The 110,327-nt window shown below is 38.1% G+C and overlaps 8 protein-coding genes, 1 long non-coding RNA gene and 1 pseudogene across 16 annotated transcripts; 5 read left to right on the forward strand and 5 right to left on the reverse strand.

The window, feature by feature from the left end:
- Positions 1-7,074: 7,074 nt before the first annotated feature.
- On the reverse strand, positions 7,075-10,774 carry LOC136258036 (EEF1A lysine methyltransferase 1-like; annotated as a pseudogene).
- Positions 10,775-14,613: 3,839 nt separating this feature from the next.
- On the reverse strand, positions 14,614-18,467 carry LOC136258978 (EEF1A lysine methyltransferase 1-like). The gene is made up of 3 exons (XM_066052372.1): positions 18,269-18,467; positions 18,043-18,125; positions 14,614-15,248 (listed from the first exon to the last, which is right to left on the reverse strand). The coding sequence occupies exons 1-3, from the start codon at positions 18,404-18,406 to the stop codon at positions 14,843-14,845; spliced, it is 627 nt and encodes a 208-aa protein (XP_065908444.1). The 5' UTR covers positions 18,407-18,467; the 3' UTR covers positions 14,614-14,842.
- Positions 18,468-18,492: 25 nt separating this feature from the next.
- Positions 18,493-21,523, forward strand: LOC136258976 (serine/threonine-protein kinase tricornered-like). Its single transcript, XM_066052370.1, has 2 exons — positions 18,493-19,020; positions 19,085-21,523. Exons 1-2 carry the CDS (start codon positions 18,646-18,648, stop codon positions 21,362-21,364), a joined length of 2,655 nt encoding a protein of 884 aa, XP_065908442.1. The 5' UTR covers positions 18,493-18,645; the 3' UTR covers positions 21,365-21,523.
- LOC136258980 (NADH dehydrogenase [ubiquinone] 1 alpha subcomplex assembly factor 4-like) lies at positions 21,389-22,892 on the reverse strand. The gene is made up of 3 exons (XM_066052375.1): positions 22,699-22,892; positions 22,514-22,626; positions 21,389-21,767 (listed from the first exon to the last, which is right to left on the reverse strand). Exons 1-3 carry the CDS (start codon positions 22,772-22,774, stop codon positions 21,528-21,530), a joined length of 429 nt encoding a protein of 142 aa, XP_065908447.1. The 5' UTR covers positions 22,775-22,892; the 3' UTR covers positions 21,389-21,527.
- Positions 22,732-30,639, forward strand: LOC136258979 (chromatin modification-related protein MEAF6-like). The gene is made up of 5 exons (XM_066052374.1): positions 22,732-22,891; positions 22,994-23,109; positions 23,173-23,266; positions 30,220-30,430; positions 30,480-30,639. Exons 1-5 carry the CDS (start codon positions 22,826-22,828, stop codon positions 30,509-30,511), a joined length of 519 nt encoding a protein of 172 aa, XP_065908446.1. The 5' UTR covers positions 22,732-22,825; the 3' UTR covers positions 30,512-30,639.
- On the reverse strand, positions 30,493-49,027 carry LOC136258977 (cleavage stimulation factor subunit 2-like). The gene is made up of 9 exons (XM_066052371.1): positions 48,813-49,027; positions 48,631-48,709; positions 48,420-48,586; positions 45,414-45,451; positions 44,298-44,408; positions 43,662-44,162; positions 41,926-42,147; positions 37,988-38,149; positions 30,493-30,772 (listed from the first exon to the last, which is right to left on the reverse strand). The coding sequence occupies exons 1-9, from the start codon at positions 48,934-48,936 to the stop codon at positions 30,650-30,652; spliced, it is 1,527 nt and encodes a 508-aa protein (XP_065908443.1). The 5' UTR covers positions 48,937-49,027; the 3' UTR covers positions 30,493-30,649.
- Positions 49,028-49,066: 39 nt separating this feature from the next.
- On the forward strand, positions 49,067-65,630 carry LOC136258716 (tripartite motif-containing protein 2-like). The gene is made up of 2 exons (XM_066052057.1): positions 49,067-49,142; positions 63,267-65,630. The coding sequence occupies exon 2, from the start codon at positions 63,288-63,290 to the stop codon at positions 65,481-65,483; it is 2,196 nt and encodes a 731-aa protein (XP_065908129.1). The 5' UTR covers positions 49,067-49,142; positions 63,267-63,287; the 3' UTR covers positions 65,484-65,630.
- A 1,318-nt stretch (positions 65,631-66,948) lies between these two features.
- LOC136257243 (uncharacterized) lies at positions 66,949-68,918 on the reverse strand. 7 transcript variants are annotated; one of them, XR_010701861.1, is made up of 9 exons: positions 68,873-68,918; positions 68,633-68,764; positions 68,493-68,579; positions 68,234-68,418; positions 68,086-68,187; positions 67,836-68,035; positions 67,661-67,783; positions 67,531-67,604; positions 66,949-67,153 (listed from the first exon to the last, which is right to left on the reverse strand). It is a non-coding gene; the product is annotated as an uncharacterized lncRNA (long non-coding RNA). The 7 variants fall into 7 exon arrangements; XR_010701862.1 differs by having other exon boundaries at positions 68,633-68,745; positions 68,873-68,906; XR_010701864.1 differs by having other exon boundaries at positions 68,086-68,144; positions 68,633-68,903.
- On the forward strand, positions 68,685-76,837 carry LOC136257242 (uncharacterized). Of its 2 annotated transcripts, none has more exons than XM_066050321.1 (7): positions 68,685-68,799; positions 68,855-69,258; positions 70,139-70,251; positions 70,298-70,353; positions 70,962-71,006; positions 71,317-72,451; positions 72,741-76,837. In XM_066050321.1, exon 7 carries the CDS (start codon positions 74,639-74,641, stop codon positions 76,649-76,651), a length of 2,013 nt encoding a protein of 670 aa, XP_065906393.1. In that variant the 5' UTR covers positions 68,685-68,799; positions 68,855-69,258; positions 70,139-70,251; positions 70,298-70,353; positions 70,962-71,006; positions 71,317-72,451; positions 72,741-74,638; the 3' UTR covers positions 76,652-76,837. The 2 variants fall into 2 exon arrangements, with proteins under 2 accessions (XP_065906393.1, XP_065906394.1); XM_066050322.1 differs by lacking the exon at positions 70,298-70,353 and having other exon boundaries at positions 72,741-73,427; positions 74,636-76,837.
- Positions 76,838-100,431: 23,594 nt separating this feature from the next.
- Positions 100,432-108,030, forward strand: LOC136257244 (tripartite motif-containing protein 2-like). The gene is made up of 2 exons (XM_066050323.1): positions 100,432-100,530; positions 105,692-108,030. The coding sequence occupies exon 2, from the start codon at positions 105,713-105,715 to the stop codon at positions 107,888-107,890; it is 2,178 nt and encodes a 725-aa protein (XP_065906395.1). The 5' UTR covers positions 100,432-100,530; positions 105,692-105,712; the 3' UTR covers positions 107,891-108,030.
- The last annotated feature ends 2,297 nt before the right edge of the window (positions 108,031-110,327 follow it).

Below are 110,327 nucleotides of genomic sequence, written 5' to 3' on the forward strand. Positions count from 1 at the left end.
CATACCAGCTGAATATCTCAGTATGATTATATTATTAGAGCATGTATGGCTTATAGTACTCTGAAACATGCTAGCCTATCCTCACATGTCATATACATGTCATTGGTATCTGAAACTTGTATTTAAAATATTCAAGAGGAGCCAAATGCTTCCCCTCCCTCTCTTAAATGAAACTGTTTACGTGCCAGTATGGGTGTGCAGTGAGACAGTACATTACAAAGGTATTCAGTATACTGTACTCCACCATTAACCCCCTAGTGTAGTATTAGTGTGTGACAGCTTATATGGTAGTGAGCATCAGAGGGAGATGTCATTGACTGCATACTTCACAAGATGTCATATTTGAAATTGTCAATTCCATCACTTAAATACGGTCATCATTTACTGTACTATGACATGTAGTGTAGTGATTCCATCTTGTAGGCAGTAACATTACATGTTTGACCCCTACTATAACAAGTGTCTTAACATGTAAACTGCTTTTGAATTCCTATATTGGCATAACTACATGTAGTCATCATCCTATGGAACGTTATGTAAAGGTAAGAAGACAGCTATAGATCCTGTATTCAGTAGTTAGCCAAGTGTGATCTCGATGTCTAGTTGCTTGTGTAATTCTTTGAAACAACTCAATTTTGCTGGCTCAAATTTATATGACTTCATTATGTACATAACACACACACACATACTCACATTTAAATGACAATGTTATTTAAAAAACTGATGGGTTAATGAGTGTTGAATGTCATGCTAGTTTTACTACAGCTTTGATATTGTAGGTGTTGTATGTGTAATATCCCTGTGTTGTGTATTCCACCTTCTTATAGTATTGCTTGTATATCCTGCCCCACACTTTATGTGAAGTTGAAGGAGATGATAAGACCGCCTGGTTGTGTTTTAACATTGCTGGAGTACAATCGGCGCTTCGAGTGTCACAGTGACTTTGTGTTTTATGATTACAAAGAACCTTTGAAATTACCTGATAGTTTACAAGCTAATTTCTTTGATGTGGTTGTTGTAGACCCACCATTCTTGTCAGAGGACCGTGACAATGAAACATCTTGCTAAAGATAAAATAATTTTATGTACAGGAGCTGTCATGGAAGATGTAGCAAGGCAAGTTTTAGATGTCACACCATGTAACTTTGTGCCAAAGCATGCAAATAATTTAGCAAATGAATTTCTCTGTTATCTCAACTACAAGAGTGGCCATTTGTAGATTTGATATTTAATAATTATTCAATGTTAGGAGAATTCCTTTGTGACTTGGTATAACCTGATTTGGAGAACAGTCCTGTTATAAAGAATTTCACAGCATACTGTTAGTTGAATGCACAAAGTGTTATCATGTATTGAGTGCATTTAATGTTCTTGTAAGATAAGTGAATTGTGAATACCAGTAATATGTGCGACATGGTAACCTAACACTGTGGAGTAGTTTGTGGTGTGATTATGCTCTGTAGCATGCTATCCTATCTTTGCACATGCACTTACAAGTGGTATGCAAAGATGTTGTCTGGATCTGGAAGCGAAGACTGCCGCACAAAATGTGAGGTATGATAATTAGCTGTTGCATAAGTGTTTTGACAATCTCCATGTCGTCCAATTATGCCCTCATTTTCAAACTACCAGTAAGCTCACAGATTTTCACACCCCAACCCGCCATACGCACAACACTCTCATAAAGCTTTTTTGTCCCCCCTCCCCAACCTTGAGAAAAATGCTTGAACCAGTGCCTGCTTGGGATCATCCTGAAGTAACAAGTACTTAATCATATGAGTATAAATAGTGTCATGATTTCTAAATGTACCCACATTAATAAATGGGACTATGAACAAGTGTCCTGATTATCAAGATGTCCTTTATAATAATGTTCTATTGCATCGATATCGGTAATCTATTGGAGCCAGACAAAGCCGGCTACAAAATAGCTGAATGTGCTTCCTCCATAAGCCATAAAGATATGAAGGAACAGAAAACAATGGAGAGAAGAGAAGGTTGTCTTTGTCAGAACATTATCATCAGACACATGACACTTGAACACACTTCTCATCACAACAAGAAGTTACAATAAACAACACATTACTACTATACTAGTTCACCACACAATAGTCACCACACATCAAGGAGTGGACCAGTGGTACTGCCTTCTTGGTAGCCCACCATGTCATGAATGTTATCAATCAGTAAAGGTTACTATTAAAATAAGCTAAAACATAGAAATAGTCCCATTTGTTAACTCTTGGAAACAGTTAATTTTTGAGATTAAGATGTCATGTAATGGAAACGCTAAATAAATAATAGAATAACACTGTGACAAGGTTTACTGTTTGGGAACACATAAGCATGAGCTGTAGGTGCAATGTAGACCGTGTGCACGCGTGTATACACAGAATTAAGGTATGTGTGTAGTATACGGTGTGTGTGTGTGTCATATGGCATGTCTAGTATGTGTGTGTACAATGTATCCACTACAGTGTATTATACACATCACCATATAATATGACAACATGTAGTGGGGTAATGATATACCTTCCATTTACTCTCAGTACTTCATTTGCTAGTGTTACAGTAATAGTTTCATCATACCAAAACTAACTCAACTGCTGTATAACATGTAGAGGCCCAGGAGCATGGCCAAGATTTTCAAAGGTGTTTTCCAATAGTACGTACACATAGTACTGAGTTACCAATGCAAATGCAGTTCCCAGCTGATGATAAACCATGAACCTTTTTAGACAGTTCAATGGATTGCCATGGTTAATATAAAATCAGTATGTAATAGCCTTGTTGAGCTATGAACGCTCTATTAGACACGTACTACATACTTGACTACTCTATTAGAATATCCCAATTTTTCTCAAATAAAATTTTCTTCCTATAACTAGCTCTTGTTGCAAAGTTTTATGTTATTGTTGGACTGCTGTTTCTCATGTATAATATTAATGTTGCGTTTCGTTCTGGAATCCTGCTGTTAAGTTGAGATTAAAATCTAAATTTCAAAGGAGTTTCCTACACAAAAGTTAGACACTTGCCAACTTCTACAATAATAATAGTTCTGGGTGTCTAAACTACTCATCTGCTTAAAGTCATATACCATTATGAAGGACTGCAAGGGTATCTAATGTGAATAAGAAGTAAATTAATATTTGTCATTGTGTCAGTGGCAACAAGAGACTGATCAATTTCCATGATCATTCTGGAGTATTTGGTAGACCAGAAGGAGCAAATGTTGTGAAGTGAGTTGTTGTTTTTTGAGGTCAAAAGATAATGTCAATAACTAGGAGATGGAGGGAGGGAGGGAGGAGGGGAAATTCACCTGTGTGCTTTTAAAATGTTAACCTGGTAGTAAATCCATATAAAGACATAATTCATAATAATTCAGCACTTGTATTTAGTTATTAGCTAGAAAAGGTGGAAGCTGAGTCATGATCACAGCTGAAGTCTGACAAGAGCTGCTATAATTTGTATTAATACAGGTAACTATGACGATGCCAGTACACTAAGAAAAATCAAAAAAAATTATATACAATATTATAACATCGAGTATATGTTCAGTGTAAGCCGGCAAAAAGAATATTCTCTGCATGTATGTTTGTGAAAATGCAGAAAATTATGGATGATCCCTAAAATGAAATGTTTCTTTTCCCTGACCAGAGAGTCATGATGCTGTGTATCTTGGCTCAGTAATGGCTAACGGTGCAGAAATTTTAAATTATTACGATTCTGAACATATTTGTAGCCATTCTATTTTATTTAAAGTCCTGTATAGAAATCACTTCTGAATATTTTTGACAGGAGGACTTGGTACATCCTTTGATAAAATTATTTTACTATCAGGGAATTTCCAAATTACATGTGTGTCCATCATTGTAGTTTTGTGGTATGGTTGAATTGTTTTGGAACAAGTCTTGTCTATAGTCTGGGATAACTTCGATTGATGCAAAGGATTGCATTGCACTTGCTGGTGGGTCTCCAATTGCTTCATACCACTTCTTGTTGGAACTGTTGTCTCGCAATGCATTGGACATAGGCTGGGTAGTATGACATCCCACTAAGGGTTGCCGCATCACCAACTCTGCATTATCCATTAACTTTGACAAGTTCCTGTCAATCACTTTGATGTTTCTAATGGTGGACTTTGATAACAGCTTTGGTCAGTGACACATCTTTGATGTGATTTAACTTGTCTATAGCCTTCACTGAGACACAAACCTTCAAAATACTGAACAAAGTCATCGTAAACAATTTTTAATGAATGGACATTGCAAAGCTTATATAGCAAAGCTAGATCACCTATATACATGCCAAACTATATACTTTCAGATGATAAACAGTGGCTGAAAATCAAGACAATGAAAACATCCCCCATCACTTTTAATCTACATCCAGAAGATAATGTAACCAATGGAATATGTTATTGACACACCAATAGCAAGAGTTAATAATAGTGGAGGCCACTATTATTAACTCTTGCCAATAGGATATATCATGGCAGTAATGAATTTCTTACAGCCTTGATTCACACCAAGCCACTTGCTACATTTACAGATCCAACTACGTATGTACAGAAAATAGTTCTGAATTTATGTTTCTCGTAATTATTGGTCTTTAATTTACAGAAAGTGTCTAGTGCACCTACTACCAGCAGTGAACTATTCCCAACCTCATAAAGCTTAAACCTGTTTTCATAGAATTCTCAATTAATGTAGAGCAACTGGTAGGATCCCCTATACTCATCACCACATGTAGATGATGGTTTAAAATAGTACAGAATGTTTGTAATAATTTTGGTTTATTGGAAAACTTCCCCAATCATTGATACTAACATGATCACTGTCTCTGGATCTTCAATAACTATTGTCTAGTAGCATGTTAGTATGATTTCATGGAACAACTTATTTCTGCTATACTATATGAATATCTTATTCTGTGAATTATTGCAGTTTCCTTTGAAATAATTGACTGTAATTGTGTTATGCCCCTCTCAGTTGCACAGGTTTAAAAATAATTTGATCAATCAAATGCTGTCTAGTGTCTACTGCCCAAAAACTTTTTTGGGATATTTGACTATCTAAAATTTCTTAAATTTTCAATAAGTATTTCATTTATTGTCAAATTACTCAATCATCAGAAGGCTTGCAACTGTATGGCTGTGTGACTCCATGTGTTTCTGGAACCTGTGTTATCATCAACCATCATGCACTCTCTGTAATAGGCTAACATTGGTACGTACGTGCAAGTGTCCGTGTGTGAGAGAGGCAGCATAACCAAGTGACTAGAGTATTGGCTGGTAATTGAAATGTGATGCCAATTTAGTGTTGTTATTGTTTCATTGAGCAAGAAACTTTACTCACATCTGCTATATATTGGGGGCCTGGTGTCATCTGGGGAAACAGCTCATGGCCATCCAGCTTTAACATCAATGGGTACCTGGTGTTTACTGGGACAAACTCGTTTAGCAGTGTTTGCATGGTCATTGTGGAATTTTGTGTTCCACGACCTCTCACCATGAGGCCTGGGTAGTCCTCCTGCAGGCTACTGACCCTGTCCCAGGAGGATTTACCTCAAGTGTCTGAGTGTTGCACAGGAATCTCAGTGTTGATGGAAATAGCTGTGTTTCGCATGTCTGCCATTGGCTTTGCTTTGTGTATTTGTTGTTTTAAAATGCTGTCATCTCGGCAGTAGAAATGTTGGGACCTACTTGACATGTGCATAGTATTACAGTATGAAAACTGTGTCTAATAATTTGTTAGCTGGGTCAGATAATGAAGCCATACATGATATTATCATGATCAATTGAATTGTAAACAATATCAACAAACAATGCACACCAGTTTCATCATCAGTTGATGGAATGTACAAACGAGATGTTCATTACTATATTCAGTGATTACATCGTATAGACTAGGTACACAACTCATTGTTTGGATTACTAATAAAATGATAATGTTTATCAACAACATTGTACACATTCCATACACAAGTGACTAAATGACTTAGGACAGGTGTGTTGATATTTTGAAAGTGTCTTAATTTGATAACTGTACGAGCTCTTGTATGGCTGCCACACTGGTGGGATGTTAATTCCTACTACACTGATAGGATAAGTGTATGTACTTTCTATCTGATACATTATCTTTGTGTTCTAGTGAGATACATCAATAAATGAATTTTATACTACATGACATTTGTAGGTATGCATAGTAACCAGTTCTTTGTGATGTGTATAGAATGTATTGTAGTAATAATGTTTTGTCTTACTGGTACTAAGGCTAAACTAAAACCTGTATTAAAACAACATTACAAAGATCTTTACGGTGCAGTCCCACCGATTCTGGGACCAACCTGAAGTGTTAGAAAAAAAGTTGACAATCAGTATGAACATGTCTCAAACTATTTAGTAAGAGTATCAAGGTGTCCTGATTTCAGGGGGTCTAAATGTGCGTACAAATGAGACTATGTATTATCAAAGTTCCCATTTGATGAAGACGCATCAGCTTTATATTGAAATGTTTGAGACTAATTGTTCTCTTATTAGTTGTGTTATAATATCCTTTAGAGGGGCTATTTGTGGCAATTGACAATTATATTCATATAACTACAAAGGAGATTTGGTAGACTTGCGAACATTTGCCAAAGGCTCTCAAAATTTACTATTCTGCAAAAGAGATTAATGGCATTCGTTGTGGACACCTTGGGACCAAGATTTACAAATGAGAAAATTCTTTTGACCCTACTTCTAAATGTCCTTTAGTAGATCATCATGCAGATCATCTGTAACTAATCTGGAACTTATGTAGGTACCCTCAGGTGTCCACATTTAACGAAAGTGTAATATGGATACCTTGGGGCCAACTACCGATAGTATCCTGGTTATCAAGATTTCCCAGGTCAGTTTATCCACTAAGGAATACAGAATAATAAGTGTCTAGAATACACTCATTTAATAGTCTCAGGTTCCAGTGTACACACCATAGATATCGTTCTCTATTGAGAGGTGATAAGAAGTGGTTTCACTGACTAAAACAGACCACCTGTTAACAACCCACCAAAAACCACTCCATAGTGTAAAGTTACCATATCACATGTACACATATTACTGGTATTCACATTATCTTACAAGAACATCAAATGCAGTCAGTACATGATAACACTTTGCGCATTCAACTAACAGTGTCTTGTGAAATTCATCACTTCTTTATAACAAGGCTCTTCTCCAAATCAGGTTACACCAAGTCACAAAGGAATTCAACTGAATTCATTTCTTCTGACATTGAATAATTATCAAATATCAAAATCTACAAATGATCACTCTTGTAGTTGAGATAACAGCAAAATTCATTTGCTAAAATATTTACATGCTTTGGCACAAAGTTACACGGTTTGACATCTAAAACTTGCTTTGCTACATTTTCCATGACAGCTCCTGTACATAAAATTATTTTATCTTTAATAAGATGTTTCGTTGTCATTGCTGCTTTTGGTAAACACTCCTCTGACAAGAGTGGTGGGTCTACAACAACCACATCAAACAAATTAGCTTGTAAACTTTCAGGTAATTTCAAAGGTTCTTTGTAATCATAAAACACAAAGTCACTATGACACTCGAAGCGTTGATCGTACTCCAGCAGCGTTAAACACAACCAGGAGGTTTTATCTCCTTCAACTTCACATAAAGTGTGGGGCAGGATATACAAGCAATACTATAAGAAGGTGGAATACACAACACAGGGATATTACACATACAACACCTACAATATCAAAGCTGTAGTAAAACTAGCATGACATCTGACACTCATTAACTCATCAGTTTTTTAATAACATTGTCATTTAAATGTGACTGTGTGTGTGTGTGTGATGTGTATATGAATTCGTATAAATTGGAGCCAGCAAAATTGACTGGCTTCAAAGAAATTACACAAGCAACTAGACATTGAGATTACACCTGGATAATTTCTGACAGGATCTATAACTGTCTTCTTACCTTTACATAACGTTCCATAGGATGATGACTACATGTTTGATGTTATGCCAATATAGGAATTCAAAAGCCGTTTACATGTTAAGGCACTTGTTATAGTAGGGGTCAAACATGTAATGTTACTGCCTACAAAATGGAATCACTACACCACATGTCATAGTACAGTAAATGTGACCGGATTTGCAAAAAGGTACCTTTTCCACACATTTGACATAGCAGCAAACAAAACGATATAACATGTGACTCCTTATGCTGATTAACTTGCTCTTAGCATCACAATGTAGCCAGATACTGTAGCTAGATTCATTGAAAAGTTTAAGCAATTATATGCCATGATCAAAAAGTTATGAAGCTTTAAAGTTAAAAAAATGGGTCACATTTTGTGTGTGAAAAAGGTACCTTTTCGCAAATCCGGTCACAAATGATGATCTTATTTAAGTCATGGAATTGACAATTCCAAATATGACATCTTGTGAAGTATGCAGTCAATGACATCTCCCTCTGATGCCCACAGCTCTCACACACTAATACCACACTAGGGGGTTAATGGTGGAGTACAGTATACTAAATACCTTTGTAATGGACTGTCTCACTGCACATCCATACTGGCACATAAACAGTGTTCAGGATTTCATTTAAGAGAGGGAGGGGAAAGAATTTGGCCCCTCTTGAATATTTTAACTACAAGTTTCAGATATACCAATAACATATATATACATGACATGTGAGGATAAGCTAGCATGTTACAGACAACAGCAATCATAGATAAGCCATACATGCTCTAATGCAGAATAATATAATCATAGATATTCAGTTGGTATGTTAGTCTAGCAGGCCACATTTAGCAGATCATGACTTCCCAGGCACTTACGAGACTCTATTTAGGATCTGTCATGTGATATTAAGTCGGGGCATTCCAGCTGAATGTAAATTAGCATGTGTAAAACAGTATACACTCTGTAGTACCATGTAGCATGATAACCTAACTTTGTACATGCACTTACCAGTGGTATGACAAAATGATAGGTATGAAAATTAACTGTAGTATAAGTGTTTTGACAATGTCCCTGTCCAATTACACCCGCCTTTTCAAACTACCAGTATATGCTCACAGATTTTTATACCCCAACCCACCATATGCACAACACTCTTATAAAGCCTTATTTTGTCCCCCTCCCCAACCTTGAGATGAAGCAAGAGGAAATGCTTGAACTGGCGCCTACTTGGGATCATCCTGAAGTAACAAGTACTTAATCATATGAGTATAAATGGTGTCATGATTTCTAAATGTACCCACGTTAATAAATGGGACTGTGGACAAGTATCCTGATTATCAAAATGTCCCTGTAATAATGTTCTATTGTATTGGTAATCTATTGAGGCCAGACAAAGCTACAAAATAGCTAAGTGTGCCTCCTTCCTAAGCCATAATGGTATGAAGGAGCAGAAAACAATGGAAAGAACAGAACTTATCATCAGACACATGACACTTCTCATCACAAGAAGTTACACATTACTACTATACTACTATACTAGTACACCACACAATAGTCACCACACATCAAGGAGTGGACCAGTGGTACTGCCTTCTTGGTAGCCCACTATGTCATGAATGTTATATTATTGGTAAAGGTTACTGCTAAAACATAGTGAAAAATAAATTAGAAATAGTCCCATTTGTTAACTCTTGGAAACAATTAACTTTGAGAAATAAAATTTAAGATGTTATGTAATGGTAATACTAAATAATAGAATAACAATGTTTTTGGGAACACATAAGCATGAGCTGTAGGTGCAATGTAGTCCGTGGTGTGTGTGTGTGTGTGTGTGTGTGTGTGTGTGTGTGTGTGTGTGTGTGTGTGTGTGTGTGTGTGTGTGTGTGTGTGTGTGTGTGTGTGTGTGTGTGTGTGTGTGTGTGTGTGTATTATACAGTACGTGTGTCATAATTATGGCATGTCTAGTATGTGTGTGTACAATGTATCCACTACAGTGTATTATACACATCACCATATAATATGACAACATGTAGTGGGGTAATGATATACCTTCCATTATCACCAGCTACTCTCAGTGCTTCATTTGCTAGTGTTACAGTAGTGGTTTCATCATACCAAAACTGACTCAACTGCTGTATAACATGTAGAGGCCCAGGGGCATGGCCAAGATTTTCAAAGGTGTTTTCCAATAGTACGTATGCGTAGTACTGAGTTACCAATGCAAGTGCAGTTCCCAGCTGATGATAGACCATGAACCTTTTAAAACAGTTCAATGGATTGCCATGGCTAATATAAAATCAGTATGTAATAGCCTTTTTGAACTATGAACGCTCTATTAGACACGAACTACTTGACTGCTCTATTAGAATATCCCAATCTCTCTAAAAAACTTTCTTTTTATAACTAGGTGCACGTGGCTCTTGTTGCAAAGTCTTATATTATTGTTGGACTGCTGTTTCTCATGTGTGTAATATTAACGTTGTGTTTCGTTCTGGAATCCTGTTGAGATTAAAATCTAAATTTCAAAGGAGTTTCCTACACAAAAGTTAGACACCTGCCAACTTCTATGATAACACTTACTCTGGGTGTCTAAACTACTCATCTGCTTAAAGTCATATACCATAATGAAGGACTGCAAGGGCATCTAATGTGAATAAGAAGTATCAGTGTAAGAGTATTTGTCATTGTGTCAGTGGCAACAAGAGACTGATAAATTTCCATGATCATTCTGGAGTATTTGGTAGACTGGAAGGAGGAAATTTGTGAAGTGAGTTGTTGTTTTTTTATGGTCATAAGATAATGTCAATAACTAGGAGATGGAGAGAGGGAGGAGGGGAAATTCACCTGTGTGCTTTTAAAATGTTAACCTGGTAGTAAAATCCATATAAAGAAATAGTTCATAATAATTCAGCACTTGTATTTAGTTATTAGCTAGAAAAAGTGGAAGCTGAGTCATGATCACAGCTGAAGTCTGACAGGAGCTGCTGATAAATCAACATTATTAATTTTTGTGTTAATGCAGGGCAACTACATACAGATTCCAGTGTGCAAACAATATTTATAGCATCAACACTTTAATAGCATACGTTCTTGGGTAAATAAGCAAAAAAGAATGCTCTCTAGCTACATTGTATGTTTGTGAAAATGCAAGAAAATTATGGATGATCCCTAAAATGGAATGTTTTTTTTTTCCTGACCAGATTCACGATGCTGTGTATCATTGCGGAGTAATGGTCAACAGTGCAGAAATTCTAGATTATTACAATTCTAAACCATTATTTGTAGTCAATCTATTTTAAAAGTCCTGTATAGAAATCACTTTTGAATATTTTTAACAGGAGAACTTGGTACATCCTTTGATAAAATTATTTTGCTATCAAGGAATTTCCAAATTACATGTGTCATTATCTAATAGCTTTGACAAGTTCCTGTCAATCACTTTGATGTTTCTAAATGGTGGGTTTGATAACAATTTTGGTTAGTGACACATCTTTGATGTGGTTTATCTTGTCTATAGCCTTCACTGAGACACAAACCTTCAAAACACTGAACAAAGTCATTGTAAAATACTTTTTAATGAAACTTGCTCATGGACACTGTAAAGCAATATTGCTTATAGCCAAGCTACCGATACATACCAAACTACATAATGCTAACTTTCAGATGATAAATATCATGCAAGACAATGGAAACATCCTCCATCACTAGTTATGATCTACATCCAGAAGATAATATAACCGACAGACACCAACAGGACATATTGCAGCAGTGCATGCATTTCAAACAGCTGTAATAATATTCGTGATTCACACCAAGCCACTTTATAGGACTATATGTACAGAAATTCTGAATTTGTTTTACATATTGGTCTTTAATTAATTTACAGAAAGTTGTTTACTATAAGTAGCAAAATGAGAATAGTATAGTATATCAACAGTGAACTATTTCAACCTCCTAAAGTGCTTAAACCTATTTATAGAACTCTCAATTAATGTAGTGCAACTGGTGAAATCCCCTATACTCATCACTACATATATAGACGATAGTTTAAATAGTACAGAATGTTTGTAATAATTTTGGTTTATTGAAAAACTTCCCCAATCATTGATACTAAAATGATCACTGTCTCTGGATCTTCAATAACTTGTAGACTATTGTCTGATAACATGTTAATATGATTTCATGGAACAACTTATTTCTGCTATATAATATTATATACCTATTATATGAATATCTCATTCTGTGAATTATTGCAGTTTCCTTTGAAATAATTGACTGTAAATTGTGCTATGCCCCTCTCAGTTGCATATGTTTAAAAAATAATCAATCGAATACTGTCTACTGTCCAATTTATTTTATTTCTTTTGGGATTTTTGACTATCAAAAATTTCTATCTAAAATTTTCATAATTATGTCAAATTACTCAATCATTGGAAGGCTTGCAACTGTATGGCTGTGCGACTCCATGTGTTTCTGGGACCTGTATCATCATCAACCATCTCTCTCTGTAATAGGCTAATAATTATTGGTATTGCGTGTGTGTGAGAGAGAGAGAGAGAGAGAGAGAGAGAGAGAGAGAGAGAGAGAGAGAGAGAGAGAGAGAGAGAGAGAGAGAGAGAGAGAGAGAGAGAGAGAGAGAGAGAGAGAGAGAGAGAGAGAGCGAGAGAGAGAGAGAGAGAGAGAGAGAGAGAGAGAGAGAGAGAGAGAGAGAGAGAGAGAGAGAGAGAGAGAGAGGAGAGAGAGAGAGAGAGAGAGAGAGAGAGAAGGAGAGAGAGAGAGAGAGAGAGAGAAGGAGAGGAGAGAGAGAGAGAGAGGAGAGAGAGAGAGAGAGAGAGAGAGAGAGAGAGAGATGAGAGAGAGAGAGAGAGAGGAGAGAGAGAGAGAGAGAGAGAGAGAGAGACGAGAGAGAGAGAGAGAGAGAGGAGAGAGAGAGAGAGAGATAGAGAGAGAGAGAGAGAGAGAGAGAGAGAGAGAGAGAGCTATATATTGGGGCCTGGTGTCATCTGGGGAAGCAGCTCATGGCCATCCAGCTTTAACATCAATGGGTACCTGGTGTTTACCGGGACAAACTCGTTTAGCCGTGTTCGGTCATTGTGGAATTCTGGGTTCCACAACCTCTCTCTGTGAGACCTCCTGCAGGTTACTAACCCTGTCCCAAGAGGATTTACCTCAAGTGTTTGAGAGTTGCACAGGAATCTCAGTGTTGGCAGCAATAGCTGTATTTCGTATGTCTGCCATTGTCTTTGCTTTGCGTATTTGTTGTTTTAAAATAATGTTATTTCAGCAGTAGAAATGGTGAGAACTACTTTCACATGTGTAGTGTGCCGTACACGATACTATCATGATCAGTTGAAGTGTAAACAATATCAAAACAATTAACAAAACAAACACATAACAGTTTCACCATCAGTTAATGGAAGTACAAAACGAGATGTTCATTTCAATGATTACATCATAATGAGGTCACAGACTAGGTACACAAACTCATTGTTTGGATTACTAATAAAATGATAATGTTTATCAACAACATTGTACACATTCCATACACAAGTGACTAAATGACTTAGGACAGGTGTGTTGATATTTTGAAAGTGTCTTAATTTGATAACTGTAAGAGCTCTTGTATGGCTGCCACACCAATGAGATGTTAATCACTACTACACTGATAGGATAAGTGCATGTACTTTCTATCTGATACATTATCTTTGTGTTCTAGTGAGATACATCAATAAATGAATTCTATACTACATGACATTTGTAGGTATGCATAGTAACCAGCTCTTTGTGATGTGTGTAGAATGTACTATAGTAATTGCTGAATCATTGTTTTTTTCCCTACTGGTACTAAAACTAAACTAAAATAAAAACCTGTATTAAAACAACACTACAAAGATCTATATGGTGCAGTCCCACCTATTCTGGGACCAACCTGAAGTGTGACAATCAGTATGGACATGAATTAATATCTCAAACTATTTAGTATGGGCATCAAGGTGTCCTGATATCAGGGGGTCTAATATGTGTGTACAGATGAGACCATGAAGTTACCATTTGATGAAGATGCTTCAGCTTTATATTGAACTGTTTGAGACTAATTGTTCTCTAATTAGTAGTGTTATATACCCTTTAGTGGGGCTGTTTGTGGCAATTGACAATTATATTCATATAACTACAAAGGAAAATTGGTAGACTTGCGAATATTTGCCAAAGGCTCTAAAATTTACTATTCTGCAAAAGAGGTTAATGGCATTCGTTGTGGACACCTTGGGAGGGACCAAGATTTACAAGCGAGAAAACTCTTTTTATCCTACTTCTAAATGTGCTTTAGGAGATCATCATGCAGATCATCTGGAACACAATAGGTAGGTGCCCTCAGGTGTCCACATTTAACAAAGTGTAATATGGATACCTTGGGACCAACTACAGATAGTATCCAGCTGGTTACCAAGGTGTCCTGATTTCTCAGGTCAGTTTATCTACTAAGGAACGCTAAGTGTCTAGAATATAATCATTTAGTAGTGTTAGGTTCCAGTGTACACACTGTAGATACTGTCCTTATTGAGAGGTGATAAGAAGTGGTTTCACTGACTACAACAGACCACCTGTTAGCCCACCACAAACCACTCCATAGTGTAAAGTTACAATGTCACACATATTACTGGTATTCACAATTCACTTATCTTACAAGAACATCAAATGTAGTCAATACAAGATAACATTTGTGCATTCAACTAACAGTGTCTTGTGAAATTCATCACTTCTTTATAACAAGACTCTTCTCCAAATCAGGTTAATTGTACCGAGTCACAAAAGATTTCAAATTCATTTCTCCTAACAGTGAATAATTATTAAATATCAAAGTCTACAAAAGGTCACTCTTGTAGTTGAGATAACAGCGAAATTCATTTGCTAAATTATTCGCATGCTTTGGCACAAAGTTACACGGTGTGACATCTAAAACTTGCTTTGCTACATCTTCCATGACAGCTCCTGTACATAAAATTATTTTATCTTTAGCAAGATGTTTCGTTGTCATTGCTGCCTTTGTTAAACACTCCTCTGACAAGAATGGTGGGTCTACAACAACCACATCAAACAAATTAGCTTGTAAACTATCAGGTAATTTCAAAGGTTCATTATAATCATAAAACACAAAGTCACTGTGACACTCGAAACGTTGATCGTACTCCAGCAATGTTAAAACACAACCAGGCGGTTTTATCTCCTTCAACTTCACATAAAGTGTGGGGCAGGATATACAAGCAATACTATAAGAAGGTGGAATACACAACACAGGGATATTACACATACAACACATACAATATCAAAGCTGTAGTAAAACTAGCATGACATCTGACACTCATTAACTCATCAGTTTTTAAATAACATTGTCTTTAAGAGTGTGAGTGTGTGTGTAATGTGCATAATGAATTTGTATAAATTGGAGCCAGCTAAATTGACTGGTTTCAAAGAATTACACAAGCAACTAGACATTGAGATCACACCTGGCTAACTACTGAATACAGATCTATAGCTGTCTTCTTACCTTTACAGAATGTTTTATCATAGATACATGACTCTTACTAGGGATTGGAAATGGCATCACACACCCAGTACACTACTTGTACATTTGACGTCACTGGTTAGATACAAGGTGTGTTTTGCTTGCTACTACTTTGAAGATCACAAAAACACTAACATTTCTTCTTACTGTAGACTTATTACTGTAGGTTTTGTATAATATGAAAGTTCTGTAAGGTTAAGTGATACAAGTTGCTTTGGTGGAAGCCACTAAGTAGCCTTTCCCACAGAAGAAACTTGTTATATCTTGTCGTTTCAGTATAGCTTCTACACCAAAGTACGTTTCTGTTTCTTGTAGCCTCTGCACACACTTCCTGGTATCAACGATACATGGCTTTTTAGAACACCTATGGTCATTAGAATTGAACAGAACAGTTTGTAAGTCACACACCTGGTTTACACACTGCATATTTCATTAGTTACAACTTTGCTCAGTGCTGAATACCCTCGTGTTTCTGTTCTTGTAACTCTGTATGGTTGTTGTCTAACAAAACTATTTGTCTTTTAAGCATTAATCTAATGTCCAAGTAGTTGAACAAAACTAGTAGTATAATGGCACACTCCACTAACGGGTTCTAACTCCACTCATAAAACCTGCAAAACTCCACCAATGACCAATAAATTTAGTATGCGGTGTAAATTACGGGAACCACATGCCCATTCGAAACAAGGCTATTTTAGGTACATGAAGCTGTTTCCAATTCCTATTAAGAGCCGTATATCTATAGTTCCATTAGGACGATGACTGGCTGTTTGATGTTATGCCAACATAGGAATTCAAAAGCAGTTTACGTATTAAGACACTTGTTATAGTAGGGGTCAAACATGTAATGTTACTGCCTACAAGATGGAATCACTACACTACATGTCATAGTACAGTAAATGATGACCTTATTTAAGTCATGGAATTAACAATTTCAAATATGACATCTTGTGAAGTCAGTATGCAGTCAATGACATCTCCCTCTGATGCTCACTACCATATAAGCTGTCACACACTAATACTACACTAGGGGTTAATGGTGGAGTACACTATACTGAATACCTTTGTAATGGACTGTCTCACTGCACACCCATACTGGCACATAAACAGTTTTCAGGATTTCATTGAAGGAAGGGAGGGGGAAGGCACTTGGCCCCCCTTGAATAATAAGCAAAGTTTAAATATATGCCAACGACAACTGCAATACATGACATGTGTAATTTGGCAAGTGCAGCAGCTGAGAATAAGTGCAGCAGTCTTCACTTCCAGTTACTACCTTCTCAAGTGCATGGAAGAGACATGCTATACAGAGTACTATAAACCATGCATGCTCTAATGTGATATAATCATAGATATTCAGCTGGTATGTTAGTCATGTAGGCCACATTTATCAGATCATGGCTTCCAGTATAAGGCTCAGGCACCAATGAGTCTGGCCTGTGAGATTAAGTGAATCTGCATTAGATTTCAACTGCATGTGTAAAACAACATATGCTCTGTAGCATGATAAACTATCCTTTGCAGATGCGCTTACAAATGGATAAGCAGTATGTAAATATGATGTCTAGATCTGGAAGTGAAGACTTCTGCACAGAACATTAGGTATGAAATTAACTCTTGTATGTATTTTGACATTGTTCCTGTCTGACTACATCCCCCCCACACACAGCACTCTTATACATCCTTATTCTGTCCCCTTTCCCAAGCTTGAGATGAAGCAAGAGAAAACGCTGGAACCAGCACCTGCTTGGGAAGTTAACATATATATATATATATTAATTCCAGTAAATGGTGTCCTGATATCTAAACGTATACCCACACTAATAAATGGAACTGTGGAAAAGTGTCCTGATTATCAAGATGTCCATTATAATAATCGATAATTTAATGGGGTCGAGAGAACTACGGAAATTGCTGAGTGTGCCTCCTCCATGCATACTTTAAGCCATAATGATATGAAGAAACAGAAAACAAGGGAGAGAACAGAGAAGGTTGTCTTTGTCAGAACATTATCATCAGACACATGACACTTTTCATCACAACAAGAAGTTACAATAAACAACACATTACTACTATACTAGTTCACCACACAATAGTCACCACACATCAAGGAGTGGACCAGTGGTACTGCCTTCTTGGTAGCCCACTATGTCATGAATGTTATATTATTGGTAAAGGTTACTGCTAAAACATAGTTGAAAAATAAATTAAAAATAGTCCCATTTGTTAACTCTTGGAAACAATTAACTTTGAGAAATAAAATTTAAGATGTTATGTAATGGTAACGCTAAATAAATAATAGAATAACAAAATTTAATGTTTTGGGAACACATAGCATGGCTGTAGTCCGTGAGTGTGTGTGTGTGCATAAACGGAATGTGTAGTATACAGTGTGTGTCATATGGCATGTCTAGTATGTGTGTGTACAATGTATCCACTACAGTGTATTATACACATCACCATATAATATGACAACATGTAGTGGGGTAATGATATACCTTCCATTATCACCAGCTACTCTCAGTGCTTCATTTGCTAGTGTTACAGTAGTGGTTTCATCATACCAAAACTGACTCAACTGCTGTATAACATGTAGAGGAAGAACACATTCATTACAATTGCCAATTTGGCGGGCACCAAATTCCATGCATACCATAAAATTCAGATCACGTTATGATCTAATTGTAAATTTGTAGGTTTATTTCAAATATTTAAAATTCTTACCCAATTCTCCTTAACCACGGAAGTATGTTCAAACGTGTCTGCCGATTGTTGTTCAGCATAAAACTCCATTAAGGCGGCCATGGCGTGTTCAGATAACTGCGGGACATCGTCTTCATCGCTCTCCCGCTCACCCTCCATATCACGTCACAACATTTAAACAATTGTGGTCTTTAATTGTCACGTGTTGACTGCGTCATTGACCGCGATATGGGAATATTGTTGTTACGAAACCACTCAAGATCGGGTGAGGAATTTATGGAATCTTATCTAGTTAGGTAGTAAAAAGAAAACAAGGTCTTCAGTTTACCGCGTGACATTGTGCGATTGCTATCATCGCTATTTAAGTGTGGTCATAGTTTATCTGACGGCTCTGTTTAATGGATGTAGTTGATAGTAAGAAAGAGTTAAAACACCGAGTAAGCGGCCAAGACAACACGCCAATGTTAGTGGACACCAAAACGTCGTTGGACCAGCATAAAGCTGCGTCGGTAGAGGAGCATTCTAAGCAAAAGAGTTCTTCGCCATCTTCTGGGAATGTTTCACCAAGTGGTAGCGCCTCTCCTAGACCTGGAATGGGCTTACCAAGAAGCGGCAGTGCTTGTTCTGATCTACAGAGCAGGAGACGAAAACTGGCAATGATTAGGAAGAGCCTGAAACCATTTGCTCACTCAGATCCAGGATTTAATCATAGCATCGTTGAAAAAGCTAATAAAAGATTTCTAGAAGACTTGTGCCTTCTTGGCTATGACGAGGTAAGATTAGTGTGTATACATTTACAAAGAAAAGCGAAATTAACAACTTGTTTTCGTTATTTAGGCATCTGCAGCAATGGCCTTAGTCGCTTGTAAGAACACCAGCGTTGAAGCTGCTCTGGATGTTTTGCTAAGTTGGAGCGATACTCCAGAAAAGAAATTAAGTGCTATACATGAGTATCCTTCGCTCACGGCATCAACTCAATTGCCGCCTCTGGCATCAGCAAAGACTGCTGAAGTTTCAACGAGCACTTTGAACGTTGCAGTAGGCACAGAGGCTTCTCCAGAAAAGACCGCCCCTGGAAATACCTTACCGCCACAGCAGCAAAAACCTGGATTAGTGTCTATTGCTTGTCAAACAGACCCTGACCCACAGGACGCCCTTACAACAGTTCAAACAACGCCTACTGCTTCGCTGCCAGGCCACGGCTCTGGATCCGCTCGTAGTGTCGCTGTTGGACGTTCATCGTCTTTTAAAAACTGTCCTTTACCAGCTTATAATGATGTAGTACCTGCAGCCTCTGGAGCAACCAGTACTAGTGGAAAACAAGCACAAACTCAAGTAGCGTCAACCTCTACAACAATGGTCTCATCTTCACAGCAAACCACTTACCAACCTGAGAAACGTATGTCGCCTCTTATAACTGAATTTCAAGACACACACATTTCACCACCACCTGTGATGCGTAACAAGTCTCCATTTGTACATGTGTCTCCGACTCCAGAAGTCCGTCCTCAATCCTATTCCCCATTCTCTGTTCCATATTCTCACCGAGGCTATACCAGCTCAATGTACGACAAGCAATACCTACACAGACTGGGTTATCCTACTATTGAAGAAGAGGAAGATCTAACTATGAGAGACAGTGCCACTGAGACTGAAGATAGTGGAATTGACGAAGAATACATTACACGACGACCTGCTTGTTCCACTGAAGCATTTAAATTTTTTATGGAGCAGCATATTGAGAACGTGATAAGATCTGTGAAACAGAGAGAACAGCGACGTATGAAACTAGAGATGGAGATGGTTAAGAGAGGCTTAGATGAAGAGACCTCTGAGCAAATGAGACTCATTCTGGCACAAAAGGAGACGAACCACCTTCGATTAAAGAGAGCCAAAATGAACAAAACAATGTTTGAATCAATTACCAATCTTGGAGTTGGTGCTTTTGGTCGTGTGGACCTTGTCAGAAAGACTGACACAAAGCAATTGTATGCAATGAAGACCTTGCACAAAGCTGATGTCTTACAGAGACAACAGGTGGCCCATGTCAAAGCTGAGAGAGATATTTTAGCTGAGGCAGACAGTGAGTGGGTGGTGAAGCTGTACTACTCCTTCCAAGATCAGCAAAATCTTTACTTTGTGATGGACTACATTCCAGGAGGTGACATGATGAGTCTTCTGATTAAGCTTGGCACATTTCCTGAGCACCTTGCACTCTTCTACACAGCTGAACTGGTAATGGCCATTGAGTCAGTACACAAAATGAGATTTATCCATCGTGATATCAAGCCTGATAACATCCTCATTGACATTGATGGACACATCAAATTAACTGATTTTGGTTTGTGTACAGGGTTCCGTTGGACACATGAGTCAACACGCTATCACAACGCGTCTGGATCACACAAACGTCAGAGTAGCATTGTACCAGATGTGAGTGCTGCTGATCGTATGATGGAGAACTGTACATGTCATGAAGCCACTAAGACATTGGAAAGAAGAAGAGCTAAACAGCACCACAGATGTATGGCGCATTCCCTTGTTGGTACTCCTAACTACATTGCTCCTGAAGTACTGAGACAGCAGGGCTACACGCAGACGTGTGATTGGTGGTCTGTGGGTGTTATCCTTTTTGAGATGTTAGTGGGACAACCACCATTTTATGCCACCACTGCTTCAGAAACGCAGACAATGATTATTAACTGGCCAAAGTACCTCAAGGTGCCATCTCATGCCAGAATGACCCCTGAAGCTCGTGATTTAATCCAGAAATTGATGAGTGATCCTGACAGAAGAATTGGGACCAACGGTGCCCAGGAAATCAAAGCACATCCTTTCTTCAAAGTCCTTGACTGGGATGTGGGTATAAGAAACTATGAAGCACCATACATTCCTAAAGTGCTCTATGAGACAGACACTTCTAACTTTGACCCTCCTCAGGCACAAATGCTCCATAATTTCTCAACCAGAAGTCGAGACCAATCATTACCTGAAGGCCCAAACCATCCATTCTACGATTGGACATTTAGAAGATTTCAACATGACTCGCACCATCCACAAAGACACACCAAGAAACAAGCAAAGGAAAGCAAAAAATCACAACCTGTTTATGTATAGAATTATTTGACCATTTTAAATGCACTTTTGTAACATTTTTTCTCTGTTAGTACTTGCAATTTTTTTTTTTGTTATAACATTTCTGTGTATATAAGTGTATATTGTCCATGTATGAATGACCTACTCAAATATACAATAAAATTAATACCAAAACTGAAATATGTCATTTATCAGGATTTTCAGCTATTGCTTGTAGTTCAGATATTTTACCGCTAACTACAAAATTATTAAAGTAACGTAATAAATTTTCTGCGTCAGTCTGTGAGATTTGATAATCAGTGGCAATCTTTTCTGGCGTCCATTTTAATATATCGCCACCAGATCGGCGGTGATAGAAAATCTGTAACAAATCATCTGACGAAATGCCTCCCTCTTTAACATCACTTCCATATAACTGCTCTGTCTAAATAAATAAAAACAAATGCTAATGATGGCACAATTTAGATGCAAACAAAAAAGGCTTTACTTCCCTAGTTTATTGGCAAATAGAATCTGTCTGCTTCCAGCCAGCTTCACATCCATATTGAAATTTATGCATCAGCACATAACTTAATAATGAGATGTGGTTCATGATTGAGTTGATTAAATCAACTATTGAAAAAGATCATACCCCACTTAATTTATTCATGGGCACAAACCCTCAGGGCTCACAAAATTCATAGTACAATAATGTGAAACGAGATTCTGTCAGGTTGCTTAGAATTTTGTGGGAGACAGTGTGAGGCATTTTGGCATGAGCCACAATGTCCTGGACAAAGATTAATCCATCAGATATGCACATAAGATCTTGTAATATCAAAACCTCGAAACTAAATTCATAGCTGGTTAAATCCTTAGAGTTAATGCCACCTTGTATCTCAGGAATGCCTAACGTCAAAAGAAACTTGAGATTCACCAACCAAAATATGGTAAAGGGAAGCTGGTCATGTAGCAACATATCCATTGATGTCAGGGAGGTCTGAGCAGTGCAGGCCAATTACATGGATGGCCAGCATAGCTTAAACATGTGCATGGCGGGATTTCTATGGGCTGTAAGTGCTTGTCACTTTTATGAGGATTTCCATTGAGTGAACAATCCCAAATGGTCACAGCATGCCATACTAGTGACATTTTCAAAAGAATGTAAATATGTGCCAAAAATGTTCATACCTTTTTGATGGTTGATTGTGACTGGACATATACAGATTGTAGGTTGTCATGTAGAACTTTGTGTTGTGAGAATAGTTCATTATCTGGAATTTCTTGTACTAGTCTCTTCTGTGCTACATTAAAATGACACCATAGAAATTATAATTTCATTATAGTCTAAGCACTCTTGTTTAATGCATACACACCTCTTGCTGCATTTACAGCAGCTGGTTGAGTAGGCGCCCTGGAGGACCGGAACAGCCTTGATGCCGTCTTACCCATACTATATACCACAATCGATCGGAAATAAGTTGTATTTGTGATTTGGTTCTGATGGCGACACAACCAGATCCAAGGGCGGAGTTGGCAGACCTTCTGAAAAAGAAAAACGAATTATCGGTCAGTTATAGCGCAGTAAACCAGTGTAAAAATAGTTTGTAGTGAAAACAGTGGTGTAATCTGGTGTGCACTATTAAGAATATTTTGTGTTTACTATTGTAGGAAAGCCTAGCTAACTTAGAGCGGCAGATATACGCCTTTGAGGGTAGTTATCTAGAAGACACACTAGCCTACGGGAATGTTATACGCGGCTGGGAAGGTTATTTGACTGCCGCCAAGTAAGCGAATATAATAGAAACGATAGTAAAGCTTTTACAAACCAATCTATTGGTTTCATGTAGGCCCACTAATTCAGGCACCAGAGTGGACCGTAAGAGAAAGAAATTCAGTGACTCTGAGAGATTGTTTTCCCGTTCATCAGTAACATCGCATGCGGTGAGTCACCATAGAAACCCTGTGTATCAGTGAATGTACTGACGGAACTGCTTGTGGTATTAAACTGTACGTACCTACATATTTCCAGTTGCCACACCAAATCCTACAAATGCTGGGCTCACTTTAATAGCTTGTATCTTGATATGAATATTATATTGTGTAAATTTCTCTTCCTCCTGTATGTGTATCTATTGAGATGGCACATTGTGTGGTCAATAAAAGGGGTAATGAATTTTTAATCAAAAATTGTTGGCATACCCTGATGATACAGCATCAACTGTTGCTGAAATTGCCTTAGGCAGCTTTCTTGTTAGACCTTGATAATGGGGGATGCTAGCTTGCAGAAGAACATAAGTAGTGGCTACTGCACTGTACAGACTCACTCCTTATTACACCACTCAGCTGAATTAGTATAATTTGTGTTAATCATCTAACTATTAACATATGCAATATGGAGAGACCATCAGAGGTGTTGCCAATTAGCAGGTGTTGCCACCAGTCATAGTGTCTCTGAAGGTGTTGATAGTAGAAATGTGTTAATAGAGCTTCTCACTTCTGCTGGCTATTGAACACCTTGGTGTGTTGATTGATAACAATTTGTTATTTTTATTTTTGCACATTAGCAAATGACACAGGAATATGTGACAGGCTTTAACAGTTTGGAAAATATTTTAAGCACTTCTGAAAGTAAAATTGAAAGCGTTAATTTGTTAATTGCATAGTTTAAATGGCATTTCATTACAGTTCATCTGTATGTTTGGGACCTAGATCACTATGATGTGATGGAAGGGTGATTTCTGGGATTTACTGTGCAATATTGCAATACTGAATGATAAATTTTGGGACTTGTTTTTAACATGTTATGTTTTTTTTTGTGAAACTGATAGATCGCAGACATATTCTTATATGAAAATGGTAGCATTGTATTATACAATGCACTCATTTTGCTTCTTCTCATAAATATGTTTTATTGTATAGTTCATCTTTAACAGTGATATCCATCCTCCTCCAGTTAGCCCATAGACACTATGGAAGCATTTAAAGTTTTAATATAGCTTCCAACTTTTGTAGTAGTAGTAGTGGTGGTTAAGGGGTCTTAGTGCAAGTATGTACGCGTTGAGCTGGATCCTCTAAAACATTTAATAACTCAGGGATGCTATTACACACAATCTTGAAATTTGGCTCATTTGTAGTATCGTTTGACCCACTAAAAATATTTCAAAATGTTTTTGTTCAAATGTCCGACATAATATTTACAGCCAATCAAAATTTTCACCGTAAATTTCCTATGGGAAAGTCATAAAAGTACAGTGTCCATTACAGCCCTTTCCCAAGTTTGTAATGGAGCCAAATCGTACGTATCCGTTGACACCTTTGCTGTCACCACTATTCTGGTTGGCTGAAATGTTAACTAACTTAAGAAAAAAAATCCACTTTTAATATTTAGCTGTTTTTCAGGATCCAGCTCAACTTTTACATACTATAGATATGCATATTAATATTGTACAGTAGGCTCCTTGTATGTAAATGTTTGGTACACAGTGATATGGGCTCTTGGCTGCATGCTTATGCTTTGCCTATCGTGCTTCCTTACACAAATTCCTTATGCCATGGCTATGCTTCAGTATGGAACATTTTTCACAGGTGGTATATCATTTAAAGTAAATGTAGTGAATGTTCATATTTGGGGGTGTCTGTTTGGAGAAGCTCACCACTACCCCCAGAGTTTATGCTGGCAAAGAAAATTTGCATTTTTTGTGTGGTCCGAAGGTATCCATGTTGTGTGGCTTCGCAGTGTAAAATGTGGTGGGTAGCGATTGTGAGTTGTCAGCTTTGAATTGTCACCGTGGCGATAAGGGAAGCCATTGTTATCAAACAAATTAGGTTTGACAGAAACTGATCCACATCTTGTAAAACATGCGAGCTATGAAGTAGCACAGTGACATTAGCATTTATACAGCAGCAACAGCAGCTGCTTTGCAGTCTATCTTATTCCAGTACTTATCAGGGCTCCTCTATGATGTGTATAAGATTGCCGTCAAAGTGCAAGTAATGCAAATAAATTTGTGAACCAAAAACACAGTCGTAATGTTATTATTATTACTCCTATAGTTAATAAGACTCTGAATGCCTTTCTAGTACTGTGTAATGTTATCCCTTGAAGTATTAAAAACACAAATAAATTAGTGATGTAAACTCATTTTCACCATTTCTGGCAGGATGTATTCCCACACTAATGGTGCTTGCCTTTCTTCCTGCATTAGCATTATATTATAAACTGTGAGGGTCTTTGAGGCTTCGTGTGGGACTGATTTACAAAACAAACTTACCACATAACTGCTTGTTTCCTGTGTTTATAAATATGGTATGACTGGTTATTTTTCAGGAGCTCAGTTGTGTACTTATTTTCTATCCCAGCAAATGTATACCATTTCAAAGGTTTTGAGTTGCAACGAGACACAGTAAATTGTGACCCACATAATTCCATTGTGATAATCAGATTCAAAATGTGTTGTATCTATTTCATTGAATGTATGTGGAATATGGAACATCTATGTAGGAGACTCGGAGATTTAGTTGAAGAGGTTTTCATGCCTTCAGATGTACAAATGCACAGCTAGATCTAATGTGACCAAATTTTGTACATTGTTTATTGTGCCCTAATTTGTAGATCCTTTTAGGAGAGCTTCCACTGTGCTACTTATTCAAAGGCAAAAAGCATGCACTTTCTTCAAAAGGCAAAGCTTTCGTAAATAAACTCTTTTCAATAGAACATCCAAGGAACCTTATATCCACAGTTCAAATGGTATGTTTGTGTGTACCACTGTGTGTCGTGTGTATGCATTTCTATTTGGCTACCCACTACTTTCCACAATGGGCTGTGTACGGCTTCTAAAAATCTTACCATTGAATCAGCTTCTTTAGTTGATAGCAGTCAGCTGTCTTCTCAATACTACAGTTGTAACATACCATCATTGTGCTATGTTAAGAATGGGAGAATTAACTACTAACCTCCCACAACGGATTCAATTATAAGTTAAATGGTTTCTCTTGTTAACGGGTAAATAAGCAAACGTTATGAAGTCACTTGTTGTAAATATTTCTTGCTAAGATGGATATCAAAAGGTTCGGATTAAGTTACAATGCACCCTACATTCAGGCCGTCATGTGTATTCTAGTAATCGACAAGAATTTCTGCCCATGTTGGTTTTCAGATAAACCTTCCATTACAGTTCTGATTAATCTCTCCATTAATGGTAACATTTCTTGAATACTATGTAGATTGTGTCTTTGTCTGTTTTCCTGACACAACAAGTAACTTCTTGTGTTGTACCAGTTGGCAATTTTGTTTCTTCTTTCATTATTGACAGGTATAATTGTTAATTGTTCTTTGATATAAATGTGGTTAATTACATAAATTTAAATGAGAGGTATGCATGTCAAAGGAGGTTGACATGCTTTAAGCACCACTAAAATAAATTATACGAAAGTGTGTTTTTATGGAGTGGAGTGAACAGTAGTGTTGATATAAAGTAGTGAGACATTGTCATTTCTGTTTATGATTATGTACACGATCAGTCTGATAAAGTATAAGTGGCTTGGTATTTTCACCCAAAACTAAAGCTGTTTTGTAAAACAGTATATCTCCTATAAAGCTTACATGAAGAGTGATATGAATAGTAAGTCTACCCCACCATTTGCTTATTTTGTATTACGACTATTTGAGGGTCACGTGAAATACTAAATGAAACTAGGCAATAATTTTAGGTGGTGCTTAAAACACGTCCAACCTCCTCTGGCCAAGTACCAACCATGTGGCAAATACATACGTTCAGCATGAACTAGTTTATGCAAATAGACACAGGCAGAAACTTTGTGGACACGTTGGGGCCAACAGTGAAGTCTGTGTATGTGCTAAGGGATAACTTTGCCCTTGCCCTTGTCCTTTGGGACCTTAAAAGGTGTCTGGATTATGTAGGTATCCTCAATGGTGAATTGTCTACATTAACAGGTTCCAGTGTACATTGCAAACATACGTGTTGCTACTAAACACTGTGCACAGCAAAGCCCCGGCAGCTGTATGAGAAGATAGGGCTGTTAGCGGCCATTAATTAGCCTGCACTCTACACGTGCAATATGCACACTACACACACACACACACACACACACACGCACACGCACACACTCTCACTGCAAGTGATACACTTTTTATGAGAAACAATTACTTTACTACATTGCACCACTTTTGAATGCATTACAAACTGATTGTATTGTAAAGTGTTCTGTTACAATACCCCCACTAAATTACTACTACTACCAATAGCTGACACACACAAGTGTGGCATTCTTAACTGATCATGCATAACATTTAGGAGGTTACATAATAAAGTCAGTGTAGTGCAAAGTGAAGCATTTAATTTTCCATTTAGTTTAATTGCTTGTGAATGGCTTCATCCTTTCTTTACTTGGTACATTTAACTGACCACACACACACCACATCAATTAGTGGCTATACCACAATGGAATTTGCTTCAAGTAATGTCAAACAGATAAGGAATGTACCATTGACTTTATTGTCATTCAGCTAGCATAGAATTGAGGGTGACAATTGCATATAAGGTGTACATGTTTCTCATAACCATTGGCTATGTTGCTATGGTATTGTCACATTTTATGGGTCCTGTGATCCTAGAGTGAAACCTTACTTGGTGACCACCTTTGTAGTAATGCCACCTCGTTATAGTGACCAGGTCTCAAACAAAGCTAAGGTGTACATCAGGACCTCATTAATAAGACCACCTCATTATAGTGACCATGTCAAGTAGGTCCCAAACATTGCTAATGTGTACTTAACGACCTCGTTAATAAGACCACCTCATTATAGTGGCCATGTCGAGTAATTCCCAAACATTGCTGACCTCATTAATAAGACCACCTCATTATAGTAACCATGTCAAGTAGGTCCCAAACATAGCTAACGTGTACTTCACAACCTCATTAATAAGACCACCTCATTTAACTTTCATACACAGGAAGTCAGTACATCTATAAGAATGTAATCCCATCACATATCACCCTCAAGAATGTTTTGTTTGGATAGTTAATGATGTCATTTTATTATATAATCATGGGATTTGTGAATATGTGACGTTATGCAAGACTCCCAACCAAACTATGCTGACAATGCAGTGAGTACTTCCCCATACGACCACAGAGTGGGTTGTGGGATGATAATAATGCCTTGTGGTTAATTAGCACTTGTTAGCTAACTTGTATTGTTTAAACCATCATCTAAACCTGACACCTCCTTTTGGGTTGAACAACTAACACTAAACAATAAAGTGGTAGAGTAGCTATTGTCAATTGAATATAGCATGCTTTTTGTGAGTGGAATAATATGATATGGTCACCTTTAGGATATACAGTTTCTACACCAAGGTTATATTTGGTTCATGACTTATACGTTATAACTATGTTTGCGACCGACTTGACATGGTCACTGGTGGTCTTTGTAAATGGATGGCTACTATGTGAGATTTCGGTAATAGATCTATAATTGTAAGACAAGAGTTCATAAATGAACTCTTGATAACAGTGACCAATTTGCAAGCAAAAAAAAAGAAGAGTACTCCAGCATTTAGAGAGTTAGTTATTTCGTCTTTAAAGGTCACAAAAATTGTTGACTGATGCAATTCATACCTGTTTACGACCCATCCAGTGGTCTGGACAAGCTCCACACAATATCACTTGATTCCCCAGTGTATATTACAAGTAGTTGACGAATTCTTCCACAACCATGACCTGTTTATCTTTCATCTGAAGTGTCTATTCCATCAGTACAGGTAGTATTAGGTTTCTAGGGGCAGTATTGTTGTTGCTATGTGTTAGCATATATCTCTGTGACATTAGTCTTATAAGGAAGTGACTATTTTTGGTTCAGGTAGTTTGTTGGTATGGAACTCTTGATAAGTTGCAACTAGTACTTTTTCTAAAGATGGTGTTCTGACCTTAGCTCGTTTTATGAGTTTTCTTTGGGACGCTAACAAAGTGTCTTTACACAAATGACACAATGCCAGAGCCGATTTTTATGTATTGGTGGGACAAGATATCCTAGCCCAAAAGTGTGTAATATAAATGAGACCATGGACAAGATTTTTGAGGTGTCCACATTTCAAAGCATTGTTTTGTTTTTTAAGGTTTCACTATATCACTTTAGTTAAGAGTTGAAAATTGTTACTTAGTGACCTAGACTTAAGTGTGAAGTTATGATGTGTGCCCTGGAGTCATTACTTATCAGTTGATTATCATCTTATCATTAGACATTAACATAATTCATGAGATGACAGAATGCTAATCCAACTACACTGTGATATGTGAAGCCTCTAGTATTTCATTCATTGTCGCCATTGGTTAGTCGGACATTGTGAAGGTTGGCTTTGGTATGCAGACGTGACGAAGATCAAAGCTAAAGTTGAAACATATAGTATTACAGTAGCTATGTGGGGGCCAACCTACGCCATTATCATGACCAACATGTACATTCCTTACATTGTTGTAATTCCTACATATTTGGGGGAGTGGCTGAGTGTATGTGTGCAGCCCATTATGCTAGTGTTGCCTTATTTGGTGAAGAAATTTTCATCTTGGTTCTGAATGAATGTGTGGTTTTAGATTTTGGCTATATATGGTCATAGTTTGTGTATGGTTTGTACAGTGTAATTGTTAACATCTAGTTCTAATGTAATACTAGCAAAGTCCCCAAAGTTATCCCTTTAATATGTAATATACTTGTATTGGGTATTATCTTTGGGACTATTTCTATTTTAAGAACAATTGAAATTATTTTTTGCATGTACTGTTTAATTTGTTTCTGCAACATGTACATCATTTTCAATGAATAGCTATTGGGCCTTTTATAGGATACAGTGTAATTGTGGTTCTCCCTCCTGTAGGCACTCCATTCCTCTAACGGACAAAGTGATGCAGGTTCAGACAGACAGGACGCACCATCGGACATACTCTCATTCAGTCAGGATGGTGGCAAGGACGAATCCGTTGGTGACGATGCCAGTGACACAATGTCACAAAGCTCTACACATACACAGGAGGAGAAGGTTTCCTCGACGACCAAAGATACTCCGACAAAAGAAACAGGACACAGAGGTACGCTTGTTTTAGAGCTACACAGAAAATCTTTTATTAAACGTTTTAGGGCACAAGAAAAAGAAATTCAAACATCGCTGATCCTCTCATTGTAACTAACAGTAGTATACATACATCACATGATCATAATTTTTTTCTGTCATTAAACATAATCATATTTGTACCATTCTACAGTGATTATTAAGTGAGCTAAAAGTTCTAAGTAGTGATTTAGTTGTGTTATTTTGATGTGGCTCCTCGTGTGATTTGCTCCTTCAGTTGAAGAATACTCTTTTTCTGCTCCGTAGGCAACATAGAGATCTGTTCATCAGTAAGACTTAGTACTTGCATGATCAGCGCTGCCTATAGTAATGAGAGAGAAAGTGATTTATTGTACATGTACAGTGAAATGTTGGGCCAGCTAAGGGAGCAAGTTTGGGACCTACTTGACATGGTCACTAAGTTGAGAAACTTCAGCTACCAAGGGACCAAAAAAATCATGGCCTTAATAATGATCACTTAGCAACATTGGGCCCTCTAGCAAATAATGGTTGCTAAGTGAAGTCACACAGTATTTGAGTACTGTGTACACACACCACCCATAAATAGTGACACAGGCTGCTGAATTTTCCAAAATGTACTCCTTGATAATTCCGTAACCATGAACAGTATCGAAATCATCACAAGGTTGCAGCAGGAAACAGAAAGAGGCTCCATCTCATGGTAATTAAGAGGCTATACAATTGGTAACCAGGAAAGACACACACATGAAATTTACATAAATTTTTTTGCTAAAACTTTCAGTTTGGGATTCAAGAGAAATATGTAATGGGATAACTTCTGTATAAGGTAATTTCTTCAACAGAAAAAAAGTGATTTCCTTTTACAGACTAGCCAGTCATGTCTTCCTGGAACCTGTTTATGATCCTATTTGAACTACCTACCTACCTACCTGCTAAATAAGCTGAATAGTCAATGTTATGGAAACAGTATTTGTGGTGTATGACATGTTATGAGGTTGTAGTTTGTGATTCCCTTTACCAACACGATTAAGCATTAAGCCTGCATAAATGCAGCACACCTTGGACCGATCTAGGTCAGTTTATGTACTAAGGGATACTTAAATTAGGACTTTAACTAAGTGTCTGGATTATGTAGGTGTCCTCAAGTGTCCACACGTAACTCATGTGGTATTTTCACCACATATAATATATCACCTGTGTAGTAAGGCGTGTACTAGTAACTAAGGTTTCGTATTTCCGTCAAACCTCACTGAGTGATTTAACTGGCTGCTGCTGCTGTCAAACACAACAACATGTACACAAAGATGACAAAAATTCTAAAGCAGCATAGTCCCATTTCAAGGCTTCAAATTCTTGGTTGCCGTGCAGCAGTTTTGTTTCAGCAGCAATGACAGCACTGCATTAAAATTATTGTGTGAATCTGACACGACTTATAGAATGCACCCAACTCTGACAAAAACAAGAAGATGTGATGGACAAAGCCTCATGAAAATGCTCGTGTGGGCTCAGACAGTGTACGTACATACGGCTCCTATGCAGTAGGTGCAGTATACCATTGTTACTTTGCTAACTTATGAAATTATCAACCAACTATTAATTATACAAAGAATACGAAGAATTTCAAAATCATCTGGCCAAAGTTAGACAGCCTATCCAACAAAATATTCAGCTGACTTTAATAAAATTACAACAGGGAACAGCACATGTGTTGTTTTCATTCCAGGAACTATTACTACACTAAACTGAGTGTTGCTCCCATGTGCTGAGTGGACAGCTACTCACTGTGACATTTGGAACTTGGAAAATGTCACTGCCAAAACACAAACATCTGTTTATTACCATCTGCTAGTAAACTTATCCATGGTGGCTATATAACTTCAAACCAGATGTTTTGTGTACATTAGCAGCCTCTCATTTCAAAGGCTTGTTCTCTTTCGTCAAAGGCTTTTGTGGAATGGATGAATAGATGGCTACCATGGTAACACACAGAGAAGGGAAATAGAGCATGTTCTAAGACTCTATATATATCATGAGGATTAATCTCATGTAGTACACACATGTTATATATGGCTTACAATGGTGTGTGTATATCAGTGAGAATAGACAACCTGGCTCGTATGACAATCAGAAATTGTAACAAAAAGGATAGGACGTGTTTAGATAATGAGAAACCAGCCAATTCCATCAGGCACTACTACATCCACTGGAACCTGGACACCTAGGGTAATCCAGACACTTAGTTAAGGTCCTAAAGTATCCCTTCGTACATAAACTGACCTGTAAAATCAGGACACCTTGATAATCAGGACACCTTGATAATCAGGACACTATTGGTTGGACCCAAGATGTCCAAGGATCACTGCACTTTAATTCCCTGCAAATTGGTTGACCCAGGCACATCACTCAACTCGTCAACTTAAAGTTTTCAAAGGGTTAGGGTACAGGTGGATTACATCAGGAGGCAGGTCAGTGAGGCTAATGTCATTCATCACATCTTACATCACTGAAGAATTGGTGTACTTAAAATGTAAATAAAACAAGTCAAATGCAGGTAGTCAAATCCACAGAAGGAAGGGCCACCACTACAAAAGGACATTGATCAAATATGGGCAACAGTATTTGTATATTAATCGCCAAATAAAGAATTCACTATGTGAGAAGGTTAAATTACCATCATAACATAAACAAAGATTGTTGTAATTGTTTTAGGCTGTCCCAAAAGGTGTGGCTCTGAAATATAAAAACTTCTTATATTGTGTCTAAAACCTTTAGTGTTCAAGTGTGTACACTTGAAAACAGGAAATAACAGCGGCTACACTGTAACCTGTATAATATGGACCAACCAATAGCATCCTGATTATCAAGTTGTCCTGGTTTTCCAGGTTTTGGAACCTTAACCAAGCTCTGGTGTCCTCAAGTGTCTACATTAACAGTTTCCAGGCTAGTATTATTCATTAGTCATGCTATGAGAACTAGACAAAGCCCAATATAACAGGATACAATGTATACCAGACATATAATAATATTTCAGGTTGTTAGTGACAATAAGAGACCTTGCAAATTTGGCTAGACATCAGCTATGACCAGACAAGGTACAGGTACACTACATGAAGAAGTTGTACAGTTATGTATGGGGTACTTTGGACCGAATCTTTGAAGTACATTTCAAAGTCGACTGCTAAAGTTAAGATGACAACCCTTCTTAACGACACCCAGAAATCCGAACACTTTGATAATCACATAATAAGGACACCTTGATAATCAAGACACCTTGACAACCAGGACACCTTGACAACCAGGACACTTGTCCATGGTCCCATTTGTATTTGTAAGTACACATTCAAACCCCTGAAATCACACGCCTCACTAATAAGGACACCCTTCTAATAGGGACACCCCCTGAAATAGAATGGATTCCACTGTAAACAGTATTACAGTATGGACACAGGAAAAAAAAGAAATAATAAAACTAAACTAGTGAACCTTAAAATGGCTATCATTTAACTGGTGATGACAGTGCAACAGTTCAAAAGGTTTACTGTCCTTTCAAATATTACTGAAGTAGCAGAGACTGGTAACACCAATTACAAGCTGCCTCACTGGATTAAACTTCTCACCACTTAATTAAACAATTTTTATGGCTTTTAAGCAACAGTAACAGCAGCTGCGGTACATTTTCTAAACTTCTATGCCATATTTTTGTCCCATAATACAGTCAGTTCAGCTTTATTTCATCTTAATGGCATAAACACTAAAACATGTACACTTTGGGACCAATCATTGGCAACCTATTGTGTCCTGATTATCAAGGTGTCCTTACCTGTATTCACTAAGGAATACTTAGGCCAAATGTCTGGATTATGTAGGTGTCATCAAGTGTCCACATTAACAGGTTTCAATGTTCACAAGTACTCATATTTAGTTAACTATAAATGTTGGGAGACTGATAGCTGCTTAGTCTTTGATCTCATAATGGAGTTAGGAAGAGAACAATTAGAGTAGTGAGCAAACAATGGCCACTCTGGCATAGAATAACATCAGCACACGCTGAGAATATGTTTATAATACACAAGCCAAGCCCTGAATTATCATACATAACAAACGACCCTGGTTGCTTAGTAACAAATTTTGACATGTTAAGTGATTAATGTCCAATTGAATTTCAGCTGCTATTGGCTGGTGGAAGAACACACATTACAAGAAAAGTCGTGAAACACAGTCACACCCACCTAGCAAAACACTGGGCCACCTGTGCATTACTAACAAAGACTGACTCTTGGAGTAGGGCCGGTAACTCAGGGGAGTTACATCATGTCTCACCGGTGAAGGTGTGGATACCCAAAGGTCCCTTGATCTGTTAAGTGTGAGTTTGCATTTGCTTCTGATAACATCAGGTACACAGCTGAGTATGCTGGAGAAATGTGAGCAAAGAGTTTTGCTCAAGAAAACAACAACAGCAGCTGGGCATCGAACTTGGAACCTTGCAATCACCAGCCTGACGTTCAAACACATTGCACAAATCTTTCATCTCCCACAACTCAAAGCTCCTAGGTGGTAATCACCATGACACATAATCACATCATGACACATCACTGCTGCACAAATGGGCCATACAAATGACAACCTTGTCACACTCTCAAGGGAGAAATGTCACAATTCAATAATGGCGGACGACAATTTGGCTAAGATTGTTGGCAAACTGCAAATAAATTGTTTTTTAATTGCTATCCTACAGAGAAGGCCGTGAAATGCAGCCCAGCAGTTACAATTATTCACTAACCACACTGTCAGGGATTCATCAGAGGAATCAAATTACAAGAGGAATTAAGGTGTGTGACGATCAGTTATGTGCTATTTAGGCTAATCTGATTGCATTAAGAATTCTTTCACTGTACAGATTGAGTTAACACACACTGCATGACAGCAGCTAAGGAATTTAGGTGATCACAAAGGAAACAGTGAGACCTGATGAATGTAAACAAGCTATGGCATAAATGAATCTTCTCAAACCGTTCTTTAAATGCTATATGTGAAACTTTGCTTCTATCATCGTTGAATTATTTCACGAGTATAAAGTGCTTTTTGGTCTGGAATAAAAGTCCGGGTGCTTATTTACTTAAAGGTTTTAGTAGCACAAAGTATTTGCTCGAGTATTGTGAACTGAATAAGAGCACGTGGTCTATTTAAGACATGGAAACAACAGTAGAGACAGTCTGGGGTGACAAATTGGTTGGCCATTCATCATTCATTAAACCAGAAACATTTTAAGGACGGTAAAATGGCTTCCTTAAATGAATATCTAACAAATTGTTCAACCACAGCAGCTTTTCCTCAACCAAATACTGAAATTGAAAAAGAACATTGAGCCTTTAATAACTATGTAAGTATATAAGTTACATATTTCTAGCCCCGGTCATGAGGCTTCCATTCTGACGACACTAAGTGACTCACACACTTGAGACACAACAATAGTGATACTAGCAGATCAGTTTTGCGTGTGTGTGTGTGTGTGTGTGTGTGTGTGTGTGTGTGTGTGTGCGCGCGCGCGCGCGTGCATTGATCTTTTGTTTATGTGCCAGAGGAGATTGCCCATGTCACCCTAGTAAAGTATTGGCATGTAACACGTAATCTAACATTGTGCCTGGTGCTCACAAGCATATTGTAAAATTCTTTTGTCCATTCAAACATGTAAATTTAGGCTAATGTTAAACACTTGCTACAGAAGGAAAGCCGCACACTGTGTTGAGGGAAGGTATCCAAGGGCTCTTGGAGATGAGATGTATGGATCTACCAATCTATGCATTAGAATTGTTGATATAGCATTGGAGTTGAACTTTCTGTAAGATCACAAGATCATCCATCTTACCCGGTAAACATAACTACTGTCAATTGACAAATGCTTTGATTGTTAAGCTGCAGAAATGCTGGAGAATAGCCTTGCAAGTGAAACAAAGCACGCAGCAGCACAGCGTATTAGTGATTTCAGAGTTACTGATAAAATGATTCCATTCCAAAAATACTTGCATTAGGCTACACAGCAACACAAAAAACATCAACACCACATCTTTTAGTAAACAACAGACTCAACCACTGAGTTGGAATGTGACATCTGGACACCAGAGTTGTTTTTACCGCCTCTCCTTTCTACAGATTTGTCCTAATTAAATTCTATACAGTTTATAAGCCACTACTGTATGCACACTGCATTTGATACAGTAAAACCTTTTGACAAAATATCTCGTAAGATAAGAACTTGACAGCAGCTTCTGGAAAATCCAACCAAAGTAAGTCCTGAACTATTAAAGCTTTTTGATGGTCCTTTAACCAAAAACATCTCCAAATTTTAATTTGTTAAAGAGAATCTTTTTAGTATCAAATGTCAAGTTTGTCCCTTGTGTCTAGACAGAGCTGGGATAGGAGATAGGGGGTGTTTTAAATTTTGGCAAACTCCATTTACATTATGGACCAAATTTTAGTCAAGCGATCTCCCGCGAACATTCTGACACTACATCACAAAGACGTTTTGTACTGGCAAATTACATACACTTAAAATAAGGCAGCTAGTTGTATAAGTCTGACTAGACATTACATGCCACTTGAAACATGAATGGCTTTAATCAAACAATACTTCTGTCTGCTATAATTCTTTAACACTTGCAATGCCAACAAAAACACACATGTAAATCACTGCCTGAGGGCATCCTGACACTTCTACAGATTCAGTGTTGACATACACCCAATGGCAATGTCTTTTACACCCAAAAACTGGCACACCATTTTTGTCAATACATTTTAGTCAATACATCAAACATGGTTATATACACAATGGCCCAGTACATTCCAAGCCACCAGGTCATAAAATATGCAGGGCCTAAATTTTAGTAAAAACAAAATTTCAGTCAAAAAGTTTGGCTTTATGCAAATTGTTAAAAACAGTTATACGACAAAACAAACTTGCAGGGCTTGTGTTTTGAATAGCAGAACAATGTTGACACCAGAGCAGCGTGTACACACACTACACTATACTGGGTGCTACAGAAAACAAGTTCTGTATTATCTGTGCTTCTAGTGAACGCAACAAAGTGTTTCCAATATCAACATCAACACCAGACACCATGTTTGGTGCCACAACCACACGCCATACGCCACAGGGCAATGACGCATAACTAATTTCCTGATGCATGGACACATTATAACTACTAAAACAAACAAGGCTGGATTGTTAACAGATCTACACAGTTTTTCTGACTTTCATTGTCGCCTGTACCACACTGGATTGATTATTGAGATTATTTCTTTATTATGAAGCAAAATAACTTCTGTATGTTACATACTGAAGGTCTCCTGTGAAGCTTTACATACTAAATGTTAGAAGGAACAGTTGTAGTGGTTGCTGCTTACTAATTTCTAGCTTTCTCTGATGATCAAAATACTCTAATAGAGCAGTCTCACTTTGCAGTAGTTGTGCACAGAATAACTACCTTAAGGATATACCACATAATTTATATCTATTAGAATATAAAACATATTTATTCATATAAGGCATACAACTGACCTTCTCCTGATCCCTAGGGTCCACCTTGCCTCCTCCCCCACTACCAGATGATGATGATTGCTGACCACCTGAAGACGAGCTCCTCTGGGGAGGTGGGGCTGAAGAGGGCGGGGCTTGTCTTGGAGGACTGTTAGCAGATGACATTGGTGGACCACCTCCCATCTGTTGAGAAGTAGAAAATAACAGTACAATACAATGTAGTTACTTATAGGTTTGGTAACAGTGATTTGTGAAATTTAAACCCTCAAATTTTAGATTCACAAAAAAATCCCCCTCGCCATATGGCATCAGCACACATCTAGTTAAAAAAAAAAAATTGTGTTAATAAGGTAGCAGTGCTTGGAATGCCATTTAAGAAGAAAAATAGAATTTCTATGACCCAATAATATAGGAATCTCATGTCAGACAAATATTATGACAACAGTCCAAATACAGTAATATTATTTCATTGTCAACCTCACTGAAATACTTTAACGACATACAAATTCGGTCAAGACTATGACAGATTTTGGATTATCATCATATCAAGTTTCACGCAATTTCATAATTTCAGTTCAAAAGTAGATTAGATGTTCAGCTATATTGAAGGTATCATATATTTCCTATTTGTTACTACAGCAAAACATACTAAAACTGCTCTAACAAACTGGACAAAGATTTTTGGTTCCACACATAAAATTTTTATCCTTCAACTTTAGCAAAAATGGAATGATTATTCTTGTGTCCAGTACAGGAAGGTTTTTAAATTCTTCTGAAGCAAGCAATGTTTTGTTGTTTCATTGAAAGTCATAATTATGTAATTTTTTGTAAGCGTCGTCTAACCAGTGGAAACAAAAGGCATCTGGAAAACTCAATTTTTAAAATGAAGTCTTGGTAACTTGCCACACCAACCATAAACGCACACACATTCACACACCATCAAGAAGATGGCTTCTCTCTCTACTGTTTGTGTGTGATGTGTAGATTGTGTGTTTGCCAAGTACTCAACACAAACACATTCCTATGGGGAGACTGTTAGTCTCTCATGCTGTAAAGTTGATACTGGCTAATTCCTCAAGTGTTGATTCAAGTATTAAACAGATTACATCATTGCTATTATTAGTAACAAAGTGTAACAACAATTAAATATTTACTGTAGCCATGACAACAAAATGTTTTACATCAGTAGGGATTTTTAAGGCAGCAACAAGTCACTACTGTATGAGTTTGAGTTGCACCTTTTTCTTATGTGTCCATATATTACACGGGATTAATGTACACAAGTACACTGGATATCATGTGTTTTTTCTTATGTGTCCATATATTACACGGGATTAATGTACACAAGTACACCGGATATCATGTGTTAGTACATGAGGTCTCCATATTTGCATCTCAATAATCACATCAAAATGAAATGCTATCACTTAGCACTATATTATCACAAATCTCCATCCTTTTCCCTTACTGTGACGTTGTTGTTACTGTGAATACAGTTACTAACATGAAGGAATCCTATATGGTTACTGTGATGTTAATGAGACACCATGTAGTTGCGATTAGTTCACGTCATGAATACTGGGATCATGAAGCTGTACAAATAGTGTGGCTTGCTTGTAACATGGGCTAGAGAAACCTCGTTGAATATAGTGCCATTTATATAAGGGAACAAATACTATGACATCAGTAATTGATCAAGTAGTTTTATTAATGAGGGAACCTACTTGACGAGGTGGTCTTATTAATGAGGTCATGAAGTACACCATAGTTATATTTGGGACCTACTTGACATGGTCACTATAATGAGGTGGTCTTGTATACCTTAGCATCTACTTGACACGGTCACTATAATGAGGTGGTCCTACCACAGCATTAGCTACTAAGCAACTCTGATCATGGCTGTCATTACACACAGCATTTTCCAAGCATGAATACAGTGGAACCTCTCTTAACAAACCTCCCGAATTAAGGACACAATAGAAAAAAACCGCCGTAATAAGGACAAAATTTTTGGTCCCAACAGGTCTGGTTAATACGTTTTTACCTCTGAAAGAGGAAAACCTCTACATTATAGCAAAAAGTGACTAAAATTCTGGGTCCCAACATGTCCACAATAGAGAGGTTCCACTGTAACTGGTCTTGAAGTTGCCAGTGTTTCACAAACAACATCTCAAATACCAGGATGTCTGCCTAGAATACAGAAATCAAGTTGAAAAGGTGTACCTTGTGCCATGAAGCACAATTATAAGCAGTTTATATGCATACTTGTGACTAAAACGAGTCAAGCACTTTTTTGAAACTCCTGTTAGTACAGTGGAACCTGTCTTAGCTGCCACCAGCATAGAAAGGCCACCTCTTTAAAAAGACCCAACTTTAAAACCCTAAAGTGAGAAGCACAATACACTTTCCTAAAGCGGCCACCACGTCAAGAAGTCTTGAAGCAATGGTTAACGGTTCTAGTGTATTAGAAACTGAGTAACTATAAGCAGATCAGGTACACGGGTATTTGTGCTGAGGTAGACATGAGTAGAAGTACGTCATCGTGAACTAGTTGATAATTAATACTTTTAGTCTCATGTCTGAATCCCTACCAAATTAAAAAAAAATAGACCATAGTCAAATCCTTTCACTTCAGGCATCTTGCAAAGCTCCATTATGGGACCATGGACAAGTGTCCTAATTATCAAGGTGTCCACATGTTAGCTTATCTTATTTGATGAGACTACAAATTCACTTCTACAAATTCAGCAGTCTGAGAAAATCAGACACACACCATTACCCAACTATGATGCAACCAAGCAGGTAGGTACCTGATAGTGGTAGTGAAATCTTTATGTCACATGCACGAGGTACTGATTTAGCAGAGCTAGTAAAACTATGCAAGGATAAAAGAATGTTTTCAAGTGCTCTGAGAGGAAATAGAGCTATATGATGCAGGGATTATGATTTGTTCATTATAATAATTGATAATGATAATGGGAGATATAGTTGGGTTGAGATGATAAGATGTTTGTGATGACTAATGACCAATCTCCCCACATCCTGCTGTGTATCATGTTCCACTCCACTACACATCAACACTATAACATTTACAGTAGTCTATGGCTTTACCACTCAGTAAGGAGGAAACACATACTGCAATACATAAAAACAATACTCAGAGAAGCCTCTAGTATATACAGCACTTGTCTCTCACTATATAGTCAAGTGTCTCATAAACAATACACCAGATGGACATGAATGTAGTCAAAAAGGTGTTGTAATGTACACTAACTTGATCTCTGATGTGTATTGTACACGCACACGTACACACATTACACACAACACACACGCACGCACAAGCACACTCACACACACGCGCATGTACACACATACGCACATACACTAGAGGATGCAACAATATAATTGTCTGTACATGTATCGCGTATCGTTCTACAACAATTACACACATGCACGCACAAGCACACTCACAAACACGCGCATGTACACACATACGCACATACACTAGAGGATGCAACAATATATCTGTACATGTATCTTGTATCGTTCTACGACAATTTCGCTGTATTGATACAAATATCAATATATCGCGTATCGTGATATATCAACATAATTATCGTGGTTTATCTACATGGCTGACAATCAAATTATTGTACATTGTGGTTAAGCTGAGTAATATTTAATGTTCCTCAAAGAAAATTAGCTCACTTATTTCTCTTAAAAAAGAAAAAAAAAACATTAAAAAATGACATAGACCATTGCTTAGACTCCACTTTGTATCGCGCAATATATCGCTGTATCGTGATACACCAGAGGTAATATATTGAAATGTCTACACACTGTATCAATGCAACTCTAACATACACACACACGCACATACACACAGGCACATACGCACACACACACATAATAAACTATTATTACATAATGCACCCACAAACATTGGACTGTTCACTTACACTCCGTGGTCCCGGATGGTTGAAGGCGTGGTCTCTCCCACCTGGTGGTCCATGTCGTGACGACTCCATAAAGTGTGGGGGTGGTGGTCCTCTGTTTTGTCCTGGAGGGCCATGAGGGGGTGGTAGATCTCGTCGTGGGGGTGGCATGTCACGTCCTGGAGGCATAAAATGGTCACCACGTCCAGGGCTGTCTCTAGGGCCATCTCGTGGATCAAACGGCGGCTACAGTACAAAGAAACAAATATATGGCAAAACCACAAACACAAGATTGTGTCCTGGAAAAATTTGACGAACAAAGTTTGAGTTGGTTGAAACTCTTCATGAAATTACTTGAGGATCGTAGAGGCACAAACACACATGCATACTGTATAGTGGCTTTTTCCTAAGGGTGAAATTTTTGTGGATTGGCTGCTTTCTGTGAAAAATTTCTTGCCTTACACTTGTAGCTCGATCAAAATAGTATTGTCTAAATAATTGCATAAAACATCATGAAGAGGTAAAATTCCTTCCTCAAAGTTTTGGACGGTAGTGATCCGCAAAAAAAAAAAAATTACTATAGGGAACTTAGAAACAGTCCTTTATAGAGAGGTATTTTGTCCATTATTTGGAGGGTTCTTTTGTTCTTTGTTACATCAGGCTATTGACAAGGCAAAAAGGAAGCACTAGAAATGTCAACATCCCAAGCTGTGTTGAAAAAATGTAAATATTTTGATTGACCTAATCAAGCACATAATATGATTTTCTCAGAAAAAATAATTGTCAATGAAATATTATCTCATGAATAACGAAGAGTTGTCATGCTAAACAAAAATGCGAACATTTCAGTTTTTGCTTTTACAAAAACAGGTAGCTGACTTAAGACAGGTGAATTTAAGTTGGTTGATTTAGAAAGGCAGATTTTCTACCAATGGCAGGTGGTATATAATACAACATGTCAAGTACATAATATAATAGCATGCGGCAAACTATAAATACCACATCATTGTTGCAGAAAACACTCACAGACTTCCAAACCTTGACCACTTTTTACATAATTTCCACATCATAGAACTAACTACAAGTATTCTAGTTACACTGTTTCAGTATATTAACACTTATAGTGGCACAAAGCCAAGTATTAAACTTTGCACAGTAAGATTCTAATACCCACTCAAGAGTGTACAATAAAACAATGGCTACCATGCAGACCATGGACACCAACAGTAAAGTAAGTGGCTCTTACACTTACATCATACAGTATTTAAATTATCATCACCAGTATTGCTCAGTGTTATTGATAGCAAGTACAAAGACAAATGTAAAAAGGTTGATATCCACACTAAATAGCAGGGAAACAACGTTCCATGAAAATGCACACACAAACAACAGAAAACTGTTGAAGCACCAGTAGCTGGACTCAAGCCCTGGACCTCAAAAACTTGTTAGGCACTTACTCTAACCACTAAGTTGATCACACATGAATGGCATATAGAAGGTGTTCACTTGCGGTTTACAGAAACAATTCCAGCAAGACTTGCCTCTATGTATTCCCTGTAAATGCACTTTAAACTATGAAAGATGGCAGTTGGGAGCTTCATTGAAAAACTATGATGATTGTTTTATTGCAAAAATGCTCTGATACATGCAGCATCTTGCAAGAAGAATGTGTGGACTCAAATGGAATACAGATGGACAGAGATACACAGATGGATTATATAGATATACCAACAACTGAAATCCATATATTGTTCACTCACCCCTCTATTACGCGGGGGTTCATCCCTGCCAAATGGTGGCGGTCCTCTGTGCATGTCATGATGAGGGGGGCCAGAAAATGGAGGTGGACCCCTCATAGGGGGATGTGGCTCGTGGTGGGGTCCACGATGAGAATCAGGAGGCCCCCGTAATGGTGGCTCTTGAAAGGGGGGCCCTCTATGAGGTGGGTGTGACTCTTGGGGAGGTCCCCTCTGTGATGGATGAGGCTCCTGAGGAGGTCCCCTTTGTGATAAGTGTGGCTCTTGGGGAGGTCCTCTAAGTGGTAAATGGGGATCTTGGGGAGGTCCCCTCTGAGGTGGCTGCTGCTCCTGTGGTGGTGCCGTTGGCAAGGGGGTTCCTCTAGGGGCTTGGTGTAGTATCTTCATGGCTGCTTCAGGATCAACAACTCTCATGATGACGAGAGCTTGTAAGATGGCGTAGGCCAATTGTGGGTTGTGTAGCAGTAACTGACGAGACTCACTGGGATTGGTCTTCACTGAGTGCTACAGTGAGCAACAAAAAGAAAAAATGAGTCATAACTACAAGTGTAAATGCAAAGCATAGCAGTAGACCCTTAATGCTTGTTTATCTAACTGTTTATACTATTAGAGTAATTTGAATACATGTTCTGGTATCACCTTCATTTGTCTCATTAGTTCAAACATCTGTTCTGGTGGTAAACTAGCAACTGCCTTAGTGATGGCCTCAGGAGCAGCTTGTGGTGGGACTGGTGCACCATAAGGAGAAGGCTAAAAGAATAAATATCAACATATGTAAATATTTCAGTGTGTGTACACACCATAGTAGCAGTTAGTACACTCACTCACTCACTCACTCACTCACTCACTCACTCACTCACTCACTCACTCACTCACTCACTCACTCACTCACTCACTCACTCACTCACTCACTCACTCACTCACTCACTCACTCACTCACTCACTCACTCACTCACTCACTCACTCACTCACTCACTCACTCACTCACTCACTCACTCACTCACTCACTCACTCACTCACTCACTCACTCACTCACTCACTCACTCACTCACTCACTCACTCACTCACTCACTCACTCACTCACTCACTCACTCACTCACTCACTCACTCACTCACTCACTCACTCACTCCCTCCCTCCCTCGCTTGCTCACTCACTCACTCACACAAAGCCTTCAGCTGCTGTGCTAGTAGTATGGTCACGCCTACTCAGTGAGCCAGCACTGGGACACCTGTGTGCTACTCAGGTGCTAGAAGTCAGCCAGGGATGTGCCCACAATGGTCGGCAGTGGTCGGGACCAACCACCACTCAGATAAAATAGCCACCACTCAGATAAAATAGCCACCACTCAACCAAAAATAACCACCACTATTACTCACCATTCAGTACAAATGCACCACTAACTTTTGTAATTATAGCCATCCTAAACCTCAAGTCTGTTTTATAGCCACCACTATTCTAAACCTGGGCACATCCCTGGTCAGCGTAGGCAAATTCTCCTGGGGCAGGACTGGTAACCGGCAGGAGGCTGTACTATATCTCACAGATGAAGATGTGGGCACCCAAAGTCCCACCTGGACCTTCACCCACTGTGTGAGACATGGACAGTTGGCATTGGCCTCCCCAGTTAATACCAGGTACCCATTGATGTACAACTGGGCACACATACATGAATGAATGAACGAATACACAACTGCACACAAGCACCCACACAGACCCACATACACTACACACGTATACTACAACACACACACACCTCACGAGCTGGTATTGGAGGTCCAACTGGAGGTCTCGCTGTGCAGGAAAAACAGTCAACAATATCAACACATTGTCATTTGTAGTGTGTGGTAGCATACTATCAATAATAACAACAACTGGTTGCTTATAGTGACGTCGTTGAGTTGGAGGACTAAACACCTTTTGACAAGGTTATTTGCAGAATATATAATACTAATACTAGTATATGTACAGTTGGACCATGCAGTTCCATTATCTGAACACTTGTGTACCTGTTCAATCACAAATGCATTCAGATAAGTATTCAGGTAAGTTAATTTGTTGGCATAACAAAGTCCATAGATTTATATACAGTGCTGCTCCACTCAACTACTCTAATAAAACATACATAAACAACTCACATAGAATGTACATAACCTGTAGACTTACCAAACCACGTACAACTGGTCCTCCCAAACCAGCTACTGTGTCTGAACTTGTTCCCACATACTACTTGCAGTTTATCCCCAGAGTTACCTACACTTTGTAATACACTAGCTTGTACTGCTCTTATCAACATCATAGATATAACAGGAGGCATCAGACAACAACTAACAAGTAGTTCACCAATAAAATGTCGATATAAGTATATAAATGTAGAACCTTTCACTTTTTCAGCTTAGGAATTTTGTACAGGATCAAGATACTCTAATAGAACAGTCATTTACTGATTTTGAACAACAAAAACAGCATTTTTCCTATACAGCAACACATCCTCATGTACATTGTTGTTTATGTATATAATATTATATATACCTCTACACTCCCACACACATATAATAACATAGTCAGAGCCACTCATTCATTGCATCTTAGTTAAGACACTAACTGATGAACTCTCACGTACAGCTCAAATAAGAAAATCACACAGCATTAAACTGAGAGATCTGTAAATTTAGCCATATTATTTTTTCGTAACCACAAGTTTTATAATTAAAAAAGCTCAACAATACTATTGAGGTAATGGCTGAACCTGCCAATTATAGTACTATTAAAGAGGTGAACATGTGTTCAATCCCAATGGTTTTGTACGGGAACAAGTATGTTTTCATGTTGTAAACATGCTTGCGCACCTGAATAGTCCATACTAAATGTATAGGATATTTTTAAAGCCTAGTAACTTGCTTGTTCTTGTCTGTTTGAGCAGCTGGCCCTTGTAACAAGAATTGTTAACAAGAAAGAGGGCCCATGTGAACGCGAACAGACTATAGTTATATAATACTTTAGATACCAAGATCAAGGGAACAAAATGATTTAGTAACCCCGTACACCTGAGGTTGTAGCGTCCTGAGAGCAGCGCCCTCGTTACTAAGGGCCTGAGGGGTTACTAAATTGCTTAGTTCATGTTGGTCACGGTACAAACTTATTTAAACTATGCATTACAATTGTTTAAAGTACATAACTTAACAGCCATAGCATGAGTGTGGGGTGAAAGAGCAACAAACAAAAAAAAAAAAAACAGCCGAACAGTGAACACTCGTCCTTAAGTTCCTATGGCACCCACAAAAAATAATCATTCGAGGGGTGGGTACCTGTAACCAGAGTAACCGCTACAGCTAGATGCGCTTAGTCTACTATTTGTCCAGAATTATTTGTCAAAACACAGAGAAGAAGAGTACTACAGTGTATAAGATGAAAGCAAAGTTCAACTCTGCTCCCAAGATGCTACTCAATGATTGATGACAGCCAAAATGCTGGCCAGCTCCACTAATTTAAGACGAAGTTGTTTAACAGTCAGTGATATATACAATACTGGAATAAGATATAGAAAGACACTAAGTACTGCAGTGTATCTTTTGTTGTGTTATTATGTACAAAACGGCACACAAGTGACTAAGTGAACATGTAAGTGATTTACTGTAGTAAACCTCTAAATGAGCTGTACTTTAGTCTAAAGAAAAGGTACAAGTGTATATATCAACTAGTGTGTGTAGTGTGTTTATGTGCGTGCATGCATAGAGTGACACAAAGTTTTCGCAGAACAATCATGTGTATACCAATTGCTGGCCTGTGGGTACATACCTGATCTACACATTTTTTCACAAGTTTTCTCATGCAATAACATGAAAAGGCCAGATATTAAAATGAGCAGCATGTCCAGTGGCTGTGCATCTGGTTTCCTAAAACAGTCACCATAAAAGCACACATGTGCATGCGAGCGTACATCTATCTTCATTTGTACGCACTGACGTATGTGAATGAAATCAGTTAATGGTAAAATTAAAGCAGCTAGTGTAAAAACTGAACAAGCCTTTATTAAATTTCCACACATGCAGGGAAGCTTTGCTCAGAGGTGCTTCTTTTCGCCAAGTAAAAATAAGGGTGTAGTGATATCTCCGGACTTTGGTGAATGGCCTTCCAACTGGACTATAAGAGAGCTATGTATGTATGTAGCAGGCACCAGAAATAGTGCATCATTTCAAGTATCCCCTATGTTGTATAAAGAACAGACTTGAGGCTTTCTCTAAGGAATTATCATACAAAACATGATTCATGGCCACCATTTCTATAAGAATATGGGAGCCCCAGTTGGAGAGATGGTGAATTACAAGAGGGAATCTAGAAAAGTGATGTGTTAGTGCTGTGAAAGGACCTCGGAAAGGATAGAACTCATTGGATCCAGAATGTGAGTGGCACTAGTTCAGCCATCTGTCAATAGTTATAACTATGACACGTTGCTTGGCAAAGCACTGGTAAGTTATATTTTGTGAAAATAAAATCATGTTTTAACATGGCACTGTGAAAAGAAATTGGGAAAATCCTATTTTAGTTTCCAACAGTGAAAACTTCATACTGCAAAAAAAATCCCTGCACGTACAGTGCATTGAGTACTTGATTGTACATATTATTACGAAGTTGGCTAACATACACAGTATAGCTAATTTTATAAAAGGTTGATTCCTTGTGTGTTGGGGATAGTATTAACTGAGAGTCTGGGGATTTTTAGAAGTGACACATCACACAGATTCAAATCTAATTAGCTTACGTCGAAACTTTTCATCAGGTGAATTAATGGCAGAGTCCAACTTCAAGCTGCGGCCATTCACAACACGACCCTGTAAATTCCGTATTGCACTCATGGCGGTTTCAACATCTTCATATTCTCCAAACCCAAAACCACGAGGTCTGCCAGTAGCTGGGTCATTCACAATCCTACACAGAAATTAATATTACCTATCAAATGAGTTCAGCCTTACTTGATACTGGACACTGGTCCTATCTCTGACAATACAGCAGACAGCTGCTCTTCGGTTGTATCAAAAGAAATGTTAGCAACTACAATATTGGTGCGCATTAATAAGAACATCCTACACATGGCGCCAGTATAAACATTCACTAACTTATACAAATGCACGGTTTACTAGTATCAGTTTCTTACTAAACACGGAGCGGAGAGCTCGTTGTCGTTTGGGATCCATAGTATCTGAGTGATCAGAGTGATCACGTAACATGTCATCTCTAAATGGACCATGGGGAGGTGGGAAATCACCACGATGCATCATCGATTGTACAATTACGACAAGTTGGGCAAACAGTTGAGCACTTTGTCAGTATACCATATTTATAAACTCAATTAGATTTGAAATATTGCAAAAATAATTGCGATATAATTATCTAACGCATGCGCAGTATTATCACGAAAAAAACGTAGGAGAGCCAACTTTTCATCACTCTTCAACAATCCTGTATTTGTGTATGTGTAAAAAAGGTATGTACTAACAAAGTTCGTACGTGCATAGTATTATAATATGCTATTATCTGTGTCCTGGCATTCCTCCGTTGTTTTGCGAATAATTAACTATTTGTTGAGTACAAGTCATTTCGAAAGTCTTAACGATAAGTCTTTCGTCGTGACGATGTTCACAAGTCGGGATGATGTTCACAAGCGATATTTATTATCGATCATTCTGGCAGCCTGCCTCTTCGCGAAAAGTAAGGGTTAGCTACCGGTGAACCATAAATTCTAGCTATATTCCCTACCCAGGATTGGAAACTAAGGCAATTAACACCAATCAACAGTTTCACTTATGCACTTGTCAATTTCATGCCCCCCACCCCCGGGGAAGGTGGGGGAATACAGGGGATTTGACAAATCGTGGCGTCAAATTCCCCACTACTGGAGCAAAATCGGCTGTCAAATCCCCACTATGTCCCCACCCCCTAGTAGGGGATTTGACAACACCTCAAGGTTGATAAGCGCATATTTCATGCATGCAACTAGTAATTAACCTGGTATACACCTGTAGCTAGTAATATTATAGTGAGTATGATTTTATTGCCGAAATGCAACTACCGAAAATCAGTCAGTGAATTGGACAACTGTCAATTGCCCCAGGGGTGGGGACAAGAAGCAATGTCAAATCCCCACCTGGGGTGTGGGGACGCCCGGGGGTGGGGGGGTTGGGCATGAAATTGACAAGTGCATTAGCGTTGTACGTGTAATGGCATAGTTAGGGTCCGCAATCCGAAAAATCAACTTCTACAAATCAACCCCCCTACCATTGTGGGATATTCATTGTAGTACCCCATTGCTTGATCCACCATGAAACCGGAGACACGATTGTTATCTTCACAGAAATATTGTTTTCAGTATCTCGCAAGATGCAAAATTTATTTTTAAAATTTCTTGCTCCACACAAAGGACTGGATGAAACTTGCTATTTAGCCAAATCGTATCCAGAGTTGCTGTAGTTTAAAAGTACACACAGAAATAAGTAAAAGATTTGCTGGGTGCCCTGCACAGGGTTGCTTTCTTTGAAAAAACTGACAAAGAGATACGAAGTTTCGAATTCAAACTGCCCTACCACCCAGGGCAAGAGAAGCCAACTCTTCCTCATAGTGTTTCGATACAGTTGGGTGCATAGTCTGTTTATGCTGTTAGTTTGGAAAAGATTTGAGACTTCTCACCATCTGGGTGATGAGCGTCAAAATTTCCTGCAGCATCAAAGAATTGTGTCGCACTTTCTAGCCATTTCCAGAGCTTCTGCAGCCACAACAACCATCAATTATAAACTAAAACAATGGCAAAAGATGTCCCTGAACGTTTGGTAGCAGCGGTTGTCAATTATTATTTCATCCACGGCTTCCACGCCTCGCTCTAAGCTATGCATCAAGAGAGGCAGCAAAATCATCCAAATTTGACTTCACCTCTCACGCTTCACAGCAGCTTCAAATCTCCACTAGATCACCCTACATCACCATTATGCTGCAAACCATCCAAAACCAAACCGAAAAAGTACAAAATCTTTCATTTTTGATTCGAGCTGGGTGGAGCTCCTGGTGAGCTGCTGGTATACTGCATCAGATGAAATCACAGAAACACCAACTACTACTACTACCAAACATTTTGATCCATCATTTATTATCATTCTAAAGAAAATTAAGTGACCAGTGTGGCATCAGAAGTACTGGAAAGCACTGTGGTACCATTGAGAGAATCCCTTGAAATGACGCACGAAAATTTTGACGTTTTTCACCCAGATGGTGAGAAGTCTCAGATCCTTTCCAGACTAACAGCATAGACAGACTATGCATCCAACCTTATCACATCACTATGAGGAAAAGTTGGCTTTTCTTGTCTTGGCTGGTAGGGCAGTTTGAATTCGAAAATTTGTGTTTCGTTTTCTGCTTTTTGAGAGAAAGCAACCCTGTGCCAGAAACCCAGTGAACCATTTGCTTATTACTGGGCGTACTTTTTAACTACATTAACTCTAGATAATATCTAGCTAAGCAGCAAGTTCTATCCTGTTCTTCGTGTGGAGCACAAAATTTAAAAAATAATTTTTGCATCTCATGAAATACTAAAATCGATATTTCTGTGAAGACAACAATCGTGCCTCCGGTTTTATGGTGGATCTAGCAATGGGATACCACAATGAACATCCTACAATGGTAGGGGGATTGATTTGTTAAAGTTGATTTTTTGGATTGCGGACCCTAGCATAGTGTAACGAAAATCAGGTTCGTTAGTAACTACCCATTAGAATTGCCCCTTTATCATCCGCCTACTCCAAATAAATTCTCTGTTTCCCATCCACCGCCTGCATGCGGTTACCGTCAGCTCTGAATATTCCATTATTCCGTATTCTTCCATTATTTTCCTGTTATTCTTGCATATTATCAAACTCACTAAAAGACAGTGTCAGCTCACGTGTCAGCAGCGGCACAAACTTCACGTTTGTGTTACTTTTGCAACTAAAAGGAAGGGAAAACCTTAAGCATGCCAGCTTTGCATGGTTGTGGCAGGCAAATAATGGCTTGAAAAGCTGCCAATCTTATAATGAAATAATGGAAATGGACCGCCCGCCTGCATGCAAATATGCCTGAGTCCAGGACTGGAAACAGAGAATTTATTTGGAGTGGCCTTAGTAATAGACCTTTAGCACTTTCTAGACCAGATCTATCTGTTTACAAACTGACTTCTGACTTTAATGCTACACACTATTCCAATGATTACCATCCATTCATCTCTTCATTCAATTCACTAGTACCTACCAGTTCCCACTTTTCCCCCTTTACCTTGTATTCATTCTTCCCCGCTATGCCCAGCATCTCCCTTCCAACTTGACTGTATATTTAGTATAATTATTTTAGCTCACATGTGTAGTTCATTAGTAAATCAGGAAGAGATTGTGCAGAGGAGCATCGAAGACTCTCAGTGATGGATGATGAATGCTCGCTACGTCTATAGCACCTAGCTGAGGCCTGTAACGAAATTTTTGGTCCGGGGCAAAAATTGGTCCAGCTGGACCATTTTCAGTTGACCAAATTTAGTCCATCCGGACCAGTTTCAGCATCCAAAATTGCAAACTTAGTTGGCCACATGCACCCCTGACCACTCGGACCAACATTGGTCGACCAAAATTGGTCCGGGTGGACCACTAATGCATGCCGCCAATGATGCATAGCTATAAGTTGTTTGTGACAGATCACTGCAGCTGACTTAGGTATCAGGGGTGGATCCAGGACCTGGAAAGGGGAGGGGCACAAACAGGCCAAGTTGTAGGTGGTTGGGGAGACCCAGATTCTCTTGTTAGTAGCTCCATTTTTGAAGCACCAAATAATACACCTCTTAGTAGTATCTCACTGTTGATTTTTACTATTTTGGCCTTTGCAGATGGTTGTGAAGTCTTAAAGCTGTTTAAAAGGCTCTGAATGTCTTAAACAGCAGCGACACTGTAATTATTTTTAGAGGCGCTTAGTACACACGAAGGTGCTGGGTGACAATTTCATAGTTAGTTTGACTCTGGTTCACTTTGGTTTCAGGTAAATTCATATAAAATGGTGCATATTTTCGTAAATTTTATAAATTGATCTTGGCCTGACAAAGTTTAGTATTTTAATCAGATGTATGGCTCCTCCATCTTGTCCTCCACAGGGTGAGGTGGGGGGGGCATTTGCCCCAAATGCCCCATCCTGGATCCGCCATTGGGTATAGCTATTCTCATTTATCAATCTCGAATAATGAGCATTGCAGGCATTATCACTGCATGGATTTGTGCTAAAGGTTATCCAACAAAGACACGGATCACTGCATGGTATCAGCTAGCTGCATTGGAGGTGCTGAACATTGAGATACTCTAATAGAGCAGTCACCTTTAACATTCATCAGCAGGCACTGATCCAGAAATAAATGAAGGTACCCATGGCTAGCCCAGATTTTAAGTTAAGAGTCCTGAATGTCTTAATATTTACATCAGGGAAGAGCTGACCAGACATGGGGCCAAGTACATGAGTACTTATACTTAAGTACACTTAAGTACAGATTTGAAGGTACTTGTACTTTACTTAAATACTTTCTTAATTTCTCCAATGTACTTGTACTTATACTCAAGTACTTTGCTAAGTACTTGTATGTACTTGAGTACTTAAAGTACTTGTAAGTACTGCAAACATTGTACGTAGTTTGTACACAGTGGGTAAAGGTGCAGTTTACAACTTTTTGCGATTCTTCTACTGCCTTCCCCAACCTTACTATGTACATGTTGCCACGATTAATGATGTCATAGCATTCTGGCAAACAAAAACAATGCTGCTATTCAAGTCAGTGAATTTTAAGAGTTTAAGAGAGAGAATGGTTGACAAAAACCAACCCCCTAGCGCACTTACATACTACAATACACTGAATACAGCATATATTTTACTACAGCAAAATGTACTTGTACTTTACTTAAGTACTTCCAGCATGTACTTGTACTTTACTTAAGTACTCTCTTGATTGCTGCTGGAGTACTTGTACTTGTACTTGGAAAATTCAAAAGTACTTGTACTTTACTTAAGTACTTTTAAATGTACTTGGCCCCATGTCTGAAGCTGACACTGTTTTTGTTTGGCTTGTACAGTGAAGTGCATAGTAGCATGTGCACTATGCTCTTGTGCACATTATAATGTCTGATCATGCACCAATGGTTAGAACAATACACCTGTAACACCTGCATGTGCATATACTGCACATTCCTCTCTTTTGTATGTAATATATGTAGGAGATGATAGCTTAGGTTTTTTATTTATCAATTTATTAAGACTTTACAGCACAAGTGCTGAAAGTCTGTAGGACACCTGGTCCTACAGCCTGTTTAAAGTTGTTACATAAAGTGTGTTTGAAAAGGTGGAGAAAGGACCATGGGCAGCCTCGAACCTGCAGTCATCCGATTAATGCTCGAACGCTTACAGGAGTCTGCCGGGCAGTCAGGATGTTTTCTCCTTGTCAATTTCAAGTATATATACTGTATATCCATAGGAATTCTAGAGAGTTTTGCTCCATTAAATAACTAAATGTGAACTATCATCTCCTACTGATCACATGTCCCCACAGGAATAAATATTGTCTTAAAAGTTATAGCTATAATATTCCCTGTATGCTTTTCACTACTTAACCAACTTACTAATTTTCACCTGTTCACATACTACATACACATTCCTCTCTGTTCTGGATATGATATATGTAACTGTTTATGACAATGGGTAGCTATTACCAGATTAATAAAAACTGACCAATGGTCAGAATTTAACAACAAATTAAATTCTGAGCTATATAGCTATATGTGGAAGTTGAAGATAAGACATATTTTAATGATAGCATTTGTATAGCTTTTATGTATATCTACCGACCTCAAGTATCAGTGATCCAGCATATAGGCTGGTGATTTCCATCATGTTGCTGTTGTTGTTCGTCAACACTGATAGGCTGGATGAAAGATTCAACAAAACACTGCAGAGCATGCTTGTGAAGTTTATTGAGTATATGAAAAGATACTTTGGAAGAGTATCTTGATACCTCTGTTTTTGCATACAACTTAACACTGCATACCGGCATGAGTCAACTCAGTATTCACCTTATGAGTTTATGTTTGGAGGAAAACCTCTACTTCCCACTCGCCGGGATATTGACATGGAGAAAAAGAATGCAGGGACTTTCATAATCCCACACTGCTTTAAATTAAAGCAGTATTAATTTTGTGGCTGTGTTCATCGCTGCATACATGAAATTTAGTTTCTAACTACTGATAGCTATACATTTTCTGTAAATCAGCTTGGGAAATGAAACTATACTACTCGTAATAATAGTTTCCAGGCTAAGTTGGCTGCAGTGATCCGTCACAAACAACTTAGCTATGCATCATTGGCTGCATGCGTTGATGGTCCACCCACGGACCAACCAAAATTAATCCGAGTGGTCAGGGGTGCATGTGGCCAACCAAGTTTGGGCTGGACCAATTTTGGATGCCAAAAATGGTCTGGCTGGACTAAACTTGGTCAACCAAAATCGGTCTGGCTGGACCAGTTTTGGTATCCAAAATCGGTCCAACCAGACCGATTTTTCTGTGACAGGCCCACAGGTCATGCAACAGTGGATTGTAGCCCTTACCCACCTGGTGTTTAACTTGCATTACTCACCAGGCCTTCCACTGAACAACTAGTTATTCAGTGATCCCAATGAGTGCACTCATTAGCTACATAATATGTATTCTGCATACTGGATCTATGGATAGGTACACTTCCAGTACTTTTGTTATTGCTGATCTGTAAGTACTCTTACCTTAATTGTACATCAGTATTGTTTTCATTACTTCCCTTCCTTGTAGCAATTTGCAATGGATCACACCATTTATAGCATGACACATCACTGCAAGCTTTGCATCTTTTATTTGTAATTGCTAACGACATTTTATTGAGTTACTGACATCTTTTTGCAGCTTGGAATAATTCCAGAGATAATATGAAGGAACTTCAGTATGCTGTTAATATGTGTATAAAATACTACACAGAGAATTTAACACAATAAACATGAATGATGTAGACTAGATGACTTGACCCTTAGTATTTGTTGGCATTTTCTAAAATGCAGTCATAACTCACGATGATTTGGTCCAGTTTTGAAACATCAATTGATCGACGTGAGTTATATCTGCACATGACAGTTAGAGCCTGCATGGCTATATCAGATGAATGTTAGAGGGCTGCCAAGTGTCTATAGAAAAGCAGTGCCACTAAAGCTATACCTGTATGTACAAACGGGAGGAAAAAGGTATAGTTTGGGACAGATACACTAGACAATGGACACCAGACCCATTTTAAAGACACAGTATGCAGTATGTCTCTGTGGCAGATGGAACAGTTGAAAATTATTTTGGTTTGCAAGTGTTCGGATAGCCATAACAAAGAATACACAATGGCTGAAGAGATCATGTGGCAAAGGATTTATAGCTATGCATATGACAAGAAGTAACTAGCATCAATTCATTACTAGAATTGTCACACAAAAATTCACATCTCAGTTTTACATCAAACAATAGTATGATCTTTAATTTATTCCTTATACATGTGTAGTAATCTGCTATCTACACAATATAGTCACTTCGGTAGAAATCAATAGTTACAAGCTGCCAGCAGCAAACCCATACCACAATTCAGTAACCTTATATTATTTACACAAAAAGCTGCATTCATAGTCTCTATAGGCCAGTGATTCCAGCAACACTCATCGCTTTTCTCTAATATGCTTACAAAGAAAGTGTATATAACTTTACATAAAGTTATAAGATATAAGACTGCTATGGTCCTATGATTGTTATGAAGATTATTTTAATTGGTGAATTCAAGAGACAATGCATGGACACTAGATGGTGACCATTGAGATTTCTAGCATGGACATACAGTGTCATTCTCTTTGGTTTGGACTTAAAAATTCAGCTTGATGACTCTTATACTCTTTTCTGCCTTTAAATAAAGGATATATAACAGTAAAATGTGTAGACAATTAAACTGAATATAAAAATTTTACATAAAATTTATAAACACAAATATTTTGCAGTATTGCTTATGGGTACCAGACAGAAAACTCCATGTGAACCATTTCTATAGGACTGAATTCCTAGAAATACATGACAAATCCAGCAATAACTACTCAGACAACACTTTAAAACCTCCAAAGTTTGGCATTGCAAATCGCAGATTAAAAGAATCTTTTGCTGTAATTTAGCCTAAAAACCAACTTTGTAGGGACTTAACCTAGTCAAAATGATGCAAAATTGATTTAGCTGTTACTTGGGATAATTTACAGCAGATTTGGACGTTTCCTCAGAGCTCAAAAACCTCCAAACTTTCAGGGCACGATAAATGGCAATTCAGTAAACAAAACGGATAGTGGCATAGATTTTCGACGATCATTTGTTAGTTACACAACTGTATTCAACTTACCATGATTGGAAATCTTTCAAATACAATGGCCAAGACACCAATCTGCTTTTCCTCTCATCTTCTTCATCGGTAAGACAAAACCATATTAATCAAAGGAAAAATGTTGATTATTTCAACACTGATGGTTTGTGGTTTTTGGACATGAATGCCTACAATCCCGGGTAGGGAATATATAGTCTATGGGTGAACACAGTTACCGTATCATTTCAAAAGGAATTCAATTAGACTGCGTACATAACTGCTGGTTACATCAGATGATTGCCCTTCAATGGCAATGGACTTTAACCCCCCTACACACTACTGTATAATATCTTATAGGAGGAGTTAGTTATCATGCAAAAGGGTGTCACTCCAATAGCCACTGTACTATGATCTGTGACCATGGTCAAAGTGATAGGTCATAGAACAAGACTGATTTTACATGAAGGACAACGGTCAAGCTGTTTTCTCAGCACGGTCAAAGCTTCGCGAGTAGTAGTGTATGGAAATATAGCAAAAATAAATGGAATGAGGTCAATGGTCAAGAAAAAGTTTCAGCAAAGTCAACGGTCAAAGTTGAAAATTGATCTTGACCATCTCTGACCATGGTTGCAGATCATAGTGCAGCGGCTATTGGAGTGACACCCCCTTGTCATGGTTCTTCGCTAATAATATACCTTTGGGGATGCCATAGATTGCTATGCCTGCATATGCATATGGCATGCTTGGCCAGAGCTGGGGCACCTTATACCATGTAGTTGTTATGTTGATATGTTATTGTTAGGTGGAACCCACCAGTACATGCATCATGTGATTGCTACCCCGAATATTTAGAGTGATAGCCATAGCATATCTGATATTAGTGAAGTGGATTAGCTATAAAATTGTGTGTTTTAGTGATAAAAGAACCAAATTTGGTGCAGAGGTAGAGGATCACCTTACAAACAAATCTGGATATTGGGCCAATGCAGACCATGCCCCCTTTGATAGGTTACGCCACTCAACCACACTAACAAAATATTAATACACAATAAAGAAAGAAAATGAACATGAACTCTCTACCATATCATAATAGAATTACACTAATTCAACTATTTTGGTATAGCAGACATGGCCAAAGTGCACTCTCTGTGTAGTATTTCTACTGAACACTGTTGTGACATAACTATGAGCAACTGCATTATTAGACTCTCATCATTTGTGAACTCATTTGGTGTTTTATGCAATCATGTAGATGCTCTCATATATTTTAATTCATTGAAGTGCTAAAGATAGGAAAACATACTGTATAGGAAATACTGTATCTATTCAACCATATTATTGCTATCCCCTATATAACATCCTGCATGTACTGTACATATGGCCAAGGTAAAATCCGCAGTAGTGCATTGACTATAAGAAAACCATTGTATGTATATGCATAGCTATACATGTAGTGGTAAACATAGCTATCTGGTCAATAAGGCCATTGGAAGCCCCACCCATTTTTAGATATATCACTAAAGCCCTTTAAGAGGCAATACACAAATATGATGAACTTTGTCTATTACGTACATGAATTCTACAGTTTACAATTACTTACATAGATTCTGTAGTTTGTATATACTATTACCATACCTGTTTCACTGCCATACAAGTCCCTCTAATAGTGACTGCCCCATACATGGCTCCCTGACAAGTAGCTCTCTCTATCGTTCTACTGGCCAAATGCTTGGGAAAGATAAACCTTTTTTGGGGTTTCCAGTGGGTTGATCTTCTTACCCCTTACTGCTACAGGCCAATATTTAGAGGGAATATGGTTATAGTCACCCTCTGTTAAAATTTACTAGTACATTACACTTAATATCAAGGTACAAATATTCAATATAACAGTCAGTTATTTTTAATTAAAACAGTTCAGCAAAAATTGCTGAAATATCACCATATTAAAGTATTAGCCATTCAAGTATACAAAAATTATTTTAGATAATTCATTGCACATACCAAATAATTCATTGTACATATCAAATAATCATTTTGAAACAAATGGCCTACCATAAAGAATGTCCCTAGCTATTACATGCTTTCCATGCAAAATGTGTTTCAGAAGCATACCCCATACACCAAACAGAAAAGGATCCTGCTAAGAATCCTGGTTATGGGCCAGCCCCGTGCTAGCCTTAGTAAACATGATACTTCTTAAAGACTAATGTGAAGACACAAACACTGTAGCATTATCCATTGCTCAGCTATACATATTAAAATTCAGGCTGTTATGTTTCCAGCTTTGTTAGACATAGTAAGAAGAAAGCATGGAATACTGCCAGAGCTCACAACTGCACTGTTACTATTGTATCACATACCAAATGATCCAATGGAACATGGTACACACATTATTCAGAGGTTTGCCATCCTGCTGTATGACAGGACCAGTAAATGTGCAGACTATACCAGCTTCTCTCCATATCCATGATTCAGGAACTGCTAGCAGTAGCCGCCTCCATACTTGGTCTCCCTGACTCTCTTTGTTGTTCTAGAGTGGCCTTGAGATATGCAAGTCCCTTTGAGAAAAATTTTCATCTTTGTGAAAAATTTTCATCAGATTTTGTTAATATTGTCTACCTGAGGATAATGTAATAGCTAAATATTACCTAGTTAAATTTTTGTAAACTAGTTATTGAGTACATGTATTAACCACAGGGTCTATGTAGGTAATTACAAACTATAAAATAATTTGAATTCATATACAGTATGTAACTAGACAAGGTTCATAATAATTATATATCTTTAATGATTGTTTTTCATGGTATATCTAAAAGTGGGTGGGGCTTCCAATGGCCTTATAAACCAGAAAACTACATATGTTTATCACTAAACATTGATACATATGCATGCAATGTTTCCACTACTGCAATATTTACTTTGACCATATGTCAGTACAAGTAAATAATACAGGACGTTATATAGGAGATGGTTGAATAGATATGGGACCGGATTTGCAAAAAGGCACACTTTACATGCCTGCAGACCTGCGGTTCGAATCCTGGAGTAGGAGGGATTTTTTTCCTTTCTTTGGCCCTTTTCTGTTACACCTTATTGTTAGCTAGGTCAAGTACTGTTCTTAGGTTTCCAGTTCCAGTTTGCTAGGTTAGATAATCCTAAGGCTGCAGCACATGTTGCTGTCAGACCTTCAGTGCTGGTCACTGTAAAGCTTTAATAACAATAACGAAAACACTTGACTCCTTAAACTGATTAGCTTTCAGTTTCAAACTGCAGCCATATACTTAAACTGCACTCATGGAAAATTTCAGGCAATTATATGCAATAATAAAAAAGTTATGAAGCTTCAAAGTTAAAAAAAATGTGTCAAATTTTGTGTGCCTTTTTGCAAATCTGGTCACAGGATGTGCAGTATGCGTTCTTACCTTTAACACTTCTTAAATAAATTAAAGTATATGGGAGCATCTATACATGATTGCATAAAACACCAAATGAGTTCACAAATGATGAGAGTCTAATAATGCAGTTGCTCATAGTTATACTGTCACAACAGTGTTCAGTAGAAATACTACACACAGAGTGCACTTTAGCCATGTCTGCTATACCAAAATAGGTAAATTAACGTAATTCTATTATGATATGGTAGAGAGTTCATGTTCAGTTTGTCATTTTCTTTGTTCATAGTGTAATTAAACATTAACATTTTGTTGGTGTGGTTGAGTGGGCGTAACCTATCAAAGGGGGCGTAGTCTAGCTGCATTGGCCCAATATCCAGATTTGTTTGTAAGGTGATCCTCTACCTCTGTGCCAAATTTGGTGCTTTTATCACTAAATTTACAATTGTTCCACCTCACTATATAGCAACTTGCCTATATGAGCCACCTTGTATCAAGGGGCCTGTATGCTTGTATTCTTGGTTCCACCTGTTATAGTAAAGTGGGCATAGCTCAGTTTCATTGTGATGGGTGGCATCTCCCCCTGGTCATCACCTCAGATCTCAATAATTTCTGGTGGTCAGGGGGATGTTGGCTCTTTGATTGAGCTGATGCTGACTGGGTCTCCAACTGTTAACCTTGGGTGGGAATGTGCTAATATATATGGGAGGGGGTAGCTGAAACACAATCACTTTAACGTTTGTAAGTGTTGCTATGTGATTCGGTTACCGTGGAGATTATTAGTAAATCCCCCCAATTATGTGCTCACGTGAAGTGATAGTAAGTGCCTCTTGTGTTTAATTATAAGCGCTGTTTGGGTGGTAACCACGTGTAAACCACAAAAGGTTTGAGCTATGATGATTAATGGTTTTTGCAAAGTTTGTAAAAAAATTATCTAACCCCCCTCCCAAAATGTAGAAGAAAAATTTTTAAAAATTAGGCTGAATTTTGAAGGCATATATTTCATGATTGCGTTAGGCAATCTTGCTCAAATTTGGTATGTGGAGTACTGAAGGTGGAAGACGTTTGCACTTTAGGTATGATTTAGTGCTGAGTGATAGTAGAAAATTCACTATCACGATATATATTGAAGTACTATTCACGATATGATAATATCACGATAATTACATTCAGTCAAGTTCCAAGTATTCAATGCAATTAACACCATCATAGATTACTATTTGCTTGGTTTTCTTGTAAATGCATCAACTAGATAATTAACTGTGTGGGCGGCTGATATTTCTACATTTTTTGTTGCAGCCTTGCAGCCAAACTTTTCCATGATAAAGCAAGCCAAGTATTTATAAAACAGCTAAGCCAGCTTCTCAAGCAGCATTTTTAGTGGAATTCTAGACCCTTCACAAAGCGATCTACTAATTGCGTGGGTGGCCAATAATATGCACAGCTTGTTATGGCATTGCAACTGAACATTTCGAGAATAAGCAAGCCTAAAGAGTTACAAAACAGTTAAATAAACTTGGTAACAATGTTTCTAGTAATGTTACAACGATATCACGATAGTAAGCTGTAATTATCATATCGCAATAATGCCGGATTATTTGATCGTGAGTATCGAACTATTAATATTATCGCTCAGCACTATTATGATTCCAATTCGAGAAGGAAGCATAGAGCTACGTATGTGTGAAATCATGTTTTGTTTCTTCCTGTAAAGATACTCACGGTGTGGCGCGCTGGCTTTCTTGGCTGCACAACACACTACCGTGTGTCTTGATAAATACCTCAGTTTTAAGGTAAGGCGGGGCAATTTTGTAGATAATTTGCTTTCGTGTTGATAACTTGTGATCAACACTATCAATTGCTACCAAACTTGGTTACAAATACCATGTGTTTACGTACTCTATGCATACCAAATTGTAAGTGATTCGGTATATCTGATAGGGAGATATGGTACAAAATACCTGGAGGCGTCAAAAAACGAGTGTGGGGTGACTGTATACGTAAAAAGTTTCGAGGTGGAAAAGTTTCGTCAATTTCGTAGATCACCTTTCACCTACAAAATTTTTCCTCCAAATCCAGATTATATGCATATAATTAGCTATTGTAACTGCCTATCTATGAAAATTTTCCTCAAAATCTTGCCATGGTCGCTCATCTACGAACGTTTTCCACCTCGAAACTTTTTACATATGCAGAATTTCATAGAATTCTGCTGCAAGCTACGAAGATCACCAATCCCAAGAAAACTATTTTACTTTGGTACGAAACACACTACAGAGCAAGGTTAGTCCTTAACACAGCCACAGATACTTTGCAGCACTGCATTTCTTGCTCAATGCACAATCATTCAGTTGCGTTGGTTGAGCCGCAAATTAAGCTTGGTTTCAGAAATTGGTAGCTGCTAATTATTAAAACTAAGCAGGTAAAATTATTACAATGGCACTAATGATTAAAACAAGCAAACAACTTGGAGTGAGCTTTGGTATGCAATCAAATTTTTGCAGCAAAATCATGCTACACTGCTTCAATCAAACTGTGTGTTTTGAAAAAACCAGCAAAGCCAGAATCAGCCGCTTTAGTGCAAATTAATCCCCATAGCCTAATGTATCTTCACCGTAAATGTTGACTGATTTGATACAATTGTTGGAAAGTTAAAGTCCAGCAAAGTTGAACATGAAATTGCTCCACCCTACCTTACAATATTAAATGAAGAATCGTTTTAGATGCATGTCACTAAGCAACTGTAAAGTTTAATTAGCTATGTGTCTTATAATTAATAGGTTAACTCAATTCATATTATCATGGCTGCTAAGGAAGTAAAGAAACCTACTACAAACTTGACATGCCCAGTCTGTTACCAGTTGTTCAAAAACCCCAAGTATCTGCCATGTTATCATTCCTATTGTGAAGAGTGTCTGGAGAAGATGGTGGTACAGTCCAAGATCACATGTCCCGAGTGTAGACAGGAAGCAGTTGTTCCTGCAGGAGGAGTGAAGGAATTGGCTAGCAATTTCTTCATCAATTGTATGGTGGATGAGTTGGTACTACAACGTAAAGTGGAGGGTGAAGAAGAAGTGAAGTGTGATGAGTGTGATGAAGATGAGCCAGTGGTGTCTTACTGTCCAGAGTGTAATGTATTTTTATGTAATTTTTGTAATGATAACCACAAACGCAACAAAAGATTTCGTGGCCATGGTATAGTGACTTTTACAGAATTGAGATCCAATAAAGATGTTCACCTTCAAGCTAAGGCTGTAGTTCTGATGTGCAAGAAACATGACACAGAGTTGTTCTTCTACTGTGAGACATGTGAGCAATTGGTGTGTTTGTACTGTACTGTGAAGGATCACAATGGACACAATTATGACACTGTTAAGAAGATGGCTGGCAAGCACAGACAGGAAATAGAGGAGATCAGTGCTCCAGTAGAAAAAATGATTACAAGTCTCTCTAAGGCTCGTGATAACATTGACAAGATGAGGGTGAAGATAAGACAACAAGGTGAAGAAGTGAATAAGAAGATTGATCAGCATTATAGTGAACTGGTCCAAAAGTTAATGGAACAGAAAGTACAGTTAAAACAAGAAGTAGATGACACAGTGTCACAGAAGGAGAAAGTAATGACAACACAACTAGAAGAAGTGGAGTATGTCCAAGCAGAAATGTTGAGTATGAAGGAACTGAAAGATGCTGTGGAGAAGAGCTCTGACCAAGAGGCATTGTCTGCAAAGAAACAAGTGATTGATCGCATGCAACAACTAACTGACAAATACCAGAAACTCAGCACTCTACCTGTACAATCCACTGTATTGCAGTATGTACCTGGCAAAGATTTATTACCACATGTTGGTCAGTTATTCACACATGTTGATCCAGCAGCCTCTGAGGTGGTAAATATTCCTAATGAGGTGATAGTAGGTTCACCATTATCAGTAGGTTCACCAAAGGTAGAGTTCACCATCATCACGAAGTATTCTATTGGTCATCCCTGCTCCACAGGAGATAGTCAAGTATCAGTACAGGTACAATCCAGTACTGGAGAAGTGACAGCTACACAAGTTAGGGATAACAATGATGGTAGCTACACTGCTTCTTTTGTAGCTCAGCAAACCGGAGAGATGAAGGTGTCAATATTTGTCAATGGGCAACACATTAAAGAAAGTCCTTACAACATTGTTGTGGTTTACAAATATGCTGCCATGAACAAACCTAGCAAAATTGTAAACTACAGTGGTAGTATGGGTGAACCCTGGGGAATTGCATTTGGCCAGAATGGTACATGGGCAGTTGCTGACCACTCCAACAATTGTGTATATATTTATGATGACCACAATCGGTTGATCAAGCAATCGGGTTTTCTTGATTATCCTACGGGTATTGCCTTTGACAATGACAATAGCCTGTTTGTATCTGAATGGCTTGGACATAGAGTAAAGAAGCTTGACATCAATGGAAACTGCTTGCTCCAGTTTGGCAGCCAAGGAAGTGCTGAAGGCCAATTACACTTTCCTTGTGGTATCACAGTACACAACAATAGAGTATATGTTGCAGAGGATAGTAATCAATGTATATCAGTGTTCCAAACTAATGGTCAGTTTTGTCAGAGAATTGGTGAAGGAAATTTAAGTGTGCCTCGTGATGTAATTGTTCATGACAACCAACTGTTCATTGCTGACAAAGGTCACTGTTGTGTATACATATTTACAATTGATGGTACTTACATAAGCAAATTTGATGCACAGGCAAATGGACAGGATCTACTGAGTGAGCCATGGAGTATTGATGCTGATCCAGCATGTTTCCTATTAGTTGCTGAGTATGCAAATCATTGTATATCAGTCTTTGATAAAGCTGGAAAATTCTTGTGTTGTTTTGGATCCGAAGGATCAGCTGATGGCCAGTTTAAGCAACCGAATTATGTTGCAGTCAGTCCTGATGGTAAAGTATATGTTAGTGATGGTGGCAACAAAAGAATTCAAATATTTTCTGTTGTATAAATAATTGTACACAAAGACATTGCTGGTTGCTTTTGTAACTTACGCTATTTGATTAGAAGTAGAAATTGTACATTAAGATTAGTATAGCTGTGTATAATATTATTGTATTGATTTTTTTTAGTGATGAAATATTGTTAATGTTTAACTATGAGAAATTTAAAAAAATCATGAGTGGGGATGATAGAATAAAAATCAGTGATGCAAGGGAGGTCATCTATGCCTCTAGCTGTACTAGTTTGATCATTAAAATATAAGCATTAGCCATGTCTTGGCCTTTGATTCCACATAATTATTTTCAACCTGGCCTTTTGGGGGACTGCACTCTTCACAGCTTGGCTGTTTTGTTTTAGTTATCACTTCTTTTTGTAATTGCATTCACCAAATGCTGGCCTTTGAAGCTTCCTTTTTACTTGTCTTTTTTTTTACCTACAGCAAGAAATATTTATATAGCTATGTGCTTTCTTGACCCACTTTCATGTTATTAGCCTATTAAGTATATAGTGTCAAGTGTTTAAAGTCTTGTGTATCAGGTTAGGTTAGGTAACTTAAAGGCTGCAGCACAAGCTAAGATAGTGTAGACCTTCAGTGCTGGACACAGTATTAAAAGCAGTAATAACAATAAACTTAAAGGAAAAAAATCCATCCCTCCTGGAGGAGACTGAGTGTGGCCCCTGTAGCTCTGATGTGCAAGAAACATGACACAGAGTTGTTCTTCTACTGTGAATAATTCACAGTAGAAGAACAGAGTTGACACAGACACAGAGTTGTTCTTCTAATTCAATGCATGAATAATAATGTATTAAGTGCATAATCTCATAGAAACCCTGCATTATTATGTTTTGTCACAAAGTGATTCCCTGTCAGTTGTCAGTCGCTCCAGCAGCATCGTCCTTATGTGCAACAATTACTTATTGTGTTCCACAATACTCCCACTACAATGATCAATGTGTACTGTATAGCTAACCTATGACAGGTACAAAGAAAGCATAGCTTATTTGGTAACATCATTGTTAACAAAGTTATAGCTAATGAATGTGTAAAAGGTAGAGCAGGACTTATCATACAGTACGATAGTAACTGTATAGTAGGGACCACAAAGGAGTAGGCGTGGCCCACAAAATAATATCACCCAAAAACCAGCCTCAATTTTCCCTTACAACGATGAGGCAGTATTGGTGAGGTAAAACTAAACCCAAACAAGCTTTCAGATGAACCCGAAACGCTTTCAACAAGCACAGCATTTCAGCTAGCCTGATACGCGACGCGTATATACGTATCAAGCCTCGTCTTTTTTAACGAGACGAGATAGATACGCGAACGTCTATATCCTTCGTCTAACGGCGTATCTGTCGTAATGGTACCACTCCTTTAGACGAAGGCTCGTAACGTGCTCCGTATCACGCGACGTCTGTAGTCGTGTAGTGTTAATAGATTATTCATCGATCCCCAAATAAGGTTACAACGATTATTGCTAATTTTAGCATAGAGGTCAACTGATGGTACAATGCAATGCACTATTAAAACATTCTTTAAATGTTAAATAAGTTCAATCTTTCCTTCATCGCGGACTCGCGAAGGTGGCTGCATGCTGTTGTCCGCAGCAAAAGTAGCTATACGTGCATCAAAATAATTATTATGGCTTGTTCAGCTAGGCATCCCTTACTCATTGCCTGCAATGGTTGAGGAGCAGTTAAATACAGCAGCAACTTAAGGCCCCTATTCAGTGATTATTAGTTTCTCATCCAGCCTTTCTAATTATTATGATGCGGGCGGGAGGGTATTACCATTATGCCATTATTTTATAATATTAACACACTGATGTACAGACCTTGTCCAATTGTCTTTCTTTCTTACTACAAACATTTCCTTCACCAGCTGATTCTACTTTTCGTGATCGCCAACTGTTTTTCTAACAGTTTGGTATCACGTGTTCTTCTGAGCATGCGCAGAGTAAATAATGGCTTACCATGCGGTAGCTTAAGAAGGATGCGGGCGGTGGATGAGAAACTAATAATCACCAAATAGGGGCCTAATGATCTTTTATTACCTAACCTTAGAGTTGAGCTCAATCCTTAGTTGCTAATTTTCACTGTTGCAGATAGCATAGTGTAATAGTTTCACCTGCAAAATTATGTATGTCAAATCATACAAAATGTGTGCATTATCTTCATGCATACCGTCTTGTCCATTATTCATGTATTGTACTATACGTATATTAGGCAATGGACTAGTGTGCAGTTGCTGACAGAGAGGATAGAAGAAATGGAGCACAATACGTAACATGTTATAGAAGGATGACCCTGTGAAAATGAACTTCATCACAACTGAGACATGATCTGGATCAAACTTTACCTGATGGATTTCTTTAGATGGACTGCATGCCCTTACCACCACCCCAGTACTGGCTAGAATTACCAGTTACTGAACTAAATCACTTGAGGGTGCCACATTTAAAGCGACTCTTGGAGTAGGCCAGTTCAACATTAGATATTATCAGATGACAAATTGATGACTGATAACACCATAAGCTCATCACAGGTAGTTATTTATGCCTGCTTTATCATATGAAAAACAACATATAACACTCCAAATTTGTGCATACCTAATCAAGATTTTCAGCAAATACAAATTTCCTTGAAGATGATCATAGTTCTATCAATGCTGCATAGGCACCATTTTAAGTGTAGTAGTATACAGTGGTCCACTGGTGAAACCAACATAGAACATACAGTGTAACATTTCAGATTTACCTGTAGGAAGCCATTCAAGATTGCGGTCAACTGTTTACTTCTTCCGCTTTGTCATTACTGGATGCCATTGTAAAGCCTCCTTCACTGGGAAAGAAATATTTCAACTTATAAATGTACGTATGTCTATATATTTAATATATGATAATTGATCCACGCTGTCACATGCCAATACACGGCAGTTGTAACTTGTATTGTATTGTATTGTATTAATGCTTTACAGTGACCAGCACTGAAGGTCTGCAGCAACATGTGCTGCAGCCTTGTTCTCTCATCCGGCATCACATTCACCAGCGACTGCCTTGTAGTATCTTGTACATGTATATCGTTCCCCGAAGCTACACAACCACTGTTGCGATATCTTATGACACATACCGTTTGTACTGGATACCTAGAACTCACGTTCATTGCTAGACTTTCAAAATCTACCGCTGTTATCTAGTGATCACGTGCGTTTAATATAAAATCCGGGCGTATCCGCTGGTGGCCAAATCTTCAACAGCCGGGAGAACAGGCTACGTGGTGGGAATGAATCTGTAAATGGAGGAAGGTACTCGCGAAACTAGAAGGTAACTTGACTTTGCTGTTATGTTGTTGATTACTGTACTACACATACTAACGCAGGTTTGTTGGCATCTTTACCGGAGTGTCGTGTGAGGAGATATTCCAGCTCCACACAAAAACAAGTACAGTAGTGGTCTGGCTATGCGAGACTAGCCGTGATAGGGGTGCAGTCCTCTAGTTTCAGTAGGAGAGAAGCATCACTATTAAATGAAAACAGAAGAACAATTGCTAGACTCACCTTCCTATTCAAGATTGTCAGGGACTTACTAGCAATACCTGATCATTGCTTACCGTCACCAACTCCAGTGTCCTCCACCCGTGCTCAACATCCTCTCAAGCTAACTCAATTGCAAACAAGAGTTGATGTGTACAAATACTCCTTCCTCCCTCGAACAATTATTCAATGGAACTCTCTTCAAATTCCTAACATCAACACAATAGATTTTGAAACATTAAAGAATGCTGTAAGTAATATAATATGTGATTGCAATGCTCATTAGCGTGTTGCCCCTAGTGGGCTTTGCTAATTAACAATAATAATAATAATAAAAGATAAGTACATAGCTACAGATACAACATAAGGCCATACCTATTTGATCTTACGTTGCGTGGGAAAAATTACTTTAAATTTGGGTAGGTAGGTCGGTTTGAAATGATAAAAATTTTGAATACAAGCATACAAGATGCAAATAATGAATGTAGCTATAATAGTACATACACAGTTAAAAATCTAGGTTTCATGTTCTTCTAGTAGCATCAGTTTTAAACATAAATCTCCAAAAGAGCTTTCCCATCGTCTTCTACAATTTTAGAGCATTGGACGATCTCCAATGGTCCCTTTTGGACTATATATGAGGGCATTGTCTTTAATTAAGAACACATGATTCGCATACGTGATTTTCAAAAGTATTTCAGTTGAAGAAAAATGCAGTCGGTCGGGCCCGCGCAACATAAGGTATGGCCTAACAAAATTGTATTATGCATGAGTCTCATGTGACCACAGTCAGATCATATACAAAGATAATCTATGTGGGCACAGAAAGATGTATGTATATGTATACAAGTATAAACGAGCCAAAATTACAAAAAAGAGCACAGTTTGTTAGGCTTTCTGTTGACCATTTACTACAATTCTGAGCCATGAAAATCTTTTGCCATCATACATGTACAAGCTGCATTGTTGAGGGTCTGCCTGATTGGATGATATGTGCTGGATTGTACAAAGTCAAAACATTTGATATTCAGTAGGAAGGTATAGTAATTTCAATTTCATAATTGTTGAAAATCCACAGACGGTCAATTCTGCAAATAATCGAAGATATTCAGTCTTGTCTTGTTTTCTAGATCTAGCAGATGATGGATAGTGGCCTGAAGTACCTCACTATAGCTCATAAACTATATGGAGGTCAGCATACCAAGGATAGATCAAACAATTTTGAAATCAGAAATTAATTATGGTAAGTATATCTCTGTTACCACATTTATTTTCACATGTGCTCTAAGGACAGAATGAGACCCTTTAATGCTAGTATAATCAAATTGAATTCCATCATTGCAAGGTACATTATATAACTTCAGGCTAGTGTTGTTTCAATTATCTATAAGGACCTTGTTACTGTAGTGCTCTGTGATATACCAGGGTGGTGCTATCCATAACCACAGCTGAATCACTAGCAAACATATCATGTACATAGGAATGTCAACCATAGTTAAAGAGTACTTTTATTGAGATTTTCTAGTACGAACAAGATTCATGCACAGGTCTGCAACTTCTATGATATTGAAAGTGTTTCCTTTGTCATAGCACTCTGGCCTGTTTATTAACCTAAACTATATTCACCTCTCATCTGTTGATAAAATGATAATCTTTTATTGCCATATATAGAACTGCCATAGCATATGAAAACCTTCATGTATTTTGTTTATTGATCTTGTTTATTAGCAAGTAGCAATATAATAATTATGCTGACTCATATTCTTTTAATCACCATAACCACTTTTTGCTTATCATTTTCATAAGTAATTGCTGTACAGTTTAAACAAGTGACTCGACCTCTGGCATCAATCTTATGCTCAGCGTGATCTTCTGTAAATTATAAAGATTAATTATAAACATATTAATGTTTGTGAAACTATGTGTGTCTTATATACATTTTTGTCCCCACAGATCATAGTTTATTGAAGAATTAGGCAGTGATCGATGTACTTTGAGGTATGTACATTCTACACTGTGTTTTTATTGATTTAAAGTTTGTATACCTTCTTCAATTGATATATGACATACTCTGAAATTGCTTACTAAGGGTAGTTGCTAGAACGGGTTTGGACCATTGCTGTCTTTGAACCTATGAATGGCTATATGCTTAGTAAGAAATACAGATACCATAATGATGGTAACTTATCACCACATTTGTAGTAAAATACAGGTGGTATACAAAGACTTTAGATAAAATTATGCAAGTAGTATCAATCTGGTATATAACTACATACACAGTATTACTACACTCTCTCTTTCTCCACAGATCATGTTTGTATGGGTGCACTTTTAATAAGGTATGTTCTATCATGTTTTATCAGTCTAAAGTTTTTGTATAGCTTATACTTTCTTATACCGTAGCTACTTCCAAATTGCTTACTAAGCGTAGTTGCTAGAACGGGTTTGGACCATTTGTCTTTGAACCTGTGAATGGCTATATGCTTAGTAAGTAATATTCTCAACTACAGCTACCACAATGATGGTAACTTATCACCACATTTTGTAGTAAAATACAGGTGGTATACAAAGACTTTAGATAAAATTATGCAAGTAGTATCAATCTGGTATATAACTACTTACACAGTATTACTACACTCTCTCTTTCTCCACAGATCATCCTTAGTAGGTTTTAGATGTTTGTATGGGTGCACTTTTAATAAGGTATGTTCTATCATGTTTTATCAGTCTAAAGTTTTTGTATAGCTTATACTTTCTTATACCGTAGCTACTTCCAAATTGCTTACTAAGCGTAGTTGCTAGAACGGGTTTGGACCATTTGTCTTTGAACCTGTGAATGGCTATATGCTTAGTAAGTAATGTTCTCAACTACAGCTACCACAATGATGGTAACTTATCACCACATTTGTAGTAAAATATAGGTGGTATACAAAGACTTTAGATAAAATTATGCAAGTAGTATCAATCTGGTATATAACTACTTACACAGTATTACTAGTTTACTACACTCTCTCTTTCTCCACAGATCATCCTTAGTAGGTTTTAGATGTTTCTATGGGGTGCACTTTTAGTAAGGTATGTTCTACCATGTTTTATCAGTCTAAAGTTTTTGTATAGCTTATACTTTCTTATACCATAGCTACTTCCAAATTGCTTACTAAACGTAGTTGCTAGAACGGGTTTGGACCATTGCTGTCTTTGAACCTGTGAATGGCTATATGCTTAGTAAGTAATATTCTAAAACTACAGCTATCACAATGATGGTAATTTATCACCACATTTTGTAGTAAAATACAGGTGGTATACAAAGACTTTAGATATAATTATGCAAGTAGTATCAATCTGGTATATAACTACATACACAGTATTACTACACTCTCTCTTTCTCCACAGATCATCCTTAGTAGGTTTTAGATGTTTCTATGGGGTGCACTTTTAATAAGGTGTGTTCTAATATTTTATACCACTTACATTATTTTTAATGCCATGCACACGTGTACAAAGAGCATAGTTGTTAGAACAGATTTTCTTTCACCTGTCAGTACACTTGGTAACACGACAAGATTTCAACTGCATATCCCTTTATATAAGGCCATGAATGGCTGATAAAAATCTTTGCTGCTCTCGATGTTATTATGCACATGGCATTTGTACATAAAAAATATATAGCATGCACTGATTTGTTATTGCTAAACACGTGCATTATGTTACTACATTTTTCTTCCTTTGCAGATCAAGTTGTTTGGAGATGTTTGGACGGATAAACCATATCTGTGATGTTTCTTCTTGTGTTAGCTATTTCGCCTTTTTTGCAGATTTTAGGCTTTCTTAAGTACAGTGCTTGATTGTCCATTTAAAATCCTCAGTAACCTATTCGGTGGGGCTGAACGAGGCTTATTGTGTCAATGCCATATACTTGTCATATTTCATCGATCGGGAAATATTTCAGCACTCAAGGACGCTGTTTTTACCATTGGGCTCACGTGCACGTTACCAACCTCCTCTGTCGTGTTGCAGGGATGTCAGTGGAGTTTTTGAGATACGATGAAGCTTACCATCAACATCATAATTAACAATTATTGTCCTTCACAGTGTATGGTATGGTATGTAGAAGCTTAGGCTTGGCGTCAAGCATAATACTGAGGTAGAGTGTTATGCCAGCATAAGGTATGTGTTCCTATTATGAGTCGGGAGGTATTATGGGTCACCTTTCATAACCTAATAAAATGCTTGCGTCGGAGGATAAATTCTATAAACTATCTACCTACGCATCAAGGCAAGTAAGCAAAGCCCTATTATGCCCCTCATCACTATTACGCATGCGCAAAATTGTTTGATGGTGCGCTTTAATTTTCTTTGATAAACACGAGGATAAACAAATCAAGTGAACACGTGGAGAAGACTGTTAAGGGAAAAGGCGTGAGTCGTAACTTATAAATAAATGTACGCATAAGCGACTTATGATAATTATTACCCACGGTTCTCAGCTCTGCTTTCATTCATGTGACTGTAGACTGATCCTCAACTGGTCCAGTGGACTCCGTCGCAAAAGGCTTATATATAAGTCGCACTGAAGAAGCCATTTACGTTTTAAATAGATTCATTAGGGGTGTAACTAATCACTGGACTGGACTACTGGACTGGAACACTGGACTGGACTACTGGACTGACATATTTTTGGTTTTTACACATCCTGAGGTTGGTTTTATTGAGTCTTGCTAGCTAAGGACCTTCAGAAAACTTGCAGTCTGCTACTAAAATGATCAGTGTGAGGAGTGGAGTAAGCTAAAACTGACTTCTCACTACTTGTTATGCTTTACAACATTTATACACTTCGTTTTGGAGATTGTAATATATATAGCAATAGCTACCAAAAATCATTTTACTATATTTGTGCTACCTATGAACCCTTGAACTAAATAGCTCAGACCCCTGGACACAACCTATCCCTTCTAGACAATCTGTTGTAGTTAAATTCATTCCTACATGCAATATACAAACTCATTGCACAACTGTAGGGTTTTTCTGCTATCATGATTAGTTCTTACATGTGCTGGTTGGTGTACTATAATATATGACCAAATTTATTAGCATTATAAAAACTTGCTACTATCTCTAAGACTTTATTGTTGGTTAACCATATCTAGCACATTCCCCGCAGCATACTGATAAAGAGTACAGTATATGTACTGTAGAAGAACATAATAGAGGTAGAAGTAAATTTTTGCTTATTCCACTCCTCACACTGATCATTTTAGTAGCAGACTTCAAGTTTTCTGAAGGCCCTTGGCTAGCAAGACTCAATAAAACCAACCTCAGAATGTGTAAAAACCAAAAATATGTCAGTCCAGTAGTCCAGTCCAGTGTTCCAGTCCAGTAGTCCAGTCCAGTGATTAGTTACACCCATTCATTAGTCACTTCCTCAATTATAGCGCAGGCGGGTGACCGTCTTTGAAAGTTTTCATTCAGGCTAAGGGTTAAGTCTTAAACTGATTAAATAATTGTCTTTGTTTTATTTGAAGAGCATGGTTAAGCAGAACCATGCATGAGTTGAGTATGCTTATGTGTATAAACATGCAAACTTTTATGGTACAGGTATACTGAATGTGTTTAATATTTTTATATAGGATATGGCACTCTCTAAGCCTCCACAGCGTAAACTTTGGAGCAACGAAAGTATGATTGCTGCTTTAACTGATATAGAGAGAGGGGAGCTGACAATTAGGCAAGCGTCTAAGAAGTACAACATACCATTTGAGACTCTCAGAAGGAGAGTTACGAATGAATTTGAGATGGATTGTCGAATTGGTCCACCAACTGTGTTAACCAAGGATGAAGAGGAACAGTTGGCTGTCTATTGTGTAAGTATGGCAGACATGGGGTTTGGACTTACAAGATGTGATGTTATGGAGAAGGCTTTTCAAATTGTGGAGAAGTCTGGGAGGTATCATCCTTTTAATGAAGGCACAGCAGGGCGGTCTTGGTTTGATGGATTTAGATCCCGCCATCCAAATCTTACCTTAAGATCAGCTCAATCCCTTTCACATTCCAGAGCATCTAATGCAAACAAGGAGACTATAACAGACTTCTTTGAAAAGTTGGGAGGCCTTTGTGCAAGGTTGAATTTGCTGGCAAAACCAATGCAAATATATAATATGGATGAAACTGGTATTTCAGTTGTTCATAAGCCTGGGCGGGTCCTAACCCAAGTGGGCAGACGTAATGTATGGAGTATAACGTCAGCAGAAAAGGGTAAAACCCATACTATTTTAACATGCGTTTCAGCCTCCGGTTACGCTCTTCCACCTTTCATGATATATCCACGAAAGAGGATAGCAGAGAATCTGAAGGTCAGTGCTGTACCAGGAACTGCTTTCCATTGCAGTGATAGTGGCTGGGTAAATAGTGGATTATTTTGCAAGTGGCTTGATTTCTTTGTCAAGCTAATCCCACCGTCTCGACCTGTTCTCCTTCTACTTGATGGTCATGTTTCCCACATGTCCATTGAGGCAATTGAAGTGGCTAGGAGTAATGAAGTTCACATGCTGTGTATACCGGCTCACACTACCCACATACTACAACCTTTAGATGTAGGGGTCTTCAAGTCCTTTAAGAGCAACTATTATAAAGCATGCAGGAAATATATTTTGGATCATCCAGGAAGAATAATCACTACAGATGTGATTGCTTCACTTGTTGCAGTTGCTTGGCCAAACTCAGTGACCCCTATAAATATAATGTCTGGATTCAAGAAGTGTGGAGTATATCCACTGAATCCTGGGGAAATCACTGATAGACAAATTACTCCATCGAACACTACATTTTGTTCAAAGAAAGACAGAGTTTCACAGATGGTCAATGAATTTGAGCTTGATGTATCAACACAGCAACAGTCCAATGATGAAAAGGAATCTCTTTACAGAAAAAGATATGATGAAGGCTATGATGTACTAGATGATGAATATGTTGAATGGCTTAGACACAACCATCCAGAGTCTGTTCCGACATCCTTAGTCACTGGTAGTACCACTGTATCTTCTCTGTCTAGTGATAACCAGTCACCAGAGTGCAGTGCCAGCAACACAAGTATAGTCTCTACTCACTGTGGTAGTAGCAGCAGTAGCACAACCATCAGTACAACTTTAAGTGACATCCTTTCACTTCCAAGACCAAAAACACCAAGAACTAAGAGGAAAAAAGGTCTCAATACAAAAGCACTATGTATAACAGATACTCAAGTTTTGGAGGAATTACAAGAAAAACAAAAAGAAAAAGAACGAAAGGAAGAAAAAAAGAAAGCACGTCAGCTTGAGAGAGAACATAGGAAACTAGAAAAACTTCGAAAAGACGAAGAAAAGAAAATACACAAAAAGACTGTACCAAGGAAAAAACTAGTTAAACCACCCACCAAAGATAAAACAGACAACCTTAATGACCAACTACAATTTCTTTCTATTGATGATACTGGAAGTGAGGAGAGTGAAGCTGAGTGTCCTGCATGTGGTCTTGTGTATGGATGTCCTGATGATAATGAAGTATGGATTTGTTGTGATTGCTGTGGACAGTGGTGGGACATAAGATGTACAGAAATTAGTGATGAAGAAAATATTCCAGATACATTTGTATGTTCTGGGTGTGACTAATGCAGTAGTGAGTGTAATTGTTTGTAGTGACCATTAACAGTCTAACTTTATTAGTCATCCAGTTAATTAAATTGGTTATGTGGTTTGTAGCTGTTATTTTGTATGTTTGTATGATTTTGTCTGTTATGCATTCTGGTGTTGATAACAGTTAAAACCAGTTACCTTATATGAATTAAATTACAGAGTTTTGTGCATGAATTGCTTGAAAATTGTGTACCACAGATTTCTTGTGAGCTATCCTATGGTTTAAGAAAGTTTTTTGAAGCGACCCATAATACCATCACTGACTCATAATACGTGCAATGTACCAAGTTAAGGTTTTGATAGGGTGTGCCTTCTAAAGAATTCAAATCCCAAATATAAAACTATGTCTGTAATCTCCATTGACATAGTAACCTTTAACTGAGTTTTTATATTTTATTGTTAAATGGTTGTGAAGATATGGAAGTGAAAGCTTAAGTGACTCATAATACCCACATATACCTTATAATCGGTGGATAGCTACGTCAAACTATGGAGTCTTGAAAATAAGTCGACAGTGCTTAATAGAGCGTAGGGTACGTATCAGCGTTGAAACCGGGCCACATTTTGTCCGGGTCTGACCCCCTTTACAAATTATCCGGGTTAGATCTCACGTGCGAAGAAAATTAGTTGGGACGATTCGGAAGTGTATAAATTCGTCATAGTCAAGCCCAGCTTCTTTCGTGAGCCACGCCCACTTATTGGATGACTGCAGCCATACATACGTTAAGCCACACCTATTTATCGGTGGTATTGAGTCTGTAGGTGTGCACAAATCTGTATGCTAAATGTGACTTCAGCATACCTAACAGACCATGATTACAACGCATTCCCAATGTCAGTGTCATGAAAAGGTGGCCTGATGCAAGGCCAGACCATGTCTTTTATGACGATTAGTCGGCGTGGCTCAGCATTATTATTATATTATATTTATTACTGTGCAGCAATCAAAAGATTATAACGCACAGGTGTGATCATAAAAGTTACTTAAGTTATTACAAAACTCATTAGGGGTAGAGGAATTAATTACATCAGCAGGGAGTTGGTTCCATAATTTGTAATTGTTTTAAATGTAATTGTTTCAAGATTATGGTTCGTCCAATCATTGAATATGCTGCGTCTGCTTGGGATCCCCACACCTTGTTGAATATAAACAAGCTAGAATCAATCCAGAGAACTGCTGCTAGATTTTGCTTTAATGACTTCAAGATATTCAAGTGTTACTAACATGTTGTCTTCTCTTAATCTACCATTGTCACAGGCAAGAAGAACCCAAGCTAAATTAAGTACTTTTTACAAAATAATTAACGGATATTTGATTGTGCCTACAGATGATCTTACCCCTAAACTTTCAAGTTTAAGGAGTGGCTACTATTACCAACCAATGACTCTAATTGATGCACACAAATTTTCCTTTTTCCCATCAACCATCAAATTATGGAACCAACTCTGCTGATGTAATTAATTCCTCTACCCCTAATGAGTTTTGTAATAACTTGAGTAACTTTTATGATCACACCTGTGCGTTATAATCTTTTGATTGCTGCACAGTAATAAATATAATAATAATGCTGAGCCACGCCGTCTAATCGTCATAAAAGATGGTCTGGCCTTGCATCAGGCCAGCTTTTCATGACACTGACATTGGGAATGCGTTGTAATCATGGTCTGTTAGGTATGCTGAAGTCACACCCACTTGCAGGAAACGTGTCTTGAGGACACGGGTGTAGCTTATTTTCTGTAAACTTACATATTATTATTATTATTATTATTAATGGACAAAAATTGCTTGGCAGTACAAGACTGTCAAGCTAGGCCGCAGGCCTTTGAGAGTGTCCATATCTTGCTGTTCTCCATAAATCATCAAGATTCTTCTTAAACAATGCCACGGTTGGTGCAGAAATAACATCTGCTGGAAGAGAATTCCACAAATTAACTACTCTGTTGGTGAAAATAGAACCACGCCAGATAATACCTACTTAGTAGTATAATTATAGCTACTCTCGTACATATGTAACGGACTAGTCGAGTACTCGAAGTGTAGCCCTCAATCCAGGTCTGCGGATCAGCAGTAGTAACCCGGTTTAAACGCTGGTAAACTGTTGTTCAGTCTCGAATTAGCTATTGCTGAAAACGTGCAGTTTGTGCTAGCTATGAACGTGAAAAGTGATGTTGCCGCAGGCCTGTTTATGCATTGTAGACTGGCATGATCAGCTTTGCCAAAAGGTATCCGTACATATAACGGATTGTTATACATTAATTAGCTATAGTTTGTATAGAAGCCTTATTCGAGTAGCATGTGGTCATAGCAGACAATTTATGGGCAAGAGTGGACAGCCTCGCAGGGTTTCATTGCTCTAGACGCTTCAGTCTTCAGGGAATATAATGCGCTTGCAAGGATTGTCACTTAATACGTGATCGTCTCGAGCAATTATCTCGTCTAGCTTGTCTTCAAGCCGTCTATAGCCATTAGAGATGCGCCTCGTCTCTTTAGTCTCAAGGCACCTAAAATGCTGTGAAGTTCTTGATTCGAAATGCTATATGGGTTGAACATAGCTGACAAGGAAGCGTAATGGTAACTTCACTTTTCACATGATAATTGATATAGCTGGGGCGCGCGGTGCGGTATGCGTGGGTTCACCAGCCATAATAAAATTATTTACAAAAAAAGTTAACGAACAAGTACACGAAAAAAATTTGGAATTTTCAACTAGAGTAGGGACCATAGCACATTGATAAAAAAGTACTGAAACAAGCTGGAGTAGTCCATGATATTAAATCACTGTAACACAATAAGAAGTGTTATATCCCTATTGTGCATTTCCGTTATGGTATCTTGAGCACAGTAGGGATATAACACTTCTTGTTGTATTACAGTGATTTAATATCATGGACTACTCCAACTTGTTTCAGTACTTTTTATCAATGTGCTATGGTCCCTACTCTAGTTGAAAATTCCAAATTTTTTTGTGTACTTATATAATACCCCTTTATAAATGTGCCAAATTTCAGCCTAATAATTATTATTGGAGTACACGCTGGTGTTTTATGGCAGTGTGTGAAAAAGTAGTAGGGAAAAATGAAACTTGGCTGCTTGCATCTTGAAAATGGCTGGGGTGATTTCCTTCAAATGTGCTATGTGTACCCCCCACTCTGCCGGACATTTCTACAGCAAAATTGGTTCTAATTAGTTAAGGGATAATGGAGCTACATACACTGTAACTGATGAACGGAATGGTACTAATAAAAATTCACACTGTACTGCAATGTCGTTTGTTAATGATTACAAGTCAGCATTGAAACCTGGGTCGTGTGTCACATTAAAATGAAGTCCAGTATTGAGTCAGGCATGCATTTTTTAAGTTGCAATTTCCATACTGACTGGATTGCAGAGGCACTTATCACACTTTTCGCTAGTTAATGACCATGTCACTTTTCCAGTAATTGATAGTTAGGGCACACATTAAGTTGCTCAATTGCACAATTTTATTCATATACCTGGACAACTCCATTTTTTTTCTTTGATGTGGTATATGTTGGCTTACCAGTCACATATTGGTGAAAATGTATGTTTTCCTGTCAATATACTGTGTACCCATGGTGTGGATACTGTGTACCCATGGTGTGGCATTCTTGGGCTGCACAACACACTACTGTGTCTTGATATTATAGCCATGACTGAAGTAGGGATAAAAAAAAATTAATTTCCACTAGTATGGGTATAACGGGTATAGATCGCCTCCTTGTTCCATGTTTCATAGGTTTTTGGCTATTCTATCATCCATACTCAAATGTAAAAATTTCCTTACACTTACTTGTTTGTTTACCTTTTTGTAACCATTGCTGGACACCATCATGTTCGAGCGGTGGCTCTTAGTTCGTTCCTTTAATGTTAATGGGACACCATGGCGAACAGGAAATAGATTCACCAGCAGTGCTACTCCATGGCGAAGTACAAGCCACTGCTGGACGAAGAATTTCCGATTGAATGTGGTCTGATTTAAACTCCATATATTGTATTTAAACATTTTATTGTATTTCATTATTTTTTGAAATTTTAACAAACAAAATAAGTTGGAATAAGTGATCAAGTCAGTAAGACCCTTTTGATGTAAAGCATCTTCTGCTCAACTCCCATAAATACGTACCTGTAGTAAATAGTATACACAAGTTGTAAAGTTACAAGTACAAGGAATGACCTGTTTGATGGTAGGGGTGAGCTGTGTGATACAGTGGCATGAGTGGCTGCCGGATTCCAGTCAGATAAACAAAGGTCAATATAACAACCTGTACAACACCTGAATGACTTACCAGATAGCTAACACACACAGCAATAGTTGACATAACACATGGTGATAATAGACATACATGAGACAGTCGATCTACATAACACAATCACATAATTGTCATAACAGTGATAGTCGCACAGTGACAATCAACATAACACACATGGTCATAGTAGACATAACACAGTTACAGACAGTGATAGTCAACACAGTAACAGTTAACACAGCATGTGCTGATGTTATTCTATGCCAGAGTGGCCACTGTTTTTTCACTGCTCTAATTGTTCTCTTCCTAACTCCATTATGAAATCATAAGCAAGAATATTTTTATAATACACAAGCCAATTAAGCCCTGAATTATCATGCATAACAACTGACCCTAGTTGCTTAGTAACAACTTTGCAATTTAATAATGGTGGACGACAATTTGGCTAAGATTGTTGGCAAAATGCAAACAAATTGATTTTTTAATTGCTGTCCTACAGAGAAGGCTGTGAAATGCAGCCCAGCAGTTACAATTATTCACTAACCACACTGCATGATAGGGATTCATCAGAGGAATCAAATCACAAGAGGAATTAAGGTGTGTGACGATCAGGTTATGTGCTATTCAGGCTAATTTGATTGCATTAAGAATTATTTCACTGCACAAATTGAGTTATCACACACTGTATGACAGCAGCTAAGGAATTTAGGTGATGAATGTAAACACGCTATGGCATAATTGAATCTTCTCTCAAACTTTTCTTTAAATGCTATATGTGAAAACTTTGATCGTTGAATTATTCCACAAGTACAGAGTGCTTTTTGGTCTGGAATAAAAGTCCGGGTGCTTATTTACTTGAAACTTTTAGTAGCACAAAGTATTTGCTCGAGTATTATGACCTGAATAAGAGCACGTGGGTCTATTTAAGACATGGAAACAACAGTAGAGACAGTCTGGGGTGACAAATTGGTTGGCTATTCATCATTCATTAAACCAGAAACATTTTAAGGATGGTAAAATGGCTTCCTTAAATGAATATCTAACAAATTGTTCAACCACAGCAGCTTTTCCTCAACCAAATACTGAAATTGAAAAAGAACATTGAGCCATTAATAATATGTAGGTATATGTTACATATTTCTAGCCCAGGTCATGAGGCTTCCATTCTGATGACACTAAGTGACTCACACACTTGAGACACAACAATAGTGATACTAGTAGATAAGTTGTGTGTGCGTGTGCGTGAATTGAACTTTTGCTTGACAGAAGACATGTGCCAGAGGAAATTTCCCATGTCTCCCTTGTGAAGTATTGGCATGTAACATGTAACCAAACATTGCGCCTGGTGCTCACACGTATAATTGTTATAAAAATCCTTCTGTCCATTCAAACATGTAAATTTAGGGTGAAACACTTGCTACAGAAGGAAAGCCACACAGTATGTTGGGGGTGGTTGAAAGAAGGTATCCAAGGACTCTTGGAGATGACAGATTGTATTAGAATTGTTGATATAGTATTGGAGTTGGAACTTTCTGTAAGATCACCCATTGTACCTGGTAAACATAACTACTGCTGTCAATTGACAAATACTTTGATTGTTAAGCTGCAGAAATGCCGGAGACAAAGTATGCAGCACAGCGCATTAGTGATTTCAGAGCTACTGATAAAATAATTCCGTTTCAAAAATACTTGCATTAGGCTACACAGCTACGTAAAAAAAACAACAAAAAAACATCAACACCACATCTTCTAGTAAACAACAGACTCAACCACTGAGTTGGAATGTGACATCTGGACACCAGAGTTGTTTTTACCACCTCTCCTTTCTACAGATTAGTCTCAATACTGTACAAATGTATTGTAAAACTTCTTGACAAAAGAACCCCAAGTTAAGAACTTAATTGGCAGAGAGTATCATCCAAAAATTAGTTGAACTTGTGTCACTGACGGCTTCTGAAAAATCCAGCCAAAGAAAGTCCTGAACTATCAATATCAAAGCTTTTCAATGGTCCTTTAACCAAAAACATCTCGAAATTTTAATTTGTTTACTGAAAGAAAGAGAATCCCTTTAGTAATATGAAACACATTAAGTTTGTCACTTGTGTCTAGACAGAGCTGGGATAGGGGGTATTTTAAATTCTGGCAAACTGCACTTACGTAGTGGGCCAAATTTTAGTCAAGCAATCTCCCACGAACATTCCGTCACAAAGACATTTTGTACTGGCAAATTACACACACTGAAAATAAGGCAGCTAGTTGTATAAGTCTGACTAGACATTACATACCACTTGAAACATGAATGGTGTTAATCAAACAATACTTCTGTCTGCTATAATTCCTTATCACTTGTGATGCCAACAAAAACACACATGTAAATCACTAGCTGAGGGCATCCTGATTCCTGACATTTCTATAGATTCACTGTTGACATACACCCAATGGCAATGTCTTTTACATCCAAAAACCAACACACCATTTTTGTCAATACATCAAACATGGGCACTATACACTATGGCCCAGTACATTCCAAGCCACTAGGGCATAAAATATGCCTGACCAAAATTATAAAATTGTCAGTCAAAAAGCTTGGCTTTATGCAAATTGTTAAAAACAATTATACAACTAAACAAACTTGCAGGGCTTGTGTTTTGAATAGCAGAACAATGTTGACACCAGAGCAGCGTGTACACACACTACACTATACTGGGTGCTACAGAAAACAAGTTCTGTATTATCCATATTTCTAGTGAACGCAACAAAAAGTGTTTCCAATATTAACATCAACACCAGACACCATATTTGGTGCCACATGCCATACACCACAGGGCAATGATGCATAACTAATTTCCTGATGCATGGACACATTACAACTACTAAAACAAACAAGGCTGGATTGTTAACAAATCTACACAGTTTTTCTGACTTTTATCTGCATCACTGTTGCCTGCATACTTCTGAGCAACCACATCGGATTGATTACTGAGATTAAGCAAAAGAACTTCTGTATGTTACCATATTGAAGGCCTTCTGTGAAACTTTACATACTTAATAGTTATACCACAGCTGCGAGGGGTTTGCCGATATATACACCCGAGGGCTGCGGGTGTATAATATCGGAAAATACCAAGCAGCCATAGTATAAGTGATATATATCACTTGGGGCGCACTCACCTAATAGGTGAAAGAACTAACGAGAACTCATCCTGTTTGTTTTATATAGTAGCATCTGAAGATCGATCGTGGTTTTAATAGCGTGGGTTAATAGCCATCAGAACATTATCCATATGTTAAAATGTCATTAATACATTACTATGCTCCAACATGCAATGTTAGAAACTTGCGACTGTGGGATGGAGTTTATATTGTTGTACTAAGTTAACCCCTAAACCCGCAGCTGTTTTATAAAATGCAAGCACTGAAAATGCATAATCCAGTAAACTGGATCGCATGCATGCCTTGTAAAACTAAAATCTATAACACAAAAACTGTTAAAGCTATCTAAACATGACAAACGCCATCTTAGTCACCATTAACTTTTGGTTTGAATGGTCCCATACTTCATTGCATCCATCAACATAAAGATACTTGCTTCACTTTGAAAGAGTAAAAGAACTATCCCTTCGTTTTCCTTCTTCACATAATGATGTACAAAATGCCATAACTCGGCCATACATCGCCCTATTGACTTTGCTTGGTGCCATATTACTCCTCATGTGATGGCGATTCAGTTGATATACAGATATCACGTGATAATGTGACGATATGAATGTGGAAGGACGCAAAATGATTCAGCGCGTCGTAGTAGGTGAGTTCCTTGTTTGTATGTTGAAAGTTTGTATACAGGCAGATAGCTTACTCTTTGCCAATTAATAAAATCTGTTTTTCAAAGTGATCAGATGAACGCTTCATGAGATATGCTTGTTTGTAACCGCCTATGTAAATTGGCAAAAGTACTGTGCATTTTCAATTCATTTTTTATCAAATCCAGTTTCCTGGATTATGCGGGTTTAAGGGTTAAGCCAACTAACTTCACTATTGGGACAGTAAGTAAATTATACTAAGTTAAGTACTTAGGACTGTAAGTTACTAACCTATTTCAATGTAGCAATAGTAGCTTTGCTGTTCCGTGATCTGTTCAAAGACTGATACGCGGTGGGTAGAAATAGGTATCCATGATCGCCCAAACAATTATTTTGTGCCTTTAGTAACAACCAACTAGTCTATCTTAGCAAATATACTCAACTTAGCAACCACTACAAAAATGAGTCCCACAATACAAAGCTCTATGTTGCTCAATAAAATGAGTCAAAGCGCATCATTCCTTTGAACGGGCTGGGTATCAAAGTCATTGGCAAACCGCTTTCCCATGATATTACCCTGGCAATATGCGAGTTAAACACTGAGCGGTGTCTTTGAACACCCATGCTAAAGTGGTATATTAAATGTTAGAAGGAATAGTTGTAGTGGTTGCTGCTTAGGTTGATTCTAATTTCTAGCTTTCTCTGACGATCAAAATACTCTAATAGAGCAGTCTCACTTTGCAGTAGCTATGCACAGAATAACTACCTTAAGGATATACCACATAATTTATATCTATTAGAATACAAAACATATTTATCCATATAAGGCATACAACTGACCTTCTCCTGATCCCTAGGGTCCACCTTGCTTCCTCCCCCACTACCAGATGATGATGATTGCTGACCACCTGAAGACGAGCTCCTCTGGGGAGGTGGGGCTGAAGAGGGCGGGGCTTGTCTTGGAAGACTGTTAGCAGATGGCATTGGTGGACCACCTCCCATCTGTTGAGAAGTAGAAAATAACAGCACAACACAATGTATGTGCTGGCTAGCTAGTTACTTATACGTTTGGTAACAGTGATTTGTGAAATTTAAACCCTCAAATTTTAGATTCACAAAAAAACTCCCATTGCCATATGGCATCAGCACACATCTAGTTAAAAAAACAAAAAAAAAACAACATTTTGTTCATAAGGTACCAGTGCTTGGAGTGCCATTAAAGAAGAAAAATAGAATTTCTATGACCCAATAATATAGGAATCTCATGTCAGAGAAATATTATGACAACAGTCCAAATACAGTAATATTATTTCATTGTCAACCTCATTGTCAACCTCATTGTCAACCTCATTGTCAACCTCATTGTCAACCTTCACTGAAATACTTTAACAACATACAAATTCGGTCAAGACTATGACAGATTTTGGATTATCATCATATCAAGTTTCACACAATTTCATAATTTCAGTTCAAAAGTAGATTAGATGTTCAGCTATATTGAAGGTATCATATATTTCCTATTTGTTACTACAGCAAAACATACAAAAACTTCTCTAACAAACTGGACAAAGATTTTTGGTTCCACACTAGGGCCCAAACGAACTTAGATTTTCATGGTTCGAACATTCATTACTTAAAGTTCACGAACCTTTCGAACTTGAAGTAAAATTGGTTAACACATGGTTTACAGTAACAAGTTTACAATTTTAAAAGTATACACATGGTTTAAAGTAACATCTTGTAGCAAGTTCATAATTCTAAAAGTACACACACATAGCTTGAAGTGATCATACCAATAAACTGTAGTTGTTGTGGAGAAAAATCAAGGCGTTTACATTATCCCTGCTCAAACTACTACGTAGTCTAGTGACAGTTAAGCCTGCTACTGAAAACAGCCTTTCACTGCTTGTTGAAGTTGCTGGGATAGCAAAGAGAGGTTTTACAAGCTTGCTGAGACGAGGATAACGTAATGAGTTAGCTTTCCACCAAACTAGAGGATTAGAATTCCTAGGTGTGCATGTTTCAGAGAAGTACAAATCTACTTCATCCTCTAACCTTACAGATGTATCATTTTCTTCTGGTCCAAACAATATGTCAAGTGCCTTCTTTTTCATTGATGGTTGAGCCTGTGATTCTGAGTTTGAACTATCACTGTCAATTTGAAGGTTTTGTATTTTATGTCTTATTTTTGTTTTAACTTCACATATTTTTTCTACAGAGAGAAATTTTAAAACTTTGTATCGAGGATCCAAGGCTGCTGCAATCACTTTGATATCCGAAGAAGCAATATCATTCAAATCCCACCTACTTTTAATTTGAGATTCGACAGACATCTTGAATCTTCTAATATTTGTTGAATCACCTTCTTTAACCTCTAAGTGCTTCAAAATTCCAAAAAGAACAGGAAGAATGGATGATATAGATGATGTAGACTCAGAACACAGATGAGTTGTTCCTATTTCTAGTGGGTGAAGAATTTTCACCAAATCACCAAGTAGCTCCCACTGTGCATTTGACAAATCTAGCCTTCTATGCTCCACCCTAGTAACAGATTCATCTGCTATAACAGCCGAAACTGGCCACCTGTTTTGAAGAAGGGACTGACACATGTAAAATGTACTATTCCAGCGTGTTTTACATTCATTGACCAGTTTGTGTGTAGGTTGATTCATACTTTCTTGTTTCTTCCTTAACTCTTCAGTAGCCCGTGCACTGTGATGGAAATGCTTGACCAATGCTTTTGCAGCAGCTAAAGCTTGTGCTATAGCATTTATGCCAAGTCCTTCAATAACACACAATTGTAAGCAATGAGCTGCACAGTTCAAACTATTCCACTGTTTGTCAGCTTCTAAAAGACGCCCTGCACGTTGGAAATTGGAGCCTTGGTCATGAACAATAGCAAATATGCTATTGTCATCGATTTCATACTCACCAACAACTTCCTTCAATTTCTCCACAATGTTGTCACCTGTGTGCTGCTCTGGAAATGGATATGTAGTCAGTGTATAGCTCCTCAGTTCCCAACACTCATCAATAAAATGAACAGTCAGTGAAATATAGGCATCATTGGCAAAGCTGGTCCAAATATCTGTTGTCAGTGAATACTGTGTTGTTTTTCCACTTTCAGCTAAAATTCTTTTAAGCTTTTCCTTAGCCACGGTATACTTCCGACGAATAACATCCATTATGTGTACAGATGATGGGATGACATAGCCAGGCTCCAGGTAGGATAAAAGTCGCTTAAACCCTTCCCCATCAACAACTGCAGCAGGTCGTAAATCTTTTGCCACCATGAATGCAATCAATTCTGTAATCTTCTTGGCACGTGATGGCGGGAACTTGCTGCGAGTAAAAAAAGCATCCATGCTAGTTTGTTCCTTGCCATCGGAAGCTTTGTTGCTTCCGCTTTCGTTTCGTTTATACTTCTCTTTGTGATAACGAAGCAAATGTTCTCTCAAGTTACTTGTTGCTCCAAGGTAAGAGTATTCATTCTTGCACAATCCACACAACACTTTCTTTCCACCAGGTACCTTCGTAAAGAAGTCCCACACGTCTGAGCGAAACTTTTTCGGCTTCGGCCCTTCGCTGCCTGCAGAAATACTTTCTGTTTCACTCTCTTCAGTCTCTCGATTGTCTTCAGCGATTTCCTCAGTCTGAGATTCACTTATAAGGCTTGCGCTCGAACCACGTGTAAAACGCACACTTCCTCCAGATGTGGACGCCATGTTTTAAGCTACGGAAATTATTGTACACCTTTCCGTATACTATTTAATTGCATAATTCGAATTGGTTAACCTGCATTCGAAGGTTCGTTAGTTCGAACGAATGTTCGAATTCAGCTAAGTTCGTTTGGGCCCTATTCCACACATAAAATTTTAATCCTTCAACTTTAGCAAAAATGGAATGATTATTCTTGTGTCCAGTACAGGAAGGTTTTTAAATTCTTCTGAAGCAAGCAATGTTTTGTTGTTTCATTGAAAAGTCATATTATGTAATTCTTTGTAAGCGTCGTCTAACCAGTGGAAACAAAAGACATCTGGAAAACTGGTAACTTGCCACACCAACCATAAACGCACACACATTCACACACCGTCAAGAAGATGGCTTCTCTCTTTACTGTTTGTGTGTGATGTGTAGATTATGTGTTTGCCTAAGTACTCAACACAAACACATTCCTATGGGGAGACTGTTAGTCTCTTGTGCTGTAAAGTTGATACTGGCTAATTCCTCAAGTGGTGATACAAGTATTAAACAGATTACATTAATAGTAACCAAGTAACTGTAGCAACAATTAAATATTTACTATAACCATGACAACAAATTGTTTTACACCAGTAGGGATTCTTTAGGGCAATACGTAAGTCACTGCTGTATGAGTTTGATCTTTGTACATGTAGAAGTGCTGGATTCTGTGACTGGAACCTGTTAATGTGGACACTTGAGGACACCCACATAATCCTGACACTTAGTGAAGATCCTAAACTATCACATAGTACATTGGTTGGTCTCAATGTATCCATACTACACTGGCTTAAATGTACATAAGTACACTGGATATCATGTGTTAGTACATGAGGTCTCCATATTTGCATCTCAATAATCACATCAAAATGAAATGCTATCACTTAGCACTATATTATTACAAATCTCCATCCTCTTTCCTTACTGTGATGTTGTTGTTACTGTGAATATGGTTACTAACGTGAAGGAATCCTATATGATTACTGTGATGTTAATGAGACACCAGGTTAGTTCACGTCATGAATATTGGGATAATGAAGCTGTACAAATTGTGTGGCTTGCTTGTAACATGGGCTAGGGAAACCTCATTGATTGTAGTGCCATTTATATAAGGGAACAAATACTATGGCATCAGTAATTGATCAAGTAGTTTTATTAATGAGGGAACCTACTTGACGAGGTGGTCTTATTAATGAGGCCACGAAGGGGGCTTCCTTGATATGGTTACTATAATGAGGTGATCTTACCACAGAGTTAGCTGCTAAGCAACGCCAGGAGCTTATAAGCTCCTGGCAACACTGGTCATGGCTGTCATTACACACAGAACGAGGTAGCATTCCCAAAGATGAATAACTAGCAAACTTAAAGTTTCTACAAGTTGAAAAGATGTACCTATCATTAATTGTGCCATGATGCACAATTATAAGCAGTTTATATGGTTTGTGACTAAACCAAGTCAAACACTTTTTTGAAACTCCTGTTAATACAGTGGAACCAGTCTTAGCAGCCACCTGCATTAAAGACCACCTCTTTAAAAAGACCAACTTTAAAATACTAAAGTGAGAAGTACATATACACTTTCCTAAAGCAGCCACCTACCTACTAAGGTCAAGAAATCTTAGAGCAATGGTTAACGGTTCTACTGTATTAGAAACCAAGTAGCTATAAACAGAGCTGACATGGAGTCAGGTACATTATATTGGTGTTGAGGTACACATGAGTACAAGTACATCATCGTGAACTAGTTGATAATTAATACCTTTGGCCTCATGTCTGAATCTGAATCTCTACCAAATTAAAAAAAAAAAAACAACAAAAAAAACAGACCATGGTGGAAATCTTTCACTTCAGATATCTTGTAAAGCACCATTGTTAGGGTGGTGTCCTGATTACGGGGACATGCCGTGATGGACAAGTGTCCTGGTTATCAAGGTGCCACATGTCAGCTTCTTATTTGATGAGACTCCAGAGTCAGTTATATAATTTTGTACATTCAGCAGTCTGAGAAAATCAGTCACATGCCATAACCCAACTATGATGCAACCAAGCAGGTAGGAACCTGAAAGCGGTAGTGAAATCCTTATGTCACATGCACAAGGTACTGATAACGCAGAGCTTAATGTAGAGCTAGTAAAACTATGCAAGGATAAGAGAAGGTTTTCAAGTGCTCTGAGAGGAAGTAGAGGCATATAATTCAGGGATTATGATTTGTTTATAATAAATGATAATGGGAGATATAGTTGGGTTGAGATGACAAGATGTTGATGATGACTGATGACCAATCTCCCCACATCCTGCTGTGTACATGTTCCACTCCACTACGCATGTTTGAGACACTTGACTATACAGTGAGAGAGACAAGTCTCATATATACAGTACTAGAGGCTTCTCTGAGTATTGTTTTTATGTATTGTAGTATGTGTTTCTTCTTTACTGAGTGGTGAAGCTGTAGACTAAGTGTTATAGTGTTAAATGTACCAGATGGTAGTCACAAAGGCGTTTTAATGTACACTAACTTGTTCTCTGGGATCTATTGTACATACACACATACACATACCACACCACACTACAACAAACACAATGAAACTATTATTACGTAGCACCCACAAATGCAGAATCAACTTAGACTAGTTCACTTACACTTCGTGGTCCTGGCTGGTTAAAGGCGTGGTCTCTCCCACCTGGTGGTCCATGCCGTGAGGACTCCATAAAGTGTGGGGGTGGTGGTCCTCTGTTTAGTCCTGGAGGGCCATGAAGGGACAGTAGATCTCGTCGTGGGGGTGACATGTCACGTCTTGGAGGCATAAAATGGTCACCACATCTAGGGCTGTCCCTAGGGCCATCCCGTGGATCAAATGGCGGCTACAGTACAAAGAACCAAATATATGGCAAAACTACAAACACAAGATTGTGTTATGAGGAACAAGGTTTGGATGGTGGTGATCCACAAAAACTTTACTATAGGGATCTTAGAAACTGTCCTTTATAGAGAGGTACAGAATTTCGTCCTTTATTTGAAGGGTACTTTTGTTCTTTGTTAACATCAGGCTATTGACAAGGTAAAAAAGGATACACTAGAAATATCAACATCCCAAGCTGTGTTGAAAAAATGTAAATATTTTGATTGACCTAATCAAACACATAATATGATATTCTTGGAAAAATAACTAACAATGAAATATTATCTCATGAGTCATGAAGAGTTGTTATGTTAAACAAAAATGTGAACATTTTAGTTTTTTTTGTTTTAAAAAAGCAGGTAGCTGATTTGTACAGGTGAATTTAAGTTGGTCGGCTTAGAAAGGTGGGTGGATTTTCTACCTACGGCAGGTGGTATAATACAACACATCAAGTATATATACAACATCATGCGACAAAATATTACAGGATAAAATACCAGATAAGTTTTTACAGGAAACACTTCCAAATCATGACCAGTTTTTACATAATTTCCACATCATAAAACTAGAACTGGTACCTGCCTTTATGTACAGGACTCCTACATAGTTACACTATTTCAGTATATCAAACTTATAGTAACAAAAAGCTAAGCATTAAACTTTGTATAGTAAGATTCTAACACACTCAAAAATGTATAATAAAACAATGGCTGCCATGCAGACCATAGACACCTACAGTAATGTAAGTGGTTCCTACACTTACACCTTAACTACCTATTATCATCATCAAACACAGCAGTATTATCAATAGCATTAGCAAGTACAGAGACAAATGAAAAAAGAGGCTGGTATACACACTACACAGCTGGGAAACAAGTCAGGCACATGCACTAACTACTAAGAGCTGATCACACATAAACGATGCTTGCTACAATTGTTTATATTAAGGTATGCATAAGTTGAATGGCACACAATAGGTGTTTACTTGTAGTTTACAGAAACAATCCCAGCAAGATTTGGCTCTATGTCCTGTCAATGACTCTGATACATGCAGCATCTAGCAAGAAGAATGTGTGAACTCAAATGGATACAGATGAACAGAGACACACAGATGGCTTATATAGATATTAGCAACAATTGAACCAACATATTACCCACTCACCCCTCTATTTAGTGGCGGTTCGTCCCTGCCAAATGGTGGTGGTTCTCTGTGCATGTCATGATGAGGGGGGCCAAAAAATGGAGGTGGACCCCTCATAGGGGGATGTGGCTCATGATGGGGTCCACGATGAGAATCAGGAGGCCTCCCTAATGGTGGCTCTTGAAAGGGGGGCCCTCTATGAGGTGGGTGTGACTCTTGGGGAGGTCCCCTAGCTCTGTGATGGATGAGGCTCCTGGGGAGATTCCCTTTGTGATACTGTAAGTGTGGCTCTTGGGGAGGTCCCCTGGGTGGTAGATGGGAATCTTGGGGAGGTCCCCTCTGAGGTGGTGGCCTGCTCCTGTGGTAGTGCCGTCGGTAAGGGGGTTCCTTTAGAGGCTTGATGTAGTATCTTCATGGCGGCTTCAGGATCAACCACTCTTATGATGACGAGAGCTTGTAAGATGGCGTAGGCCAATTGTGGGTTGTGTAGCAGTAACTGACGAGACTCACTGGGATTGGTTTTCACTGAGTGCTACAGTGAGCAACAAAAATAATAAATGAGTCAGAAATTCTACGTAAATGCAAAGTGTAGCAGTAAACACTTGTTTATCTAACTGTTTATACTATTAGAGTATTTCTAATAAATGTTCTGGTGTCACCTTCATTTGTCTCATTAGTTCAAACATCTGTTTCTGGTAGTAAACTAGCAACTGCCTTAGTGATGGCCTCAGGAGCAGCTTGTGGTGGGACTGGTGCACCATAAGGAGAAGGCTAAAGGAATCAGTACGAACTTATGGTAAATATTTCACCATGTGTACACACCATAATAGCAGTACATCACACATGCTCAATACATACATGTACACTACACACCTCATGAGCTGGTATTGGAGGTCCAACTGGAGGTCTCACTGTCTCGTTGTGTAGGAACAACAGCCAGCAAGATCAACACACATTATAGTTTATGCCATTTATTGTGTATAACCATAGATAATACACGTAATAAAGGATTGGCAACGCGCATAGCAACTATTAGACAATCCTCGTTACGGTCGTGTGACCTATTATGTAACTTCTGCGCGTCTATAGTCATAGATACGGCTACCCCACAGAATGAATGCTCCGTTTTATCGTTCCCAGTGCTGTTATTTCGCTATCCAGTAGTAGAGAGGAGCTACTCATGTAACCCAAGATGTAACCAGTATCGATTGTAGTGAGCTATCAACTAGCGGATTTTGGGCGCTGGCAGCAACTTGGTGAGTCGTGGGGTTGGAGTCTTATTTACCGTGGCACAGGAATATCGAATCCTATGAAAAATTCGATGCGCTCCTGGTAGCCAGCTGCAGTAGGTCATGATAAGGATGGGCTATGTAAACCAGGGTTTAAGCCAATTGGCTGTTCGTAATAGGGCTTCAGCAGCATACTACCTTATGTATCCAGTGGCAATGTGTTTTTTTTTAATGGACTGATGGATATTGTGTGTATATTGGGCATTTGTTTCCCCAGTAAACACCAGGTACCCACTGATGGTGCTGTGACAGCTCACCAGGTCCCCAACTGTATACAGCTGGAGCAATATGAGTAAAGTTTGTTGCTCAAGGAATCACCAGATTGGCATAACTGGGAATCAAACCTGGAACCTTTCAATTACCAGGCCAGTGCTCTAGCCACTTGGCTATGCTGCCTCACTGTCCTTGTCTCAACTTTGTGGTCATTGTGTGACTTTGGGTTCTGCTACTTCTCCCTGTGAGATCTAGACCTGGACAGTCCTTTGGATTACTAGACCTGTCCCAGGAAGATTCTGCACAAGATTCTAGTGCCTGAGTGGTACACAGGCATCCCAGTGTTGGTTTGCTGTGTGGCAATAATTGTTTCACACAACTTCCGGCTTAGGCTCTGTGTGTGTGTGAGTGCGTGTGTGGAGGACAAGAGTTCAACACTCCATTCTATTTTCGTCATGTTGTTCACATGTGATGTGTTGTTTCATTAGGCCATGGTATGTGTTGTATTGTGTGGGAATTCCAGGGGTCGGTCACTCAGAAAATCCTTGAAATTTGGCTATCAAAATTGCAGCAAGTTTCAATGGTGATATTTCAGAAAATAAATCTCCTTTTATACCTGGGGCTAATTGTTTGTAGGAAACCATACCAAGGGGCCATATTTACTCCAGAAACCATGGTAGATCTTGCAATGGCTGTTGTTTTAGGTATGTGGAAAGTATTCGAAAAAAATAATTGACAAATTTCTGAACTTTGATTAATATTTCACTGAGTGAGAGACCTCTCGACCAACATCCCTAAATTGTGTAATGTTTTAGGGATTTCAAGTATTTGAATAGAATTTTAATAATATAAATCTTTATCTAGGTGTTTACTAGGATCATTTCACTGCTACTATTGCACGAAATGAGTAACTGGCAGGACCTCAGGAACCTCAATGGAGATGCAGGTGTGCTTTGCACAAATCAATTAATGGAGCATCCATCAGTCAATTATCTAGCTAACTCTAAGCCATCCTGGAAACCTCAAAGGATGTGTCTGTCACATATGGTTCTTATAATCAAGACAGAAGCAAAAATAACTGATTTTATGTAGTTCAGAATTTTAAGATTTTCTTGCTGAGATTGTGTGTGAGAGTCCTATGTCATTTGTGACTCCTAGGGTTGTGATTTTTATCTGATCTGAATATTTGAATTCATTGAATGCTTTATTAGAGTAGCGAGTGTTCTATTAGAGAAGTTAAATATTTTTTTTTCATGTTTTACAAATGTGTTTAAGAGATTTTGTACAAAACTTCATTTATCAGGTATCTGAACTGCAGGTGGTCCCTAGGAGTTCAGATGTGTTTCCATTGTTTATATCAATTATTATAATATAGCAGAGTCTAGCTAGACGTTAGTCCACAACATCAGTTTCCAGCACTGACGAACACAAGGACGTCACTTGATATCCACTGGATGGTATTTGCTGTGAGCTGCTACATTTCCAAAAACGTTCATTATTCCCTGTCTAAGCTTGAAGTCATGGTACAATATTTTACCACCAACAGCTCCTTCATGTTGATAATATGCTCCATTCCACTACACTTTTTATACCCTATTTTCACATACTTTGATGGCTAATGCCACATCTGAATTTGAGCTCGTACATATTTGCGTTCCACCACCATAACATTGAGCTCTCTTGTGCTGAATAGTAACTTGATGTTTCTCCACATAGTACCACGATAAAACTCCAAAACCCAGCACAACAAAACAGCTTCAAACCATAGTTTGGTAAGTGGTACGCCTACACAAAACAAAGCATTCCACTCTATTAACGGTTACAATTAATTCTTTATACATTGTTCGGAAAAAAGCACTTTAGTTTCCTTGTTAAAACTCCAAAACTGAGAAAAGCCATGAAGCAGTGGGCCTTATCTTGCGTTGGGTTAAAAATGACAGTGTGTTTCACTATTATATTACATCAGATACTCACCTTAGTAGTTGTACGTTCATTTGAACTAAGCTTTACGTATTTACTGAGTAGTACTTTGCTACAGCACAAGGAACGAAGCGGCCTAGTGCGTTTAGTAACGGGTGAGAGGGTGCGTTAACTGGATGACGTACCGTAACGAGGATTGTATGTGACGTCACTACAGGTTTAATAGGCGCGTTGCCAATCCTTTATTACGTGTATTATCTACGGTATAACAACAACAGCTAGTAGCTTATAGTGATGTGTGGTACAGTTAGCACTTGTTTACAGAATACAATACTAACACTAGTACATGTATAGTGGGACCAGTTCCATTATCTGAACACTTGTGTACCTATTCAATCACAAAAGTTACCAGCCAATTTGTTGGCAGAGCTCCATTCAACTACTCTAATAGAACAAACACTAACAACTCAAATAGAATATGTACATAACCTGCAGACTTATCAAACTATGTACAACTGGTCCCCCAAACCAGCTACTGTGTCTGAACTTGTTTCACATACCACTTGCAGCTTATTCCCAGAGTTAGTTTTATATGTTGCTACACTTTGTAATACACTAGCTTGTATTGCTTTCTACTTATCAACATCAGGAGGCATAACAACAACTAAAGAGTAGTTCACCAATAAAACATTGATAAGTATATCCGCATTTTAACTAAGTAATGGCTAAACCACTTTTTCAGTTTTCGGAATTTTGTACAATACTCGTAGAACAGTCAATTGCACTGATTTTGAAAAAGAGGAAAACAGCATTTCCCAAATCTATAAGTACAACTACATGTCCTCATGTACATTATTGTTCATGAACCTCTATACTTTCACACATACACAACAACACAGTCAGAACCACTCATTGTTCACATCTTAGTTAGGCTGTTTAACTGATGAACTCTCATCATTGTGTGACCACATATGCACAGCTCAAATAAGAAAATCACACAGTATTAAACTGTGGTGAGTGTATGGTACATGCATGCGCGTGTGTATGTATGCGGAGTGACACAAAGTTTTTGCAAATGAAATCAATCACTGGTAAAAACAGCTGGTATGTATTGTAAAAACTGACAAGGCCCTAACTAAATTTTGACACATATAGCTAAGCGTCACTCAGGGGTGCTTTTCCTTGCTGGGTTAAAATTGAGACTTACATAAGTGAATGGCCTTCCCATATGGGACTATATGAATACTTAATGACCAAAAAACAATGTAGCAGGCCAGCCAGATAAGGTTACCAGAAACAGTGCATCTCTTCAAGTTGAAAGGAGTATCCCCTATATACGTAAAAAGAACAACCTTGAGGCTTTCTCTAGAAAATAGGGATACTGGTATAAAAACATAAAATAGTCGAGAAGATACTTCTGTCCATCATTGTGTTTTAATTAAAATTTTTTGATTTATATGTTTTCTTAGCAATGCACAGCAACGTAACTAATGAATTATAAAATACCTGTACCATACACGTGGAAATTTTACCCTACTTAATTTTCATGGATTTTGTGGTTAACGTAACCACTGTGAAAGTTTTGATGTAGACAACAGCACTCTACCATTAGCTGCATTCATGGCTACCATTTCTATAAGGATATATGAAATTTCACAATTGAAGAGATAGTAAATTGCGTGAGGGAATCTAGAAGATTGCACACTACAGTATTAAGAAAGGACCTCAGAAGGACATAGCTCATTGCATCCACAGGATGTGAGTGAAGCTTTGAGATCACTTTCAGCTCTTTGTTAACACAGTCAATAGTTAACAATGAGATGCTACTTGGCAAAGCACTGGGCTTGAAGTAATAGTTACATATTCATTAAAATAAAATCATGTTTTAACACAATAAAATTGTGAAAATCCTGTTTTAGTTTGCAACCGTGAAAATGTCATACTGCAAAAATTTTTGTACACACGCAGTACACATTATTACGAAGTTGGTTAGTAACATACATGGTACAACAAAATTAATTTTACAAATAGTAGTATTATGGTCAAGCACTTAGGTCAAGGGCTTGAAGCACTTTTTAACATCTGCAAAAGTGCTCAAGTACAAACACAAACACTGTGATTGAGTAAAATCAGTAAATACTTCAAGTACAAAGTGAAGTGCTATAAAAATACTTGATATAACTACTTAATCATACAGTACGGTAGTACTGTATATTAGGGATCATGGAGATTAGGGTTTTCCTAGCCAAAAAAATTCACCCAAAGCCAGCTTTACAACTCCATCCTGGCACCTTGGCAGTATCGGTTAGGTATAACCAAGCCCAAAGGTGCCTTCAGAATGATCCTAAAGGCTTCCAATAAATTGTTATGAATTTTTTTTTTTAAATTACTCAATAGAATTTTCTACTAACTGCCTGCCTGCCTGCTTGATGCCTTCAGGCAAGCGTAACTCGATAATGGCTAAGGCTATGGGCTTGATTTTTTCACTGTTCATTATCGCTTCGTCCCGAGACGTGCTTTTTGGTATACCGCGGTACGTATAATGCACACATCATGGACTTACCTTTGTCCTCCTTTGTGTTCCATTCCTTTTTGCCGACAGCTCAAGGTGTTGATTTGTGATACCATGATGCATGGCTTCCCTACAGTACATTTGTAAACGGGAACCATCCATATTTTCCGTGGTGACTGGACTGATTGTAGAGATGATTCTAACACTGTTGTTCATTTGTAACGCTGTGTAACAGGCTGAACATAGCTGAAAGCAAAGCGTAATAGCCACTGCACTTTCAAGGCAGTAATTGATAGTTGAGGGCGTGCGAATTGTATTTTCGGGGTGACTGGATTGTTGCAGAGGCCCTTCTTCTCCTGCTTTTCGTCTGTAGCGCTATGTAACAGGCTGAACATAGCTGAAAGCGAAGTGTAATGTCCACTGCACTTTCGAGCAGTTTTGATAGCTGGGGTGTGCGTTCAAATGAAAACATTAATTCTGGTGCCATCCTTTCTTTTGATGCGGTATGTGTGGGTTCACCAGTCATAATAATGTTACAAAAAGTAAACAAACAAGTTCAAAGAAAAATTAGAAATTTTAAGTTCAATTAGGGATCATAGAAAAAAAAAGTAGGGAAACAAGGGAGGTCGCCTACACCTGCAGATATCCAGTCTGTTCGCTAGTATATCTGCAGGTGTAGGCGACCTCCCTTGTTTTCCAACTTTTTTTCTCTATGATCCCTAATCGAACTTAAAATTTCTAATTTTTCCTTGAACTTGTTACTTTATTAACAAACAATTTATACTAATATCAACATAATACATAAAATGGTGCATGCAGTCATGCACCTATTTGTTTTAAGTATTTATATTGTTACAACAAATGAATGTTGATCAGTAAAAAGTTTCATCTTTCAATCTGCACCTCTCAGGCCTAAAGACTTTCCCTGATACACTGAATACTCATATCGATAGTACCTCTAGGCTATTAAACGAGAAGCTCATTGAATCAAAGACTTTTAATCAGAGCTGGCAGCTTTTGTGTCTTAAAAGTGCTTTAAAAGTACTTTGAAATATAAGTAATTAAGTACCAGCACAAGCACAAACGCTGCATAGTAACAAATACTTGTAAGCACTTCAAAACAACTGCTTAAAGTCAAAGTCCTTATAAGCACAAGTGCTTAAGGCTTGACCCATATCTGGTATTAACTGTGGTGCCTGGTTTATAGTAATGACACAATTCCATCTCTCAGAACTGCATATTAACTTACGTCGAAACTTTTCATCTGGTGAATTAATGGCAAAGTTGAACTTTAAGTTGCGGCCATTCACAACACGACCCTGCAAATTCCGTATTGCACTCATGGCGGTCTCAACATCTTCATATTCTCCAAACCCAAAACCATGAGGTCTGGGTCATTCACAATCCTACACAGAAATTAATATTACCTATCAAAACATGACTGAGTTCAGCCTTACTTGATATCCTATCTCTGACAATACAGCAGAAAGCTGTTCCTCAGTCGTATCAAAGGAAATGTTAGCAACTACAAAATATTGGTGCGCGTTAATAAGAATATAAGACAGTACCTTGTACAGGTTTGCCTTTTGTGCTGTTCCTTCCCTCGTGGTAAATTGATAATAAATAACATATTCAACACATGACGCCAATGTTAACATTTACTAACTTATAAACAACACACAGGTTATGCTTTACTGGTATCAATTCCTTACTAAATACGGAGCGGAGAGCTCGCTGACGTTTGGGATCCATAGGATCTGAGTGGTCAGAGTCTGGCCGTAACATGTTATCTCTAAACGGACCATGGGGAGGTGGGAAATCACCACGATGCATTATCCCTTCTCGTCCCTTATAGGCCTTATTGACAAGTTGAGCGAGTTGAGCGTTGAGCGGGATAATCAGTTTCGTATTTATGCTCTAAATTTAAAAATCCAACTAGATTTCGTAAAATAATTAGAATTATTTTACGCATGCGCAGTTTTAACGGCATTTGATACAAGAAGTTTCTTTTTGGCGGAGGAGTATCGTTTAAGGGAAACACTCTTTAACAATCCTAGGTTTGTAAGAAAGGTATGTACTTGCAACTAATAAAATGTGTACGTGCGCATGTTGGTAGTGTTTTAAATTTTGCTGCTATTTATCCATTTACCGTCGCTTTTTGCGATAACCTATTTGTCGCGCATATTTCCGGAAGGGTTTCTTGTGATTGCGAGCCCTGTCCTGATTATATGGAAACGATGACCTGTCGTGACCGAATTGACCGGGACAAAGCCCTTAGAGATTCTAGTGGGGCCCTAGGCATAGCCAGGTAAACTGGGTGGGCCCCCAGAGGAAGTGGTACTTAACCACTTCCCTACACAAAAACATTTAACCCATGTGGGAAAGGGGGTGTCATGTAGATGATGGAATGGTGTGCAACCTGCTGAATGTGGTTGTGCTCTAGTCTTGCGTGGCCAGACCCTTTCCGCGCAGCCACTCATCGATTGGAAATTATAAGCGCCGCACTACAAGGGTCTGGAATAGTTCATGAACAGGAAATTTTTCGACACGTTATTGGTGACAATTGATTGATTGGGTAACACCTAAGATACATAGGTACAAAATGCAACGTGTGTTCCCTTGAATCTTCTGTTTTGATCGGCAAATCCGCTTAAAACCTTTCGCCTACTTTCCTTGTAACTCGAGATGAACTGAGCTTGTTTGTCTTTATTCAGCTGTACTTGTTGAAGATTCAGTAGAAGGTAAAACCTACACGGGTCGATACTCGTCATCCCAAGAGGCCTTCTTCAGTAATCAGATCACTTTGGCAATTAAGGGATCGCATGAGCCAATTTACACTCCCCAACCACTGAGGATTGTAGATTTTTTTTGAATATGTGAACTATTCCAGACCCTTGTAGTGCGGCACTTATAATTTCCAATCGATAAGCGGCTGTGCGGAAAGGGTCTGGCCACTCGAGACTAGTGCTCTACAACCAGGGCAGAGGGTTGTGGTATAAATGGCTTCCTTTGGGGGTGTTGCTGTTTGGCAGCTCTTGGTTACCTCTTGTGTTTGACATGTGTGGATGGTTTTAGCTATGTGAGATTTTTTTTGTAAAAGGTGTTCAACAGTATCTCCGTCTTCAATTATTCGATCTTCTGTGTGCAAGCCGGCATCATTACAAGAGTGGCAAGTTTTCACAATTAGAGTAACTCACCTAATATCGGATGGGTTCCAAAATCAGATGCGATTTCTCAAGCTACAACAGGAATTTTCAAACAACTTGTATGTCTTTAGATAGTTCAAGGCTGTGGGACTTTGCACAGCTTTCTCGGCTTCTTTGTCTGGTGGCAGCAGACCTACAAAGTCATTTCAGATTAATACGTATGATCCGGAAAAACGGTCGATTCACGGACACCCACAGTTTACGAATCACACTTAACATTTAATCAACGGTTTTATATCTTTAACTTATAGAGTAACTTATTTACTTTCTAAATATCCCCAGTTTATTTAATCTAATCCTTTAAATCATGAATTACAAATCAAATGAAATGAGACGTCACTGGAGTAATAATCACACCATAAATTTAAGTATACGGAAACTTGATTAAGTATGCGTTGTTTGAGATAAGTTTACGGGAAATGTGTACCATATACTTATACAAACACCGTATACTTCCGTACACTTAAATTTATGGTGCGATTATTACTCTAGTGACATCTCATTTTATTTGATTTGTAATTCGTGATTTAAAGGATTTGATTAAATAAACTGGGGATATTTAGAAAGTAGATGAGTTGTTCTTCAAGCCCAAGATATAAAACTGTTGATTAAATGTAAGTGTGATTTGTAAACTATGCATGGGTGTCCATGAATCAACCTTTTTTCCGGATTATACGTATTAATCGGAAATGACTTTGCAGGTCTGCTGCCACTAGACAAAGAAGCCGAGGAAGCTGATACTTGGTGTGCAAAGTCCCACAGCCTTGAACTATCTAAAGACATACAAGTTGCTTGAAAATTCCTGTTGTAGCTCGAGTAATCCCGTCCGATTTTGGAGCCCATCCGATATTAGGTGAGTCACTCTAGTTCTCTAAGGAATTAGTATATTAAAATTATTAGGGATCTGCAATACATATCGATACGGCAATATATCAATACAGTAAATAAGTATCATGATACGATACTGTACTTAGAAAATATCGATATATCGAAGTTTTCCAGTAGAAACAGTCAGTGATTGCTATATTACTGTAACAGTGATCTGGATACTCAAATCGAAAGCCTCTTATTTACCTGTGCTATAAAATGGAATGTTACAAGAAGCCATACAAATACATGTGTATAAGTGCTGCTGTTATGGCTAAAATTATTCTTTCCCGGGGACTTCTAAAAACAGTAGCTGTTACACTTTAAGTATAAACAACTGCACCACTAAGCAGTAAACAATCTGCTGTATAATACTAGTCATCTTACAACTCAACAAAATGCAGAGTAATCCAGACAAGCCTTTGTGGGAGTATGCATTAAAATGTTTGTGGTAGCTAATTGTCTGGGGCAGGTATCCAGGTAGAGATGTGCTTTTTAACAGCAGCTCTGTTTTCCATACTAAAAATCATATCAGAACACACTAGGTAGCTATTTTTCACATCAGTTATACTGTAGTTTATCAGCTTTCATTGAATAAAGAAATTTGAATACACAGTGAATGTAGAATCAGTGATGGCTCTTTAAGGTACAGATAAATTGGATATTGTTGCAACCATTAGCTAATATGCCAGTCATAACTACTTCATTATAGTATCATGATACAGTATCGTATCGAACAGTTTATTGATGGTGATATGTGATACACAAAATGCACTGCATCGCAGAACACTAAAAATTATTAATTTAAAAATGAAGTAGAGATCCAAGCAATATAAAAAGTAGTGATGAATGATGGTATTACAGCATAGCTTGGTGGGAAAATCCCTACATTGATGTTATAACAATGATTTTGTTCAATGCCCAAGTAGGGAGTTTCCCACCGAGCTATACTATAACTAGATGAATAAAAAAATTTAAGGGGGAGAATAGGGATCGCAGCCCCATGAAACAAGAAGGGATTGCTGGGATGGTAATGCAAACCACAAATCCCTATTTTGACTCTCTGTCATAAATCTTTAGTAGTTACATGCTCTGTCATTTCAAAATAGGGATTTGTGGTTTACATTACCATCCCACGATCCCTTCTTGTTTCGTAGCTTTTTTCAGTGATCCATATTCTCCCTCTTAAAATTTTCAATTTTTTATTCATCTAGTTTATGTACTTTTTATTAATCCAATGATGGATTATGGATTTCTTTGTTTGATAATGAAGACTGTGGTGAATAGTGTAATTTTGCATTCTGCATAGTAATGCCATCAACGTTTCAGTACACGCATGAAACTGATCAAATTGCAGTGTGCATACAGACTGAGAGTCTCCTAATATGAGCTACAATTTGCATTACTGGTGCCTTTGATAGCTGTCAAATCTAAGTGCAAGGATTGTTGTTATACACTTGACTGCATTATTAGAGTATTTACATGACTGCTCTAGTAGAGTATTTAATCTGGATAACCCGCCCACGTACAATAATCACGGAGCGAGAAAAACCACCTTGCAACAAAGTCTTCAGCACAGATTAAGCTTCCTCGCCTACACTGAGTTTAATAAAGACAGATTCTATTAGCCACAAGTAGTGCACACCAAAACCTAACTCTGAGTGTGCTCTTGTATGGCTTCTCATGCGTAATCAGCATTTTGGCAAGAAGAAACGGCCCGGTTTGGGCTGTTTCCATCCAAAAACAAAATCAAAATAGGTCATGAACATGCGAAAGGTCTCAGTAAGCATGGCTATATAGTTTTCGACACGAAAAAGTGGATAACTTGTTGTACGTGAGTGAAACAAACGTACAACAAGTTATCCACTTTTTCGTGTCGAAAACTATATGATTCATCTCTTGTTTCACTACTTTTTATCGCTTGGATCCCTACTTCATTTTTAAATGAATAACTATGCTGCTTTCTGACTGAAGTTGTACCCAGTTGTACCAATAGTATTGAACTCTCAGTAAAACATCAGTGAATGTGGCTTCACTGAAAAGCTACCAGAAGACTAAACTAAACTATTACCTGTTCCCTATACTGGGGATATACCATCCTAGAAAACTTTAAGCAGTGTTTGGTTTTTGTTGTTGTAGAATACAGCTACAACAACAACAACAATTATGGGCAACGCTTGCAATTCACTCGCTTTCATTTCCTTTTATCTGGTCTCATTGTAGCTAGGAAGCCAAAAAATCCCACGCCTTAACTAATTAAGTGATTGTATTCTGTACGATAAGTCGACAATTACGTCATTTTTATTAATCAAGTGACGAAAAAGCTGTGCACGTGATCACAAGGAACGTTTAATTAAGGGTGCTATGTGATATATTTGTTGTAGAATTGATTGTGTTGCAAAAGCATCAAGACCGACCCTTCTGCTGGTCGATAACATAAAATAAATTGCATTGATGTATATATATATAGCACTTTTGGTGTGTGCAAGAACTGTCACACAGCATTGCGCGAGCTAAAGTGTGTGGGGGACCACCAAAATTGCAAGAGGTGTTAAATTCCCTATAGCTAGTATATTTACATAATGACATGCAGTTAAAATGATTTAATTATGATGGAATGATTGGTGGGGCAGACCATCCATCCATGACATGACGGGCCACATGGTCTCATGCACCTGATTTAGTGCAATCTGTAAGAGTGGTGCTATCACACAGTACTTACTTGTATGTTATAAAAGGTTGTATAAATACCTCACGCATATGTGTTTTTATTATCTGGTGCCACAATGGTGGTGGATGCCCATATCATGTCTCAGACATCTGTACATGCAACATTTCTTTAACAGGGTGGTAGCAAAGGTTATTTCAGTTCGAGAACAGCGAAATACAACAGACAATGACACTTCTTGCACATGCGAAATACGTAGAGTGGTTGTGCATGTGTGTCTGATGTATTTTGCTGTTCTCGAACTGAAGTAACCTATGCTATCACCCTGTTAAAGAAATTTGTCTCATATACAGCAGTCTCAGGCACGATATGGGCATCCACCACCTTTGTGGCACCAGATAAATCATTAATATAAACACGCATGCGTGCACATTCACACATACGAAATTGCAAGAAGTGTTAAATTCACTGTATATGTATTATTGAATAGGTCAACTCAATTTATTTCATCATGGCTGCTAAGGAAGTAAAGAAAGCTACTACAAACTTGACATGTCCAATCTGTTACCAGTTGTTCAAGAACCCCAAGTATCTGCCATGTTATCATTCCTATTGTGAAGAGTGTCTGGAGAAGATGATGGTACAGTCCAAGATCACTTGTCCCGAGTGTAGACAGGAAGCAGTAGTTCCTGCTGGAGGAGTGAAGGAGTTGGCCAACAATTTCTTCGTCAATCGTATGGTGGATGAGTTGGTACTACAACGTAAAGTGGAGGGTGAAGAAGAAGTGAAGTGTGATGAGTGTGATGAAGATGAGCCAGTGGTGTCTTACTGTCCAGAGTGTAACATGTTTCTTTGCCACATCTGTAATGATATGCACAAACGTAGTAAAAGATTTCGTGGCCATGGTGTAGTGCCTTTGACAGAATTGAGGTCCAACAAAGATGTTCCCCTTCAAGCTAAGGCTGTAGCTCCAATGTGCAAGGAACATGACATAGAGTTGTTGTTCTACTGTGAGACATGTGAGCAGTTGGTGTGTATGTATTGTACAGTGAAGGATCACAATGGACACAATCATGACACTGTCAAGAAGATGGCTGGCAAGCACAGACAGGAACTGAAGGAGATCACTGCTCCAGTAGAAGAAATGATTACAAGTCTCTCTGAAGTTCATGATAACATTGACAAGATGAGGGTGAAGATAAGGCAACAAGGTGAAGAAGTGAATAACAAGATTGATCAACATTATGATGAACTGGTCCGAAAGTTAATGCAACAAAAAGAACAGTTAAAACAACAAGTACATGACACAGTGTCACAGAAGGAGAAAGCAGTGACAACACAACTAGAAGAAGTAGAGTATGTACAAGCAGAAATTTTGAGCATGAAGGAATTGAAAAATGCTGTGGAGAAGAGCTCTGATCAAGAAGCATTGTCTGCAAAGAAACAAGTGATTGATCACATGCAGCAACTAACTGACAAATACCAGAAACTCAGCACTCTACCTGTACAATCCACTGTGATGCAGTATGTACCTGGCAAAGATTTATTTCCACATTTTGGTCAGTTATTCACACATATTGATCCAGCAACCTCTGAGGTGGTAAATATTCCTAATGAGGTGATAGTAGGTTCACCAAAGGTAGAGTTCACCATCATCACGAAGTATTCTACTGGTCATCCCTGCTCCATAGGAGGTAGTCAAGTATCTGTACAGGTACAATCCAGTACTGGAGAAGTGACAGCTACACAAGTTAGGGATAACAATGATGGTAGCTACACTGCTTCTTTTGTAGCCCAACGAATTGGAGGGGTGAAGGTGTCAGTATTTGTCAATGGGCAACACATTAAAGGAAGTCCTTATAACATTGTTGTGGTTTACAATTATGCTGCCATGAACAAACCTAGCAAAATTGTAAACTTCGGTGGTAGTATGGGTGAACCCTGGGGAATCGCATTTGACAAGAATGGTACATGGGCAGTTTCCGACCACTCCAGCAATTGTGTATATATTTTTGATGGCCATAATCAGTTGATCACAAAAGTGAGTCCTCTTAATTATCCTGCAGGTGTTGCCTTTGGCAATGACAATAGCCTGTTTGTATCTGAATGGTGTGGACATAGAGTAAAGAAGTTTAGCATCAATGGCAAGTGCTTGCTCCAGTTTGGCAGCCAAGAAAGTGCCGAAGGCCAACTACGCTATCCTTGTGGTATTACAGTACACAACAATAGAGTATATGTTGCAGAGGATAGTAACCGATGTATATCAGTGTTCCAAACTAATGGTCAGTTTTGTCAGAGAATTGGTGAAGGAAAATTATGTTTGCCTCGCGATGTAATTGTTTATGACAACCAACTGTTCATTGCTGACAAAGGTCACTGTTGTGTATACATATTTACAATTGATGGTACTTACATAAGCAAATTTGGTGCACAGGAAAATGGACAGGATCTACTGAGTGAGCCATGGAGTATTGATGCTGATCCAGCATGTTTCTTTTTAGTTGCTGAGTATGCAAATCATCGTATATCAGTCTTTGATAAAGCTGGAAAATTCTTGTGTTGTTTTGGATCCGAAGGATCCGCTGATGGCCAGTTTAAGCATCCGAATTATGTAGCGGTCAGTCCTAATGGTAAAGTGTATGTTAGTGATGGTGGCAACAAAAGAATTCAAATATTTTCTGTTGTATAAATAATTGTACACAAATACATTATTGCTGGTTGCTTTTGTAACTTACGCTATTTGATTAGAAGTAGAAATTGTACATTAAGATTAGTATAGCTGTGTATAATATTATTGTATTGATTTTTTTAGTGATGAAATTTTGTGTGTTAACGTTTAACTGCAAGAATTTAAAAAAAGTATAATATTTGATCATGAGTGGGAATGATAGAATAAAAATCAGTGACACAAGGGAGGTCATCTATGCCTATAGCTATACTAGTTTGATCATTAAAAATGACAGGCATTAGCCATGTCTTGGCCATTGAGTTCACAATTATTTTCAACCTGGCGTTTTGGGGGGCTGCACTCCACAGCTTGGCTGTTTTGTTTTAGTTATCACTTTGTTCTGTAATTGCATTCACCAAAAGCTGGCCTTTGAAGCTTTCTTTACCTACAGCAAGAAATATTTATATAGTTATGTGATTTTTTCATGTTATTAGCCTATTAAGTAGTGTCAAGTGTGTAAGTTCTGTACATGTGTATTAGGTTAGGTATCTCAAAAGCTGCAGCACAAGTTGCTGTAGACCTTCAGTGCTGGACACTTATAACAATAAATACTTACTGTTGGTCAAAGGAAAAAATCCATCCCTCCTGGAGGAAACTGAGTGTGGCACCCGACAAGACATTGGGTGGCCTACAGTTTGAATCGTGGGGTAGGAAGATGTTTTCCTTTCTTTGGCATATTTTTCTGTTTCATGTTATTAGCTATATTATTAATTATAAGTAATGTCAAAGTGCTGTTTAGTAGGTTAGGTAACTCGAAGGCTGCAACACAAAGACCTTCAGTGCTGGACACTGTAAACCAGTAATGACAACAACAATGTGCATTAAACTGTATGTATTTTTTTGTATGTGCATATTGTTTTGCAACTCTCTATAGCTACAAGGTGACTTGTATTATTGTAACATAGCTGAACTCTTTGCAGGGTGGCTTGTTTGTAGCTACTCCCTCTACAGGGTGACTTGATTGTAGCTGCTCTCTCTCAGGATGACTTGTATATAGCTGTAGTTGAACTCACTACAGGGCAACTTGCTGTTAACTGAGCTCTCTAGGTTGACTTGTTGTACAGCTGATCATGAATTCTCTACAGGGCCATTTGTTTTGTAGCTGAACCCTTTACAGCTTTACAGGTGACCTGTTGTAACTGAATTCTCTACATGGTGACTTGTAACGTACTTGATATCTTTACAGGATGACTTGTTTGTAGCTGAATAGTTAGCTGAACTACGTATCTCTTCAGGATGACTTGCTATTTACTTAATGCTCTAATAGGGTGACAACAGGGCCGCCCACAGGGGAGGGGGGGACTGGGGCATTTAGCCCTGGGCCCCAGGAGGTAATATAGTAGTCAACATCCAGACATTCTAATAGAGCAGTCACAGAGGAGCAGTGTAGCAAGCTGAAGTTTATAAATGAGGAGATATAGTTGGTGAGTGGCAGCTATTGTCATTGTAGCTTTTTTTCCCCTTTCTTTTTTGGTCTTTGACTTACAGCTAGGCTGAAGTTGTGATTCAAAGTGGAACCCTCCTTGCCCCTGGGGTCCCACCTTAACTCTTTACCTTAGCTGGGCCCTTAATTTCTCTGGGCAGCCCTGGGTGACTGCACCATTAGAGTATCTCAGCATTAACTCAAGTGTTTTTATTGTGAAGCCTTATAAACCACTTAAATGTTCTTTCTGCAATGATTATGTAGGCATGCAGCAACTAGCTAGACATTTTTCATTATATAAAACTCAAACACATGATTGCTACACACTAGTACTGTTGGTTTTTGTATTGTACCTTTAAGATTTTAATCTTGATTTCTTTCAAACCATTACAAGGCACTCTTACTACAATGGTTAATCTAACTGCAGACCAATTTTCAACTCATTACTACCCTGTAGGTGTGACAAAAGTTTGATCTTATTTTATACGAATAATTGGTCATAACTCCATGAATCTGGATCAGATTTCTACCAAAATTGGTACTGATATTTGCTTTACAATAACCTTTTTATAAATTGCCAAATTTCAGCCTAATAATTATTATTGGAGTACATGCTGGTGTTTTATGGCAGATTTTGCAGTATGTGAAAAAGTAGTAGGGAAAAATAAAAATGAAACTTGGCTGCTTGCATCTTGAAAATGGCTGGGGTGATTTCCTTCAAATGTGTTATGTGGACCCCCCCTCACTCTGCCGGACATCTCTACAGCAACTAATTAATCAGTGGAGCTACATATACTGTGACTGATGAATGGAATGGCACTGATAAAAATCTGCACTGTACTGCAATGTTGTTTGTTAATGATTACAAGTCACTGAAGTCAGCATTGAAACCTGGGTCGAGGGTCACATTAAAATGAAGTGGAATCAACCCAGTATTGATAGTCTGACATGCATTTTTTAGTTGCAATTTCCATA

This window comes from Dysidea avara, chromosome 6, assembly GCF_963678975.1.
Source record: "Dysidea avara chromosome 6, odDysAvar1.4, whole genome shotgun sequence".
NCBI lineage: Eukaryota > Metazoa > Porifera > Demospongiae > Dictyoceratida > Dysideidae > Dysidea > Dysidea avara.

Bases quoted from the DNA above. Each gene is read 5' to 3' on its own strand.
- LOC136258978 (XM_066052372.1), bottom strand. From the start codon at position 18,406: ATGGAGGGTGAGCGGGAGAGCGATGAAGACGATGTCCCGCAGTTATCT. The intron at 18,126-18,268 runs GTAAGAATTTTA...CATGTTATACAG, and splicing joins CCGTGGTTAAGGAGAATTGG to CAGTTGAGTCAGTTTTGGTA. The intron at 15,249-18,042 runs GTATATCATTAC...ACCTTCTTATAG, and splicing joins GTAGCTGGTGATAATGGAAG to TATTGCTTGTATATCCTGCC.
- LOC136258976 (XM_066052370.1), top strand. From the start codon at position 18,646: ATGGATGTAGTTGATAGTAAGAAAGAGTTAAAACACCGAGTAAGCGGC. The intron at 19,021-19,084 runs GTAAGATTAGTG...TTCGTTATTTAG, and splicing joins GCCTTCTTGGCTATGACGAG to GCATCTGCAGCAATGGCCTT.
- LOC136258980 (XM_066052375.1), bottom strand. From the start codon at position 22,774: ATGGGTAAGACGGCATCAAGGCTGTTCCGGTCCTCCAGGGCGCCTACT. The intron at 22,627-22,698 runs GTGTGTATGCAT...ATTTTAATGTAG, and splicing joins TGCTGTAAATGCAGCAAGAG to CACAGAAGAGACTAGTACAA. The intron at 21,768-22,513 runs GTATGAACATTT...TTATTTATTTAG, and splicing joins CACAATCAACCATCAAAAAG to ACAGAGCAGTTATATGGAAG.
- LOC136258979 (XM_066052374.1), top strand. From the start codon at position 22,826: ATGGCGACACAACCAGATCCAAGGGCGGAGTTGGCAGACCTTCTGAAA. The intron at 23,110-23,172 runs GTAAGCGAATAT...GGTTTCATGTAG, and splicing joins GGTTATTTGACTGCCGCCAA to GCCCACTAATTCAGGCACCA. The intron at 23,267-30,219 runs GTGAGTCACCAT...TCCCTCCTGTAG, and splicing joins CATCAGTAACATCGCATGCG to GCACTCCATTCCTCTAACGG.
- LOC136258977 (XM_066052371.1), bottom strand. From the start codon at position 48,936: ATGATGCATCGTGGTGATTTCCCACCTCCCCATGGTCCATTTAGAGAT. The intron at 45,452-48,419 runs GTAAGCTAATTA...TTTCCTGCACAG, and splicing joins ACCTGATGAAAAGTTTCGAC to CGAGACCTCCAGTTGGACCT. The intron at 44,163-44,297 runs GTGATACCAGAA...TGCTCACTGTAG, and splicing joins AACTAATGAGACAAATGAAG to CACTCAGTGAAGACCAATCC.
- LOC136258716 (XM_066052057.1), top strand. From the start codon at position 63,288: ATGGCTGCTAAGGAAGTAAAGAAACCTACTACAAACTTGACATGCCCA.
- LOC136257242 (XM_066050321.1), top strand. From the start codon at position 74,639: ATGGCACTCTCTAAGCCTCCACAGCGTAAACTTTGGAGCAACGAAAGT.
- LOC136257244 (XM_066050323.1), top strand. From the start codon at position 105,713: ATGGCTGCTAAGGAAGTAAAGAAAGCTACTACAAACTTGACATGTCCA.